The sequence below is a fragment of the Moschus berezovskii genome, chromosome 5 (genome assembly GCF_049115385.1).
Source record: "Moschus berezovskii isolate FMDL1 chromosome 5, NW_MosBer_1.0, whole genome shotgun sequence".
Taxonomy (NCBI): domain Eukaryota; kingdom Metazoa; phylum Chordata; class Mammalia; order Artiodactyla; family Moschidae; genus Moschus; species Moschus berezovskii.
The window spans coordinates 125,575,918-125,679,351 of record NC_142464.1 but is presented as its reverse complement, the minus strand read 5'-3'; the positions used below and the strand labels follow the sequence as shown (position 1 = coordinate 125,679,351).

The following is a 103,434-nucleotide window of genomic DNA, read 5'->3' as shown; positions in this document are numbered from 1 at the left end:
TTACCAGATGACTCAGAAGTTCTACTCCTAGGTATCTATCCAGGAGAAATGAAAACATGTTTCCATATAAGGTTTTGTACATGAATGTTCAGAGCAGTATTATTCATAACAGTCAAAAAGTGGAAACAACCCAAATATACATCAACATCATGATAAAGGGATAAATAAATGGAATATGGAATATTATTTGTTTGTTTATACCTCCTCCAATATTATATATATATCTATACACATATATATAGAATACATTATTCCACAGAAAGGAATATTATTCAGCCACGAAAAAGAATGCAGTATTGATACGTGCTTCACCGTGGAAGCACCTTGAAAACATTATGTTCAGTGAAAGAAGAGAGTCACACAAGGCCACACTCTGTATGACTCCATGCATGTGGACTGTCCAGAAAGGACGAACGTGTAGAGGCAGAACGCAGACGAATGCTTTCCATGGGGGGGAAGGGTGAGGACTGACTCCCAGGGGTGGGGCTTCCCTTTAAGGAATGCAGATGTTCTGGAACTAGACAGTGATGGTTGCCAAACCTTGTGAATGTACTGAAACCCACTCAATTGTATGCTTTAAAAAGGTGCATTTTATGGCATGAGAATTATATCACAATTTTAAAGAGTACAGAGGACACACTAGGGAGAAAAGCCTTTCCCTGGAAGCTGGGAAGGGCGCCAGCTCTGGGACTCAGCAGCACCGGGGCGACCTGGCCTCTGAGAGCCGCTGAGCTGGGGGTGGGCAGGAGAGGCGGGCAGGGTCTGAGCCTGCTCTTGCTGACTGTGGACCTTGGGACAACTGCATCCTCAAGAAAGGTGCTCATTGCCTTGGATGGGAGGAGTTCCGGGCTTCAGACTGAAAGAAGAAAAGCCTAAGCAGGCAAAACGAAAAAGCAAGAACGAGCCGGCAGTAAGAAGGAACAGGAGTTAAGTGCAGGCTTGTTTTGCCCCAAACAGCAGCTGAGGGTGCAGGGGGGCCAACACTGGGGTCACCACCAGGCTGCCTGCAGGCCCTGGGCTCTGTCTTCTCCGACCGACACTCGGCTGGAGGGCACGCGTGACTTTCACTTTTGATTTTCCGATATTTCTGGTACATTCCTCAGCAATCGATGCCCCTTCTGGAGCTGAAGAACAACCACCTCTTTCATACTTAGGAGACGCCTGGCATCCTAGCTATCTACTCTTTTCAAAAAGATTAACTACTAGAGAAAAACATAATTTCTTATTGAAAATAGGTTTGGACCAACTTCAGGTTTTTAAAATCATGCCTGCATTCCTGTGGATCTGATACTGTTATGAGCGCGTATATCTTACCACTGTGAAGTCAGGGTGGAAAATACATCATCTCTCTCAGATTCCTGGAATAACTTCAAAAGTTCTGGGTCCCCAGATAAGTGTGCGAGAATGCGCAATTCGATCTGCGAGAAGTCTGTCGGATAGAGCTCTGCGTTAATTCAGAGCCTGCCCACACACGCCTCATTGTTGCCGCCCAGCCCAGGCGACCTCAATCTCCCCTCCCCACGGGGAATCAAGGTCGGCACGCCCACCTCCCACCTGCCAGGCCCCTGTTGGCCACCCCTGGGGCTAAGAGTCCATGAGACCTCTTCCGTAAGGCTGGCAAGGCCTCCAAGGGGCCGCACTCGTTGATCGAGTCATCAGAACATCAAAGGCTCAGAAAGGGCTCTCTCTGTGCCAGGCTGTGTGCCCAGGGTATGCCAGTGAACAAGACAGGCGACGGCCCCTTCCTGTGCAGAGCTTCTACTCAAGGAGAGGGAGACGGTTTGGGTGACTTACTCGGTGTGTTAGAAGGCGAGCAGTGAAACGGGGAAGGCAGAGGGAGAGGAGGAGCTTCCAGAGTGAGTGTGTGTAGGGAGGTTGCTGCTGTGACGTGTCATCACGAAAGGGACGAGGTAGCAGAGGCAAGGGGGCAGGAGGAGGGAGCAGCACCACACCTGGGCAGAAGGCTCCATGCAGGGCTGGAGACGGGGCTGAGGGCAGAGGGACCAGCGTGGCTGTAGCGGATGGGAAGGGGTGCCAGGGGGATGGGACAGAAGCGGGGCGGGGTGGCCTTGGGGGGGCCTGGCAGGGAATCTGGGCTCTGGAAGCAGTCACGTGAAGAAGCCCAGGAGGCAGAGCTGTTCCTGTCTACTGTGCATAAGAAACCTCGGCTTCATATAAATATCTGCCTCGGGGTTTACCTTAAAGAATGAGCTCTGTAAGCACCTTTGGATTATTCAATTTCTAAACAGTTGAACATGTGAAACACATAACGTGGGCTCCAGTGACACGGTGTGTCTACCGAGGCCTGCGCGTACCTGCTGCCAGGAAGGTGTGGCCTTCGGATGAAACAAACGCTGTCCTTGGGGAGATGGTGAGTTCGTCCTCTTCACCTGAATCATTATGAGTTCAAGAGCACTTGGTGAACTGACTGTGAGCTGATTCATAGCTATTCCTCACACAAAGTTATTTTAGTATTACTCGGAAGTCAGAAGAGTATTTTTCTTAATGCAATTTTAAAACATCATAAGACTGCTGAAAGCAAACTAGATTTTCTGCTGTTAAAATTTCCTGTGCTGTCTGAAATTCTTAGTGAAGAAAAGGTCAAACACTGACCCTCTGCACCTCACCGATATGAGGCCTCCTTCGGGGAAGGTCTCCCCTTGGAATGTATGGTGAAGGGCTGGCAGAGGCCAGGTTGCTGCCTGCCTCCAGGAGCCCTGTACAGCGACGTGCCTGCTAGAAGGACTGCTCATGGCACTTCACTGTTTGGAGTTCCCAAAGCCAAGGGGGCAGGGGTTTACTGGGAATGGGCCACAGAACCCGACTTTGCTCAGACTTGACCTTTCCTTTTCTGGAAATGTCATCACCCGCATGGCAGTGGAGTGGATCGAGAGGAAGAAGAGCGTTACTAGGCTTTTACAAACGTCTCCAGTAGTTTTCAGGCCTTAATAAAAGCCAGCTCCTCATCTGTCTGTTTCTTCTTTGTTGGAAGCTGGTGGGGGAGAGGTGGTGGGAGGGCAGCCGTTCCCCTGTTGTAATTATCATCTATTTTCACTTAGAAGCCACTGGAGGGGAGGGGCCATGCCACTTTAGTGGAGTTTTATTTCTCAGTGTATATTTAAATCCTGGTCACGCAAATACAGAGGAGAACTTCAGGAAAGAAAAGCAGTTACTTAGATAAAAAAAACAATTACAAACATTTCTAGGCTTTTAAAAAAATGTTACTCAAGATTTTTGTGAAGTAAAAAGAAATGTGTTACCTTTAAAACTTTGAGGTTTAGCTATCCGAATTGGGTGCTTGGAGATACCTTGGATATTCTGCGAATAATAAAGGGGAAACTGCTTTAGCTGAAATATTTTCTCTTAATCTGAATCATTTAACAGTATTTAAAACGTGTTACATTTAAAATATATATATTTTTATTGGAGAAGGAAATGACAACCCACTCTAGTATTCTTGCCTAGAAAAGTCCATGGACAGAGGAGCCCGGTGGGCTGCAGTCCATGGGGTTATATGACTGAACACACACGCGTAAGGAGGGTGGAGGGAGATGGGTTGGTAGCAGTAAACTGGAAGAACTCAGAATATATTTATTTGGCTGTCCCAGGTCTTAGTTGAGGCAGTTGAACTCTCAGGGACGGCATCTGGGATCTAGTTCCCTGACCAGGGATGGAACCTGGGCTCCCTGCATTGGGAGCTCAGAGTCTTTGTCACTGGACCACCAGGGAAGCCCCTAAACTGTGTCATTTTATTAAACACTAACAAAATAACTAACGCCAATGTATTATGCATATGTGTATCAATACTCAATACAACTAATACTGAAACACAGTTTTGGCAGGTAGACCAAAGTATCAACATAAAGTCAATATACAAAAATCAACTCTTCGTTTACATACTGCCAAGGAATAATTGGACACTGAAATTAAATAAACAATGCCATTTATATTAGTAACAGCACCCCCAAAACATTTAGGTATAAACTTGTATGTTGAAAACTACAGAATCCTGATAAAAGAAAATTAATAGTCCTAAATAAATGGAAAGATATACCATGTTCATGGATTAGAACATTCAACATTAATATGCCAATGATTCCCAAGTTGATCTATAAATTCAATACAATCCTAATTAAAATATCAGCAGTATTTTTCTTAGCTATCAAGAAGCTAATTCTATAAATTTTGGATCATAAATATAAATGTAAAATGCAAAACTCTAAAACTTTTAGAGGAAAATTTAAGAGAAAATCTTTGTAATCTTGCATTAGACAAAGAATTCTTAGACATACCCCTTCAGCATGGTCCATAAAGAAAATAATGAAAAACTGGACTCCATCAAACCTACTTCTGTTTTTTGCAACTCACGTTGGATTCAAAACATATAAAGAACTCTCAGACTTCCCTGGTGATTCAGCGGCTAAGACACTGCTGTCCCATGAAGGGGTCATAGGTTCAATCCCTGTTCAGGGAACTAGATTCCACATGCCACATAGTACGGCCAAAAAAAAGGAACTCTCAAAAAAAGTTAGCAATGAAAGGTACTTCCAGAATGGCAGAGTGAGGAGCTTGCCAACTCATTCTATGAAGTGTTATCCTGATGCTAAAACCAGGTACCAAATACAACATCCTCCATAAACAGACACAAGGATCCTCGATCAATATTAGCACACTGAAACTAGCAACACTCAAAAAGGGTGTTGTACACAGCCAACAGGGATTTATCTCAGAAAGGCAAAAAAAAAAAAAAAATGTAATACACCAGATCAGTAGAATAAAGGACAAAAACACATCATCACCACAACAGGACATGAGCATTCAACAGAAGTCCAACACCCTTTCATATTAAAACATTTCAGTTTTCTAGGAAGAGGCTTTTCTCAAGTTAATAGAAGAACATCTACAAAATGAACTCACTCTGAGTAATGTCAGGGTCTGTAGTTGTATAACACAGAATATGTTCTCTAACTACTAGCATGTCAAACTAGGATCAGACCAGAATGTAACTAACGTGCTCGGCTAAAAGCTCTTGGTTAGCACAGCTGAGTGTCAGCTCATTCGACAAGCAAGGACTCGGCTCCTAAAATCATTTCCTCTTCCACGGCCCATAAAACATCAGCTTAATGAAAGTTGCTTTACCAATGGAAAGAGGGATAAAGAAGCTTATTTGCCCTGAGAAAGCAGAAATGTGATTACCTTTAGATAAAGATAAAGGAAACTTTTTAATAATTAAATGCTATTTTCTGTGTTTTACTGCTGCTGCTGCTGCTGCTGCTAAGTCACTTCAGTCGTGTCCGACTCTGTGCGACCCCATAGACAGAAGCCCGCCAGGCTCCCCCGTCCCTGGGATTCTCCAGGCAAGAACACTGGAGTGGGTTGCCATTTCCTTCTCCAATGTGTGAAAGTGAAAAGTGAAAGTGAAGTCGCTCAGTCGTGTCTGACCCTTAGCGACCCCATGGACTGCAGCCTACCAGGCTCCTCCATCCATGGGATTTTCCAGGCAAGAGTACTGGAGTGGCTTGCCATTGCCTTCTCTGTGTTTTACAATATAACAAATCATCAAATAACAGTGAGTGGTGTCTGACTCTTTGTGACCCCATGGACTGCAGCGTGCTAGGCTCCTCTGTCCACAGGATTCTCCAGGCAAGAACACTGGAGCGGGTTGCATTTCCTACCCCTGGGGATCTTCCCGACCAGGGAACGAATCTGGGTCTTTCATTTCCGCACTAGTAGGCGGATGCTTTACCACTGCACCACTTTGGAAGCCCCATAAAAATAACAGAAACTTCACTAAATATCTAACCTATATAGCACACTATGTAACACTTTCTAGTCTGAGCATTTTATGGAGAGTTAAAATGTATATTTTGTCCTTTGATCATATGACAGAATGCATGCTAAGAAGGGGCTTGAAGGGTTTGGCTTTTTCTCCCCCTACCACGGCTGATAGACGTGAGCTCAATTCCCAGGCAACTTTCACTCATCTCAAATGACGTCTTCTTTTCTGTTGTTACACGGAAGCCACTCTTCCCATGGTGAGCAGAAGGAGGCTCTGGCATCTGACTCTGGCAAAGAACCTCAACCCTTGAACACCGTCTTTCACTGTCAAGTTGCAGGGAAAGAAGAGTTGAAGGCTTAGTTCCCTTAAGTTAATCTTAAAACAAGCCAGATAAAAATGGTGTTCACGCTGACTGGAGACCAGAGGAATGTACAATCACCAAATAAGAAAAAATAAATTACTTTCAATCAGAATTGCTTTTATGAAGTGTCCCAAATATGTCTAGAGTTAAGTTATTAAAACTGAATCAGCTGTTAAAGATAGAACCAGAATATTTTGATGGAGAACACAAAAAACTCTATAAAATCTTCTATCAAGGTAAATGTTTGTTTTTTTTTAAATAAAAGTAACCATTTTATTTTAGAACAGTCTTACAGAAAAGTTAGGAACATAGTATAGGCCCCTCACTCCTTTCCTATATTGCTAGCATCTTACGTTTTTAGGGTATTTGACACAATTAAGAAACCAGCATCAATACATCATTACTGATTCCATACTTTATTTCGATCTCACCAGTTTTCACCTGAAGTCCCTTTCTGCCCCAAGACCCTACCCAGGACCCCACATCATGTTCAGTCATCAGGTCTCCTTAGGCTCCTTGGCTGCGGCAGCTTCCCAGACTTTATTTTTTATGACCTTGTTCTGAGGGGCGCGGGTCAGGCAGAACATCCCCCAGTCGGGATCTGCATGTTGTTTTTCTCGCGGTTAGACCAAGGCTGTGGGACTGGGGAGGGAGGCCCCCGAGATGAGGGCCCTTCTCATGCCATCAGGTCAAGGGTACCTGTTGTCGGCGGGACCCATCACTGCTGACGTCAACCTTGCTCTGAAATGCAGTTTGCTAAGTTCTCCCCTGAACAGTTAATTTTTTATTTTCCCCCTTCTAGGCTGTTCTCTCTGAAATCGAGTTTCTGAGCACAGCCCTCACTTGTGTCTGCAGTGACAGAGATGAAGTAAGAGGGGTGGTGTCCTGAGAAAGCTGACTCCCTGGGGAGAGTGTTCACTGACCCAATGGCAACGGTACAGGCGACAGAGCCAGGGGAGGGGAGTGGAGGCCAGCCCCGACGTGCACACTGCTGGTGTGCATAGAGGCAGCGAGCTCTGCAGCAGCCAAAGGTGGACCCCGGCCAGCGAGGGGCTGCATCTCAGGATGTGCAAATCCCCTCCTTTGTTAAACTTACCATAGGTGTTTTATTACTTCTGATGCAATTGTAAACAGGATTTGTCGTTGTTGTGCACTCACTTGTGTCCGACTCTCTGTGGCCCCACGGGCTGCAGCGCGCCAGGCTTCCCTGTCCTCCACCATCTCCTGCAGCTCACTCAAACTCAGGTCCATTGAGCTGGTGAAGCTATCTCACCATCTCATCCCCTGTCGTCCCCTTCTCCTCCTGCCTTCAACCTTTCCCAGCATCAGGGTCTTTTCCAAAAGTCAGTCCTTCGCATCAGGTGGCCAAAGTATTGGAGCTTCAGCTTCGGCATCAGTCCTTCCAATGAATATTAAGGGTTGATTTCCTTTAGGAGGGACTGGTTTGGTCTCCTTGCAGGCCAAGGAATTCTCAAGAGTCTTCTCCAACACCACAGCTCGAAAGCACCAATTCTTTGGCACTCCGTCTTCTTTATGGTCCAACTCTCACATCCATACATGACCACTGGAAAAACCATAGCCTTGACTAGACGGACCTTTGCCAGCAAAGTAATATCACTGCTTTTTAATATGCTGTCTATGTTGGTCATAACTTTCCTTCCAAGGAGTGAGCGTCTTTTGATTTCCTGGCTGCAGTCACCGTCTGCAGTGATTTTGGAGCCAAAAAATGAAGTCTCAAAAAATGAAGTTTCCATTGTTTCCCCATCTATTGCCCACGAAATTATGGGACTGGATGCCATGACCTTCGTTTTCTGAATGTTGAGAAAGCTTTAAGCCAACTTTTTCACTCTCCTCTTTCAACTTCATCAAGAGGCTCTTTAGTTCCTCTTCACTTTCTGCCATAAGGGTGGTGTCATCTGCATATCTGCGGTTATTGACATTTCTCCCCACAATCTTGATTCCAGCCTGTGCTTCATCCAGCCCAGCATTTCACATGATGTACTCTGCATAGAAGTTAAATAAGCAGGGTGACAATATACAGCCTTGAAGCACTCCTTTCCCAATTTGGAACCAGTCTGCTGTTCCATGTCCGGTTCTAACTGTTGCTTTTTGAGCTGCATACAGGTTTCGCAGGAGACAGGTCAGGTGGTCTGGTATTCCCATCTCTTGATGAACTTTCCAGTTTGTTTTGATCCACACAGGCAAAGGCTTTACTGCAGTCTGAAGCAGAAGTGGATGTTCTTCCGGAACTCCCTTGCTTTTCCTGTGATCCAGCGGGCATGAGATCTGGATGCTGCTGGGTGTGCTCTTTGCCAGGGCGTCACTGCTTCCAGGCCCTCCAGGCCGACAGAACAAGGAGATATGTGTGTGTTTAAAGGTGTTTACGTGTGACCATCTGTGTCTGCATGGAGTTAAACGGGAGTCCACCCTGCTGTCTCCAACTCTGTCCACCACCACGTGGATCACTGCAGCATCCTCCCTACTCCCGCACGAGAAACCTGGCTCCCGCCATCGGTGAAAATGTCACTCTCCCGGGTCCACCGGGCCGTGGGCAGGACCAGGCCCATGAGCCTCGGGGACACTGTAGAGGGGCTGCAGCGTGCGCACACGGATGCGACCACGCCTCAGGAGGACGGTCTGGAAAGGTACCCAGACTATGGAAACTGAAAGCAAGTGGGGCTTTGCCCTCCTGTAGGGCGTAACATTCTCTGCTGTTAATGTGGGCGCTGAAATGAATGAGAACCACCTCCCAGTCCTTTGTGTGACAAACCCTGCCAGAGTCTCCAGGTTGCCAAGACCGCCTGCGGGAAGTGCCGGGGCTCTGCAGCAAGTCCCCTCCTCAGCTTCTGCCCGCTGCTCTGGAGGGGTGACGACTGGGCACTCGCCCGCATTTGTCTTCACAGTGGGCTCGGGCACGTGTAAGAAAAATACGAGAACTGATCTAGAAAAACTCAGTGCTAACAGCCCTCAGTCTACGTTCAGGCGAGGTGCAGAGGTGACATCTGAAGTCTCTCTTTTGGCATCTGTCAGCAGTTGTTTTAGCAAAAATGCCAAAAACAGGGTCCAGTTTGACCTGTGGAGGAGGCAGCCGTGCTGCTCAGGACTGCGGCTGGCGCATCGGCGCGCAGGTTCCTCACTCCAGGCAGACGCGGAGGCAACGGGAGCCCAGGCGCGGGGACCGTAGCGCCCTCGGATAATCCAGGGCGGGCCGCGGCTTCCTCTGCCCTGCTCTCCAGTGGAGCGGCTCCCGCGTCTTCCGAGCGCTGTGTGGGACGCCCGCCGGGGGCTGCTGGAGTAAATGAAGAACTGTGCTCCCCAGGACGCGCCTCCAAGGGCGAGCTTCCTTCGGTTGTCACCTCCCCCATCAGCGTTGCTCCGGAATGCTGCCTTTTCCCGTGCTTTCGGTCCGCCCCCCGCCCCTGCGTTGTGTTCTCCAGTGCTCATCACCGCCCACACCGCGACTAGTCGAGTGTATCTGCTGTCGCTCTCGGGCCCTCCACCCCCAGGCTCCGCTCGGCAGGAGCTCCGCGGTTCTGGGGAATGGGTGAGTGAGAGAGGAGAGGCAGGAAGGCAGGCGGGGGTCCAGCCTTCAGCCTGAGCCCTGGCCGCAGGTGGGCCTGAAGAGCATCGGGCTGCGGCCCAGGAGGCTGGGGGATGGAGGGGCTGAGGAGGCGGACCCCACGGGAGCTGGTGGTCCTGAGACAGGGACTGCGACTCGGTGGGTGTTTTTCTTTTTTTGAGAGGTCTGAAGGAGAGCTAAGTAAAGAGAGATGTGAGGGTCTGAGCATGTGAGTGGGCAGCTCCTGGTGGGGAAGGGGGCCCAGAGCAGGGAGGGCCGCGGGGCTGGTGAGAGCCGCAAGGAGGAGGGGCTGGGGAAGGAACCGGCCCCGCCCCCACGCCCCGCCCCCAGGGGAACAGGAGAGGGGACCGCCTGGGGAGGAAGGACGGAACCGGCCCACCAGCAGGGGGAAAAGCGCTCGGCCACCAGGGAGAGCCTGAGCCTCTGCCAAGCAGAGGAGGAGGGAGGCTGGGCCCACTGCGGCCACTCGGCATCGGGGCAGCGTGACAGGCTCCTCCCCCGGCCGGCTCTTTGGCTCTGAAGGGTCTGTTCAGCTGCAGGTCACAACCAGTGCTTTGAAAGATGAGCTTGAATGGAACAAAAAGCAGCAGTGTGCCTGGTGGTGGTACCTGCCCGTAATCACCTCCACCCGCCAGGGCCCCATGAAGGTAGGTGCGTGGAAGGGCTGTGACTTGTCCAAGGACCATGAGGCGACAGACCTTTTTATTCCAAATAAGAGTAGGGAAGTAATAAGTCACTAAAATAACAAAATACAGAGGTCTAAAAATCTCATTTGGGTTCAAATAATGGTGCAGATTTAGCCATACTTATCTAATTTATGAAAATCTTGCTAATAAATATTTTGATAGATATTTAAATGATATCAGGGCTTCCCTGATAGCTTCCCTGATAGCTCAGTTTGGTGAAGAATCCACCTGCAGTGCAGGAGACCCTGGTTCAATTCCTGAGTCAGGAAGATTTGCTGGAGAAGGGAAAGGCTACCCACTCCAGTATTCTTGGGCTTCCCTGGTGGCTCAGCTGGTAAAGAATCCGCCTGGGTTTGATCCCTGGGTTGGGAAGATCCCCTGGAGAAGGCAAGGGCTACCCACTCCAGTATTCTGGCCTGGAGAATTTCAAGGACTGTATAGTCCATGGGGTCGCAAAGAGTCGGACATGACTGAGTGCCTTTCACTTAAATGTTATCACGTGGGAGGGATATTCATAAACAAAGCTGAAAAATTCACACACCAGCAATGGAAAGAGCAAGACCAGATGATTCCAAAAGAGCCATCGTACCATCCGGTAGGCACAGATGAGCACTGGGCTTAAACACTGAACAGGGAGAGCAGGACTCTTCTTGGGCACAGTCTGAGCCTGAAGGCAAGCTCCTGAGACTCGTCACCAAATGACAGTGTGAGAGCAACTGGCACACTGGAAGGCAGACTAGACCATCTGCCACTGGAGGCAAAAAGGTAAGTAACAAGTATCCCTTTTTAGTGCATTCAAAGAGACACTGGCTCAAGTAAACTTATCTTAGGGAGTAGATTTAAAACTTGTGACCCTTATTTCTGCTAAGAACATGAAAAATACCATAATCTTGCCACATGCTTTGGGCCCCGCAGCTCTTTTTCCTTTTCCTTAGAAAACAGCACTCCGATTTTCACGAGGGTCCCCCTCCCCACGTTCCATCAGCCAGCAGAGCCTGTCCTCTGGCCATGGCGACTAGCTCAAAGATGACCAGTGGCTATTCCTGACAGAGATGCAAAGAGATGCTTGCTGAGGGCATCTGCAAAAGGTGTTTCCTCCTCCTTTCATGGAAGGGGCATGGAGAGATACTGCTCATTTCCACTGGAGAGAAACTAAGCTGGTATCCCCAAGACCTGCTACGGTGCTGAGAAAGAGAGGCTGGAGATGGGGGACAGAAACTGGACCTGCCCATATGACTTTGACTGCTAGATCAAACCTTGCCTGAAGCCAGCCCTTCCTTGAACTTCTTAAGTCAGGTATGCTGAGATTGTTGAGGTCAATTTAGTCTAATTTGCTGCCACTTGCAGCTGAAGGTATTTGAATGAATATGTGGACTAGCGGTGTTTTCATCACCAGTTTAGATGTGGGGAGAAGCACTCACTCAGCAAAGGACAAACGGTCCTCCAAGCCCAGCCTTTCTCCCTGACTTTTCTCAGTCATGCCCCTCCCACTCCAGGTGGCATCTGCGGGGAGGAGCCTACAAACCCACAGTATCAGGAAGGGGTGGGCCCTACGTCAGTAGCCTGGAGCTACCTGCCCTCACTGCTCCGGCTGATGAAGCCAGTTATCACACCACGGCCAACATCCAACGGCCCCTCCTCTGCCGACCTGGCTCTGGCCTTGGCTCTGCCTGACACTGCTGATCTGCTGAAACTCAGGTCCTGGACTTGGCCTTGGACTGTCCACTTCACAGCCCCGCCGTGACCTGTTCAGACCAGACAAATATGGTAGCCCTGCATTTCCACACCAGGGGACCTGGGACCCAGGGACCATGGACTTCCCAGCCCTCACTCAGACCCTGAGGGCCTACAGAGTCTTGGTAGGAGAGCCACTTTGGGTTCCTGCCCAAGGCTCATGCCCGGTCCTGGCCTGGAGCTCCTGGAAACACTGCTTTCTCCCAGGCTTCTGGGTCGGAAGCAAGCCTCAGCCCCATGGCTTGCAGGTTGTGTCAGCCTACCCCCCTCTGGGTTTCTCCCCCAGAGGGCCCGGCTAGGCCCTTTCGAAGGAGTTCACGGGTGCTTGCCTCCCTCTCAGCACTTCCTCCGAGGCCACGAGGAGTTCCCATGCCTCCCTGTGAAAGGGACCTGCCCGTATAGCATACTTGCATAGCTTACATTATAAATTCTGAAAAATACAGTCCTGAGTCTTGATATTTAAAGGGAAGCTTCTGAAAGGAAAAAAAAACAAAACAACCCAAACACTTTCTGACGGTCGTTCCTGACACTTCCTTATTTCCGCTGAGCACTTTCACAAGTTCCATGTTGAAAGCCAGAGCCAAACACAGACTTCTTTATTCTCAGCTGTATCCCCCTCTCCCTCTGAAGAAACAGCGGCCTCGGCCCCAAGAGGTGCTAGGAATGAAATCCACAGAAGACAGTGTTTTGAAAGCTTCCTTGTGCAAGCAAGGCTTTTGTTCCGTTACAGCTGCCAATTAGGAGACTACGCCTCCAGGAAGGCGTGTGGGTGCTCTCCTAGCCCACTGCAGGCACAGCCAGAGCCTGGATGAAGCCGGGCGGGTGAGCAGGTGGACAGAGTGAGGCAGAGCGGCTTGGGGCCACAGGGCCAAGGGCTACGAGTGTGGTCCCCGACCGAGTCCACCCAAACTGAGCACGTGCTCAATAAGTGACAGCTGGATTAACACCCAGAAAACCCCACGGTCTAACAGGATGAGGTCTCCTTTCAGAAACAAAAAGTGCACAGGCAGCCAGGCATCCAGGTGAAACTTCACCCTCACACAGACGGGCGCTTCACCAGCGCTAACTCACGGGGTGCTTCGCTGACAGCCTTCCACTCACGGTGCCCGTCTGGTTCCACGTGGAGGATACGGAGCCCTTGATCAGTTGGAAAGAATCAGTTTAGGCTCTGAGGATGCTGCACGGAGGCACCCACATGCTGAGCCCCCAGTCTCTGCCTATAGCACACAGCTCTCAGAGTGCTGTCCTGGAGAGACAGGAGCCACTGGCCCTGAGCTCCCAACCCGAGTGTCCTCGGGGTTACAGGACTCCCACACGTGGTCAGGGTGACCGAGATTCTCCCTGACTGGTGCAGAGGCTGCAGGAGGACACGGGGGCTGGCGTGCCGTGGGGGCTCAGCGTGGACCTGAGGTGGAGCTGCCCTCCCCTGACAGGCGGGGGCTGTCCCTTGCCGTGTGGGCAGCACCTCTGATCACAGACTTCTCACGTGTGAACTGAAACAACATCCCCCTCGAGGGACTGCGGAAAGGACATGCGGCAACAGGTGCAAAAGCACATGGTCGGCAGCAGAGCTTCCCGTAAGATGTTACGGTGAAATGACAACTTACGCTGTAGACCGGAACGATAACAAAATTGTGGCTCATAGGTTCAAGAACATTAGACTATCTAAAGAAATTCTAGCTGTATCTGAACTCATGTCTAAGTAACTCATATTCCCAATCACTATATATACATATGTATTTTTTTAAGCTTTAGTTACCTTTTTCATGCAAGCTAGTAATCCATCTACAAAGGTGGACTTGATCTTGTGAACCTAGATTGTAAAACAAAAATAGTCACTTTCTCTGTTTAAGTGTTTAATGAGGAACGAGCGTCAAAACCGTGTTTCTCAGCGTGCTGGGTGTGGGTCATTGCCTGTCCCCTCAGGTGACCCCAGGAGGCCCTGAAATGGCCTTGTGTGGTGCCCAGAATTAAAAACAGTGACCAACAGGGAGAGATGTCGCCCTGCTCCTTCTAATAATGCTTTTTTACGGGAAAGCTGCAAAGAGAACGGGAGAACGGGAGAGTGACCCAGGACCATCACCCAGGGTCACCGTGGTGCCTTGTTTAGTTCAGGGGCGACCGCCACCCACCCCTCAGCTGCCCGGCCCTCACAAGGACAGCAGCAGCACCCACGCTGTGGGTGACAGCAACCGCGTGTGCGTGCACAGATGCCAGGTGTGTGATGGAGAAACCAGGAGGGGCTGGAGGGTAGCTAGAAACAGGGGCGTGCTCAGCAGCCAGCGAGCGTGGCTGGGAGGTGACAGAACACAGCGAGCCCGGGAGAGGGCGGCTCCCGTGGGAGGCCTCTAACTCACACGGCGCCACGCTGGGGAGATGCGCCTGCCCCTGGGGCTCCCCCGCTCCGCGGCAGGGCATGTGCGGAGGTGAGCAACGTCACCTCCTCGCAGACGAAGCCGGGCTCACTCGGGGTCAGCCTGAACAAACTGTCCCTTCAGCATGCGGTCAGGGCTACTGCAGGGATGATTTTGGGTGTCAGGCAGGCCCCCTTCGTTACCAACATACAGAAAAAAAAAAAAATTTAACTTACCTGCCTGTATTCCAAAATTATTTTGGGTAACGGATGAAGGTCTTGCAGAGCATTTAACTAAAAAATAAGAATAAACATCACCAACAGAATTCGTTCACTTAATGTTAACAGTTTAAACACTCATTTTCAGATGGAGAAAGTCCTGATAGTACACGGTCCGTCTTGAGCACACTTTCCAAAATGAGGACTGGTGATAAAGCCAGTTGATCAGGTGTCAGACTCTTAGTCCCTGAGCAGAGTCGTTACTGTACACTTGGGAACGAAAGGCACTTCACACGAACTTGGAAAGAAGATTTCTCTTGAGATTTGAATCCCTGAAATCTAAACTCAGGGCATGTTAATACCATGCAGAGTAAATGAGGAAAAAGGCTACAGTTGTGTGACTCCACAGTTTGGGAACACCCAATACCTGAGACACAGCTACCTGGGCACCAGCCTGGGGAGGCAACGCTGGGATGTGATGACGCGTTTTCAATTTAATTTTAAAAAGTCGAAGTACAACTTACACAAAGGCAAGTACAAGATCCCACGAACAAGCCTCGTTAAATGATCACAGAGTGCACACACCTGGGCACTGCCAGAGGGAACATGCTGGGTTCCCATACCGGTCTCTGTCCCTCCCCCAGAGGCAGCCACCACCCTGCCCTCCTCCAGCAAGACCAGTCTTTACCACTTTTTGAACTTTGTATCAATGGAATAGGATAAGTGTTCTTTGTGTGTGGCTCCTTTAGTTCAATATTCTGGTGTTAAGGTTGGTCCTTGTATGAGGGACTTCCCTGGTAGCTCAGTGGTAAAGAATCTGCCTGCAGTGCAGGAGACCTGGGTTCGATCCTTGGGTCGGGAAGATCCCCTGGAGGAGGGCATGGCAACCCACTCCAGTGTTCTGGCCTGGAGAGTCCCATGGACAGAGGAGCCTGGGGGGCTGCAGCCCGTGGGGTCGCAGAGGGTCAGACGCCACTGAAGAGACAGCAGCAGCAGCAGCAGCTGTTGTATGAGGCACTATTTCATTCACTCCCATAGCTGAGTGGGAGTATTTGAATGCAGGGCAGTTATTTATCCATTCCACCCCTGATGGATACGAGGCTTGTTTCCACTTCAGGGCTAGGACGAAGAGTGCTGCTGTGAACATTCCGGTACACAGATTTGCGTTTGGTACACAGACATCCACAGTTCTGCTGGACATGTACACAGGGCGGGGTAGGACTGCCGGTCACACACAGCAGAGATGATACCAGCCCGCTCCCCAAGGTGAACGCACGGCGTGTCCCTATCAGCAGCACATAAAAGTTCTCATTCTCCGCATTTTTGCCAACACACGTTCTCCTAGGTATTAATTCTAACCCTGCTGGTAAATGTGATGTTTCACTGTAGTTTTGGTGTGTATTTCCCTGACTAATAAAGTCACTCTTCAAATATTTATTGCCTGTAGATCTCCTTTCGTTAAAACCTTGTCTTGTATGTCTTTTTCTTCTTGATTTGCAGGAATTCATCTTTCTGGACGGGGTTTCCTTTAGCTGGCTATGCTGCTGCTGCTGCTGAGTCACTTCAGTCGTGTCCGACTCTGTGTGACCCCATAGACGGCAGCCCACCAGGCTCCCCCGTCCCTGGGATTCTCCAGGCAAGAACACTGGAGTGGGTTGCCATTTCCTTCTCCAATGTGTGAAAGTGAAAAGTGAAAGTGAAGTCGCTCAGTCGTGTCCGACCCTTAGCGACCCCACGGACTGCAGCCTACCAGGCTCCTCCGTCCATGGGATTTTCTAGGCAAGAGTACTGGAGTGGCTTGCCATTGCCTTCTCCGTTAGCTGGCTATATTTAGTGTTAAATATTGGTATCTTCCACCCCTCTGTGGCTTGCTCTTTTACTTGTTTAATAGCGTCTTTTCATAAAGGCTTTTCACAAGGGCTTCCCTGGTGGCTCGGCTGGTAAAGAATCCGCGTGCAATGTTGGAGACCTGGGTTCAATTCCTGGGTTGCGCAGATCCCCTGAAGAAGGGAAAGGCTACCCACTACAGTATTCTGGCCTGGAGAAGTCCATGGACTCTAGTCTATGGGGCTGCAAAAAGTTGGACACAGCTGAGCCACTTTCACTTTCCAGTTGCTTTATGATTAATCTTGATGGCCAACAGACTAAGTCCTTTGGTAGTACTTTTAAGATTATCTTGGCTCTTCTAGCTTTTGGCATCTCCATATAAATTGGGGTTTTGGTTCGCCAGTTTGTACCAGAAAGTCCTGCTGGGGAATCAGGATCATTTTGAATCTGCGAGTCCCTTTGGGGGAGAACTGGCAACGCAACTGGGCTGCACTGGTGTGAGCCCCAGACCTGCATCACTCTCTGCTTGGGGACAACTGAGCACACAGAGCCTGGGCTGGCCACAGGGACCCAACAGGAGGGCCACCGCTGGGGTCCTCCGAGCAGGCTCTGCCCAGGGAGGAGCCCTGCCTCCGTGTAACCCAGCACTGCGGCTTCTGAGGGAAGCTGTCCCTCGGGGGAGCAAAGTGCACGAAAACACTCAGCCTCGAAACCTGCTTAAGATCAGCTCACTCTCTTTATCCTGATACTCTACTCAGAAAAGGACTCTAACCGCAGGCTCCCTGCATTATCTCGCATCCAGCTGTCTGAGCACACTTGAGAAAAGTGGAGAGTTTGATCTTCGATAAAGGGCAACCGTCAGAGGCAGAGTGCTGGCCTGGGTCGCTGTGAGCGCTTTATCACACACTCCCTCTGCTGGCTCCGGGCTCCACGCTCCTTCCCCTCTGGCTGCTCCGCAGCCTCTGCTTGGCGCCTCTTTGCTCTGACCCCTGACCCGACGCGGCAGTCTCTCAGCACTCAGTTCTGTGGCTATCAGTGCAGTCTGCTTATGGACTCCGCAGCAGAGCTTCAGAAACACGTTGGGACTGGGTCGCGCACCCCCAGCCTCTGACTGTGGCTCGGTCAAGGGTCTAGGCACGAGGGATTCTGAAAAGCTCCTGCCAGGGTGGAGGGCTGACCCCAGGGCGACGACGTCCAGGTGAGTGCCTCCAGCACGAGAGGTCTCCTCACAGGCCCAGCTGCACTGTGCCAACACCTGTGCGCACGCCTGTCTTCCCGAGTCCAGGACCGAGCGCTGGACACCCTCCGCCCCTGCCCAGTAAACCGCTTCTCTCGTGGTTCTTCCTGGGTAGCGGCCATCTCTACCTGCTCAGCTGCAGAACTAAGAAAACCAGGAATTACTCCACAGTCACGCTCACGTGAGCTCACACTTAGAGAAGCGCCCTTCTGTTCTCAAATGCTCTGGGCATGTGTCTGCCCTGCTCCAACCTCCCCACCGGCACCTGGGCACTGAGCCAGCAGAGCCCGCACCGCGGCCAAGGCCTATTAATGGGCTTCTTCCATGCTCCAGCTACAAGAGTACTGTTTTTACTTTTAATTTGTACTTGTTTATTGTTGGGCACACGGCTTGTGAGAACTTAGTTGCCTAACACAGGAATTGAACCTGTGTCCCCTGAAGTGGAAGTGGAGTGTCTTAACCACTGGACGGCTACGGAAGTCCCAAGGGTGGTCTTGGTCAAAAGCCAGGACACGGACACCACCATGTGCTGGCAAGGACATGGGGCAGCAGGGACTCTCATCACTGCTGGTGGGAATGCAAACGGCGCAGCCACGTTGGAAGACAATGTGGTGGTTTCTCACAAAACCATCCAGAAATCATGCTATTTATTTACTCAAATGAGACGGAAACTTATGTCCACAGGAAAACCTGCACATGAACATTAAAGCAACTTCATTCATAACTGCCAAAAATTGGAAGCAGCTAACACATCCCTCAGTAGGTGAGTAGATGGAACAGGATTCTGTGTTAAAAAGAAATGAGCTATGAAAAGACATGGAAGAACCTTAAGTGCATATCGCTAGCTGGAAGAATCAAACCTGAAAAAGCCACATAATAAATAACTCCTATATGACACTCTGGAAAAGACAAAACTATTGAAATAGTGGTTGCCGGGGTGGAGGGCAGGATGAACAGGGAGAACAGAGGACGTTCAGGGCGGTGAAACAACTCTGCGCGGTGCTGCGACGGTGGACACCTGTCGTCGTACGTCTGTCTGAGCCCACGTGACACCAAGAGGGACCCTAGTGCAGACTACACTTTGGGAACGATGATGTGTCACCATGGGCTCATCCTCTCCAACAAGTGTACCCCCTGGCGGGGCACACTGGGGGTAGGGGGACCATGTGTGTTACGGAGGGGCAGGGGGTATATGAGGCTTCTCTGTACTTTCTGCTCAACTCTCCTGTGAACCTGAAACCAAAAACAAGGTCTAATAAAACTACACCTAAGCTCACAGTGGCACCCTTACTTGAACAGATCTAGGCTGTCCGTCTCACCACTGCTCTACACCCGCTCGAATGCTGGGGGAGGTGGGCGCAGGGGACAGGAGGGGGGAAAAGAAGCAGAGGAGTCAGTCTTCAATTGGGAACCATGTGCACGTGTTACCTAGCAAAGGTTCATCTTTTTAAATGTACAGGACAGTATGACTTGCCCAGTTAAGTAAGTTGTTCAGTTGTTGCTTCCCTGGTAGCTCAGTTGGTAAAGAGTCTGCCTGCAATGCCGGAGACCCCAGTTCAAGTCTTGGGTCAGGAAGATCCGCTGGAGAAGGGATATGCTACCCACTCCAGCATTCTTGGGCTTCCCTGGTGACTCAGCTGGTAAAGAAGCCGCCTGCAGTGTGGGAGACCTGGGTTCAATCCCTGGGTTGGGAAGATCCCCTGGAGAAGGGAAAGGCTACCCACTCCAGTATTCTGGCCTGGAGAGTTCCAGGACTGTATAGTCCACGGGGTAACAAAGAGTTGGAGACAACTGAGCGCCTTTCACTTTCACTTTTCAGTTGTTGAGTTGTGCCCGACTCTTTGCGACTCCACGAACTGCAGCACACCTGGCTGCCCTCCCAGAGTCTGCTCAAATTCACGTCCACTGAGTCGGTGATGCCACCCAACCATCTCGTCCTCTGTCGCCCCCTTCTCCTCCTGCCCTCAGTCTTTCCCAGCATCAGGGTGTTTTCCGCTGACTCGGCTCTTCACGTTGGACAGCCAAAGTACTGGAGCTTTAGTTTCCATCCTTCCAATGAGTATTCAGGACTGATCTCCTTTAGGATGGACTGGTCTCCTTGCTGTCCAAGGGACTCTCAAGAGTCTTCTCCGGCACCCCAATTTAAAAGTATCAATTCTTTGGTGCTCAGCCTTCTTTATGGTCCAACTCTCACATCTGTACATGACCACTGGAAAAACCATAGCTTTGACTAGATGGACCTTTGTTGGCAAAGTGATGTCTCTGCTTTTTAATATGCTGTCTAGGTGGGTCATAGCTTTTCTTCCAAGGAGCAAGCATCTTTTAATTTTTTGGCTGCAGTCACCGTCCACAGTGATTTTGGAGACCAAGAAAATGAATTCTGCCACTGTTTCCACTTTTCCCCCATCTATCTGCCAGCAAGGCTAACAGATATGGTTCGTGTTGACTGTGCCTTTGTTTCTGCAGGGCACTGTCTTAATCCACAGGAAACTACCTCAACACGGGAGAATTACATTTCCTCCTCCGCTGCTGGTTGTCAGGAAGAGTTGAGGAGCAACACAGGAGAGGGAGAGGGTGCCCGGACACAGAATAAATCAGGCTGAGACCCCCCAGCTCGGGTGCAACCTGAGGGGACAATTATGGCTCTCTCAGGTCCCACCTCTCAGCGTGCCCTCTACTGGAACTCGAGGGCACGCTGCCATGCGGCACTGAAGCACACCCAGACTCTCCAGCATGGGGGTCCTGCTCCCTGCCCTGGCCACGCTCTGTGAACAAACAGCCCCAACAAGGGCTAGTTCTAGGCCATCTGACTCTGGGGTCGTAGCAAACAAGGCAGGTGAAGTCTCTGATCTGTGCAACCTACATCCTACTGGAACAGCAAGCAAGGAACCAGGCAAGTTTATTTTATTTTAAAACTTTTATTGGCATATAGTTGACCTACTGTGTTGCATTAGATTCAGGTGTGCAGCAAAGTGATTTGGTTATTCACGCACACGTATTTCTTCTTTCATAGTGATTTGGTTATTCACGCACACGTATTTCTTCTTTCATAGTGATTTGGTTATTCACGCACACGTATTTCTTCTTTCACAGCTTCTCTCCTCGTACAGGTTATCACAGGGTTCTGAGCACAGCTCCCCGTGCTGTATACAGTAGTTCCCTGTTGGCTATCTGTGTTATACATGTGTTAGTCGCTCAGTCGTGTCTGATGCTTCGCAACCCCATGGACCGCAGCACACCAGGCTCCCCTGTCCATCACCAACTCCCAGAGCCTACTCAAACTCATGCCATCCAACCATCTCATCCCTCCTCCTGCCTTCAATCTTTCCCACCATCAGGATCTTTCCAATGAGTCAGTTCTTCTCATCAGGAGGCCAAAGTATTGGAGCTTCAGCTTCAGCATCAGTCCTTTCAATGAAAATTTAGGACTGATTTCCTTTAGGATGGACTGGCTGGATCTCCTTGCAGTCCAACGGAATCTCAAGAGTTTTTTCCAACACCACAGTTCAAAAGTTTCAATTCTTTGGCACTCAGATTTGTTTATGGTCCAACTCTCACATCTGTACATAAGTACTGGAAAAACTATACCTTTGACTAGATGGACCTTTGTTGGTAAAGTAACGTCTCTGCGTTTTAATATGCTGTCTAGGCTTCTCTTCCCAGGACCAAGCGTCTTTTAATTTCATGGCTGCAGTCACCATCTGCAGTGATTTTGGAGCCCAGAAAAATAGTCTCTCACTGCTCCCATTGTTCCCCCATCTAGTTGCCGTGAAGTAATGGGACCGGAGGCCATGTTATACAGTAGCACATATACATTCACCCAAGTCCTGGTGATGCCTCGCTTGCCACCCTTGCCCCTTTGGCAACCGTAAGTGTGTTTTCAATATCTGTAAGTCTGTTTCTGTTTTATAACTAAGTTCATTTGTATCATTTTTAAACAACTAGGCTCCACATATGCGTGGTATGGCCTTTGTCTGTCTCTATCTGACTTAGTGTGATAACCCCACTTAGTGTAAGAATCTCTAGGTCCGTCTATGCTGCTCCAAATGGGATTATTTCATTCATTCTTTTCTAAAACAAATTTTTTAAACAACTTCTGCATATTTTTATCTTTCGGCTGCTCCACGTGGCATGTGGGATCTTAGTATCCCAGCCAGGGATGAAACCCACACCCCCTGCAGTGGAAGCCAGCAGTCTTAACCGCAAGGGCCAGCAGGGAAGCCCCCACCTGCTCTTCTTTATGGTTGAGTGCATGGAGCACATCATCTCCCCCCACCCCTCTGTGGATGGGCACTGAGGGGCCTCCACGTCTGGGCTACGGTGAACAGTGTCACACGGAGCACCACAGTGCAGATATGTTTTGCAGTGATGCTTTCCTCCAGGTCTACGCCCAGGAGTGGGACTGCTGCGTCATGTGGCAGTTCTGTTTTTCGGTTTTTAAGGAACCTTCATACGGTTCTCCATTGTAGCTGCATCTGTTTACATTCCCACCAGCAATACAGGAAGTTTCCCTTCTCTCCACACCTCCTCCAGCATTTTGGCAAGTTAGAAGCAGAAAACAAATCAAGGTGAAGGAAGAGGTTGCAACCAGGGGCCTCACAGTCATCTGTGACAAGGAGGTCTCTCTGGAAGCAGTACTTAAGCTGACAGTCAGAAGCCAGCTGAGCAAAACCCACAGGGAGCCTCCAGCCTGAGGAGGGCGCTTGTGGGAAGTGTGCTGGGTGGGGCTGGGAGTGCAGCGTGGCGGGGAGAGGGGAGGACTGGGCCCAGACCCCCGGGCGCGGGCGGTGGACGCACTGGAGAGCCAGGGTCTCACTCTGAGTGCCGTGCGGAGCTGAAGTCAGGGCGGCACCGAGACTTCTCTGGCTTTGAAAGACCCTTCTGCCCAGATGTGGTGGGTCACTGCCGGCTCTGCAGACACAGGAGGAGCTGCTCAGCAGGGTGGGGACGACTCAGGCAGGGCAGAGTCACGTCCCGCCAGGGGGCGAGGGGAGGAGGGGTCCCTTGGTAACTGCTGTCCAGCCGCTGAGGGCTGGGTCGGGGGACAGTCAGCAAGCACAAAGCTCTGTCGGGGCTGAGATGAACAGAAAGTGGGGGCTGGAGGGGCAACATGCACAGGGCAGTCTGGAAGGAAACCTGCTGCTGCAAAGTCCGAGCGGGACAAAGCACAGAGAGGGACCGGGGCCTGCACAGCGGCGCTCGCAGGAGCAATGCGGGTCATCTCGCTGAGCTGCCAACCTCCTCTCTGCAGGCTTCCGCGGGCGCCACTTCCTGAATTCTGAACATCTACGCATTCTCTGCCACGCAGTTGGAGTCTATCGCCCTACTCTCTGTTCAAAATTGCACTCATCCCAAGAGAAGGGCAGCCAAACTTTTCTAAGATAAACTTGGGGAAAGAAGACAACTGATGACTTGCTCCCATTTCCAGTCTCTTACGAGGGTGTGAAACAAAGAGGTCATGACTAGATGGTCAAGAATTTGGTTTTCAGGACAAAATTCCATCAAATTGTCTTTGCAGGAAACCAAGCTAATTTACTGCCTCTGGAAAACTGTACCGTAAAAGCCTGTGTCCCTCGTTCATACCTGAAGGGCAACCTTGGGACAGGGACCCCTCTCCTGCTGCAAAAGGAAATGACTGAATGGAATTGCTCTGTGGAGATTGCTGCAGGCTCCTCCGCCACAAGGAGCCTGGGGGCCTGAGAGGGACTTGCATGCCCTGTGGATGTGCTGCCCTTTCAGAGAGCAAGGGGACACTGTCGAACCTTACCACGGCTTCCGACGTGGACGGGAGTCTCAGCAGCCCCGTCGTGGGGAGCGCACCCTGTGGGCGCAGCAGGTGCAGCTGTAGCTTGCCGAACAGGATCTGCAACAGAGGCAACGTCACGTGGCGAGCAGCCCCAGCCCTCAGAGGACCTGCACGCCACCAGCACAGAGGTCAGCAGCCGGCCAGAGAGGACACCCCGATCAGGTGCTACCAAACGCGCAGGTCCTGATTCGGTACTGTTCTCGGATTTAGGGGCTTTGAAGCAATGAATCTCAGCATGAGAGAACATCAGCCACTTACATACTTTCAGACAGTCACAAAAACAGTGTTCATAAATTCAGAGTAAACCTCCCTTTAACCCCTGAACAGGAAGCATATTTCTGTCAAAGAAGCGAAATTCAGCTTTACCTCTCGAAGCTGATGGTTACTTGTGATAAGAAACCGTTCTCCTGCGACAAAATGGGCTTCTTGCTCCAGTTCCTTGAGACGAGACTATGAAAGCAACAAACACGATCTTACTAACAGTGTTCACAATTTAAGATGATCTAATTTGCACACCAAATAATTCTCAACAAAAGACCTTGTAAGAACAAAAAGATAATTTATAATTTACCGAAATGACAGATAACAAAATACAAATGTTGACTCGTGATGGAATACTCAGCTCATAGAATCAGTCTCCTAAGTGAAGTGGATCCAAGGAGACATACTGAAAGACGTGAAAATAGGAAACCCTTCAGCAGAGAGGAGGTAGAAGGAGCCCAGCAGCATTATGACCAGCAGCAGGATGCAGCGTCACCCCATAAGCTGAGGCTCGCCAAGGATCCCGAGGCAGAAGACTCAGGTCCACACTGCACGGCGACCGCGATGCAGCACCCTCCCTCCCAAAGAGGGAGCACCTCTGAGCAACCACACAGACTAGCACACGGTCCAGGCAAGGGGTGGGGGCACAGAGGGCCCAGGTGGATAAAGACAAAGGTGCCTTAGGAAGCAGCTGATAAATACACTGCTGAGCATAACAGTAGGACATGCTGAATTTATGAGGCCCTCACCTCCTCTCTTTATGGTCAGAAGAAAAGCAGAAAGACAGAGATTGGCAGAATGAATAAAAACGCATGGTCCAACCACATGCATCGTATTCAGTGGTGAAAGACTGAAAGAGTTTCCCTAAGATCAGGAAAAAGGCAAGGATGTCTGCTGTCACCACTTCTATTCAACATGGTGTAGGAATTCTAGCCAGGGTAATTAGGCAAGAAAAAGAAATAAAAGGCATCCAAACTGGAAAGGAAGAAGTAAAATTATCCTTGCTTGCAGATGACATGATTTTATACGTAGAAAAATCTTAAAGATTCTACCAAAAAAATGGTTAGAACTTTCGGAATGCAGCAAAATAGCAGGATATAACATCAACACACAAAATTCAGTTTCATCTCTACACACAATATGAAGTGGAAATTACAAAAACAATTCCATTCACGACAGCATCAAAAAGAGTAAAATACTTAGGAATTAACTTAACCCAGAAGGTGAAAAACTTACACAACGGAAGCTACAACAGGTTGCTGTTGTTTAGTTGCTAAGTCGTGTTTGAGCAGCCCCACCAGGCTCCTCTATCCATGGGATTTCCCAGGCAAGAGTCCTGTAGTAGGTTGCCATTTCCTACTCCAGGGAATATTCCCAACCCAGGGGTTAAACCCATGTCTCCTGCACTGGCAGGCAGATTCTTTACCACTGAGCCACCAAGGAAGCCCACACAACATTGCTGAAAGAAATTCAAAATGACATAAAAAAATGGAAACACATCTCATGCTCTTGGATTGGAAGGCAATATATTAAGAGGTCAATACTAGTCAGAGTGATCTACAGATTCAGTGCAACCCTATCAAGATTCTAAAGACAATTTTTTCAGAAATAGAAAAATCCATCCTAAAATTCAAATGGAATCTTAAGGAACAGCAAGTAGCCCAAATAACCTTGATAAAGAACAAAGCTGCATGACCCACACTTCCTGCTTGCAAAACTTACTACATGGTTACAGTAATAAAAATCGTGTGCTACTGGCATAAAGAAGGCTTCCCTGGTGGCTCAGTGGTAAACAGTCAGTATGTAACAGAGAAGATGCAGGAAATGCAGATTTGATCCCTGGGTCAGGAAGATCCCCTGGAGAAGGAAATGGCAACCTGCTCCAGTACTCTTGCCAGGAAAAACTCCATGGACAGAGGAGCCTGGTAGGGTACAGTCTGTGGAGTTATAGAGTCAGACACAATTGAGCATGCTTTCCATTTTCCATTGGCATAAAGATAGACATACAAACCAAACATACTCATAAAATAGTGAGCCCAGAAATAAACCCTTGCATATATGGTCAAATGATTTTGATAAGGTGCTAAGACCATTCAATGGAGAAAGGACAGTCTTTTCAATAAATGGTGCTGGGAAAACTGGGTATCCACATGCAGAAAAATGAAGCTCTATACTTACTTAACACCATACACAAAAATTGACTCAAAATTAATCAAGGACCTAAGCATAAGACCTAAAATAATAAAACTCTAAGAAGAAACCAGGACTAAAGTCTAACAGTGTTGGATTTGGCAAGGATCACTTAGATATGGCACCAAAGGAACAGGTAACAAAAGAAAGACATTTTAAATTAGACTTTATGACAATTGAAAATTTTGTGCATCAGAAGACAGCGCTGAGGTGGGAGGGGGGAGGGGGGTTCAGAAGGGAGGGGGAGGGGGAGGGAGGAGGGGGAGGGGGAGGGGGTTCAGAAGGGAGGGGGAGGGGGAGGGAGGAGGGGGAGGGGGGTTCAGGAGGGAGGGAACATGCGTACACCGGCGGCTGATTCACGTTGGTGAACAGCAGAAACCACGACACTGTACAGCAATCACCCTCCAACTAAAATAAATAAATTAAAAATAATGATCAGGTAGAAGTGTCTAACTTTAAAAAAAAGTATCAACAGAGTAAAAAGGCAATCCATAGAATGGGAGAAAAATATATAAAAATCATGTTGATACGGGATTAATATCCAAAATATATACAGAACTCCAAAAACTAAACAATAAGAAAAGAATCCAATCCAAAAATGGGCAAAGGCCTTGAATAGACATTATTTCTCAGAGAAGACGTACAAATGTACAACTCTTCTAAGCACATTAGAAGATTTTAAGCACCACTTGTACTCTTGCCTAGAAAATCCCATGGACGGAGGAGCCTGGTAGGCTGCAGTCCATGCGGTCGCTACGAGTCAGACATGACTGAGCGACTTCACTTTCCCTTTTCACTTTCACACATTGGAGAAGGAAATGGCAACCCACTCCAGTGTTCTTGCCTGGAGAATCCCAGGGACGGGGGAGCCTGATGGGCTGCCGTCTATGGGGTCACACAGAGTCGGACACGACTGAAGTGACTTAGCAGCAGCAGCAGCAGCAACCATCACTTTGCCAACAAAGGTCCGTCTAGTCAAGGCTATGGTTTTTCCAGTGGTCATGTATGGATGTGAGAGTTGGACTGTGAAGAAAGCTGAGCACCGAAGAACTGATGCTTTTGAACTGTGGTGCTGGAGAAGACTCTTGAGAGTCCCTTGGACTGCAAGGAGATCCAACCAGTCCATTCTAAAGGAGATCGATCCTGGGTGTTCATTGGAAGGACTGATGCTAAAGCTGAAACTCCAATACTTTGGCCATCTCACGCGAAGAGCTGACTCACTGGAAAAGACTCTGATGCTGGGAGGGATTGGGGGTAGGAGGAGACGGGGACGACAGAGAATGAGATGGCTGGATGGCATCACCGACTCGATGGACATGAGTTTGAGTGACCTCCGGGAGTTGGTGATGGACAGGGAGGCCTGGCGTGCTGTGATTCATGGGGTTGCAAAGAGTCGGTCACGACTGAGTGACTGAACTGAACTGAACCATTAGTGAAATGCAAACCGAAACTACAATGAGACACCACCTCACACCCATTAGGATGGCTACTGTCAAAAAAAAAAAAACAGAAAACGGTAACTGTTGGCAAGGATGGAGAAAAACTGGAACCCTTATGCACTGCTTATGGGAACAAAAATGGTACAGGGGCTTTGGAAAAAACATGGTGGTTCCTCAAAGAATTAAAAACAGAAATACCATAAGATTTAGCAATTCACTTCTATATTCAAAAGAACTGAAAGCAGGATCTTAAAGAGGTATTTGGGTACCTATTTTCATAGCCCATATTTACAATAGCTAATAATAGCTAAGTTGCTTCCATTTCCCACTGGCATAAAGACAAACATAAAATACGGAAGCCATCGAGGTTGCATTCATCAGCAGATGAACAGATAACGAAAACGTGGCATGCACGTACAATGGAGTGTTATTCAGCCTCAAAAGGAAGGAAGGTCTGCAAGAGGTTACAGCATGGATGACCCTGAGGACGCGACGCTGAGTGAAGCGAGCCGGTCGCGAGCAGACAGACAGCGCATGACTCCACTCGCGTGAAGTACTAAGAGTCCTCAAAATCACAGAGAGACAAGGAGCAGTGACGGGTGCCAGAAGCTGGGAGGGGGGAGAACGGCAAGCACCTGTTCACAAGCTATAGGTTTCAGTTTTACAAGACAAAAACAGTCATGGAGATGGAAGCTGGTGATGGTTGCAGAACAAGATGAATACTTGCTACCATTGCACTCTGTAGTTACAGAGCTTCCCTGGTGGCTCAGATGGTGAAGAATCTGCCTGCAATGCAGGAGATCCGGGCTCGATTCCTGGGGTGGGAAGACCCCCCTGAAGAAGGAAACGGTTACCCGCTCTAATATTCTTGCCTGGAGAATTTCATGGACAGAGGAGCCTGGTGGACTATAGTCCATGGGGTTGCAAAGAGTTGGACACGACTGAGTAACTAACACTTCACTTCTGCAGTTATCATCAGTTTGGATGGTAAGTTTTATGTTAAGTGTATTTTATCACAATAAAATGTAAAAGATATGCGTTATTCATTGTATGCTATTTCCTTCCCAATTAAAAAAGTACGTAAAGAGAAAAAAATAAGTTCCAGGTTTATAAACCTAAATGCAAAGGCTAAAATAATTTCAAACATAAAGGAAGAGAGACTTCATGAACTCGACAAAAGGAAAGATTCCTTAAACAGGATGCAAAAAGCACTAACCATAAAGAAAAAGATTGATGAAATTAAAAATTAAGGCCATCTATTGATCAAAAGACATTAAGAGAGTAAAACGGTAAGACATCGAGGACAGAGGTATACGAAACAGGCTCGTAACCAGAATATATCGAGATGCTCTATAAATCAGAAAGTGGAAGACAGAACCCTCAGTATGAAAATGGGTAAAAATGTTGAGCAGATCCCTTACCAAGGAGAAACTCCAAACAGCCAACCATGACATAAAAGCTATTCAACCTCCCCAGTAATCCAAACGCCAGGAACCAACATCATAACAAGATACCACTGCGTCCTCACCAGAAGAGCTCTACTCAGAGTCCAAGGGACCCGTGCCGGGGAGGAACTGCAGGACAGGACTTCGTATCCACTTCACTCAGCTCCGGCTTTGGAAAGCAATTCAGTATTGTCTGATGAAGCTGCACCAGCAGCTCACTGCGCCTCAGACCCAGGGAGCTTGTGCCCACGGGCCCAGGAGACCCACTCAGGGACACAGCACAGCCTGTGATGCCAGACACAACCCTGCTGCCATCAGCACTGGGGTGGAGCGTACAGTGGAGTGCAAAGCCCAAAGGGGCTAAAGGGGCACGGACCGGAAGCTGAGACACGGGGCGAGAGGGGCCAGACACGACGGCTAACCTACAGCTCCTTCTGAGAGAAAGCGACCGTACTATCAAGCTTCTAAATGGAAAACTGTAAAGGAAACCAACAGTGGAGGGACTGCCAAGTCAGGAAGGGGCTCTGACAGGGAAGGGCCAGCAGGGCTTCCGGACGTTCTCAGCTTTGACCTGCGTGATGGCCATCCTGGAGTTTCCTTTAAAATATTAACTTTAAAATAACTTAAGTGGAACCCTTAATGCACCTTTTTCAGGCATCTTTATGCATCCCTCTGTATTTTTTACAGTTAGAAAACTTTGATTTTGCTTTTTTAAAGTATCCAAGAAACCCATGAGCTGCTCTCACCCACTCAAGGGGCGATGCCCTCTAAACCAGCACACGCCCACATGGGGCGGGCACCAGCTGTGGTCTTGCTTCAACTCTTTCCAAGCGTGGTATCCCCTGCAGGAGTCAGATGGGGCGACAGTGCCCCAGGCGGGGCCAAGTGAGGAAGAAAGGGCCAGTCATGCGGGGCCCGCTGGAAGCCGCCCACCAGGCAGGGGAGGGCCAGCACCCGCGGGCAGCCTGACAGATGTGCTCACCCCCAGAAGCTCTGACGTCCGCTCCATCTCCTCCTTGTTCACCCGAAGGCGGTGGCTTTCCATCACTGCGAGTCAGACACCAAAGCAGACACTGTTTGTACCGCATCAGCGAGTCACTTCTGAGAAAGACTGCAGGGCCCGAACAGGCCTGCCTCCCCGGTGCGGACCACAAGGACAGTGCAGACTCAGCAGTGTCCCCCAGGGTCGGCCCGGGAGCCCAGAGGCGGTGGTGGTGGGTATGGGGACACCGAGGGTGGGGAGGCAGCTGGCTGCTTGACTCCAGCGCCGTGTGCAAGACTCTGCTCTCCCAGGTGCCCAGCAGGACTGAGTGGGCCTGGGGGCTAAGAGAAGGCCAGCGGGGAGCCCGAAACAGCCCTTCCAGGGACTTCTCACAAACTGTGAGGGTCCGGCACTCCAGGACCAGGACAGCTGCCGACCCGGAAGCTTCTAGACAGGCCCCCTCCCCACTGCTGTTCTTGGGGGCGCGCGAGTCAGGAGGGTGCTCGCCCCTTGGCCAGGGCACCTGCAGAACAGCTAGCTCAGAAGGGCTCCCATGTGACCCTGACGTCAGAGTCCTTCTAGACCAGGAGGTGACGTGCGCCATGTCCTCTTGTCACAGGAAGGGGAAGCTAAGGATTTGCTGCTCTTTGGTGCCCATATGATGCACCACCCACCCCAAACTAAGTCATGAGAAAGCAGGCGTCCCACACAGAGCAGAGGACTGTGGAAAGAGGACTGCATCACCTTCATGGTAGCTTACCTGCCAAAATCGGGATCAGAGGAAGCTCCAAAGTCCGGAAGAGCTGCCATAAACCACAATCCTGTTTCAGGGGAAGAAATGACATCGTCTTACTTTGAAACTGTTACTTCTGCCTGCATTTACTGCACAGCCAGCTTAATCTCACTGAGCAGCTCGTCTGGGTGATGTGGTTAAAACTCCCATTTCCCTCATGCACCCTATCTCACGACCACTATTAATGCCCAGTCCAAACGGCAATGTTCAGAAATGTCTGGCAGGACGGGCTCCACTCCCACCGTCCTTTCGTCGCTCTCAGTTTTAAGCGTGAGTTAGGCATTTGTGGTTTAAGTCTCCCGCTTTAATTTCAGAACAGGAGGAAGGGCTGAAGCCCTCTGGGCCACATCAGCTGGGTTCCTTCTCTGCTTTCAAGCTGGCTTTGCCCATCTGGGGGCAGGAGGAGAGGGAAGCAGCTTCCCCTGCACCAGCTCACAGCGCACTGCCAGCCCCTCGTCCTCAGCCTGCGGCCACTGCAGGGCACTACCTTCCCAGGGTCCCGGTAAGAGCCTGTCCTTCGATGCCAGGGGTGGAGAAGCTCCCAGCCAGTGCCTGTCTGCTCAGGCCCCTCTGTCCCATGCTGGCCCCCGACTCCTGTCCTTGCTGTGGAACCTGGTCCCTTCATTCAACCCTGCTTGACTAGTCCTTCAAATGACCTCTGCTTCCCAATGAGACTCTGAGTGGAGCTGAAACGAATGCTTAGCTTTTATGTTAATTGCAGCATTGGAAATGTTCCAACTGAATCGGAATCTTTTTTAAAAACAGTGTTACAATTGTTGTCAACCTACAGAGGACATTTAAACAGTCAGGTCTCATCATCTGGATGGTCCTCCAGCGAGTGACACCCAGGTTCCCGTCTCCTGCCCTCAGGGACATGCCTCCTGTGGGTCTGGACAAAGGCCAGCCCTGGGCAGTGAAGCTACCGTGAAAGGCCTTGCCTGCAGCCGGGAGCAGAGGAGAATGGTCAGTCTGTGAAGCACCCTCAGGTTCGCACGGACAGTCTGATTCTTCGAAAGAACAAAAGAATGAACAGTTAGGAACGTCTGAGAGCGACGCTCGTCACACTCTAGGAAGCCACAGCTTTTCCACTGAGACCACACCCTGGTGCTGTGACCCGTCACCCTGGGAAGAGCAGCCCCATACCACAGAACATTCCTCCTGGGCAAGCTCAAGATCCCGACTGCTTCTTACTCTCCCTCCACCCCCACTGCCCTCATTCTACAGGAAATGAGCCTCAGAGAAGCTAAGCGGCCCGGGGCAGAGATCATGCCGCAGGAGGGACAGCAGGAAGTGGTCTCCTGGTCTCGGCCTCCACACTGGCCTCCCACCCTTGCCCCAGACACGCACAGAGACACCAGGAGGTGGACCAAGCAGAGTCCGCACCGAGGGTGGGGGGGAGCCTCAGCCCCGACACGCAGTCTAACAGCCGCTCCCTCCCAGTGGCCTGGCGTCCCCACTGCACCCCTCACTCTGCCACACGGCCCGCAGACTCTGGGTGCCCAGACGCGGCATCAGAGATCCCTCCCCACGACGCCCCCTGCAGTGGTCGTGCAGCCACCGGGTCTGGCTCTCCCGGAACCACGGGCACGGCCATGTCTGTGTCTCGGCTGTGCCCGGCACATGGCCGGCCTGCCGCCTGAACATGCTGCCTGCTGCACAGCGCTGACCTGCGAGGCCCCCCAGGACTGGATCAGGCCTAGTGGTGGCGCTCAGGCCCCGGCAGCTCAGCTGGCCGCACCTCCTCTCCCCCGGCGGTCACCGTCTCTCCCGCCGATGAGGTCTTGCCGCCGCCCCATGGGACCCACACTCTGAGCCCTCAGTTTCCGTGCTCTCCTGCTCCTGCGTCTCACGCCGCGTCCCCGGACCCTGCGGAGCGGAGGGCCCCTCCCTGCCCCGCTCGCACCACGTGCTCCCATGACAAACATGTCGCTGGGCAAGCCCGAGTCCCTCCCAGGCTGCCTCCTTTCTGCCGAGTGTGGACGAGGCCTTGGGCAGAGCCTCTCGGGGGAGCCGTAGGCAGGACACGCAGGGTGCCTGAGCCACGCGGCCTGGGCGAGGGGCCTGACTGCTGTCGGGGGGGCAGGGAAGCACCTCCTCCGAGCGGGTGTGTGAGCCGCTCCCACCTCCAACTTGTACATGTGTGTACCAGGAAAAGCGCCCCTTTAGAGTCAGAAATCCAGACTGAACCCGGCCTCGACCTGACCTTGGGCGAGGTGCAGACACGAGCCCTGTGCACCGGAGCCCTCCTCTGTGAACGGGGCTGACCACACACGGGCGGACCCCTCCTTCCTCCAGCTACACTACCCCAGCCTCTGTCTGGGGAAGCTCCGCCCAGCAGCATGGATCTTGGAGGACTGCTCACCTCCACGCCCTGCTGCCCTGCCAAGGGGCGAACATGTGACACAGCGGTGGAAAGGAGACTCTGAGCGCTAAAACTGAATCTTGGACAAAAGTCACGCATGGAGGAAAGGTCATGGTTCACTGCTGGCCCCCGGCCTGTGGGCTCCTGCCGCCTGGGTCCTCAGGCCGCCTGGCTGACGTCTTCCCAAAGCTTGCTCTGCCTTTCCTCTGAGTCTCAGCTGCCCCACATTCCTCTGACAAATTCCTTTTAGACTAAGGGAGAGTGAGGTTCTCTGTTTCCAACCCCAAGCCTCTATCTGACACAGATCCCTGACTCCATCCCCTCGAGCAGGCCTGTAGGATCAAATGCCCCAAACGACATTGCCTGGACAGAGCGGCTGAGGGTGCGGGTGCTGCTCCGGCTTGGCTGCCTCCTGGCCCTGCTGTACGGCGCGTCAGGTCTCCCTTGCCCCAGGTTCCGGGCAGGGTTCCAGGGCTGCATGCACCCTTGCTTCTGCAGACAATGGTTCCCAGCAAGAGAGGGGCCTGAAGAGACAGACCCGGGCAGCCTCTATGACTCTCCCCACGGGGACTGAGGAGCGGCCGCCCCAGGCCTCCACCACGGGGGCCAAGCCTCCAGAACAAGGGATTTATCAACAAGCAGCTGTCCGCACACAGAGCAGATGACCCTCTGACACCAAGGACCCATTTAGGAGAATTAGGCTGTGAATGGCATCTCCCAGGGACAGCTTCAAAAGGGACAGAAGTCATCCATCCTTATTCAGTATCCTCTACCAGAAGGCATTTCTGCCAAACAAGTAAAAGCCAATATCAGCAATGTTCTTTTCACTGCTGGGCTGTCCATGAAGGAGAAAAAGTTCTCAAAGGAAAATTAGGGTTGTATTAAGGTTCATAAACCTTATCTTAAAACAACTCACCACAGTCTTTCTTGAGGAATTTCCATCTGTGCTGTTGACCGTAAGTGTGGTGGGGTTTCCCAAGTACTTTGCCACTAAATCTTCAAAAGAGGGTGCAGCATCACTGGGATCTATCAGCCACGCAGCAATTCTGGGATCTAGCCCGACGAAGTCAGCAACTGCAGAGAGAAAGGTCAGTTAGTCATTCTATGAAAAACAAGTACTTTCCCCTGCCATGGGACAATGGACTGTCTCAAAATTGGGAAAGGAGTATGACAAGGGTGCATATCATCACCCTGCTTATTTAACTTCCATGCAGAGTACATCATGAGAAACGCTGGGCTGGAAGAAGCACAAGCTGGAATCAAGATTGCCAGGAGAAATATCAATAACTTCAGATATGCAGATGACACCACCCTTATGGCAAAAAGAGAAGAGGAACTAAAGAGCCTCTCGATGAAATTGAAAGAGGAGAATGAAAAGGCTGGCTTAAAATTCAACGCTCAAACAAATGAAGATCATGGCATCCAGTCCTATCACTTTATGGCAAATAGTTGGGGAACCAATGGAAACAGGGAGAGACTTTATTTTCTTGGGCTCCAAAATCCCTGCAGATGGTGACTGCAGCCATGAAATTTAAAAAAGATGCTTGCTCCTTGGAAGAAAAGCTATGACAAGCCTAGACAGTGCATTAAAAAGCAGAGATGTAACTCTGCCAACAAAGGTCCACATAGTCAAAGCTATAGTTTTTCTGGTAGTCCTGTATGGATGTGAATCGGACTTTAAGAGTTGGACCTTAAAGAAGGCTGAGCACTGAAGAATTGATGCTTTTGAACTGTGGTGCTTGAGAAGACTCTTGAGAGTCCCTTGGACTGCAGGGAGATCCAATCAGTCCATCCTAAAGGGAATCAACCCTGAATATTCATTGGAAGGACTGATGCTAAAGCTCCAATATTTTGGCCATCTGATGCAAAGAGTCAACTCATTGGAAAAGACTCTGATGCTGGGAAGATTGAAGGCAGAAAGAGAAAGGGACAAGAGAGGATGAGATGGTTGGATGGTGTCACTGACTCGACGGACATGAGTTTGAGCAAGCTCCAGGAGACGGTGAAGAACAGGGAAGCCTGGCTTCCTGTGCTGCAGTCCACAGCACCGCAGAAAGTCGGACACAACTGGGTGACCGAAAACAACAGCAACAACAAGGTTCGCATTAACAATCATCGTCCTACCATCCCCTCCTATCCCAGGACTAAGCCACAAGTGACGCCCTGTCACTCCTGAAGACTGCTGAGCCTTTGGTAAGAGTGGTCTCCACCAACCAGGTCCCATACAGCCAGTCTCAACGGGGAATCCATCCCAAACTAACTCTCAATGACGATGAGAGAGGCGACGTCGGAAGCCTCAGCTGCACTTTTCTCCCTGCTCTGGAGCCTCTGTCTGCCCCGTGCACCTCCATCCCAAACTAACTCTCAATGACGATGAAAGAGACGACGTCGGAAGCCTCAGCTGCACTTTTCTCCCTGCTCTGGAGCCTCTCTCTGCCCCGTGCACCTCCATCCCAAACTAACTCTCAATGACGATGAAAGAGACGACGTCGGAAGCCTCGGCTGCACTCTTCTCCCTGCTCTGGAGCCTCTCTCTGCCCCGTGCACCTCTCTTTCCAACCATGCGTCTCCTCACTTCCACTCTTCCCAAGTCTCCCCTCCTCCACCCTCCTGCGGGGCAGCCTCCCCGACCAGGCACTGGGGTGTCAGTTTCCCAAGTCTCGAGAGAGATGGAGGAGGGGTGGGGTGGTCTGTGCAGCGCCCTGCCGGGAGGAACCCTACAAAACAACTACTGTGCTGCACATGACGTGTGCAAAGAAACTCAGCGCAAGGCCACTTCGAGCCTGAGAGGCCACATCCCCCCTCACCTGGTAGTCTTCTCGTCTGAAAACTGGGAGAAAAGATTAATGGAAGTAGCCGTGAGACACATATGAATGCACTTTTTAATTTTTAATTTTGTTTTTTTGGCCGCACCGTGCCACATGTGGGATCTTAGTTCGCTGACCACAGATCAAACCCACGCCCCTGTGTTGGAAGCTTGGAGTCTTAACCACTAGACCACCAGGGAAGTCCTGAAGGTTCTTCTTAAAAAAAAAGTGATATTTGCCTAATATATTTTAGTATCAGAGTATTTTAGACATGGAGCGGGAGTAATAAAAGGATAAGGTGACTGATAAATTAAGAGACAAGTCTGGGAATCCTGAGTGATTGCTCTCTGAAGTTGCTATAACATTTTGAAGTGTGCTTCACAAAGAGTCGGTCTTTAAATAAAACTGTAGTCTTAGATCCCATCACACTAAGTATTATATTTTCTGGCATATTTAAATCCCAGTAGTCTAAGAGATTTATGATTACCCAAGCAGCCAGTATCGTCGCTATTTTTTTGATAACTGGGAAGTCACCTGTGTTGACAGATTTGGAACTCTGGGGGACAGGGAGTCAGCCAGCACTCTGACTGCTTGCCGCCCATCAGCTGTCAGGACTTTTTATAACCGTGTCTGCCAACACTGAACCAGCCACACGATTTCATTCCGTTTGCCTTTCAAAGCTCTAGTATTCCAAAATTAAGGGTTCTTATCTTAAGGTTTCTTTTGAAACACCTTGGGAAAGGTCTGACAGCAGTGGAACGGTCTGCAGACTGTTCCCTACAAACTCTTGGTACCTAATAAACCGAAGCTACCAGGACAAGCCCACACTGGGGAGAAGGTCAGGTATTGGAAAAGAAGAGCCAACATAGCAGATTGTGAATGAGCTGAGAAAAACGAAGAAAATGAGAGAATTCATGGTGGCAGAGAGCCCGCCTGCTAGAGCAGGAGACATAAGAGACACAGGTTTGATCCCTGGATTGAGAAGATCCCCTGGAGGTGGGCATGGCATTCCACTTCAGTATTCTTGCCTGGAGAACCCCATGGACAGAGGAGCCTGGAGGGCAACAGTTCATAGGGTCACAAAGAGTCGGACACGACTGAAGTGACTTAGCATGAAAATGAAGAACTCAGTTAGAAATACACAGAGATTAGGTGACTTAGTAAAAGAAAAACTTGATGAATAGATGAACGAATTCAGGAAAGCAAAGGAAAACCAAAATACCGTTTCTGAAATAAAAACGAAACTGGCAATCAGTTCAGTTCAGTCCCTCAGTTGTGTCTGACTCTTTGTAACCCCGTGGACTGCAGCATGCCAGGCTTCCCTGTCCATCACCAACTCCCGGAGCTTATTCAAACTCATGTCCAACGAGTTGGTGATGCCATCCAACCATCTCATCCTCTGTCATTTCCTTCTCCTCTCTCCTTCAGTCTTTCCCAGCATCAGGGTCTTTTCTAAGGAGTCTGTTCTTCACATCAGATGGCCAAAGTATTGGAGCTTCAGGTTCAGCATCAGTCCTTCCAATGAATATTCAGGACTGATCTCCTTCAGGATTGACTGCTTTGACTTTACCGTCCAAGGGACTCAAGAGTCTTCTCCAACACTACAGTTCAAAAACATCAATTCTTCAGTGCTTAGCTTTCTTTATGGTCCAACTCTCACATCCATACATGACTACTGGGGAAACCATAGCTTTGACTAGATGGGCTTTTGTCAGAAAAGTAATGTATGTCTCTGCTTTTTAATATGCTGTCTAGGTTGGTCACAGCTTTTCTTCCGAGGAGCAAGCTCTTTTAATTTCATGGCTTCAGTCACCATCTGCAGTGATTTTGGAGCCCCAAAAAATAAAGTCTCTCACTGTTTTCATCATTTCCCCGTCTATTTCCCATGATGTGATGGGACCAGATGCCATAATCTTCGTTTTTTGAATGTTGAGTTTTAAGCCAGCATTTTCACTCTCCTCTTTCAACTTCATCAAGAGGCTCTTTAGTTCCTCTTTGCTTTCTGCCATAAGGGTGGTGTCATTTGCATATCTGAGGTTATTGATATTTCTCCCAGAAATCTTGATTCCAGCTTGAGCTTCATCTAGTCCAGCATTTTGGATGATGTACTCTGCATATAAGTTAAACAAGCAGGGTGACAATATACAGCCTTGACGTACTCCTTTCCCAATCTGGAACCAGTCTGTTGTTCCATGTCCAGTTCTAACTATTGCTTCTTGACCTGCACACAGGTTTCTCAGGAGGCAGGTAAAGTGGTGTGGTATTCCCATATCTTTCAGAATTTTCCACAGTTTGTTGTGATCCACACAAGACTTTGGCATAATCAATAAAGCAGAAGTAGATGTTTTCCTGGAACTTTCTTGCTTCTTCTATGATCCAACAGATGCTGGCAATTTGATCTCTGGTTCCTCTGCCTTTTCTAAATCCAGTTTGAACATCTGGAAGTTCTGGGTTCACACACTGTTGAAACCTTGCTTGGAGAATTTTGACCATTACTTTGCTAGTGTGTGAGATGAATGCAACTGTGCAGTAGTCTGAACATTCTTTGGCATTGCCCTTCTTTGGGATTGAAATGAAAACTGACATTTTCCAGTCTTGTGGCCACTGCTGAATTTTTTAGATTTGCTGGCATATTGAATGCAGCACTTTCACAGCATCATCTTTTAGGATTTGAAGTAGCTCAACTGGAATTCCATCACCTCCACTGGCTTTGTTTGTAGTGATGCTTCCTAAGGCCCACTTGACTTCACATTCCAGGTTGTCTTGTTCTAGGTGAGTGATCACACCAGCGTGGTTATCTGGGTTATGAAGGTCTTTTTTTGAATAGTTCTTCTGCGTATTTTTGCCACCTCTTCTTAATATCTTCTGCTTCTGTTAGGTCCATACCATTTCTGTCCTTTATCGAGCCCATCTTTGCATGAAATGTTCCCTTGGTATGTCTAATTTTCTTGAAGAGATCTCTAGTCTTTCCCATTCTGTTGTTTTCCTCTATTTCTCGGCATTGATCTCTGAAGAAGGCTTTCTTATCTCTCCTTGCTGTTCTTTGGAACTCTGCATTCAGATGGATATATCCTTCCTTTTCTCCTTTGCCTTTCACTTCTTTTCTCAGCTGTCTATAAGGCCTCTTCAGACAACCATTTTGCCTTGTTGCATTTCTTTTTCTTGGGGTTGGTTTTGTTCAAACCAACAATTGGTTTGGATGTTACAAACCTTCATCCATGGTTCTTCAGACACTCTGTCAGATCTAATCCCTTGAATCTGTTTGTCATTTCCACTGTGTAATTCTAAGGGATTTGATTTAGGTCACACCTGAGTGGTCTAGTGGTATTTCCTACTTTCTTCAATATAAGCCTGAATTTGGCAGTAAGGAATTCATGATCTGAGCCACAGTCAGCTCCCGGTTTTATTTATGCTGACTATAGAGCTTCTGCATCTTCGGCTGCAAAGAATATACTCAATCTGATTTCAGTGCTGACCACCTGGTGATGTCCATGTGTAGAGCGAGCTCTTGTGTTGTTGGTGTGTTCTCTTGGCAAAACTGTTAGTCCTGCTTCATTTTATACTCCGAGGCCAAACTTGCCTGTTACTCCAGGTATCTCTTGACTTTCTACTTTTGCATTCCAGTCCCCTGTGATGAAAAGGACATCTTTTTTGGGTGTTAATTCTAGAAGGTCATCATAGACCTGTTCAACTAGTAGGTCATCTAGTAGGTCATCATAGACCTGTTCAACTTCAGCGTCTTCGGCATTAGTGGTTGGGGCACAGACTTGGATTACTGTGGTACTGAATGGTTTGCCTTGGAAACGAACTGCGATCATTCTGTCATTTTTGAGATTGTACCCAGGTACTGCATTTTGGACTCTTGTTGACTGTGAGGGCGGCTACTCCTCATAGTCAACAAGAAATTGGCAATATACAAAAGTAAATAAGTGCAATAGATAATGCCTTAAGTCTGTTTAAAAATAAGATGGAAAAAAAGGAAATTCTTTTAAGCTAAAAAATGAAGAGATTGAAAATGGATTCTAACGTGATGAAAGAGAAGATTCAATATATGAAATCACAAAAACAATTCAAATACCACAAAAAAGGTAAACAACCAACCACTACCACCAGGCATTATGTATTTCCTGACAGAAGGACACAATATCGCTCAGGGCTAGGATCAAGACTATGAAGCAGTCTAGCACTCCAAAACTCTAGCCTGAATCTGATCAAGCCCCTGGATCTTATTACAGAAGAAACAGAAGAGAGAGAACATGTGAAAAGACAAGAAAGGGAAATCCTATGGGATGGAATCCTGGTCTGTCAACAATGACAAAATAATGGCAAGAAAATACACAGAGTGGGAGAAGCCACAGAGAAAACTCTGGAGACACATCACACCCAACCCGAGTATAGGGTCACCCTGACCCTTGTCTGGATCCTGACTCAATCAAACTGCAAGAAACAAAAGCAAACAAAGCTATTTAAAGACAACTGGGCAAGTACAAACCCCAACTGGATAGCTAATAATGTGAAACGATTATGGCTGTTTTAGGGGGAGATGATGAGCATGTCATCTGAAAAATGAAATCCTCATATTTTATTCATCTGATTGAAATATTACTGGGCGGAGTGTTGTCTGCTGCGTCCCCCCCACATGCCTGCTGTTCTCTGCAGAGGCAGCCACGTGTCGACAGACTCCCACCAGTGAGTGCAGACCCTTCAGGTCAAGCCTCAGCTCTACAGATGGCCCCAACTCAGGTACCAGCCCCCAGCCCCGGGCCTGCTGTACCTCCCACCACACAGCTGTAAGTGAGGGGAGGTTCCCACTCACCCTCCTCAGGGTCCACCCTTTGCTGTAAGCACCCTGTTTACTCACACCTGTTTATTATAAAGCCTACAATCCAGGAACAGCCAGGTGGAAGAGTGCACAGGGCAAGGCACGGTAGGTGGGTGGTGGGTGCAGAACCTCCACAGCCTCTCCAGCTGTGCCACCCTCCCAGCGCCTGGTCTGCTCACCTAGGACTCCCACCGTGAGGGCATGTTATGATGTTATTGAGGCTTCATTACCCCAGTGTGGCTGATTAAGTCACTGGTCTCCAGCCCCTCTCCCCTTCCTGGAGGTGGCGGTGGGACTGAAACTCCCGTCCTCAATAGAGCCTCCTCTTTTCTGCTGACCACTCCCGCCCTGAAGCCAAGCTTCCTCCAGCCGCCAGTGCTTGTTAGCACATGGAAGACACTCAGCACCCTGGAGATGGCTTGGGTTTTGGGAGCTGAGAGCCAGGAACCAGATAAAGACCAAATATATGTTACTGTGGGAGACGATAAATCTAAAACGAACGTACCACACTTCCAACTGCCATCGTCGCCAAACAACTGCAGCACTGCTCTCACAAAATCCTTTGCATTAAAACAAATAACGGGGCGTTTACATTTCAGTACTTCAAGCAGCACATTCCTAGAAGATGAAAAGACATTCACTGATTGACAAAGTTTCAAAGACTGATTTGAAACTTCTCACTTTGGAAAGATACCAAAGATACTCCACTAACAGCTGTCACTTGTGAAGTATTATGGGCAGACATTCTTCTGCAAGCTTTCCCCAGATTAACTCAAATCCTATGAAGTGTGCAAGGAGAATCGAAATGGGTTGGTCTTGCTCAGTCCCCAGAACGGAGCCAGGAGGCCCCTGAGGAAGTGGGACTCAGAGGCAACACAGCCTGGATGGAATCTGACCTTTCAACCTGGTGACAACATCCAGATTGTCTGCCAGAACCAGAGACCCCCTATCTATCTTTCGGAACTCTACCCTGAAACAATTTGTGATTCCCTAAGGACAAACATTTTCTGAGTTGTATCAGAGGCCGTCATAGTTCTTGCCAGCCAACTTTTTAAAAGTTTTTATTTATTTTTGGTTTTGCTGGACCTTCGCTGTGATGCACCAGCTTCTCACTGTGGTGGCTTCTCTTGTTGCAGAGCACAGACTGGGCGTGGGGGCCTCAGGGGCTGTGATGCGTGGGCTCTAGAGCTAGGGTTCAGTAGCTGGGGCACAAGGGGTTAGCTGCTCCGAGGCATGTGGAATCTTCCTGGACTGATCGAACTAGTGTCCCTGCACAGGCAGGCAGACTCCTAACCACCGGGATACCAGGAGAGTCCTCGCCAGGCAACTTTTAACAGCCTTATGACTTTTTGTTTTTACAAACCCCTGACTCTCTTCCCCAGAACATTCTTTTGGGGTTACCTGAATCTTTGTCTCTTGAATTGCAATTCTTAAGACCCCAAATAAACTTATTTGCAGGCTCTTGTGTTATTTTTTGGTTGACAGAGGTAGGTGTTACTTATTATCTGTATTTCACGGATGATGAAGCCGAGACACAAAGAGGTTAGTCATGAAGTCAAGTTCACACAGCTCTTCAGAGCCAGTTCCCGGGTGCAGCACAACCACCGGCAGACTCAGCCCCCAGCCCCCGAGCAGAGCTGACGCGCCCTGGACTCCTCCCCGCCTGTCCCAGCCTGTGCTCCCAGCACACCCCCCAGCAGCCTGCCCTCTGCCCACACTGGAATCTCCTTCCTCCACCACCAGGCTGTGCCACGTCCTCGCACACTCCAGGCCCCCTGCTCCTTCAGGACTCCTGGCCACAGGCCTACTACAGGCAGGACCACGTTCGTGACAAAGTAATTTACCTTGCCCCCCTAAATCATGAGCGCCTTGATTACGGGATTCATGATAGCTGACATTTATCAAGTGCTTACCATGTGTGAATACCACACTAAACACTCACAGGGATTGTTGCACTGAAACCTCATCATAATCCCATTAGGCAGGCACTAGATCAATTTTGGTGTAGGAATGACTATCTACTCTAGTATTCTTGCCTGGAAAATTCCATGAACAGAGAAGCAGGGAGGGCTACAGCCCACAGCATCGCAAAGAGTCGGACATGACTGGGCACAACAGAGCATAGGTCCATTTTACAGATGAGGAAACTGAGGCTTGGAAGGGTGAAACAATTCTCCCAGCTTTCCACAACTGAGAAGTGGCAAAGCTGAGGTCTGAAACCCAATCTTGCTGCTGCTAGGGCCCAAGGTGGTGTTGGAGAAGACTCTTGAGAGTCCCTTGGACTGCAAGGAGATCCAACCAGTCCATCCTAAAGGAGATCAGTCCTGGGTGTTCATTGGAAGGACTGATGCTAAAGCTGAAACTCCAATACTTTGGCCACCTCATGCGAAGAGCTGACTCATTGGAAAAGACCCTGATGCTGGGAGGGATTGGGGGCAGGAGGAGAAGGGGACGACAGAGGATGAGATGGCTGGATGACATCACCGACTCGATGGACATGAGTTTGGGTGAACTCCGGGAGTTGGTGATGGACAGGGAGGCCTGGGGTGCTGCGATTCATGGGGTCGCAAAGAGTTGGACACGACTGAGCGACTGAAATGAACTGAACTGATGGTAACTGCTTGTTAATACATCGACGAGGGTCTTTGGATGAGGCTGAGGAAGAAGGAAACCTGGAGTCCAATGAGCTCTTCTTACTCTGCAAGCAGGCATTTTTAGGCCTTTTGCACTTCCTCGTGTGCTTTCACTTAGGCTTTCCTTGAAGAGGGCCACTGCCGACAGCAGAGCGTCAGGCCTTGGCTTTGCTGGACCTGGAGGGGGTGTGAGGGAGAAGTAGCTGGGACTCCTGGAGCTTCCTCCCACTTTGGTGCTCTTGTAGCTGGAAACACAGAAGTTCTCAGTGAGGCCACCGAACAACTATGCTCTCTCCCACTAAAAGACACAGCCTAGCTGTGATTTCTGGCTTAAAACAGGACACACAACAAAAAGAGTATCTTGTGAGACAAGGTGGCTAAAGCACAGTGTGTTTTCTGAGTCAATTTTGCCACATCTGCAAAACAAAGAGCAGAGGGAGGATCGGAGCTTGAGTGACCATCAGACGTTCAAGTGGAGAACGTGGAATAGGATATAAAATCCAGAATTCAGAAAAGGAAGCCCAAACATCAGGGCCCTGCTCTCACAGAGGTCTTCCATAGAAACAGCCTGCCCGATTGTTCTTTCGAAGGAAAGCTATGTAAAAGGAAGGCTCTGGGTTCTTGGGAGCAGAGTGCTGTGTTGTCAAATGTCTGGTTCTCACTGTGGCGTACATGCCTGACATTAAGCTTTTATTGCCAAGGCGTCCATTTCAAAAGACGTTCATCCTGAATAGACATGTTGCCAGCTGTGCTACTCAGCTGCGGGAAAAACAACCAGAGAAGCGGCCAGGGGAAGCTCCCTCTTCCACAGTGAGGGGGTAAGCGTCAGTCGCTCAGCCATGTCCCACTCTCTGCGACCCCATGGACTGTAGCCCCCAGGCTCCTCTGTCCGTGGGATTGTCCAGGCAAGAATACTGGAGAGGGTCGCCATTCCCTTCTCCAGGGGATCTTCCTGATCCAGGGATGGAATCCAGGTCTCCTGCACTGCAGGCAGATTCTTTACCAGCTGAGCCACCAGGTCTTTCCAGAAAGCCCTGGGTAAGCCAGCTAACTGATTTTTGTGAGTGACACCGCTTCTCAACCTTCCTGTGTCCTAATTCCTGCTCTGATGCTTTAAATTAGCCAATAGAGTGAATCCTCGAAACCCTAGGCACCCCACCTTCAAACTCTAAACAGGCAGAGCCCCAGGTCTATGTATGCTCTTTCTCCTTCTTTACCTATAGCCCCTCTGTGCGGCCCTGGGCATGCTGTGTGCCCTTCAGGACTTATGAATGATAAGTCCTGTTCCTCAGATTCCCCAGCAGTTTTTGCTGATGTGTGCCCTGTGTAGCACTGGCCCCTGGAGGAAATGCCTGTGGGGGATCGGTGCGAGGAATACAGGCTGGACCAGAGCCTGAGGCGCACTGGGCCTAGAGCATCATTACCGGCAGGTGGAGCCCACACGACAACTGCCTAAAACTCACCCGGAGCCCGGTGAGACCGACTCAGGCAGGAGCGGCCAGGGCCAGGTCCCCACCTCCTCACCCAGAGCCTCCTTGGGTGCCTCTTCAGGGCAGTGGCTTCCAGGAGCTCTCTCAGGGCACCGAGCTGACCTGGACTCAGAGACCTAGGTGCACAGGCTGTGGATGCCCCACAGAAACCAGCGGTGAGTCAGGCTGACAGCATGAGCAAAGAAACGGCTATGAGGAGCATAGACCCCAACCCACAAGGAGACGTTCCAGGGCTGAGAAGCAGCAGCAGACCATCCCTGCCTGTTGTGAAATTCTGAGACTCTAAGAAGGCAGACACAAGTAAGACGTTTCTCGTCTGTCTTCACAATGCGAAGCTCTGAAGTTAGTAATAGGTTGGAAGCATTGAGGACTGTCTACTGCTTGAAGGCAGAGATCGCTTCCCAGCGCCCTGAGTGAGTGAGTATCTTGAGGAGGCCGGCCAGGGCTCCAGCAGCGACGGTGGGTTTCTGCTCATTAATATGGTGCTCTTCTTGCCGACCTCGCATTGCGATGTTGATTCAAATCCTGGAGCAGGCTCCTGTGGGTGGTCCCTCCATTTCAGAGCTCTTTGTGGGAGAGAGGGCCAGTGTTTGTAGAGGCTTCTGTCATTTACATCCACTTCACTTTTATGTGCTCTACAAAAATTCTGAAACTTTAAATAACTGAAACTGGAGCTTGGGAAACTCTCAATTAGGATAAAGCGGGTGAATTGGATTTAAGGTAATCAGTGAAGATTTCTTACTTGGCAAATTGATGATGTGCCTCTTGCTCTTGGCTCCAGATAGAGGAGTGCTCAGTTTTCATGTAGATACACTGATCACTGGGCATGTCCTCTGGAACACTGTCAGAGGCAGAGGCAGCCAGAGGACCACTGCCTTCCTCTGCATGGCTCCTCAGTAACATCACAACGCCTTTAACAGAGGAAACCAGAGCCTGTGAATACACAGTAAAATAAAGTTATAAGATCAAGCATAAATGATGCATTTGTTCAAGAAAGATCAGTCATGTTATATAATTAAGCAGAAAGAAAAGGCCTAAAATTAAAATTAGTAAATGAACACCTCCTTTAATGAAAATTAAGGCCAAAAGCCAAACCATCTCACTCTCCAAATCTGGTCTCCTCCCTATTCAACATAATGGAAGTCTTAGCTAATGCAATACAGCAGGAAAAAGAAATAAAAGATACATAAATTAGAAAGGAAGAACTGTACCATCCCTGTTTACAGATAACATAAATATTTGTGTAGAAAACCAAAAGAAATCTACAAAATAAAACACCTCCTGGAACGAATATGTGAGTTAAGCAAGGTTGCAGGATACAAGATCAAAACACAAAAATCAGTTATATTTCCATACACTAACAATGAACATGTAAAAGCAAATGTTTTAAAAAAGTAATTGCCATTTATAATAACTATTCCCAAAATTAAATACTTAGAAATCAATATAACATGTATAGGATCTGTGTACTAAAAACTATAAAATACTGATGAAAGAAATCAGAGAAGACCTACATAAAAGAGACACATATCATGCTTAACGACAATAAAACTCAATGTCAATTCTCTCAAGCTAAGCTATAGAATCAAAAAGATCAATAAATCACAAGTACAAGAAAACTACAGCAAGTCATACCATAATCAAATTGTTTAAAACCAGTGATACAGAGAAAACCTTAAAAGATGCTAGGGAGAGGGGTGGGACACATTGCCTAGACAGAAACAAAGATAAGGGTGACAGCAGATTTCTTATGAGAAACGAAGCAGGTTAGAAGACAGTGGCATAACATTTTTAAACTATTGACAGAAAAAAAACTATCAGCTTACAATTCTTTATCCCATAAAAATGTCTTTTAAAAATAAAAGGTAAAGCAAGATCTATATACTACACTGAAAATTACAAAACACTGCTAAAAGAAATTGAACTTTTAAATAAATGAAAAGACACCCCCTGTTCATGAATCATGACATTCAAGACTGCTTTCAAGATGGCAAAACTGAGCTAGGCTGGGACTTGGGCACCTCTACCAGCGCACCTGCACTTGGACAAATGTCGCTTTGAGCAATAGGAAACAAAGAAACTATAAGTCAGGGGTCCCCCACCCCCATGCCACACACTGGTACCGGTCCACGGCCTGTTAGGAACGGGGCCACATGGCAGTAGGTGAGCAGCGGGAAAGTGAGCGAAGCTTCTCATGTATTTACAGCTACTCCCCACTGCTCACATCACCTGGGCTCCACCTCCTATCAGACCAGCGGTGGCATCAGACTCTCACAGGAGCATGAAGCCTACTGTGAACTGTGTGCAAGGAGTCTAGACTGCAAGCCCTTAAGAGAATCTAATGTCTGATGGTCTCATTCTGCATTATGCTGAGCTGTATAATTATTTCATTACATGTCACAGTGTAATGATGACAGAAATGAACGCACACAGTAAATGTGACGCACTTGAGTCGTCCTGAAACCCTAACCCTGTCCCAGTCCATGGAGAAACTGTCTTCTGCGAAACTGGTCCCTGGGGCCAAAAAGGTTGGGACTGTGGCTCTAAGTGACTAAAATAACTGCATGCACGGGCAAGTGGGGACATTTATGAGCAATAGGATACGAACGTGCCACAGACCAACGGCCATTTCTGATGTTCTGGAGCAAAAGCAGGGAACTGCACGCGGTTCCTGCACACAGCACCACCAGGGGGTGGGCAGACCCCGAAGCTGTGCCTCCTGCCCAACCCACAAACCCACCTCCCTCTGTGGCTCCACAGAAGGACCCAGGAGGGTCCTCTTAGGGAGCAGGCAAGGAAACCTGTTTCTTGTTCTTGCTGTCTTGTACTGCAGCACAAGCCCCAGCAAAGCCTTGCCTGAAATTCCCATCTGGCCTCTTATCATTTCTATTGGTTAACAGTCCAAGGGCCTGGGCTGGGAACATGATCTTGGAGACTGTGCTGGGACCCATGGGTCCTCTTTCTTTCCGTGTCGCTCTGAGAGAGGATTCTGGTCCATTTGGTAGAGCTGGATGCAGCCGCCTCACTGCTGACGAGCAGCCGCCTGCATCTCGGCTCCAGTGTCCCAGCACCTGGCAAGCCTGCCTCTGCTGCCCCAGGGCCTCACTGTGCTCACTCACGCACCTTACCCGCCGCTTCCCTCTTCCATCTCCCACTCTCTCTTTCTTCTTTCTCTGTCCTCTCCCACGCTGTCACACCCTTCTGAGCAGGCCAACATCAGGCAAGTACAGCCTAACTCCTCGCAGCCACGGAGGCCATGCGCCCTCAGGATGGCCCTGGTTTGCCCTGACAGGTGACGAGAGGTGGGAGAGGCTGGCCTCCTACCACGAAGATCTTGATCCAGTGGGGTTTCCTTGAGAGGAGATTTCTGGGAGTGATAGCGGTTCAAGCCTCATATCATGTAGTGGCTGGAAGCCCATCATCACAAACTCCTCGGCTTCTTTATCCTGGGTTAAAGCCCCAGTTGTGGGTTCGAGACCCCCTGGCATGATCACCCCGATGAGTGGTGGGCAGAGTGCCTGCCTCCACTGGCCCTTGTGGACGAGCACGGCCGGCGGGAACTGCCTGGACAGATGCCCACGGAGGGGCGGACTGGGGCAGCAGGCTGTCTTCCTCTCCTGCTTCTGCTTCCTTACTCCATTTACCCAGCCTCGACCCCCAAGGCACCGGTTGGGTGGACTCTACACATCTCTCAATATTTCTCTGTTCTGTGTTTTCAACCGTGGAGAAGAGAGTGCTGAGAACTCCTCTGACATCTCACCGTTGGTTTCATTATGCCAGGTCTCGAAGACTTCATCCAGCCTCAGGATCTCTAGGCATTAACCACCAGATGTATATGTAAACATGGGAAATGCCCCCCAAAGGTTCTTCCTGGGTTACGTTCTTAAAGATTGGGGACAGTTTAAATTAGATGGTTTAAAAACCATCTTCTTGTGCAACAGAGCTGGCTGCAATATGCCTTGCCTGATTAGAAGAAGAAGCCACAGAATGGACCCCTTAACTTTAACACCATTTTACAATTGGATGAAAATACTGTAGGGAGTGCCCAAAAAGGGGAGAGGTCCCTCACATGCAGGGCTTTGTGAAACTGTATCCAGACTGTGGTTGGAGGGATCCCTGCTGTGTGCTCAGCCTCTGTTTCTGTTTTGCCCCCAAAGATTGAGACAGACTTTCTCACAGATCCCCTCTTTCAACTGCCAGCTCGTCACCGGCACGAGGGTGCTCTCTCCCTCCCCACTTCCTCCCCTTCAGTACTGCCTTCAGCCCCTAGCCTCTGCCTTACCCCTTTGATCCAGGGACCCTGAAACCAGAGCCCCAGTGCTGTCCCCAGTAGGGCTCTGATCAGATTCAAAATTAGCCCCCACTTTCACATCACAAGGCTTCTACCCCATCCAGGAAGTAGCTGACGGAAGGGAGAATTACTAGAGTGCGTGTCTCCTTCTGATGGGAGTCGCAGGAATCTGTAGGGAGAGGTTAGGGATGACTCTGACACGAGGGGTTAGCATTCTCCCTGACTTGGCGGAAATCGTGGTTATCCTGGCCCACTGCTGCACCCCAGACGAACAGTGCAGACTGAGAAAGGCCAGGGAACATACAGATAGCCTGGGGGCCACCAGTGATGCAGGCCCAGAGCAGCACTCCTGCTGGGACCATGAGGATAAGCAGGATAAGACATTATACCACTTGTTCATTAGAAGGAATGAAAAGGTGTATGGTGAAGCCTGAAAATTATGATAAGGTCTGAGAGGTTACACAGGAAAAAGATAAAAACTTAGCAATCTTCCTGAGCCAGGTGACAGAGGCATTCAGGAAGTACACCAATACAGACCCTGAGTCCGCACAAGGGAGGTCACTACTGGCCATGCATTTAGTCACTGAGCGTGCTCCTGCTATCAGGAGGAAATGACAAAAGCTTGAGGCTGGGCCCCAAACCCCACTGTCAACCTCGGCAGAGGAGGCCTTCAAGGTTATAACAACTGCCACATGGCAGAGGAAGCCAACAAGGATGGGAGGGGAATAAAGAAAACACAGCTCTTAGCTGCTTCGATCCATCTACCATCTCAAGAGGACCCTAGATAGCTGTGAAGAGCAGCAGCCCAGGAATCACCTGGGCAGGAATCAGCGTATGCCCTTCCCCAGCACCGGTGTGGGGCACTGGAAAAGGGAATGTCCTGGGCGCCCTGCTGTGGAAAGCCCGGAGGACAACCCCTGCTGGTCCCAGTCCCCAGTGAATCGGAGTCTCCTGGATGCTCTAGAGATTCACGCACACTTATTGGTGGGGACTGGGTGCCAGCCTGTCTCAGGATCCTATTCGATCCATCCTCATTACTCCAGTGGAGCCTCGGGTCATCCGGGATGCGGCATGTAGAACTAAATGTCTGGCAGGCCCTGGAGCTGGTTGGCTCTGCTCTGACTTGGCCAGCTGGCCGAGCTCCAGCTGTGACTGTGCTGAGATGGGAGCTGACGGACGCCAAAGATGAGGCGGCTTAAGTCTCCCCTTGCCCTTGGAGTCAGAGTCAGGTCTAGTATTACTCACTCCCTTTTGTATAGGCAGGAATGTCCTGTCCCCCTCCGTGGAAGAGATTCACTAAATAAACTAGGAACTAGTATGTTCTTAGGACAGAATGAAGTCCAAGAAGACAGAGGATTCCAACAGAATGCATCTCTTGGTAGCCCCAGATGACCTGCCTGCTGGTCGTCAAAGTATTCCCCAGGAAATTAAGGAACAGGAGAACTCTGTGGTATGGGATACTTCAGTGCCAGGAAGGGTAAGCCCTGATAGAAATAAGATTAAAGCCTGGGGCAAGATACCGAGAAGAGAATATCCTTTAAAGCCTAAGCGCCTGAAGGTGGTAAAACAGCTGCTCCCAAACTCCTAACACTCGGACTCGTTAGGCCCTGCCAGTCTCCTTGCAGGACCCTGATACTCACCGTTGAGAGGCCTAACAGGGAGCATCACTTTACGAGCGGTGGACGAGACAGTCATCCCCATTCATCCAGTGGAACCAAACCCACACGCCCTCCTCACCAAGTCAGGGAGTGCTCAGTGTTTCTCTGTTCTGGACTCCAAAGACGCACTCTTCTGTATCCCCTACATCCAGGCTCTCAAAACCCTTCAGCTTTGGAACAGAGGGCCCTGACCCCCGGAGGCTACGCAGTATACCTGAACAGTGCTTCCAAAGGGTTTTCAGAATGACCTCCAATTTTTTTTTTAGAAATGAGTTAGCAAAAGAACTGAGGGAACTAAGCCTGAAAAATGGAACTCACAGTATACTGAAGACATCACATCACAATATATTGAAGACAAATACGTAAGCAGTGAGATAAAGCAAGATTCAGATCAGAATACTGTTAAGGTCCTAATCTTCTGGCAGAAAGGGGAGATAAAGTTTCCCTGATGAAGGCTCAGATTTCACAACAACGGGTTCAGCAGTAACTGGAGCCTGGGATGTGGATTGAAAGACAGCAATTAGTGCATTACCGTCTCCAACCATGAAGAGCCGACTCCAAGGCTTTCTCAGGATGGCTGGGTTCTGTAGCATCTGGGCTCCAAATTATGACCTTATAGCAATCCCCTATATGAAGCTCTGAAGGAGGAACCCTGGACCAGTCTGCTTCCTACTACACTCCTCAGGGTCCATGTAGCCCCAGAAGTAATCTGAGGCTTCAGTTCAGTTCAGTCGCTCAGTTGTGTCCGACTCTTCGTGACCCCATGATTCCCGTGGTCATGTATGGATGTGAGAGTTGGACTGTGAAGAAAGCTGATCGCCGAAGAATTGATGCTTTTGAACTGTGGTGTTGGAGAAGACTCTTGAGAGTCCCTTGTACCGCAGGGAGATCCAACCAGTCCATTCTGGGGGAGATCGATCCTGGGTGTTCATTGGAAGGACTGATGCTAAAGCTGAAACTGGAGTACTTTGGCCACCTCATGCGACGAGTTGACTCACTGGAAAATCTGAGGCTTAGCGCATATGAAATGACCCAGGGAAGGCCTTTTCTTACTACTGACATGCTACCAGATGAGTCAGTGAGTCAGACCCTGCGATACGTTATTAGTCTAGGCCAAGTTCAGAAGGCACTGCAGGGCTATGCCAACAAGACACTGAAAGCTCCCACTAAACACCCAGCAGAAGGGGCGGCCCTCTACAAAGTAACCTTGGTGACCAAGGCTCTGTGCTTGCAGTGTAGGGGCCCGGGTTCAGTTACTGGTTAGGGAACTAGATTCCCATACGCTGCAGCCAGAAGCTCACACACCGCAACAAAGATCAGAGATTCTGTGAGCCGCAGCTAAGACTCGGCATAGCCAAATAAGTAACTTTTTAATAAATAATTTTTAAAAAGATACTGACCAAAAATAAAAAAAATACCCCAACCTAGAAGGAGGCATCCCCCCAAAACTAACCCTTGCTGCAGTGGACGGGCCCCAGCAGAGTAACGCTAGCCCCCACTGCTGTCAAACTGTAGAGGTACCTAGTCGGGTACATTTGTCCAGACCAAAGCTCTTACCTCCCCAAACCCCGCAGGTCGTAAGGGAGGAACAATACACCTGTAAGCCAGAGGAGGATCTGAGACACTTGCTCAAAGACAAGCACCACCCACAGAAGAGTAAAAAGTGATGTGGGGGGCTGGACCCCCACTTGCTACATTTTTGTTTTATCCTGGCTTGCGTTTTGCCAGTATGCTCAGCCGCCCCAGCCAGGGAGGCAGCGCTGCCGTCTTGGAGGGTTCGGGAAAATACTGTACCATAAGAACGCTTCTGACATTCTATCTCCACCTAGTCCCTGTGACTAGAGAACAATGGCTGGAGGACTCACTTGTCAGCATTGCCAGAACCATATCGCAAGGGGAACACCGAGGAGAATGCTGGATATGCCATCAACACCCCTAGCTGGCCGCCACCCCGCCCCTTGCATGCCCAATGAACCTGCCAGTTCCGCTACGAATTCAGTCCAGGTCTGGACGACGATCGCCCCCCTTGGTCTCTGCTGGTCACACTTCTGCCTTCCGGCGGCTCCAGTGCTGTAACCTGGCTCCCCTACACCGCTGGACGGGAGATGTGGGATGCACTAAATTAAACTGCATAAATGGATCTCGCTTCACTGGCCTCAAGAGCCCTGCCCCGCCCCCAGGGAGGACTGCCCCAGACATCCTGCCTCTTAAGCAGGAAGGAGCTGTATCTGCAACCTTGCCCACGGGAGCCCTGTTTCAGAGTTTGGCCACAGCTCCCTAAACAACACGGAAGGGGAATGTGATGGTGGGACGGAAACGTGCCATCTACCCGTCCATCAACTCAACCTGCCTGTGGGATACGGACCAAAGAGGGGTCTGGCTTGTCACTGCGGCCACTGACCAGGCCAGCAAGTGACACACAAGCATCTGGTTAAGGCCACCGTAAGGCTACATAATCTAAATCCCCAAAATAATAGTCCTCTGACCCCTAACCACACACACACTAACAACAGCAGTGTCCTTCAGGGACTGTCCGCTCTTAACAACAGTCAGACAGACATTCCGATCTGAGCCCCTGAAGGCTTTGTTTTCCTCTGCAGACACCCAAACCATCACATGCTGCGGAGTTACAGCCAGATCCCATCCTTTTCCAACAGAGCTACAGTCTACAAGTGTACTGATAGTGCCCACCTCATGGGGGATGCACGACAGGGGTCACAGGAACGAGAGGGGTTCTCACTCGCAGTGGGGCTCACCCAGGCCACCACTGAGCCCAGAGTGCCAACAGGGACGGTCTCAGCCGGCCGGGCAACCAGCAGCCCTGCAGAGGGCTGCCCTGCCTCTCAGGAAGTAACTTCAGGAACCTCACCAAGCAGCCTGCTTCCGTGATGGGACAGACAGGGCAAGACTCAACAGGCCCTAAGGCCTCTGTTTCTTCTTTGGCTCATGTCATTCTTGATAACCACGGAGCTCCTGGTTACTTTCCAGCAAAGCAAGGCAACTTGTGCATAACCAAGACTTCCTGCTGCACCCGGGTCAACGTCAGAGGACAGGGAGAGGTTAATATTCAGGAGACATCCACCCACGCAGAGTGGCTTCACAGTTTGAGTAGGGGCAACACTGCCTCCACTGTTTGGTCAAGAGTCAAGTTGGTAACTTGGTTCCTTCCCTTTCTAAGCCCTTTAGTGGCTATTGTCGTACCCCTTTTTGGCCCTCCTTTTAGGTCAAGTTTGTGTCTTCCAGGCTCTAACATCTTCAGGTAAGGCTCCTGATGGTTCAAGGGCTTCAATCCATTCCCAAGGAGGGTGACCCAGGTCCCTACTGGTCCTTGGAACACTCAGTGAGGGACTTATATGCCTCTCGAGAGGGGTAGGGTCTGTGGCTCCAGTTCAGCAGAAAGTACCTCCAGAAGAAGAGACCTTTGGCCCTTTAACCCTTAAGAAGAAGGGGTGTAGAATCCCTCAGAGGGGAAAGAGAAGAGTGCTTCCCCTGGACAAAGTCTCCTTGAGCAACAGGACATGAAGAAACTATAAGCAACTAAAAATAACTGCATACGTGGTCAAGTTGGGACAATTATGAGCAATCGGATACAAATGGGCCAGAAACAAACTGCCATTTCTGAGGTGCTGGGAGCAAAAGCAGGGTACTGCGTGTGATCCCTGAACATGGCCCCTCAAGGGGGTGGACAGACCCCCTAAGCAACATCTCCTGCCCAACCCACAGGATCTGCCCCGCTCTTACCCCATTGAAGGGCCCAGGCAGCTTCTCTCAGAGGGTGAGTGAGGGAGCCTGTCTCTTGCTCTTGCCCCTGTGCGCTACAGCACAAGCCCAGTACAGCCTGAGACTCTCGTCTGGCCTCATATCGTCATATACTGATGGAAGAGTCCAAGGGCCTGGGTTGGCAACAGAAGTGTCAGAATTAACCCACAGAGTCAAAACAATGGATATCACAATCCCAGCTGGATGTTTGAATAAACTGACAAGTTGACCCTAAAATTTATATGGAAATGCAAAGGACTCGGAATACTCAAAACAATCTTGAAAAAGATAAAGTAGGAAGACACACTTCCTAATTTCAAAACTTATTATAAATCTAAAATAATCAAGACAGTGTTGGACTGGCATACAAATAGACATATAGATCAACTTTTAAAAAACTGAATGTCCAGAAGTAAACCCTAACATTTACAATCTATTGAGTTTCTATTAAAGTGCCCCAAAAATTCAGTGGGAAAACAGTCTTTTCAGCAAATAGTGCTGGGAAAACTAGGTATCAACATACAAGAGGGTGAATTTATGCCCTTATCTCACAGAACACACAAAAATTAACTCAAACTGGATCACAGGTTTAAATGTAAGAGCTCAAATTAAATTCTTAGAAGCAAATAGGGTAAAGCATTTATGACCTGGGATAGGCAAAGCATTCTTAAATATACCAACAAAAGCATAAGCAATATAAGAAGTACTTGATAAACTGGAATTCATGAAATTAAAAAACCTTTTGTGTTTTAAAAACACCATCAAAGGACTTCCCTGGGGGTCCAGTGGCTAAGAATCTGCCAGCCAATGTAGGGGACACGGGTTTGACCCCTGGTCCAGGAAGATCCCACATTCCGAGGAGCAACTAAAGCCATGAGGCACAGCTACAGAAGCCCGTGAGTCTAGAGCCTGTGCTCCGCAACAAGAGAAGCCACCACGACAAGAAGCCCTCAGACCTCAAAGGGGAGGAGCCCCTGATCACCGCAACGAGAGAAAGCCCAGTGCAGCAACGAAGAGCCAACACAGCCAAAAATAATAAATAAAGTTTAAAAAAAAACACAAAAAAGTCATCAGGAAATTGCTAAAAACAAGCCACAGATTTGGAGAATTACAAATCATACATCTGACAAGAGACCTGTATCAGAATATATAAAGAAATCTGACAGGTCCAAAATAAAACACAAATAACCCAATTTAAAAAATAAGCAAAAAACCTGAACTGACATTTCACCAAAGAGGATATGCAAATGGACAATCAGCATATGAGAAGATGCTTAATGTCCCCAGTTATTAGGGAAATGCAATTTAAAACCACAGTGAGGGACTTCCCTGGTGGGCCAGGGGTTAAGAATCTGTCTTGCGGTGCAGGAGACTCGGTTCGGTCCTTGGTCCGGGAACTAAGATCCCACAGGCCACAGAGCAACTAAGCCTGCCCTCAACAACTGCTGAGCCCACATGCCACAACTCGAGATTCCATGCATCGCAACAAAGATCCTGAACGACGCAACAAAGGAAGATTCCACGTGCCGCAACTGAGGTTCGGTGCAGCTGAGTAAATGAATAAGTGAATGAATATTTTTAAAACAACGAAACACAGCTACAATAAGAAAAGACAGACAGGTACTGACAAGGACGTGGAGAATCTGTAACCCTCACACACTGCTGGTGGAGTGTAAAATGGTATAAGAAATCTGGAAAACATGTGGCAGTCTCTTAAAAACCTAGTGAGAACTGTGCATTGTCACTCACCACTGGGGGAGGGGGAAGGTTTAAAACCTTATTTCTAGCTCTCCCATCAAAATCAGACACTAAGGAAATGGGTTTGTTTTACGGTGCCCAAAAAACAGAAACAAACAGGAACCAATACCGTTTACCAACCTGGTCAGCTCTCAGCTGGGTGGAGCCATCCTTATACATCAGAGTTACCACCACGGTGGCTGCCTGTTTGAGCATTTCAATCAGCTGGCTTTGCTCCAAAGCATCCAAATGTCTAATGTCACAAAAATCAGTTTTGAATGCCTTTGAGTGCCTGGAATTGAGGTAGGTTTCAACCTCACCAGCATCTTCTTCCAATATCACAAGTTTACTTGTTTTCACTGATGAATTATTACATGAGACGTAGTTTCCTGTAAGATTCATGCTTTCTCTGTTGTTTTCATTAGTTATGCTTTCCTTTGGGAGGTGTTTTCTTTTACGTTCCATTTTCTGTGGAACTGAAGCCTGTTGGTCACACTGTGGGACTGAACACCTTGAAGGAGCCGATGAACTGATGCCCTTCTGGTTCTGGTCAGCAGACAGCTGATCTGTGACTCTGACACCAGAGGACTGAGGCCAGAGCTTGATGGAGACTCCTGATGGCTGGCTCATAAGAGAATTAAGGTTCTATAGAAAAATGGAAAATATTTCACAGAATATGGACTTGTAAGACAGGTCTATATACCAGAGTAAAATCTGATAAAACCCATCTAAGGTAAAGCGGGGACATGGCTTCACATCAACTGTGATCCAACTTCCTAATGAACTGTGGAGAGTCTTCCTGAGCAGTGGTTTTTCTCAACCCAGGCAGGAGTGCCTGGCTGCCCCCTGAGCTGGAAAAGACAGGAGCTAGTTGAGAAAGCCTGCGCTGGGGCCGCGTGTAACAGGAGATGCTGTGGAGGGGGATGTGCCGCACACGTGTGCAAGACTGAGGATGAGCCACTGACAGCCTGCAAGCAAAGGCCATTTGCAGAGAGAAGAAAGTCACCACAGCTCTGCCTACTCAACTTTTTAAAAAATTACAGCTCAGCGCAATGTTCTTCCTGTTTCGATCTAGTGACATGGAACACTCATTTGTCAAGTCACAGACTCAGCGGACATGAATGTGAGCAAACTCCAGGAGACAGTGAGGGGCAGGGAAGTCTGGCTTGCTGCAGTCCAGGGGGGGCAAAGAGTTGAACTCGACTTAGGGACCGAACAGTAACAACCACTACAGTCTTAACTGTTAAGCCACCTCCTCCACTGATTCATAGTTAAGGTCTTTGGTAACATGACCTCCTCTCATCTCTTCTCCAAGCTCAACCACATACCTCACTCACTGTAAACTTTTGTTGTTGTTGTTTAGTCACTAAGTCATAACTCTTTGTAACTCCATGGACTGTAGCCTGCCAGGCTCCCCAGTCTGTGGGGTGTCCCAGGCAAGAATACTGGAGTGGGTTGCCATTTCTTTCTCCAGGGGATCTTGCCAACCCAAGGATCAAACCTGAGTCTCCTGCTTGGCAGGTGGATTCTTTACCACTGAGCCACCTGAGAAGCCCCACTGTAAATTTTATACCCTTCTTTTCGGAACTTCTCTTTATTTTCACTACCCCAAAGCTCCAATTCTTCTTCCTTTAACCTAAAAAATTTTCCCAAAGTCCACTCTCTAAAGGTGAGGATATTGAGACAGACCATTTCCTAGACCTCAACTCGGAGTGTTCACACTTCAGAAAGGTGTCCCAGATTCCTCTCCCACCACCAGAGAAAAGCAGGACGAGCCAGCACAAAAACTGGGTTAGCCGTCTCCCCTAAGGGTCCCAGGGCACTCAGCCCTGACTCCTATTGTGAGACTAATTCACCGAGTCATAGGGAAATACTGTGCTTCTCTGTCTGTCTCGTCCCCTCATATGAGTAAACTATAGCTTCTGGAGAAGAACTTCTGTTTTTTTAACCACTGTACCCACAGTGCCCAGAATATGGTTGACACTTGATAAGCATTTGTTAAAAAAAGTGAAAGCTATCTGTAGAGAATTACTCATATCTGCAAAGATTCACCTTTTTTCCCAGTGATTGATTCTTTCCATCTTCAAGTAGTACTGAATATTTAACACTGGATTTGTCTACCACATCTGCAGCTTTAAAAGACACAGAAAGGAAACACAAGAGAAGGAGGAAACATTAAAATCTAAGTCATATAATTAACTAAACACTGAAAAGAGCCTGATCATTTACTCATCATTTGCTTAACTAAAACAATGTAATAAAATTTACAAACAGAATGCACACTACCATTGCAATAAACACTTATGCAAAATATCTTCAAGTTAGCTGGAGACAGATCTATGTAATCATGAAATGTTTCCTAAAAAGTATTATTTGGTATTAGTGTTTGAATACTTGATTTTGAAAAGCCAAGTTAAGTATTTTACAGAAAGCTTGCAAGTATTAAAAGTTTGAAGAAATTCTTAGATGGAATAATTCTGTAACAGAACATTAGAGATTCAGTAAAACACATAAACTTCTCATTTAGATTTTAATTTTAACAAGCTTGGGCTGGACAGAAGCGATGGAACTGGGTTCAATCCCAAACAACATAACTCAAGTATCTATAACAATGATAATAACCAAGAAATGCAAATGGGGGAAATCTTTCATTTGCAATAGAGAAAAGTTATACTTACGATTAATGTAATAAGAAAGGCACAAGGCACTCAATGATGAAAACTTAAAATCTTATAAAATGGCATAAAGCAAGATCTATACAAATGGAAAAACACAGCATTGAGATTGGAACAAAATATTTAATTCTCACAAATATAAATTTAATACAATTCCCATCAGAGGCCCTACAGGGCTCTTTTAATTGAAAAAAAAAAAAAACCAACTTCAAAGAATATAGGAAATTTAAATGTCTGAAAATAGAGAAGAAAGGTAAGTTGCTTTATTTGTTTTTGAGGGGGGGTGGCCATGCTGTGCAGCATATGGGATCTTACTTCTCTGACCAGGGACTGAATCCATGCCCCCTGCACTGGAAGGCAGAGACTTAATCACTGAACCATCAAGGAGGTCCCAGTTCAGTTGAATAGATCAGTCGTGTCTGACTCTTTGCGACCCCATGGACTGCAGCATGTCAGGCTTCCCTGTCCATCACCAACTCCTGGAGCTTGCTCAAACCCATGTCTATCAAGTCAGTGATGCCATCCAACCATCTCATCCTCTGTCATCCCCTTCTCCTCCTGCCTTCAATCTTTCCCAGCACTGAGGTCTTTTCTAAGGAGTCAGTTCTTCCTATCAGGGTCTTTTCCAGTGAGTCAGTTCTTCACATCAGGTGGCCAAAGTATTGGAGCTTCAGCTTCAGCATCAGTCCTTCCAATGAATATTCAGGACTGATTTCCTTTAGGATTGGCAGGTTGGATCTCCTTGAAGTTCAAGGGACTCTCAAGAGTCTTCTCCAACACCACAGTTTAAAAGCAACAACTCTCTTGCTTTTTCAATGATCCAATAGATGTTGGCAATTTGATCTCTGGTTCCTCTGCCTTTTCTAAAACCAGCTTGAACATCTGGAAGTTCATGGATCATGTACTGTTGAAACCTGGCTTGGAGAATTTTGAGCATCACCTTGCTAGAGTGTGAGATGAGTGCAATTGTGCGGTAGTTTGAGCATTCTCTGGCATTGCCTTTCTTTGGGATTGGAATGCAGACTGACCTTTTCCAGTCCTGTGGCCACTGCTGAAGTTTCTAAATTTGGTGGCATATTGAGTGTAGCACTCTCACAGCATCATCTTTCAGGATTTGAAGTAGCTCAACTGGAATTCCATCACCTCCACTGGCTTTGTTCATAGTGATGCTTCCTAAGGCCCACTTGACTTCACATTCCAGGATGTCTGGCTCTAGGTCAGTGATCACGTTATCATGACTATCTTGGTCATGAAGATCTTTTCTGTACAGTTCTTCTGTGTATTCTTGACACCTCTTCTTAATATCTTCTGCTTCTGTTGGGTCCATACCATTTCTGTCCTTTATCGAGCCCATCTTTGCATGAAATGTTCCCTTGGTATGTCTAATTTTCTTGAAGAGATCTCTAGTCTTTCCCATTCTATTGTTTTCCTCTATTTCTTTGCATTGATCACTGAGGAAGACTTTCTTATCTCTCCTTGCTATTCTTTGGAACTTTGCATTCAGATGCATATATCTTTCCTTTTCTCCTTTGCCTTTAGTTTCTCTTCTTTTCTCAGCTATTTGTAAGGCCTCCTCAGACAGCCATTTTTGCCTTTTTGCATTTCTTTTTCTTGGGGATGGTCTTGATCACTGCCTCCCATACAATGTCATGAATCTCCATCCATAGTTCTTCAGGCACTCTATCAGATCTAATCCCTTGAATCTATTTGTCACTTCCACTGGATAATCATAAGGGATTTGATTTAGGTCATACCTGGATGATCTAGTGGTATTCCCTACTTTCTTTAAGTCTGAATTTGGCAATAAGGAGTTCATGATCTGAGCCACAGTCAGCTCCCGGTCTTGTTTTTGCTGACTGTATAGAGCTTCTCCATCTTTCATTGCAAAGAATATAATCAATCTGATTTCAGTATTGACCATCTGGTGATGTCAATGTGTAGAGTTGTCTCTTATGTTGTTGGAAGAGGGTATTTGCTATGACCAGTGTGTTCTCTTAGCAAAACTCTGTTAGCCTTTGCCCTGCTTCATTCCGTGCTCCAAGGCCAACTTTGCCTGTTACTCCAGGTATCTCTTGACTTCCTACTTTTGCATTCCAGTCCCCTATGATGAAAAGGACATCTTTTTTGGGTGCTAGTTCTATAAGGTCTTGTAGGTCTTCACAGAACCATTCAACTTCGGCTTCTTCAGAGTTACTGGTTGGGGCATAGACTTGGATTACTGTGATATTGAATGGTTTACCTTGGAAACAGAGTTCATTCTGTCGTTTTTGAGAGTGCACCCAAGTACTGCATTTCGGACTCTTTTGTTGACCATCATGGCTACTCCATTTCTTCTAAGGGATTCCTGCCCACAGTAGTAGATGTAATGGTCATCTGAGGTAAATTCACCCATTCCAGTCCATCTTAGTTCACTGATTCCTAGAATGTCGACGTTCACTCTTGCCATCTCCTGTTTGACCACTTCCAATTTGCCTTGATTCAGGGATCTAACATTCCAGGTTCCTATGCAATATTGCTCCTTACAGCATCTGACTTTACTTCTATCACCAGTCACGTCCACAGCTGAGTGTTGTTTTCACTTTGGCTCTCTCCTGCTGTTATTTCTCCACTCTTCTCCAGTAGCATACTGGGCACCTACCGACCTGGGGAATCCACCTTTCAGTGTCCTGTCTTTCTGCCTTTTCACACTGTTTATCGGGCTCCCCAGGCAAGCACACTGAAGTGGTCTGTCACCCCTTCCCCAGTGGACCACGTTTGTCAGAGCTCTCCACCGTGGCCCGCCTGTTTTGGGTGACCCTACACAGCATGGCTCATAGTTTTACTGAGTTAGATATGAATGTGGTCCATGTGATCAGTTTGATTAGGCAAGTTTAAAAAAAAATTAAAGAAGACTTGCTTTGCCAGATTATCAGAACATACTATAAAGCCACCGTGATCAAATATACAAGGCATTTGAATAGGAGTAGACAAGAAGATCTCTAGAACAGAGTAGAAAACCCAGAAGCTGACCCCAAGACTTATGAGAATTTAATATATAGTGAAAATTGTATTTCAGTTCAGTAGAGAAGGATAAATCAATAAATAGGGAAAGGACAATTAGCACCACTTCTGAAAGAAAATAATACATTGGAAAAAGTAATGGGACAAAAAAGACAAACAGTCAATATTTATATTATACAACAAATTACACTGATCAAAAATGAAAAATTCAGTAGAAAATGAGCAAAAGATACAACACACAAAATAGCAAATCCAAAAAGCAAACAAATATGATATAATACTCAAACTCTGTAGTAGTCAGGGAAATGCAAACTAAATATACTTGGAGATGGAGAAGAAGAGGTAGTCTCACTCATTACTGGTAAAAATGTGAATTGTTAGGATCTTTCTGTGTGTGTGTGTGTGTGTGAGAAAACAGTTCATTACTAGAATGAACTGCCACTGACTTCTATGGCGGGTGGAAGGCTGGAAGCAAGGACCAAAGGGTCTTCCAAGTCTAAGAGCCGATCAGAACTGTCTTCCATGGTCACAGCTCTTCCTGTGGTACAAGGAATACTGCTTTTTTATGTAGCGCGAAAGCAGCCTGAGGCATCTGTTTTTAAATCCCATTTCTCCCTTTATATTTATCTATCTCTTCCATAAGGTTCGGCACAATTTTTTGGCAGAGATCCTCCAGTAAAGTCACATTATCTTCATGTATCTTAGCTTGTTTCTCCAGATATTCCAGGAAACTTCTAGAGGTCATCTGGACTTTTGGAATCGGCTCCCTCAGAAGGAAGATCATGCTGTTTAAGTTCTCTGAGCTCATACCTTGACAGTTCGAAGAGCAGGTTTCTGGTTTCAGGACCTAATGAAGCTCAGGTTCTCGATGTCTCATCACAGAAAGAATTCAGTGAGGGACAAAGTGATAGGTAAGAAGTGGATTTATTCAGATTCAGAGAGAAGCACACTCCACAGAGTGTGGGCCATTGCAGTGGGTGAGCGCAGCCTAGGATCTTTTTGGAAAGCAAAGTGTCAACACATTAAAAACACACACGTAAGTCTCAGGAGTTGGAGAGAAAAGGACAAACCCAAAGGGAACAAAGATGGGACTCGGGGATGCTACCAATGTTCTGTTTCCTGATCTGGGTGAATGTTGTGGGGTGTTTGGTTTGTGCAACTTTGAGTTATGATCTTAGATGTACTGCGTGTTTGTGTGTTGTAACCTCAATAAAAACAGATATAAAATGCATAAATCATTCAATGAAACCACCTCACTGCGGGCTATCTATGTCATAGGTTGAAGAAAAAATATTTACGACAGTACTGTATTATGGCAAAGGACTGGAAACAAAGCAGATACCAATGTGGGGGAATAAATTATGTAGCATCCACACCATGAAGCACAGAGCCACTGAACAGAATAAGCTGTGTTAGTTGACCTGAAGATGCAGAGATCTGTGCAAGTGCGATCTCATTTTTAAAAAAATGACATTTATGTACGTGTACCCATACACTGGCAGAGGTCTGGTCCCTGGGAGGCTGAGCTTGAGATGAAGGCTTGCATTCTGAAAGGTTACTGGGGGGCACTCTCAGGATCAATGTCTGCAGGGGAGTGAAGGACTGATGCAATTGCTGCAAAGGCCTGCTCTGGTCCCGGCACGGTCCCCGGGAGGGTCAGCCTCTGCACCCTCTAGTCACTACCTGGTTGCTCCTGGGAAAGCAGTGTGCCCTTGGGAAAAGCAGTTCTTCGCAGCTGAGGCAAGCATCAGGAGGGGCTGTGCTGCCAGTAGCAGCTGGGATGATGAGCAGGAGGCTCTGGGCACCCCTGTTCACTACAGTCCTCACTATGGTCACCAGACGTGCAGTTCAGAGGTGTTTGGGAGCAGCTTCTGCGGGACTCCGCTGGGCCTCCTCCTGGGGGAGCTTCAGGGCAAGGCTGGCCTGTCCTTGACTTGCAGCTGGTCTCAAAGCTACAGAACACCTTCGCTCCCCTCTATCACCCACCCTGAGGGCCCCTCACCCTGGCTGGGCGCCTCTGCTCGTCCTGGTAGCTTGTCGGATCGTGACCTAAACCCTCACCCCTGAGAGGTGAAGTCCCTGGTCGTCATGCCCTTTTCAGACATGGCCACTGCATTTACCGTCAGATGTGGACAGTGGACGGAGAAGGCAATGGCAAGCCACTCCAGTACTCTTGCCTAGAAAATCCCATGGACGGAGGAGCCTGATGGGCTGCAGTCCATGGGGTTGCTACAAGTCAGACATCACTGAGCGACTTCACTTTCACTTTCACACATTGGAGAAGGAAATGGCAACCCACTCCAGTGTTCTTGCCTGGAGAATCCCAGGGACGGGGGGGGCCTGGTGGACTGCCGTCTGTGGGGTCACACAGAGTCGGACACGACTGAAGTGACTTAGCAGCAGCAGCAGCAGCAGCAGTGGACAGTGGAGCAAGGGGTGTCCAACCACATCACCTGGGTTTCTAGCAGATGCTTTCCGGCCCCCATCGCATGACGGCAACCCTGACTTCTGGTAGTAGGAAGTCACCCCTAGTAGGATGGGGAGTGCGTCTCTGGCCCGCCAGTCCCTGGTATAAGAAACTTGAAATGACTGGGCAGCAACTATAGCTTGAAGAAAGGCACTCGTCCTGTGCCCTTGGCAGATTTACCTTGGGGAGTCAAGACTAAACCTGCAGAACCCAGAAACATAGGGAGAGAAAAACACATTTACTGAGGGGATTCTGGGAGTGATGGTGAGCAGGGTTGCTCCCACTGCTACCTTCTGGGTCCCAGCGTTCTTAACCATCTCCACTGGGGACACTGCATCCTGCAATGGTCACTGACATCCAGGGAATACTGCGGCCTGGAGGTCACCGGAGCTGACATGCTACCCACCACTCCATCACTGCACCACCTGTGTGGCCGTGACAGAGCCCGTGGGTCTCGGGATCACACAGCAGCTGCAGCTCCTGTGCTGTAGCGGGGGTCCTTATGTCCAGGGCAGTGCTATGCAGGACTGTAGGTCCGTGGATCAAATGCTCTGTGAGCCTCAAAGAATGGAGCTCGCTGAGGCCCTGTGTGTCAGAAAGGCAAACCCATGCCTAGAATATGCGTGGGTTCTAGTCAAAACAAAGCTCAGTACCTTTGAGGGCACAAGGGGATCAGTGTTGCAAGCTAGCCCCCAAGTGACTGTTCTCATAGTTTGGTGCTACTGGGGACCCAGTGTTCGGTCTGAAGTTGGAAAGTTGGACAACAGAGGTGACAGCAAGGTAGGCCCTGGGGTGTGCGAGCGCTATGCCACATGTAGCCTCCACCCCAGCCCCATGGTCACTCCATTAGAAGCCCAAGTGGCCTGTTCTGGGACAGAAGATGGCCAGATGGTGGACATCACTTGGCCAAGTCATTCCAGGTATGTTCCTTCCTTCGACACTCTCTCAGATGGCTGCTCCCGAGACTGCTGTTAACTGTAATCTTCAGAGTTCTTTACTTCTCGGCAAGTAATCCCATTACTAGTCAGTAACCCTTTAAACTTTCCCTGTTCCAATGGCTACATGGTTTCTGTGCCCTGGCCAGCCCAAGTCTCATCATCCACTCCCCTGACAGGCCCTGGTACCTCCGTGACCAGGTTATGTCATGACTCGATGTCCAAAAGACAAGGAGGTGGCAGTTCCTGAGGGGGAACGTATGACTTCTAAAGGCAGAACCCTCTTGCATCTTCCTGTGGGGGTAGAGAGGAGGGGCCTGGCCTCTGAGAGAGGAGTAGCTACTTCAGCAGGTCCCAGAGGCACCTGGGACTCAAGATTTGAAGGCACCAATCCAGACGTCCCCACCCTGCCTCTCTGGGTCAGGTCCCTCTTCCTGATCAAGGCCCTGACCTTAAGGCAGAACAACTGCCTGGGGAGAAAGTCCAGCCTGCTCTGGAGCTCTACCAGCCTGACTAGGCACAGGCCTGGGACTGCAGGGAGCCTCTTTACAGGCTAGCAGGTGAGCTCTCTATCACATTTAACCTTTAGTTGCTGATGAATCCCCCTTAGCCTCGGTCTTTTCCCAAGGCACACAGCTACAGCCATTAGGTCATTCTCTTCCATTTCTCAAATACACAGACTGCCCAGCAGCCTGGACACCTGCTTCCACTGATAAACCCAACCAGCCACCCGAGTAAAAGCTTCACTGCACCGCCCTGCCATCCGTATTTCACCTACAGCTTTGTGTGTGTATGTGTGTGTGGTGGGTCACTTATTTCGCTGCGTCGGGCCTTGGTTGCAGCACTCAGGGTCTGATCTTCAATGCAGCCTGCAGAATCTTTAGTTGTGGCAAGTGAACTCTTGGTTGTGGCACGTGAGATACAGTTCTCTGACCAGGGTGCGAACCCAGGCCCCTGCATTGGGAGTTCAGAGTCACAGGAACAGATGAACAAAAACATAAAAGGCATAAGCTAAGTTATTAACACGGGGTAGCAATAAGGGGAGATTGGTTTACCAAACAAAGAAAAAGCCTAAATTAAGAAAACAATGCACATATAAACCCTTTCACTCTGAATGTGTGTAAATATGTAAAAAAAAAATTTTTTTAATGTGGGATTATAGACTTTGTTTTCGGTTTTTCTGTTTAAAAAAAACAAACAACTTTTTCTAAACTATTGCAAACAACAAAAAAGACCCCCCCAAAACACGGAGGAAAATACCACATAACTAGAAATAGTTAAATCTTTCATACGTGTATTATGTTTGTAGAAAGCTCTTACAAATCGGTAAGAGTTGAAATTTACAGATCAGACCACCTGTCGTAGCCTCAAAGATGAGACTACATTTGCCTGCCTCCAAAGAGTGCAATTTTCCAGTGGTCATGTATGGATGTGAGAGTCGGACCATAAAGAAGGCTGAGCGCCGAAAAATTGATGCTTCTGAACTGTGGTGCTGGAGAAGACTCTTGAGAGTCCCTTGGACTGCAAGGAGGTCCAACCAGTCCATCCTAAAGGAGATCAGTCCTGGGTGTTCACTGGAAGGACTGATGTTGAAGCTGAAACTCCAATACTGTGGCCACCTCATGTGAAGAGCTGACTCATTTCAAAAGACCCTGATGCTGGGAAAGATTGAGGGCAGGAGGAGAAGGGGACGACAGAGGATGAGATGGTTGGATGGCATCACCGACTCAATGGACATGAGTTTGGGTAAACTCCAGGAGTTGGCGATGGACAGGGAGGCCTGTCGTACTGCGGTTCATGGGGTCGCAAAGAGTCAGACACAACTGAGCGACTGAACTGAACTGAACTGAAAGAGCGCAAAATATATCAAGAGTTAAAGCATTATTCAAATAAACAAAAACTACAGCACAGAAAATTCTCTGAGTTGCAAATGAATCAATGCAGTTTACTTCCAGTAAGGCATTCTGGTAATGGAAGTGTCATTTGAGCAGAACCTTGTAAATGCAATCATCGCACTACTCAAGAGATGTATACAAAGGAGTGAAAGAAACGGTTAAGTAGAGGATGAAGCCGGGAAACACTGTTTTTGGAAACTGGAGTTGAATCTGAATGCAGACTAATCCCTTGTCATAGCATCACTTGCGAATTATTTTCTCCCATCTTGTGGGACGTCTTTTTATGTGCGTTTCATCTTTTGGCCATGCCTTACAACATGAGGGATGCGAGTTCCCCGACCCAACCAGGGATCGCACCTGCACCCCCTGTACAGGCAGCGCAGTGTCTTAACTGCTGGACCACCAGGGAAGTCCCAGTTGTCTTTGTTTATGGCTCCTTTGCTGTGCAAAAGCTTTTCCTTTTAATTAGGTCACATTTGTTTATTTTTGTTTTTATGTCCATAACTTTAGCAGATGGATTCATAAAGATATTGCTGCAATTTATGTCAGTGTCCTGCCTGTTTTCCTCTAAGTTTTATAGGATCCAGGCTTACATTTAGGTCTTTACTCCCATTTGAGCTTATTTTTGAGTATGGTGTTAAAGAGTGTTCTAGTTTCTTTTTTTTTAACTTGTAGTTGTCCAGTTTTCCCATTTGTTGAAGACACTGTCCTTCTTCAATTGCATAGCATTGTCTCCTTTATCACAGATAAATTGACCACAGGTGCGTGGGTTTATTTCTTGGCTTTCTATCATATTCCTTTGATCTGTATTTCTGTTCCTGAGCCAGCACCATACTGTTTTGATTACTGTAGCTTTGTAGTATAGTCTGAAGTCAGGGAACCTGATTCCTCCAGCTATTTTCCTTTGCTTTGGCAAGAAAGATTGCTTTGGCTATTCAGGGTCTTTTGGGTCTCCACATAAACTTTAAAGACTTTTTTCATCTAGTTCTATGAAAAAGGGTAACTGATAGGGATTGCACTGAGTCTGTAGACTGCCTTGGGTACAGGGGTGGGGGAAAGGGAAGGGGTGGAGGGATAGACTGGGAGTTTGGGAACGACATGTACACACTGCTATATTTAAAACAGATAATCATCAAGGACCTACTATAAAATAAATCAATTAAAAAATCTGAATGGGGCATAAACAGAGGGGAAGTGACAAGACTTAAGACTTAAAGGGCTGGCGACGCGAGGCTGCCCTGCAGGGCTATTTTTCTAAGACAAATTCTGCAGAGAACAAAGACAAGATCTGAGCTAATCCCAGCAACCGCACAAAGGCAGGTCAAAAGTGGCAATAAATTGACACCTAACATCAATTAGGGAAGTGCTGCAAATTTTCAAATAAGAAGGAGAGAAGGCTTGAATTCAGACAGTGGAAACTGGAACCCAACACCTGGCAGGTACACTAAGTGACTGGACAAAAGGATTTTATATTAACTTAATATAAATAAAAATGTTTATCCATATATTCTATACCAGAATAAAATATCCATTTTGTCATTTAGCTTTATGTTCTCTGTGCTTGAAATTGCAAAGATTTCCACTAGTTGGTAGAAATAAAGACACACTTCACATTAATGAATTGGATTTTGACAAATAACTGCCTTGAGGAGTCTTAAACTTGTATTAATTTGTTCAGTTCAGTTCAGTTGCTCGGTCATGTCTGACTCTGTGACCCCATGGACTGCAGCACGCCAGGCCTCCCTGTTCATCACCGACTCTAGAAGCCTACTCAAACTCATGTCCATCGAGTCAGTGATGCCATCCAACCAGCTCTGTCGACCCCTTCTCCTCCTGCCTTCCTTCAATCTTTCCCACCATCAGGGTCTTACCAATGAGTCAGTTCTTTGCATCAGGTGGCCAAAGTATTGGAGCTTCAGCATCAGTCTTTCCAATGAATATTTTGAACTGATTTCCTTTAGGATCGACTGGCTGGATCTCCTTGCAGTCCAAGGGACTCTCAAGAGTCTTCTCCAACACCACAGTTCAAAAGAATCAATTCTTAAGTGCTCAGCTTTCTTTATAGTCCAACTCTCACATCCATACATGACTACTGGGGAAACCACAGCTTTGACTAGATGGACCTTTGTTGGCAAAGTAATGTCTCTGCTTTTTAATACACTGTCTAGGTTGCTCATAGCTTTTCTTCCAAGGAGCAAGCGTCTTTTAATTTCGTGGCTGCAGTCACCACATGCAGCGATTTTGGAGACCAAGAAAATAAAGTCTGTCATTGTTTCCACTGTTTCCCCATCTATTTGCCATGAAGGGATGGGACCAGATGCCATGATCTTCGTTTTCTGAATGTTGAGCTTTAAGCCAGCTTTTTCACTCTCCTCTTTCACTTCCATCAAGAGGCTCTTCAGTTCTTCTTCACTTTCTGCCATAAGGGTGATGTTACCTACTTACCTGAGGTTACTGATATTTCTCCCAGCAGTCTTGATTCCAGCTTGTGCTTCATCCAGACTGGCATTTCGCATGATGTGCTCTGCATATAAGTTAAATAAGCAGGGTGACAATATACAGCCTTCATGTACTCCTTTCCCAATTTGGAACCACTCTGTTGTTCCATGCCTGGTTCTAACTGTTGCTTCTTGACCTGCATACAGATTTCTCAGCAGGCAGGTAAGGTGGTCTGGTATTCCCATCTCTTTAAGAGTTTTCCACAGTTTGTTGTGATCCACAAAGTCAAAGGCTTTGGCATGGTAAGTATTAATTTGTAATGTCTATGAAACTATTATTTTACTAGAAAAAAAACATATTTACCTCTAAGCTCTATTAAGTTAAAAAAGATTTTGGATAAATATGTATTAGAAAATGTTATTTGATTTCTATAGGTACTTAGACAAAATAGAGATGTACTCTAATAAACACGTTTAATCAAATGCATAGTACTATCCATAGCACCAGGCCAGCTGATAACCTTGAAATCACCCTGAAAAATCTTTCTCCTCCAGTGTTTCTCAAATACTTTCAGTGGCATTACTGAACACTGAAATGACAATGTAAATTTAAGTCTTTCTCAGTCATGTCTGATTCTTTGTTATCTGTAGCCTGCCAGGCTCCTCTCTGTCCATGGAATTCTCCAGGCAAGGATACTGGAATGGGTTACTATTTCCTTCCCCAGGGGATTTTCCTGAACCAGGGACTGACCCAAGGACTCCCACATTGCAGGCAGGTTCTTTACTGTCTGAGCCACCAGGGAAGCCAAATTTAAGTCAGGTGAACTCAGTTTTGCATCTAGTTTAAAGGTATATGAGTTACAGTAAGAAGCTAAGCCACAGTCACAAAAGGTCCTCCCATACAGTGGCCTAACAACAAGCTTTTCTCTCTCCTGTTCTGAGGTGAGTGGGCTCAGTTGGTGGAGTAATTGTCTCATGAAGACACTCTGGACCTGGGGTCCCTCCAGCATGCTGGTCCTTAGTCCTTTAGGACGCTTGTCATTTGCAGGATGGAATGGAGTCGTTTCAGGTTCCAACTGGAGGAAAGGGAAGAGACCAGCTAGGAAGCAAGTCAGATGTTTTCAGGCCTACCTGGCAACGGCACACCCTACAGATAGGAAGCTGCTCCTTGGCCACATCTGACTGCAAAGGACACTGAGCCACGTACGTCATCTGATGGTGTGCTTCCAAAGAGAAGGATGGACTCTGGTGTGGTGGGTAAGTTATGGTTACCACGAGAATGGTTACCTTTGAGCAGGAAGAGAATTTTAATTCAGAAGGAAATTTTGAGACGTTAGCAAAGTAAGTAGTAGTTACATGATGTTCTCTTTACACTAATTCATTAAGCTGCATTTCAAGTTTTTGCATCTTTTTTTTTTTAAACCACAAAGGGTTTTAAAATAAAGACTAACTGCTGCAAGAGGATACACACAGTTCAGTCTTTACTGGATGTGTATACCTCAGTTGGTCTAGCAGATCAGAAAATTAGATCCCAAAGTGACACAGAACACTGTATGGTTTTACTTAATATAATTTTTTAAAAGCAAATATTAATAGTTTATCTCCATTGATTTCTGAGTTCAATTTCGATATTTATTTGGTATGAGATGGGCATTCAGAAATGAAATGCTAATTTACAATATTTCACTTATAAAGGAGAAGGATCTGACATGACAGCTCAGCATGTGGCAAGAGTCCAGGAATCAACTCAGGTTCAGCATCAATCATCAATAACCCACTAGCAATCCAACTTTCAGATTTACGTGAAATAAGAATGAAACTGGCAGGGCTCTGTGGCAGACAGACTCCAGGGCGGTCCTGTGAACCCGTCCTCCAGTATTCACGCCCTTGTGTGACCCCCTGAGGGCAGGCGGACTTACTTCTAACCGAAAGAATACAGCAACAGTGGCAGAATGTTTGTGATTACCTTTAGTAAGACCGTAATGTCACTCTCCTGCACGCTGTGAAAAAGTAAACTGCCATAATGTAAAGCTGCCTGAGGAGAGAACCATGTGGAAATGAACTGAGGGTGGTTTCCAGCCAACAGTCACCAAGAAACTGAGACCCCAGTCTAAGAGGCTACAACCATGTGAACTTACAAGCAAATGTTTCCCCTTTTCAAGCCTCAGATGAGCCCCCAGCCCTGACTGATACCTGCACAGTAGCCCTGCACAGGACCCAGCTAAGCTCAGGCTCCCGACCCACAGAAACTATGAGATAACAAATGTGTGTTCATAGTAAGTGTTGCACAGCAACAGACCCAAAATCTTTGTAAGAATTCTACTCTTTTTCCAAATCCAAGAACACTTGACAGAGAAGTAATACCTTATCATCTCAATAAATCTATGAAAACTAGGATTTAGCAAGGTATTTTAAGAGCGTGACAAGACAGTTCATGAGATGGGCCGACTGTGATAAATTTTTCTCAACAGAGACTCACAGTATATCTTCCAGAGGCATTTTATTATTCTTACCAGTTTTTGAAGGAAGGTGCATTACAAGTTCCGTCAGGCGCACAATGCTCTTTCATTTAGGAAAGCAGGTACACAGAGTGAGGGAGAAAGCTGCCTCTCTGACGTTTGACGTTAGCTTTCTTTACTTCCTGAGCACCAGCATTCCCCCTAAAACACTATCAGTTGCTAGGTACATAGTCCACACCCCCAAATTCTGACCAGTTCATTAGTGACTTCTGTAAGAGGGGCAACAGACGCATGGCTATCAACAGGTGGAAATGTGAAGAGTTACTGTATCTTCATCAACAAACTACAGTTGTAACAGCTTTGGCACTGTTTGTCAATATTTCTTAGTTATTTCATCTCCATGAAATTAATTCTATCTCACTCACTTATTACCTACGCCATAGAAGAAAAAACAAATTATTGGCCCATATTTACGATTTTAAATAAAAACTGCTTTGTTATTACAAAGGAAACAAAAAACCCCCTAGCATTTCAACCATTTCAGTCACACTTGTGAGGATATGCCACTGCTTTCACTTTTGTATCACGTCATAAACACATATGCATAGATCCACCGATCTTTGCCATGTTAAGAGTATATACACATATGTACAGTGGCATAATATACATACTGTCAAGAACATTTGTCCACCACGAACTACAAGCAAATACAGGTTCAATGACCCAAGAGCTAAAGGTACAGCAACACTTGGACGGACACTATGAAAGAGCCCCTCTCTTTTGAGGTTACTTGAACATCTGGTCCAGATTTTAAGGGAATGTCTGGCAGAAATGCCTGAAACAAGAAAGAGTGTGTTACATTTTAAAAGCCATAAGGGCTAAGAAAATGTAAAATTCAGTGAGCAGAAGCCCAGTCATCACTGAACGAGAGTAGGCAAGGGGAGCTGGGCTCCCTTCACCTGTAGGCAGAGACTTGCCTACACAACACCAGGTTCCATAGAACACTCTGCTACATTTCATTTTCTGAAAATTAATAAGGAGCAACCTCACTAAAATGGGAGCTTCCCTCATAGCTGAGTTGATCAAGAATCCACCTGCAACACAGGAGACCCCGGTTCGATTCCTGGGTCGGGAAGATCCGCTGGAGAAGGGGTAGGCTACCCAGTCTAGTATTCTTGGGCTTTCCTTGTGGTTCAGCTGGTAAAGAATCCGCCTGCAGTGCAGGAGACCTGGGTTTGATCCCTGGGTTGGGAAGATCCCCTAAAGAAAGGAAAGGCTACCCACTCCAGTATTCTGGCCTGAAGAATCCTATGAACTGTATAGTTTCATGGGGTCCCAGAGTTGGAGGCAACTGAGCGACTTGCACTAAAATGCAGTTGGGAGGCCAGAAGGGGGAGCTCTCGTGCAGTACCACTAAAAATCAGTCACAGGAAGAATCAATCGCAGGTCCCCACAGGAAAACATGTACCTAGCAACCCTACAAGGGGTCCCCCGCCCCAGCAACTCAGACAGAAACCATCCTCACTCTGAACTCTCACTTTTCTCCAGTGGACTTTGGTTCAGAACAGCCCCTCCCAACGTCCACTTATTTCTCTATAAAATACCGCGCCTCTCCTTTGTTAGACCTGCCTCTGGCCTTTGTGTAGCACATTTGTCCAAAACTGCTATTCTCGAGCAAACTCATCTTTGCCAGTAAAATAACTTTTATTTTTAAGGTCAATGATTTTCAAAACTTAGTCTTAAGAATAACTCAACGTAACAAAAAACATGAAGGTTCATAAAAATTACTCACTCTTTTCACTCTCTCTCCAATTCTCAGACTCCACTAAATCACCTGAATGCATAGCAGACATAATCTTCTGTGCGACACTGGACAGTGGTATCTTACAGAGGTCAGAGCCTGCAAATGCCTCGTAATTTTCCATTTTCATGAAACCCTAAACATAAGATAAACGTAATACCCATATATTAATTTTGAGACCTCAAAATAAGTCATGTAAAAATTTTTACGTAGAGACATTCATAAAAATTACTATATTCACCACTGTAACAAATAGGTATCAACTGTCCTCATAATACAGATAGGATAGTTAAGAAGAACACAAAACATTCAGAGGCTCCACTGGGTATTATGCTAATACCATATGGTAGGAATGGATCAGTATTTCCTAGTTAACCAACTTTGAAGCAAGCAATCTACTCAAATATTTCCTGCTTCCTAAGGTTGGAAACAAACCGATGTTCTCGTCTTAAAACATACGAATCTAGTAACATAAAAATTACTTTTAATTGACTTATTATGACAGACACATAACCTGACATCCTTTCACTTGCCCTGCTCAGTTATACTGGCCCCTGGGCTCAGTAGGTGAAGGTCTAGAAGGGGCAGTCCAAATCAGCAAGTAGCTGGTCATACATCTAATGTATCTGGCACTAAACAGAATTTGCTGTTCCATGAATTGAAAGGCAGGTGACATTTTTCTGCATTACTGAAGAGAAGAAAAATTTCAAGTAAATTCTTGATTCCAAGGTAGGGCAGAGGGGAAAAAAGAGGAACCAAAAAAGGTCACTTGTGAGGAGTGAATAGCAAAGTCTTAGATGAAATTTATTGCTACAGATTTTTCAAGCATATTAAGATATACTTAATGAATAAAAAATGCTAAATGACATACAAATATAGTAACAGGCAAAACATACTTGTTCGATGAATTATAGAAACTGTCAAGGACCATCTGTCACCTAAACATACCCATTTTCTGACGGTTACACCTAAAGAAAAACTCTATAGGACCACTTAAAATGTATAGTTGTTAGATAGGCATTCCATGATAACAAGCAGGTATTTTTGGGGCTCCAAAATCACTGCAGATGCTGATTGCAGCCATGAAATTAAAAGACGCTTACTCCTTGGAAGGAAAGTTATGACCAACCTTGACAGTATATTAAAAAGCAGAGACATCACTTTGCCAACAAAGGTCCGTCTAGTCAAGGCTATGGTTTTTCCCGTGGTCATGTATGGATGTGAGAGTTGGACTGTGAAGAAAGCTGAGCGCCGAAGAATTGATGCTTTTAAACTGTGGTGTTGGAGAAGACCCTTGAGAGTCCCTTGGACTGCAAGGAGATCCAACCAGTCCATTCTAAAGGAGATCAATCCTGGGTGTTCATTGGAAGGACTGATGCTAAAGCTGAAACTGCAATACTTTGGCCACCTCATGCGACGAGTTGACTCACTGGAAAAGACTCTGATGCTAGGAAAGGTTGGGGGTGGGAGAAGGGGACGACAGAGAATGAGATGGTTGGATGGCATCACCGACTCTGGACATGAGTTTGAGTGAACTCCGGGAGTTGGTGATGGACAGGGAGGCCTGACGTGCTGTGATTCATGCGGTCGCAGAGAGTCAGACACGACTGACCGACTGAACTGAACTGAACACATTCTTGGAGCAGTAATACTTCTTGAAAGTAGTGTCTAAATCTTCTCTTGCCTCCATAAAGCTTACTTAGTATGTAACATAGGCCACATATAAACCAGGCCATCAAGAAGCATTTGATGTAATAACTGATAAACAGGTTACTTCAGATTATTTTGCCTCAACTTCTAAAATAATTTCTAATCGTCCAAACACTACACTTACATCCCAATCAATACATGCCTAAGAAATTAAAATTGTTATACATCATCTGAGCAATCATTTTCACAGAATTTCAAAATTTCATTAGAAAGTCAGTCATGATATATTTAGTCACATTGAAGTCAAAGCACTGCTGAGCAGAAATGCTGAATCCCTCAGTTCAGTTCAGTTGCTCAGTCATGTCCAGCTCCTTGCAATCCCATAGACTGTAGCACACCAGGCTTTCCTGTCCATCACCAACTCCCTAAGCTTGATCAAACACATGTCCACTGTGTCGCTGATGCCATCCAACCATCTCATCCTCTGTCATCCCCTTCTCCTACTGCCTTCAATCTTCCCCACCATCAGGGTCTTTTCTAAGGAGTTAGTTCTTCCCATCAAGTGGCCAAAGTATTGGAGCTTCAGCTTCAGCATCAGTCCTTTCAATGAATATTCAGGACTGATTTCCTTTAGGATGGACTGGTTGGATCTCCTTGCAGTCCAGGGTACTCTCAAGAGTCTGCTCCAACACCACAGTCCAAAAGCATCAATTCTTCGGTGGTCAGCTTTCTTTATGGTCCAAGTCTCACATCCATACCTGACTACTGGAAAAACCATAGTTTGACTAGATGGACCTTTGTTGGCAAAGCAATGTCTCTGCTTTTTAATATGCTGTCTAGGTTGATCATAGCTTTTCTTCCTAGGAGCAGGAGCCTTTTAGACTTCAGATGGCTAAAGTCATCATCCTCAATGATTTTGGAGCCCAAGAAAATAAAGTCACTGTTTCCATTGGTTCCCCATCTATTTGCCGTGAAGTGATGCAACTGGATGCCATGATCTTGGTTTTTTGAATGTTGTTTTTATTTTAAATTTTTATTTAATAAATGGTACAAAGCACAATGCCAAAAACATTAACAGTTAAAATTTCACCAAAAGAAAAAATACTATAGAATACACAGTTGTAAAAAGCTACATTATTTTACAACTGCCTCAGGCTGCAAAAAGATAAAAAACCCAAAGCCATACCTAAGTTATCCCTCTCTCAAAATAATGCCATTTATGTTATAAACCATGAGCACCCCATCAAAAGATGGGAACTGCTTTTGTTAATTCATATATATATATATATATATATATATGACTGTATCACTTTGCTATACACCTGAAACAAACACAACACTGTAAATGAAATATAGTACAATATAAAATAAAAATAAGTAACAGACCTTTGGGGCTTTACACAGAGTTAGAGTTCCTATCAGAGGGACAACAGCACCACAGCTGCACTGAATCCTCATGAAGGAGGAACACGAATGACTGGATTACAAGTTACAGGAATGAGAGCAGTCACCATCTGCAGTGATTTTGGAGCACAAAAAAGTAAAAGTCTGTCACTGTTCCCACTGTTTCTCCATCTATTTGCCATGAAGTGATGGGACCAGATGTCATGATCTTCGTTTTCTGAATGTTGAGTTTTAAGCCAACCTTTTCACCCTCATTAAGAGGCTCTTCAGTTCCTCTTCACTTGCTGCCGTAAGGGTGGTGTCATCTGAGATTACTGATGTTTCTCCCGGCAGTCTTGGTTCCAGCTTGTGCTTCCTCCAGACTGGCATTTCACACGCATTACTCTGCATGTAAGTTAAGCAGAGTGACAATATCCAGCCTTGACGTACTCCTTTCCCAATGTGGAACCAGTCTGTTGTTCCATGTCCGGTTCTAACTGTTGCTTCCTAACCTGCACACAGATTTCTCAGGAGGCAGGTCAGGTGGTCTGGTATTCCCATCTCTGAAAAGAATTTTCCAGTTTACTGTCATCTACACAATTCAAAGGCTTTGGCATAAACAGTAAAGCAGATGTTTTTCTGGAATTCTCTTGCTTTTTCAATGAGCCAACAGATGTTGGCAACTTGATCTCTGGTTCCTCTGCCTTTACCCTAGGCAAGGGAGCCCTCTAAGTGCCTGAACGGGCAGAGCTACAGAGGAAAACTGCCCAAAGAGGACTTCTGATTGCCAGCGACCAGCGGGTTGAAACAACTCTGATACGGCCATGGCTCCCGTGGCTGAAGCAGTCTGTGCCCCTCCACACTTGCTGCTGCCAGGGTCCCCGGCTCCACCTTCACAATCAACCCTCACTGGGGCAGAGCTGCCACAGGCAAAAAAAGTCTTGCATCTAAGCACGTGGGATCACTTCAGTTGTGTCCAACTCTGTCACCCTGTGGACTATGGCCTGCCAGGGGAGTTCTCCAGGCAAGAATACTGGAGTGCATTGGCCAATACTGGCTGTAATACCCTCCTGCTGCTGCTGCTGCTGAGCCCCAGCTGCCAACTGCTGGGTACCTGGCACTGCCAGAACCCCTGCAACCCAAGCAGCTGCACCACCTCTACACTTGGCCCTCGATGGGGCAGACCCAAGTCCTCCAGGGCAGCCTCAGGAGCAAACCCCAGTGGACGACCCACCTGGAGAGGTAGAGATAAAACCACAACTGAAATCCAGAGGCAGTGTGGCTAAGGAAGAACCAAAACCTTCCCACCAGCTGTTACAAGCTGCAGATTAAATCCACACAGTCCACTAGGCAGACTGTCTATGGAATATACAAAAGGACATTGAGAGCTCCCACAAAAGAAAACACACTAGTTCTGATAGCTGTGGACACTGGAGGCAAGAACGCACAGAAGTAGGACCAGAGTAGAACCTGAGCTGCTCCCGCAGCAGATCCAGAGACCAGCACAGTGTTGGAGGGCATTCTAGGGAGGTGAGGTGGACTTTGACTCCCAGTGAGGGAAGGACCCTAACAGCTGTGACTTGAGAAAAACACTTATTATTCTTGTTTTGACTTGTTTTGTAATTTCTTTTGAATATTTTTTTCTTCCTCCCCCCATCCCGCCCCCCATGTAGTTGTGATTGGCACTGTGAAATCTAATAAGCTTTTGACGTTTTTTTTAATCAACTTTTTACTGCTGCTATAAACATCTGCCTCTACATTGGGCTTTTGCAGTTCTGTAGTTTTTTCCTTCCTAAAAACCAATTATTTTTTCTACATTTATCCCTTTGCTTTTCCTACTGTTCTTTTCCCCTTGCAGTTAATCATTAATGTATATAAATCTTCTTTATCTACCTCTACCTAACTTTGCATATCTATTCTTTCTTTTCTTCCTTTCCTCTCAACATAGTTTTGTTTTCACTGCTTTATTCCCCACTTGGCACCTTGCTTTAGTTTTGTTTTCCAGTTTGTGCTTTACTTAGTTTTGTTCTTAACTAGTAGATTAATTTTCGGTTTCCTTTGTCCGCCAGGTCAATCCATTGTACCTTATCTTGTTGGGACTGTTTTGATTTTGCTTATAGGTGTGTATGTATATGTGTATATTCCATTATTTTAATTATTATTTGCCTGATTTTGTAACTGCCATTTGTCTGGGGTTCATCTTTGGTTTCTCATTTTTGGGTATTTGTTTTAATCTCACTGAATACCATAACAAACCACTTGTGGAATCTTCATTCCTGACCAGAGATCAAGCCCTGAGCCTTTGGAGTGGGAGCACTGACTCCAAGACCCTAGACCACCAGAGAACTAACCCTAAGGAGTATCAAATAGTGAGAACTCACACAAAGGAAACCACCAGAATACAAGACCCAACATCACCCAACCACCAGCAGCACCATGAAGGATGCCTCATCCAAACAAAAAACAGAGAAAACAAAAATACAAACCCAATCATCAGCAGACAGGATTACCACCTAACTCAGCCTTTCCCATCAGAGGGAAAAAAAAACAAAAAACTCAGCGCAAATCTCAACCTATCTGAAGCTTACACAAACCACTGCACCAACCTTGGCGAGGCAGAAACCAAAAGGAAGAAAGAATTCAACCTTGAATCCTGGGAAAAAGAGACCTCAAACAAAGTAAGTTTAAAAAATAAATAATGAAAAGGAAGAGAAACACTGCACAAATGAAGGAACAAACTAGAAACACTTAAGTCCAAATAAATGAAAAGGAAATAGGCAAACTACCTGTAAAAGAATTCAGAATAATGACAGTAAAGATGATCAAAAACCTTGAAAACAGAATGGAGAAAATGCAAGAATCAATTAACAAGGACCTAAAAGAATTAAAGACCAAACATACAAACAACACAATTACTGAGATTAAAAATACTCTAGAAGGAGTCAACAGCAGAATATATGAAGCAGAACCAATCAATGAGCTGGAAGATAAAATGGTGGAAATAACTTCTGAAGAGCAGAATAAAGTAAAAAGAATGAAAAGAACTGAGGATAGTCTCAGAGACCTCTGGGACAATATCAAACGCACCAATATTTGAATTATAGGGATCCCAGAAGAAGAATAGAAAAAGAAATGGTATGAGAAAATTTTTGAAGAGATTATAGTTGAAAATTTCCCCAACATGGAAAAGGAAATAGTCAATTGAGTCCAAGAGGCGCAAAGAATCCCATACAGGATAAAACCAAGGAGAAACATGCCAAGACACATACTAATCAAACTAAGATTAAACACACAGAAAAAATATTTAAAGCAGCAAGGAAAAAGCAACAAGCAACATACAATGGAAAACAGCTGATCTTTCAGCACAAACTATGCAGGCCAGAAGGGAATGGCAGGATATATTTAAAGTACTGAAAGGGAAAATTCTACAACCAAGATTAATGTACCTGGCAAGGATCTCATTCAAAATTGACGGAGAAATCAAAAGTTTAAGAGAATTCAGTACCACCAAACCAGCTTTACAACAAATGTTAATGGGACTTATAGAGTCAAGAAATATAAGAAAAAGATCTACAAAATTGAACCCCAAACAATTAAGAAAATGGCAATAGGAACACATAAATCAATAATTACTGTAAATGTAAACAGATTAAATGCTCCAAACAAAAGACACAGACTGTCTGAATGGATACAAAAACAAGACCCATATATATGCTGTCTATAAGAAACCCACTTCAGACCTAAAGACACATACAGACTGAAAGTAAGAGGATGGAAAAATATATTCCATGCAAATGGAAAGCAAAAGAAAGCTGGAGCAGCAATCCTCATATCAGACAAAACAGACCTTAAAATAAAAATATTACAAGAGATAAGTAAGGACACTACATAATGATCAAAGGATCAATTCAAGAGGAAGACCTAACAATTGTAAATATCTATGCACCCAAAATAGGAGCACCTCAGTACATAAGACAAACACTAATAAGACATAAAAGGAGAAATTGACAGTAATCCAATAATGGTAGGAGACTTTAACACCCCACTCATATCAATGGACAGATCATCAAAACAGAAAGTTGATATGGAAACACAAGTCCTAAATGATATATTAGCTGAGATGGATCTCACTGAAATCTTTAGGACACTCCATCCAAATGCAGAAGAACACACCTTCTTCTCAAGAGCACATGCAATATTCTCCAAGACAGACCACATCTTGGGTCACAAACCAAACCTCAGTAAATTTAAGAATATTGAAATTGTATCAAGCATCTTTACCAGCCACAACGCTATGAGACCAGACATCAGTTACAAGAAAAAAACTGTAAAAAACACAAACACATACAGACGAAACAATACATTTCTAAGTAACCAACAGGTTACTGAAGGAATCAAAAGGGAAATCAAAAATTTTCTAGAAAGAAATGACAATGAAAACATGACAAATCAAAACCTATGGGATGCAGCAAAAGCAGTTCTAAGAAGGAAGTTTATAGAAATACAATCCTCCCTCAAGAAACAAGAAAAACCTCAAACAGACAACCTAAATTTACACCTAAGACAATTAGAGAAAGAACAACAACAAAAACTCCCAAATTAGCAGAAAGAAAGAAATCATGAAGATCAGAGCAGAAATAAATGAAAAAGACATGAAAGAAACAGTAGCAAAGATTAATAAATCTAAAAGCTGGTTCTTTGAGAAGATAAAATTGACAAACCTTTAGCCAGACTCGTCAAGGCAAAAAGAGAAGAATCGAGTCAACAAAATTAGAAATGAAAAAGGAGAGGTTACAATAGACAATGGAAAAATACAAAGGATTATAAGAGACTATTATGAACAACTATATGGCAATAAAATGGACAAAATGGGCAGATTCTTAGAAAAGTTCTGTCTTTCAAGACTGAACCAGGAAGAAATAGAAATTATGAACAACCCAATCACAAGCACTGAAATTGAAGCTGTGGTCAAAAATCTCCCAGAAAACAAAAGTCCAGGAGCAGACGGCCCCACAGGAGAGTTCTGTCAAACATTCAGAGAGGAGCTGATGCCTGTCCTTCTAAAACTCTTTCAAAAAATTGCAGCGGAAGCTGTACTTCCAAACTCTTTCTACAAGACCACCATCACCCTGATCCCAAAATCAGACAAAGACAACACATTAAAAGCTACAGGCCAATATCACTGATGAACATAGATACAAAAATCCTCAACAAAACTTCAGCAAACAGAAATCAACAGCACATTAAAAAGCTCATACACCATGATCAAGTTGGGTTTATTCCCGGGATGCAAGTATTCTTCAATATGTGCATATCAGTCAATGTGATACACCATATTAACAAATTGAAAGATAAAAACCATTATGAAAATCTCAATAGATGCAGAAAAAGCCTTTGACAAAATTCAGCACCCATTTATGATTAAAACTCTTCAAAAAATGGGCACAGAAGGAACCTACCTCAACATAGTAAAGGCCATATATGATAAGCCTATAGCAAACATTATTCTCAATGGTGAAAAAATGAAAGCATTCCCCCTAAGATCAGAAGGAAGACTAGGGTGTCCACTCTCACCACTATTGTTCTGTAAGGCCTAGTTACAGCAATCAGAGAAGAAAACAAAATAAAAGGAATCCAGATCAGAAAAGAAGTAAAGCTCTGTTTGCAGATGACATGATACTGTACACAGAAAACCCTAAAGATACTATCAGGAATTTCCTAATCAGTGAAAAGACGCTTACTCCTTGGAAGCAGTTATGACCAACCTAGATAGCATATTAAAAAGCAGAGACATTACTTTGCCAACAAAGGTCTGTCTAGTCAAGGCTATGGTGGTCATGTATGGATGTGATAGTTGGGACTGTGAAGAAAGCTGATCGCCAAAGAATTGATGCTTTTGAATTGTGGTGTTGGAGAAGACTCTTGAGAGTTCTTTGGACTGCAAGGAGATCCAACCAGTCCATTCTAAAGGAGATCAGTCCTGGGTGTTCATTGGAAGGGATTCTAAAGCTGAAACTGCAATATTTTGGCTACCTCATGCGACAAGTTGACTCACTGGAAAAGACTCTGATGCTGGGAGGGGTTGGGGGCAGGAGGAGACGGGGACGACAGAGAATGAGATGGCTGGATGGCATCACCAACTCAATGGATGTGAGTTTGAGTGAACTCCGGGAGTTGGTGATGGACAGGTGATGCTGTGATTCATGGGGTCACAAAGAGTCGGACACAACTGAGTGATTGAACTGAATGAATCAGTGAATTTAGCAAAGTCACAGGAAACAAAATCAACACACAGAAATCACTCACATTTCTACACAGAAATCACTCGCATTTCTACATACTAACACTGAAAACTCAGAAAGAGAAATTAAGGAATCAATCTCATTCACTGTTACAACAAAAAGAATAAAATATCTAGGAATGAATTTACCTGAGCAGACAAAAGAACTGTACACAGAAAAGCATAAGACACTGATGAAAGAAATCAAAGACACAAACAGATGGAGAGATGCTCTGTGTTCCCGGGTGGGAAGAATCAATACTGTGAAAATGACTGTACTACCAAACACCATCTACAGATTCAGTGCAATCCCTATCAAATTACCAATGGCATTTTTCACAGACCTAGAACAAAAAATTTCACAATTCACGGGGAAACACAAAAGACCCCAAAACAGCCAAAGCAGCCTTGAAAAAGAAGAATGGAGCTGGAGGAAGCAACCTTCCTGACTTCAGATTATACTACAAAGCTATAGTCATCAAGACAGTATGGTACTGGGACACAAACAGAAATATAGACCTACGGAACAAGATAGAAAGCCCGGAAATAAACCCATGCACCTATGGGTACCTTATTTTTGACAAAGGAGGCAAGAATATACAATGGGGCAAAGACAGCCCCTTCAATAAATGGTGCTGGAAAAACTGGACAGCTACATGTAAAAGAATGAAATTAGAACAGTTCCTAACACTATTCAGAAAGATAAACTCAAAATGGATTAAAGACCTAAATGTAAGACCAGAAACTATAAAACTCTTAGAGGAAAACATATGCAGAATCCAACCCAACTCCTAGAGTAGTGGAAATAAAAACAAAAGTAAACAAGTGGGATCTGATTAAACTTAAAAGCTTTTGTACAGCAAAGGAAACTATAAACTAGGTGAAAAGATAACCCTCAGAATGGGAGAAAATGGCCAATGAAACAACTGACAAAGGATTAATTTCCAAAATATACAAGTAGCTCATACAACTCAATACCAGAAAAACAGACAACCCAATCAGAGTGGGAAAATACCTAAAAACACATTTCTACAAAGAAGACATACAGATGGCTAACAAACACATGAAAAGAGGCTCAATACTGCTCATAATTAGAGAAATGCAAATGAAAACCACAATGAGATTATCACCTCACACCAGTCAGAATGGCCATCATCAAAAAGTCTGCAAACAATAAATGCTGAAAAGGGTGTGGAGAAAAGGAACACTCTTGCAGTGCTGGTGGGAATGGAAATTGATACAGCCACTACAGAAGACGGTATGGAGATTCCTTAAAAAACTACAAATAAAACCACCATATGATCCAGCAATCCCACTCCTAGGCATATACCCTAGGGAACCAAAATTGAAAAAGACACATGTATTCCATTGTTCACTGCAGCACTATTTACAACAGCTAGAACATGGAAGCAACTTATATGCCCATCAACACATGAATGGATAAAGAAGCTGTACTACATATACACAACAGTATTCAGCCATAAAAAGGAACGCATTTGAGCCAGCTCTACTGAGGTGGATGAACCTAGAGCCTATTATACAGAGTGGACAGACAAATATCAGACAGACAAATATCATATACTGATGCATATATGGAGAAGGCAATGGCGACCCACTCCAGTCCTCTTGCCTGGAAAATTCCATGGATGGAAGAGGCTGGTGGGCTGCCGTCTATGGGGTCACAGAGTCGGACACGACTGAGCGACTTCACTTTCACTTTTCACTTTCATGCACTGGAGGAGGAAATGGCAACCCACTCCAGTGTTCTTGCCTGGAGAATCCCAGGGACGGGCGAGCCTGGTGGGCTGCCGTTTATGGGGTCGCACAGAGTCGGACAGGACTGAGGCGACTTAGCAGCAGCAGCAATGCATATATATGGAATCTAGAAAAACGGTACTGAAAAATTTATTTGCAGGGCAGCAATGGAGAAACAGCCATAGAGAATAGACCTAGTGACATGAGGAGAGGGCAGGAGAGGGTGAGATGTGTAGAGAGAGTAACATGGAAGCTCACACTGCCAAATGTAAAACAGATCGCCAACGGAAATTTGCTGTACGTCTCAGGAAACTCAAACAGGGGCTCTGCATCAACCAAGAGCGGTGGGATGGGGAGGGAGGTTGAAAAGGGAGGGGATATATGTAAACCTATGGCTGATTCATGTTGAGGTCTGACAGAAAACAGCAAAATTCTATAAAGCAATTATTAAAAAATAATTTAAAAAAAAAAAAAAAGGTTACCAGGAATAAGTGCCACAAAGCAAATTCTCAAGTTATAAAAAGCACTGGTACTCTGAACAAACATATAAGAAATAAACCAAATTGATATAATACTCAAAATTCATCAAATGAAATGGTTCATTGACCTCAAACTTAAAATTTTCATGGTGTTTATTATCTGTATTCTTCTCCTAATATGTAAAGCACATGCACTGAAGATTTCATTTTTGGCAATTTTCAGTCTTCAAGACCAATGGTCTTAATCTTTGATTGCTTTTCTAAATTCTCCACAATATTTTTCAGATAATCTTCATCTTTTAAAAAATATACATATAATTCTCTTTCCACTTGATGCAGCTTATTAGATGCCAAAAGTTTTCTTTTTGTCTTCACATCAGCAAAAATATCAGTAAGAAGATGATTTAGTTTATTTAGCTGAGATTCAACTTGATGAAACTGCTCCGTTAACTCCTAAAAGGAAAATAATAATGCTTTTTAATCCAAAATCTCTATTCATAATACCAATCATAAATCTTAAATGTAATTTACATAGGAAGAATCTAAATGATATGATTATTCCCATAACCTCAACAATAAAAGAACCTCAATTAAAAATCCGTAGCGGGATTAACAAAAAGTCTATGTAAGATCCACTGAAACAACTTCTGTAAGGCAGGTTTAAGTGATTCAAAGCAAACTCATGCTCCCTGAAGAGTATTTGATATGTAAACTGTTCTGCATATTTATACATTCAACAAGTATTCTGAATGCCTACCTCATACCATGCACTGTTTTAGAGTCTACAACTATAAAAATGAACACCAAAATAAAAGCACCATTTCCTTCATGGAACTTAACATTCTGCCAAAGTAATCAAACCTTGTTTTAGCCTAACCTGTGTTCTCTAGACATCAGAGGTACTGATAAAACCTTGAAATGAAGCAATTACCAATATAAAATAATTGTCTTAATCTGGAGTTTTCTTTTTTTATCTGTTACAGAAGATGGAATTACATGTAACATTAAACAATCCTGATTTACCATGTAATTCTTCTCAAAAGCCTAGACATTCTGGACCCCCCACATTTAATAACTGAAATTCCTCACTTCTTAACAATTAAAAGCAGCTTAGGTTTTCTAACCACGCTTTCTACTCCTATAATTTCTCAGCCAGTATTATCAGAGGTTTTCAGATAATCTGTAGCTGTAACTGCACCTCAAGCTTCAACCACTGCTCAGAATGAGCCACAGTATGGTAATCAGCTGGTGCTTGCTATGAATGGATTCCTATACCTCACTCCACACTAACTCACTCTGCAACAAAGCCAGAAGCCACATTTCAACAGGCTCCCTGGTGATTTTAATGTACAAGTTCAAGAGTACTAGCTTCACACGTCATAAACGCCAGCTTCAAAGAGCAGTACTTCTAAAACTACATTAAAAAAAAAAAATCAAGTAGTATCTACAGTAAGTGGCCTCAGGAAAAACCCTGTAAACTGGAAAACAATGAGAAACATCTCACCTTTAACTACAATACTAAAGATCTTAATCGTTACTAAAATAATACTACAAATACTGAAAAATATTCAACTTCATTAATAAAAATGCAAGTTAAAATTCATATGGATGACATTTTATATCTCACTGGGCTAGGAAAAAAAGCAAAATAATGATACGCAATGACATTATAGTAAAATCACCATATTTTAGTGATTTTAGAATGGATTATTTCACATTTTAATATAACTGAAATCAATATGCACTGTATAATTCAGAGCATCATGTAACTGTTATTGACCAGACACTTGTAAGAAGCACTCGATCATATACATAATACCCCATACTTCAAGACTTACAGGACTGTAGTTCCCCAACCAGGGATCAAAGCCATGCCCCCTGCACTGGAAACATGGAGCCCTAACCACTGGAACACCAGGGGATTCCAGCACCAGTTTTTATTTTTTAATTCTTGTGGTTAGGAACACATAACATGAGACCTCCCCTCTTAACAAATTCAAGGGCACAATGCTGTACTGTTAACTGTTAGCACAATGTTGTGTAGCAGATTGCTGGAACATGTTCATTTCGCCCTAAGTGAAACTTGATGCCTACTGATTGACAACTCTCCATCACTGGCAACCACCACTGTGCTCTGTGCTTCTAATGAGTCTATTGTAGACAGCCCACAGCGAGAGGGATCATGCACTGTTTCTTGGGACTAGCTTATTTTCACTTAGCATAATCTCCTCAAGGTTCATGTTGCGGTATTTTGCATTTTTTTTTAAGGCTGAATAATATTTCACTGTATGTATATACTACTATATTTTCTTTTTCCATTTCTCCATAGATGAACTTTTAGGTTTTTTCTACAGCTTAGCTATTACAAGCAGGGCTGCAATGAACATGTCAGTGGAGACATCTCTTTAATATCCTATTTTTATTTCCTCTGGATGTATACCCAGAAGGAGGAACACAGGATCATACAGTAGTTCTATTTTTAATTTTTTTGAGGAAATTCCATACTGTTTTCCACAGCAGCTTCACCATTTTGCATTCCCACCAAAAATGTACCAGGGATCCAATGTCCCCACGTCCTCACCAACACTACTCTTTTGGTTTTTTGATAATAGTCATAATAGGTGTAAGGTGATATCTCAACTGTGATTCTGTTTTGCATTTCTCTGATAATTAGTAACATCGAGCAACTACTCACAAACCTGTTGGCCATTTATATATATTCTTTAGAGAAATGTCTATTCAAGTCCTTAGCCCATTTTAAAATTAGGTCAGTTAGTTTTCTGCTTTTTCATACTGTTCATGGGGTTCTTGAGGCAAGAATACCGGAGTGGTTTGTCATTCCCATTTCCAGTGGACCACATTTCGTCAGTGAAAGTAAAGAGGAACTAAAGAGCCTCTTGATGAGAGTGAAAGAAGAGAGTAAAAAAGCTGGCTTAAAACTCAACATTCAGAAAACTAAGATAATGGCAAAAGCCCCCATCACTTCATTGCAAATAGAAGAGGAAAAAATGGAAATTGACAGATTTTATTTTCTTCGGCTCCAAAATCACTGCAGATGGTGAGCACAGCCAAGAAATTGAAAGACCCTTGTCCCTGGAAGGAAAGCTATGACAAACCTAGAGAGCATACTAAAAAGCTGACATCACCTGGCCGATCAAAGTCCATACAGTCAAAGCTATGGTTTTTCCAGTAGTCATGTACAGATGTGAGAGGTGGACCATAAAGAAAGCTGAGCGCTGAAGAATTGATGCTTCTGAATTGTGATGCTAGAGAAGACTCTTGAAGAGTCCTTGGACAGCAAGGAGATCAAACCAGTCAACCCTAAAGAGAATCAACTGTGAATATTCACTGGAAGGATTGATGCTGAAACTATAGCTCATATACTCTGGCCACGATGTGAAGAGCCAACTCACTGGAAAAGACCCTGATGCTGGAAAGATTGAGGGCAGAAGTGGGAGACAGAGAATGAGATGGTTGGATAGCATCACTGACTCAACGGACATAAATTTGAGCAAATTCCAGGAGACAGCTAAGGGCAGAGGAGCCTGGTGTGGCGTAGTCCATGGGGTTGCGGAGTCAGAAACGACTCACCAACTGAACAATAAGTTTTTTGCTATCACCAACACTGTTTATGTACAGTGTGGAAAAACACAAAAAATACTTTGAGTCAAGAAATAACATAGAAAAGGACACTGAATGTGAAGTTTCAGAAATACCTTAATCATTTTAATTGGCTTTTTCCTTTCAATGTATATTCCTAAGGGATATGATAAAAATCTATGTCTATCATACCTAAAAGATATCTTCTAATAGGTATGAAATAAAAATTCTAAATAAGAAATTACTGTGTCAGTTTAAATGAAAAAGCTTTTTCTTTCTTAGAAACTCATGAAATTATGGTGTATCATATGATAAATGGTATCTAGTAGACATTCAAATAGCTGGTGACATTTTAAGTAGGTAAACTCCTTTGAAAAGCAATATGGCAGTATCAAAAGCTAAAAAATAATGTGTATAACCCAAGAAACCTCATAATTCTATAATATCTCTAAGAGTTCATCCAAATGGTGGACTGGTTACAGAAATTATGACACAGTAATTAAATCAACAGAGTATTATAAGCATTAAAAATTAAAATTATTGTAGCATGGAAATGTTTATTTCATAATGCTAAATAAAAAGAAAAATATAAAAGATACATTAAGTAAAGGAAAAAAGCATCTACTTTGCAAATACTAACCAAAAGAAAAATAGCATAGGAAAATTAATATCGGACAAGAGAAAATTAAGACAAAAAGCACAATACAGGGTCATTATATAATGCTAAACAGTTAAATCACTGCAATTTAAATCTACCAGGATAATAATTCACTGCAATTTTAAATTTGGATGTAACTTATAAAATAGACTCAAATATAAATAAAAAACTGATAGAACTACAATGAGAAATTTTCAAATCCACCATCATAGGATTTTTACATAATTATTTAAAAGATCAAGAAGACAGAATCAGTAATAGGAGACTTTAAAAAACTAATCACAAGTATCACTTCATATCCATGAGGATGACTACTACACATTTTTTTAAAAGGGAAAGTAACAACTGTAGGTGAGGACATGTAGAAACCAGAACCCTGGCACAGCTGCTGGGTAACGTCAGACAGATTCTCAAAAAGTTAAACACAGGCTTACCATGATTCAGCATTCACTCGAAGGCATATACGCAAAAGGAATGAAAACAGGGACTCAAACACTCGTACACCAACATTCATAGCAGCATCATACACAACAGATAAAAGGTGTAAACAACTCAAGTGTCTATGAACAGATGAACACTTATATAGATAAAATGTGATGATAAAATACAGATGAACAGATAAAATGTGATATATACACACAACAGAATATTCAGCACCAAAAAGGAATAAAATTCTCACACCTGATGCAATATGGATGATACTTAAGGATATTATGCTGAGATAAGCCAAAGAAAAAAGGACAAATATTATTATATGATTCTACTTTTATAAGATACCTATAGCAGGCAAATTTCTTCCTTTTCTAGTTGCTTTAGATGTAGAGTTAGGTTATTTAGTTGACTTTTTTCTTGTTTCTTGAGGTGTGCCTGTATTGCTATGAACTTCCCCCTTAGCACTGCTTTTACAGTGTCCCAGAGGTTTTGGGTTGTTGTGTTTTCATTTTCATTCATTTCTATGCATATTTTGATGTCTCTTTTGATTTCTTCTATGATTTGTTCTCATCATCAGAGAAATGCAAATCAAAACCACAATGAGATACCATTTCACACCAGTCAGAATGGCTGCTATCCAAAAGTCTACATGCAATAAATGCTGGAGAGGGTGTGGAGAGAAGGGAACCCTCTTACACTGTTGGTGGGAATGCAAACTAGTACAGCCACTATGGAGAACAGTGTGGAGATTCCTCAGAAAACTGGAAATAGAACTGCCATATGATCCAGCGATCGCACTCCTGGGCATACACACCGAGGAAACCAGAATTGAAAGAGACACATGTACTCCAATGTTCATTGCAGCACTGTTTATAATAGCCAGGACATGGAAGCAACCTAGATGTCCATCTGCAGACGAATGGATAAGAAAGCTTTGGTACATATACACAATGGAGTATTTCTCAGCCATCAAAAAGAATGCATTTGAATCAGTTTTAATGAGGTGGATGAAATTGGAGCCAATTATACAGAGTGAAGTAAGCCAGAAAGAAGAACATCAATACTGTATATTAACGCATATATATGGAATTTAGAAAAATGGTAACCTGAACCCTGTATAAGAGACTGCAAAAGAGACATAGGCATTTAGAACAGTCTTTGGGACTCTGTGGGAGAGGGTGAAGGTGGAATGATTGGGGAGAATGGAATTGTAGCATGTATATTATCATAAGTGACCAGTCCAGGTTCGACGCATAAATTTTCCTCTGTTCATTTCTTTGCATTTGTGCTTTTTTAATAAAAATACTTTTAACTGTAAAGAAAAAAAAATTATAAAAAAATAAATAAATAAATAAATTTTGAGAAAGTCACAAAAAAAAAATAAAATAAAATAATTTAAAAAAAAATAAATAAAAATAAAAAACTAATCATAAGCTGTCTTATTTCAAGAAAAGATAAGCTAGTTATTCAGATCAATTCTTCCATAGGAAAAAATGTAAAAAGTGCAATGAAGTATTTAAAGAGTCAAACAAAGCAATATCTTCCTAGGACTTCCCTGGTGGTCCAGTGATTAAAAATCTGCCTTACAATGCAGGGGACACAGATTTGATGCCTGGTCAGGGAACTAAGATCCTGCATGCCATAGGGCAACTAGAGAGTCCACGCCCCAACTAAAGAGCCTCTGTTCACCGCAACTAGGGAAAGTCCAGCACCACAACAGAAGACCCAGCACAACAACAAAAACAAAACCCAAAAGCTTCCTAAAAGCAACAGAGAGATAACAAGATTTAAAAGACTACAAATCCATACAACAATGCAGACTGGTAAGAGCGCCCAGAAGCTGCTCTCAGTTCAGTTCAGTTCAGTCACTCAGTCGTGTCCGACTCTCCGCGACCCCATGAATCACAGCACGCCAGGCCTCCCTGTCCATCACCAACACCCGGAGTTCACTCAAACTCATGTCCATCGAGTCGGTGATGCCATCCAGCCACCTCATTCTCTGTCGTCCCCGTCTCCTCCCACCCAATTGCTAATCTTGAAAAACCAGAATCCATGGCTCCTGACACTGACAAGATGAGCAGTGCAGCCCAGAGAAGGTAGGGAGTCAGACAGGTGGCTGTCTCTGTAATAAACTAAGGACACCGACAATCTTAAGATCAGGACGGCCAGAGCAGGAAGAGCCCTTGGTTAGAATCACAGTCCAGATAGGAATCATCTGCTGTTGTTCAGTCACTCAGTCGTGTCAAATTCCTTGCAACCCAAGGGGCTGCAGCACGCCAGGCTTCCCCATCCTTCACCATTTCTCCCAGAGCTCACTCAAACTCATGTCCATTGAGTCGGTGATGCCATCCAACCATCTCGTCCTCCAAAACAGACTTTGAACCCAGCTTATGGTTCAGAACTGGTAGTGCTCTAAATATCTAAGCAAACACACATGAAGGCAAACGACATTTAAGGAGGATCTTTTATGGATTTTAATGTATGAGGGTCCTTTCACCAGAAAGATCCTGATTTTAAATTTGGATGCCTCAATAAGTGGTAATGGGACAATTTGGTTATTCATGGGGGAAAAATAACAATAAAATTAAAACTCTACTTCTTATGTCATAAACTCCTGATGGATTAAAGAACTGAACTAGAAAAGCATAAACTTTTAAGATAAAGCAAAAGGGACTGTCATTACTATGTTAAAGGCAAACTTTCACAAGATACAAAAAAGGGCAAACCCTAAGAGTGATAAACAACATCAAAATTGAAATCTTAAAAAAAAAAGTTAAAAACAAACAGGTAACAATAAAAAAGAAAAAAACAAGACACAAATAGGGAGCAAACATATGCAATACACATCACTGACAAATGATTGGCATTTGAAATATGTAAAAGAACTCCTACCCAAAAGGGGCTCAACCTCCATGATCATCAGAGAAATGCAAATTATAACCTCAACGGGATGCTAGTTTATATCTATGCAGAGTGAGAGAAAATTATAAACGCAAATAGCACTATGTGATGAAAAAAAATATGGTAAAAGAGCATCTCTTGAACACTGCTGGTACAATATGGTACAACCACTTCTAAAATCAGTTTGATGTATGATGTAAAACAGAACCTGTTACTCAGCAATTCCACTCCTATGTGAGGGGACAGAGAGAGAGACATGAATCTGTAAGACACGCAACAGGCTATCCGTAGCAGTGTGATCCGCAACAGCAAAAGCTGGAAATAATCTAAATGTCTGTCAACAGAACAGGCAATTAAATTGTGGAATTTCACATAAGGGAATATAACTACACAAAAGAGAAAACTATGAATGAGCTAAGTTTTACAAATATCCACATGGATGAAACCCAAAATCATATTAAGAAATAAGCAAGTTACTGAAGAATATATATAATACAATCTATATAAAGTTCACAAACATACAAAACTAAATAACACACAGTCTGTATTAAATAAAAGAAAGCAAATGACAGAACTTAGCATAGTAGTTCCTCCCTGAAAAAAGAGAGGGGAATGCTATTAGAAGGAGCATGCTATTACTAAGGGTACACAGAATTTTAAAGATATAAGAGCAATCCTCTGTGTGTTCAACAGGTGAAAAAAATACAGGGATGGTTTTATTTTTAATTCTTACCATAAACATTACATATCCTTTCATATCTGAAATATTTAATAAATTTTTAAAACTTTGACCAAGACTACTTGAAAAATGTATTTATACGTGAATAAAAATGAGATATAAAAATGTTACTATCAGGGAAATGGGGTAATATTTTCTTCATGTTAACATTTTCTTCAGTATCTTTTACAATTTTTTTTTAAGCATTTTTAATTACCATGGTAAGCACTTACCTGATCGCTAAGCAAAAGCTGATTTCCTCCTTGATACAAAGCTTCACAAAGCATGTTCACATCATTGTTTAGTTTGGACAGAAAGAAAGAATGTTCTTGAGCAGATACTACCAACTGCTCTTGTACCAAAGAAACATCCTGTTTTAATTTCTCAGCTACTTCTTCCAGGTTTCCATGGGTTATAAACAATTCTTTTTTCTTATTCTCTCCTTCTAAAAGTTGATAAAGCCTAAAATGTGGAAATAAAAATTAGAAAAAAATTCTTAGGTCAGTACAGTTTTCAAAATTATAACCCACTATACTGGGGCATATTTGGGGAAAGCTAACAATTTGTAAATATTAATCAAACAATTAAAAACTTTCCAACTACAATACTATCTCATTACAAAAACACATATTCTAATTACTGTATCTGAATTCCCAGTTTTCCCATCTTCCAAGTTTTAGACATAAAATTCTTTTTGATGTTAACTGCCATTAACCTACTTCAATTAAAGTACATTTCAGAGACACCGCCCTAGAAAACACTTCTTTCACAGAACACAACTATGATGTTGCAGAAACAGCAAAGAACTTCAAACAGAAGACTTAGGTCTGAGTTCTGTCATGTAAGACCTAAGTCAAGTCAATCTTTGAGATTTTATTTTCACATCTTAAACATCTAGCTAATTTTAAAGGACTGTGGTAGAATTAAAAGAGAAAAATTGAAAATACAAGCTACATAAATATTAATAGTAAACTTGCTACTCCAGTCATGTCTACATTTGCTTGACAAATTAAATTCCTAATGAGCCAAGAGGCCATTTTAATACTTCAAACATTAAAGGCAGAAAAATCCTACAGTACAAACGGGAAAATGTGAGGCAGCACCTTCTACAGATATATGACAAAAAGTATCTGCTCTTTTTCTTGGAGTCTTCCTGAAACTGGTTCAAAGTGAAAACTAGTGAAAGTGTTAGTCGCTCAGTTGTGTCCCAACTCTCGCGACTCCATGGACTGTAGGCTGCCAATTTCCTCTGTCCATGGAATTCACCAGGCAAGAATATGGGAGTGAGAAACCATTCCCATCTCCAAGGGATCTTCTGGACCCAGGGATCAAACCCAGGTCTCCTGCACTGCAGGCAGATTCTTTTACCATCTGAGCCCCAAGGAAGACCCAAACCAGTTCAAGTCCAAGGCTAGTTCTGTTCTTGTGGAATGTGACTACACAATTCCAGGGGGCACCATTCACACAGAATCATGATATCAATGCCAGCTTCCAAAACTGTGCAATGACCTAGCCCTATCCATGGCCTCCATTTCATTAATAAGAGTAAAAAGTATTAGACGATCTTCTTTTAGTCTAGAGAAAAAGCAGCAGTAGAATCCAGATTTTTTAATTCTTTTACTCCTTTAGCTGTTCAATTTCAGTATCTCCATACCATTTATTGCTCAGACATCCAGAAGAGACCAGAAGCTAGCAGTCATTCTTACTGATTCACCTGACTAGATGCAAAAATGAAGTCTTCTCTCCTCTCGACTGCTGCCTTCTCCACATGCAATCAATTCTCTGCTCAGCAATACTTTTGCTATACACCAAGCTGCATTCAAACTTCCTGCTGGAGTTAGCCTCCTACCCCAAATCGAAAAGTATCTAAATAATAGCATCCAAACATGAATAAAGCCTTGTATTGTATATTTTCAATTCTCCAAACCATCCACCTCACCTCTAAACCAGCTACTTCTACATCTAATATAAATGAAAAGGGTTGGCCTTCAATTTCAAAAAATTTTTAAAAATTAAATTAACTGAGGAATTGGGGGAAAAAAAAATTAAAAGAAACATAGACCCACATAACAGAAAGGTGGAAGAATACAAACACCAAAAATGAAGCGCAAAGAACTTTTTAAACTTTCACAAATTTCAGTTCAAACTCTACTACTTTACAAAAACAAACAGAAAAATAATTACTCACTAAAGAAACAAAGAAACCTACCTATGAGTAGAATAATCCTTGGTATCAATGGTATTCCTTGGATTTATCTGCTGAGATACTGATGGGTCCGTTAGCATTTCTAATCGCTGGTGGAACATCAAATTACTTTGATTAAGTAGGTGAACCAAGTTTTCCAGCTGACGATATATGTCCCAATGCTTTCTCAATTCAATTTCATATGATAAATGAAGAAGTTCAAACGATGCCTTTTGCTTTATCAACTGATTTAAAACTAACTCTTGTCTTGCTGTGTAATAGTCTTGTTTAGCAATCTGTCGATCAAAATCGCCCTTTACAACTGGCATATTCAATAACTGGGCATTCTCTTTCACCACAGCAGGCAAAATTTTGTCTTTTATATGAGTGATTTGTTCTTCAAGTTTCAGAATTTCACTGTTCAAGCTAGAAATTTTAGCATCCAAATTATCTTTGCCAAGAGCCTACACAAAGAAAACAATTACATTTCAAACAGTAAATACAAAGTAGGAATAGTTTTAAAATTACTTTCACTTTCCATTTTAGGTTATAACATACTCATGAATAGAAACTTGTTTCATATTAACAAAAGCCAAAATCACAGTTTAAAATGGCACAGTGAAGATGAAACCAAGAGTAAAGCCATTATGAATTGCTAAATTTTAATGCTATTACTACTGTGTAAAATACTATACACATAAATGGCTACCAAAACAGAGATTTTTTTTGGTCAGGTTTGTCTTAAAAAAAAAAAATCACCCATTACCACACTACATACTAAACGCTAATGTATGCTATTTATGCTGTTCTTAAAATAATCTCAGTAGCTATTCTCCCACCCTGTTTGTTGACTTTAGAACTTCTACAGAATGACAGGACTTCACACATCATTCTGAAGTTTGTGACAATTATAGGTATTTAGCTTCAGAAAAGCTTCTTACTGGTTACATGACTAGGAAAGCAAGCGACCCAACAGTGCAGGTAGATATCTTTAATACATCTGTACATTCTTAAAAAAACAATCAAGAGTTTCAATCCACTGAACTGGATTTCATCAGCACCATCCTCTGGTCAGAGCAAATAAGGCAGACTACCCGTAACAGCAATAAGGCTCTTCACTTATTCACCATAAAAAGGCAGTGTCAGCCTTACTTGTGTATGAACCAACACAGGATGCAAAAGGACTTTTGCAAATGAGAGACAACATGGCTGGGTCACGATTGCTATTTCTGCCCTTAGTGGACTAAGATCTATGTGTGAGACAGTAACACACACAACTAAACACGGAGCAGAAAACAAGAAAATGGAATTACTTACTACATCCCCCTTTCTACAGTACTTTACTACCAGTATGTGAGTCACTCAGTCGTGTCCAACTATTTGCAGCCCCACATACGATAGCCCCGAGAAGGCGATGGCACCCCACTCCAGTACTCTTGCCTGGAAAATCCCATGGACGGAGGAGCCTGGTGGGCTGCAGTCCTTGGGTCGCTGAGAGTCAGACAGGACTGAGTGACTTCACTTTCACTTTTCACTTTCATGCATTGGAGAAAGAAACAGCAACCCACTTCAGTGTTCTTGCCTGGAGAATCCCAGGGCGGCGGAGCCTGGTGGGCTGGCGTCTATGGGGTCCCACAGAGTTGGACACGACTCAAGCGACTTAGCAGCAGCAGCAGCAGACTATAGCCCACCAGCTCCTCCTATGGAATTCTCCAGGCAAGAATACTGTAGTAGGTTGCCATTCCCTTCTCTAGGGGATCTCCCAATACTTATTTCATAATTAACAACAACTTAAATATGAATCCAGTCTCATTTTTCATGCTTACCTTGTTAGTGAGACTATGAAGATTCTCCTCTGCCCACTTTATACTTGACTTTAGGCTCAAATTATTTGCTTTCAAGTGAATTAACTGATGTTGAGCACAAATGTATGCCAGCTGCAGCCTAGCCATTTCTAGCCGTCTCTCCTCAAGAACTTCTTGATTATCACAAATAGATGGTGCCTGCATATCTAAAAGTTGAAAATTTTCTTCATTTGAACTTTCAACTACTTCATGTATACCTTGAAAGAACTGTTTTTTGGTATATAAGGTTAATGCTGCCGTACTTTGCTCTTCTTGGCTTAGATAGTTTTGCAATGAAAACTGAGATAAAAACACCAGTGGATTTGTTCCTTGACCCAAATTAGACTGTCTGAAGAACATCATTAACTTTGCAACTCCATCATTAAGAGTGTGAAGTTCGTTACTGATCTTGGTATTTGTAGCATTTAGAATTCCTTGACTCTGTTTCAACTTTTTATTGATTTCTTCTTCTTTAGCATTTAACCTCAGAGATTTGTGACTAGTTAATGAAGCCATCAACTGGCATTTATTACGTCGATGAATTTTTAGGTTCTTTAATTTCTGCAGAGTTTGAACCTCATCCTCTAATTTCTCCAGCTCTTTGTCATTCAAGGTAGGTGTCTTTAAATCAGAAGTTTTACAGGTTTTAAGAACTTCATCCAATGCTGCTCCTTCTAGGATGGGCTTGTGTGATTTTTGAAGAACGCTAAAAGCGTCCAATTCCTCTTCAGACAATATATTCTGTTCATTCACATTCCCACAAAACCACTTCAAAAATGGTTCATTTTCCACAAACAACCAGTCAAAATCTTCCCCATTAAGAACATCAGCTTTGGGATAATCAATTTTTTTTAATGTTTCCACAAATTCTTTTCCACAGCTCATGGTTTAACTACCCAAAATTCTGTAACTGATAAGGCTTTAATGGTGTTGATATTTAGAAAATAAGTCCAACTACATACAAAACTAATTTTACATTAAGTCCATAGAGAAGGGGGAAAATTATTTTTAGAATCTATAATAATTTATCCTAGAGGGGAAAAAAAACAAGTATTAGACCACAAATAAGGCGACTCTATCTTTTAAAGTATTATACAGATAAACATCATAAGATATTTGGGAACTATCTAACCCAGAGATAGCTGTAGCTTAAAAATCTGACAAAGAAGTAATTAGAGTATTACTCAGAACACTGAAAAAGTAACGAAAGATTAACAAGAAAATCTTATTTTTTCCAAAGGTATCATGGTTTAAGATACATTTTATAGATCAGCAAATTCAGTTTTCAATTCAAAATAGATGGATCTAAACATATCCACGCCGTCACGTGACTAAGCAACCTCTTTTCCCTGTCCTTTCCGAGAAGACAGAAATAAATATGGTCAGATTTTGAGGAAGAGTCAACTGAATATTTACCTGAATGACTTAGTCAGCAGCCGCATTCACGCAAAAAGCAAAGTCAGACAAGACCAACCTAGTGCAGAGAAAAGCAGGGTTAAGAACCAACCCGACTTGAAAAGAAACAAAGGACCGCTGCTGCTAAGTCACTTCAGTCGTGTCCGACTCTGTGCGACCCCATAGACAGAAGCCCGCCAGGCTCCCCCGTCCCTGGGATTCTCCAGGCAAGAACACTGGAGTGGGTTGCCATTTCCTTCTCCAATGTGTGAAAGTGAAAAGTGAAAGTGAAGTCGCTCCGTCATGTCCGACCCTCAGTGACTCCACGGACTACAGCCAACCAGGCTCCTCCATCCATAGGATTAACAAAGGACTGAGCTGTCCTTAAATAACGGTATTTCAGGCGTTTGTTATTTTCAGCAAAGGGACCACTGAATAATCCACGCTGCGAACTGCAGCGATGGGAACAGGAGGTTCAGAGGAGGGACCCAGTAATCTGCGGCACTCTGTGATACTGTGTCATTTAGCGATGAACGATCCGTGTGCGCGTCAAATATTCGCCCACAGAGGCGGCCCAGTCGGCGCGACGACAAACCGCACAAACCTTAAGCGGGTCAATTCCTAAAGGAGATCAGTGCTGAATATTCACCGGAAGGACTGATGCTGAAGCTGAAGCTCCAATACTTTGGCCACCTGATGCGAAGAGCTGACTCACTGGAAAAGACCCTGATGCTGGGAAGGATTGGGGGCGGGAGGAGAAGGGGACGACAGAGGATGAGGTGGCTGGATGGCATCACCGGCTCGATGGACATGAGTCTGAGTGAACTGCGGGAGTCGGTGATGGACAGGGCGGCCTGGCGCGCTGCAATCCGTGGGGTCGCAGAGTCGGACACGACTGAGCGACGGAACTGAACCGACTAAGCGGGAGCCGGCCGGCCAGCGGGGCTGGAGCGCGGCCTCGCGCGCCAGCAGAGCCTCCAGGGCCCAGCGGCCTGGGGCCCCGAGAGCCGCGCCCCCCGCCACTCCCCGCCGGCACTGCAGACCCGTTTGCGGCCGCGCCCCTCGCCTCTCCCGGCACTGAGCCCCCGGCCCGGCCCGCCGCCCCCTGGCCCGCACCGGAGCCCTCAGTCTCCGGCCGCCCCCTGGCCCGCACCGGAGTCCCCAGCCCCTCCGAGGGCTCCCCGCGCCCCCTCCCGCTGAGGACCGCGCTGCGCGGGAAACTACTCGCGCGCCCGAAAGACGTCCCCAGGGGCGCCCGGAAAGAAGACGCAGCCGCTGACCAGCGCCGCTCCCACCGTCCCACCGCCCGCCTGAGGGAACCGCGAGTCCGGAGCCGCTCACCTCAGGAAGCTCGGCTCGCGCCCCTCAGACGCCCGCCGCCGCCGCCCAGCCCCGCAAGGCCTCACGGGAGGGCCGCTCGCGCGCGCGCGCAAAGGACCGAGACCCCGGCCTCGGGCGACCGCCCGCGCAGGCGCAGTATCGGAAGGGGCGGGGCCCGGGCCTGACGTCCACCAGCAGGGAGAGAGCTGATTGGCTCCCTGGCTCAAGCGGGTCTCCTGGCGGAGCGCCGCCGGTACCCCGCACGCAGGCCGCCGTCCGCCTCTGAGGAGCCGGTGTTCCGGCGCAGCCTCGTTGCGTGGGGAGCGCGCAGCACAACCCGCTCCGCGTTGCCGCCGGCCCGCCGGGTGGCCGGGTCCCCGGTCCTCCGCGGGCCCCGGGCCGCGCCGCCGTCCGCAGTGAGCGTGGACGGAGTCGCCGAGCAGACGTCTCGCCTCTCAGCCTCGTGACGAACGCCGTCTTCCAGAAGCTCTTCGTTCCCGAGGCCTCTCTTCCCCGGACAACCCCATCTGCAACACAGGACTTTTTAAAACCGCGAAACTGTTTGACTCGTTGAGCGGATGTGTGTCACAAGATGGAGCACGGGTTTTAAAGCAGGGTGCCAGCGACGGAGGGTGTGTAGTCGGCGAGACGAGCAGGGCTCAAACGAGAGCTGCACGTTGGACGAACCCTGGTGGACGCCACAGCCCAGTGAAGCAGAACTTTGAGGTTACCGTTTGTATCGGACAGAACGCATTTGCATCTCCAGTAGTAGTAGTAAAGTCGCTCAGTCGTGTCCTACTCTCGTGGACGGTAACCTACCAGGCTTCTCCGTCCACGGGATTCTCCAGGCAAGAATTCTGTAGTCGGTTACCATTTCCTTCTCCAGGAGATCTTCCCTACCCAAGGATCGAACCCGGGTCTCCCGCATTGGGGGCAGACGCTTTAACCTCTGAGCCACCAGGCATCTCTACCAGACACAAATAATTTTGTTTTACTTACCAGTTTTCTGCAAGTTAACATGTCAGTGAGCAAGGCTGGGGCCCTGGTCACTACTACCCCATCGTACTCCGCAACCCCCAGCATCAAATGGCTCTAAGGTGGCTTGTTCGGTAACGTCCTAGTCTAATGTGACACTGGCAGGGCAGAAGTCACTCCGGGTAACTTTTCTTAATATTTTTTAAGAAGAGAAGGAATAATGTTTCAAGGCAGATACCATGAATTTTAATCTGGACTTGAACCTGTTTATTAATTCTTCGTTTGTTCTACTTTTTGATCCTCCTCTTCTAACGACAGTGAAGCCTAAAATGGTCGGAAAAAGCATTACAGGAGAAGAAACCTCGCAGAGCGGTGCACTGCCTGAACGCAGGGGCCAGGACCCGGGAAGAGAGGGTCCGGTTGACGAACTGGGAGGCGGGGTTAGACACACACACACCCTCCCCCTGGGGGAGACCGGGAAGACTCCCCGCCCAGCCGTGGGGATGGGGTTGGGGAGCCTCACCCGGAAGGCAGTCCCTTCAAGAAATTCTGCTGAAGAGGCAAAGATTGAGGCAGAGCTAGAGAAAGCAGCAGGAGAACAGGAGACGGGGGTGGGGATGCAACGCTGGGGGAGGGTTTGGGTTTTAAGATGGGAGGAACTTGGGGATATTTATAGACTGGGAGGAGGAACTCAAGAGGAGACTGAAGCAAAGACGCAGGAAGAAAAGGGCTGCTCTGTAGAAAGATCCTGGAAAACGAGGGTGAGACCCCAGCTCGCTGATCTGAACTAGAACTCAACTTTTCTGAGGGACTCCTGAGTCGTTCCCTGGGCCCACAAGTCCCCCACATGACTTCGAACTGCTGACCTTAGTCATTTGCTTGAAAGATGTTCCTGGTGCCAAAAAAACGTTAAAATATAAAGTAAAAATCACAATGGTATTAGCCCACTGAGTACAAATGAAAATACTATAGGTTTAACTCTTCAGGCTCAAAGACTTTCCTTGGAAACTTATTAGGGCACTTCTGTACTTGAGGGTGCATTGGAATTTACGAAAGCAAGTGTGTTACACTTACTTCCTGGACAAGCTTTCTTTCCTCCAATCAAATTCATTTGGGGTTTTAAGGGAACTTAGCTAAGGGTCTGACACGACTGAGTGCCTTCATGTTCACTTTTCACTTTCACACATTGGAGAAGGAAATGGCAACCCACTCCAGTGTTCTTGCCTGGAGAATCCCAGGGACAGGGGAGCCGGGTGGGCTTCCGTCTAAGGGGTCACACAGAGTCGGGCACGACTGAGGTGACTTAGCAGCAGCAGCAGCAGGGAGTCAAAGAGGAGGGCATGGCAACCCACTCCAGTATTCTTGCCTGGAGAATCGCTGTGGACAGTGGAGCCTGGCGGGTTACATACAGTCCATGGGGTGGCAGAGTCAGACACGACTGAGTGACTTAAGCACACGGCAAAGGGAGTCAAAAGGTAAAGGGAACCGGGAATGACTCTTCCCCGAGCAAGTCTGAGACCTGGCTGGACTAAACAGACCAAAACATAGCTGTGTTTGTTGTTACCTTCCTTCTGGTGAAAATCTTTTTTTTTTCTCCTGTTGATATTAAAATGTGTTTTAGGTTTCAGACAAGTTTTCAGAGGCGTCAGACTGCAGTCTGCTGTTGAAGGTCGTCTCTTCTCAGATGTAGTTTTCGGTGATGGTGGTGGGACTCCACCCTCCTAGTGGGAAGTGACACACAGTGTGAAAAGCTCCATCCTGCCGTCACAAAAGTGACACAGATGGCAAGAGCCAGAGGCAGGGGTGCCCCACGTGGAGAGCGAGCCTGACGGCCAGAGAACGCGGGTCTGGATGAGTGTCTGCGTCCAGCTGAGCAAGAGGTGGCTCTCGTTCCTCTCTCCTCCTGCTCCGTCCCGGCCAGGAGAACACCGTCCGGGT

The 103,434-nt window shown here is 45.9% G+C and overlaps 1 protein-coding gene across 8 annotated transcripts; it reads right to left on the bottom strand.

The window, feature by feature from the left end:
* Window positions 1-468: 468 nt before the first annotated feature.
* LOC129561553 (HAUS augmin-like complex subunit 3) lies at window positions 469-101,017 on the bottom strand. 8 transcript variants are annotated; one of them, XM_088836609.1, is made up of 18 exons: window positions 100,543-101,017; window positions 99,223-99,280; window positions 73,913-74,057; window positions 45,549-45,739; window positions 41,189-41,301; window positions 33,971-34,128; window positions 31,631-31,699; window positions 30,660-30,720; window positions 29,900-29,964; window positions 23,949-24,032; window positions 23,544-23,639; window positions 14,731-14,787; window positions 13,900-13,953; window positions 13,212-13,277; window positions 3,261-3,318; window positions 2,316-2,390; window positions 1,315-1,429; window positions 469-872 (listed from the first exon to the last, which is right to left on the bottom strand). In XM_088836609.1, the coding sequence occupies exons 4-18, from the start codon at window positions 45,707-45,709 to the stop codon at window positions 821-823; spliced, it is 1,284 nt and encodes a 427-aa protein (XP_088692735.1). In that variant the 5' UTR covers window positions 45,710-45,739; window positions 73,913-74,057; window positions 99,223-99,280; window positions 100,543-101,017; the 3' UTR covers window positions 469-820. The 8 variants fall into 8 exon arrangements, with proteins under 8 accessions (XP_088692735.1, XP_088692733.1, XP_088692734.1 ...); XM_088836607.1 differs by lacking the exons at window positions 469-872; window positions 1,315-1,429; window positions 2,316-2,390; window positions 3,261-3,318 and adding exons at window positions 56,393-56,896; window positions 58,304-58,383 and having other exon boundaries at window positions 10,488-13,277; XM_088836608.1 differs by lacking the exons at window positions 469-872; window positions 1,315-1,429; window positions 2,316-2,390; ... (2 more) ...; window positions 13,900-13,953; window positions 14,731-14,787 and adding exons at window positions 20,703-22,687; window positions 56,393-56,896; window positions 58,304-58,383.
* Between the last annotated feature and the right edge of the window lie 2,417 nt (window positions 101,018-103,434).

Coding starts and splice junctions, on each gene's coding strand:
- LOC129561553 (XM_088836604.1), bottom strand. CDS start 98,691: ATGAGCTGTGGAAAAGAATTTGTGGAAACATTAAAAAAAATTGATTAT. Junction 96,427..97,788: donor TTCATAGTCTCACTAACAAG/GTAAGCATGAAA, acceptor TTCTTTGTGTAG/GCTCTTGGCAAAGATAATTT. Junction 85,922..94,010: donor AGCTTTTGCTTAGCGATCAG/GTAAGTGCTTAC, acceptor TTTTCCTTTTAG/GAGTTAACGGAGCAGTTTCA.